The sequence below is a fragment of the Loxodonta africana genome, chromosome 8 (genome assembly GCF_030014295.1).
Source record: "Loxodonta africana isolate mLoxAfr1 chromosome 8, mLoxAfr1.hap2, whole genome shotgun sequence".
NCBI lineage: Eukaryota > Metazoa > Chordata > Mammalia > Proboscidea > Elephantidae > Loxodonta > Loxodonta africana.
The window spans coordinates 76,068,540-76,212,718 of record NC_087349.1 but is presented as its reverse complement, the minus strand read 5'-3'; the positions used below and the strand labels follow the sequence as shown (position 1 = coordinate 76,212,718).

The following is a 144,179-nucleotide window of genomic DNA, read 5'->3' as shown; positions in this document are numbered from 1 at the left end:
ATACACATTCTTCCCAGCTTTATGAAAAAGTTTCAAAGCTTTTATCATTTAAGCTAAGGCTCTCCTAGCCTTAAGCACTAATAATTTCAAGATATAATGAAATGATTGGGTATTCAGTCATATTATTCCCCAAAATAATTAAATCATACATTGTTTCAAAAATCAAGTGGTGATTTTAATTCAGAAAAATCTGTGATACTGTAAGAAGCCACTATTCCTCAAAACATGGTTTTCACTTTAACAGATTTAATGGCAAATACATATGTTATTAAAATAGCTTTCTGATATTTTGATGGCTTGTAGAGTTATACATAATCTTGTTTAATAATCCAGTCCAAATACTCTGTTGACCCACAGTCTGAGATAAAGACAAATAAATAAAAATATTAAATATCCTAATTCTAATCACACATTCTTTCAAGATGCTTGTAAGTGATATCTCTTGCAATTCTATGTTCTGAGAACCACAGACGTTGATAGTCAAAGTCAGTTACATCCCATACTTGGCAGTATACATTCTTGTAACAGGATGTTACAATAGGAATCTTTCTGTTTCAGTTTTGGCTGAGACCTCAAATTCCAAGAAGAAAACAATAGCAAGCAAGTGCTTCCACATTCCACACTGAAATGATCAACTGCCTATATAACTAACAACGGAAGTAACTAGGAAAACAAAAATGAAAACAGTTTTTTCAAACCCTAGTTGAACATTCACCAGAGTATGAAAATTTTGATATTGAATAAGCTAAGTGAATTTTTTGGGGAGGGAGGATAGTTATTGAACTGCTGTGGTGTTTTTTCCCCTTCCGTCTATTCAAAGAGGCAGAAAAGCAAGAGGGATGCTATATCCTTACCTGAAATGAAGAAAGAAGGAGTTTTTTCTAATCAGTTGAAGATCTTGATGTATATATCCCCTGGTGTTAGGGAGAGTATGTAGGACCCCCAAAGATCTGAAATACAGAGAGAAAGAGAGAGAGAAGGGAGCCATCACACATTTCGCTGCAATAATATGTGAGTGTTTTCTGGGCCAAGAGGAAGGAGTTGGCTAGGAATGGATTTAAATTATGGTTAAGAAAACTATCTGCAGGTTTGATATTACCCCCAACCACAGGGGTACACCTTTAGAAACCCAAGCAATTTTGAATTAGAGAGGTAAGGACACACAGAAGAAATGTATCACCAGAGTAACAGGAATGCCAGTAGAATACTCTAGAGAAAGAGAAAAAATCAAATTTAAACATTTGCCAAAATAAGATCACAGCAGTATTAGACTAGTAAAACAGCTCCTGTCTCTGCCATTCTTTTCTCCCTACTTCTTAAGCTTCATAGGATATAGAAAAATATTAAATTTGGGTTGGGGAAGTAGAGAAAAAGAAGCAAATTCTACAAAAAATCTTTTATAAAATTGAAGAAGGACCACTTCTCAGTTCTATAAGACCATTATCACTCTGATATCAAAACCAGATAAAAAAACATTGCAAGGAAAGAAAATTAGAGACAAATATTCCTCAAAAAGATAGATGCAATACATTCCTAACAAAATTTTAGCAAATCAAATACAACAATATACAAAAAGAGTACATCAAGATTGAGTGAGTTTATCCCAGCCTAAAAAAGGTAAAACCATGTGATCATGTCAACAGATGTAGAAAAAAGTGTTTGAGAAAATACTTGATCATTTCTTGATAAAAATTCTCAGCAAACTATGAATAGAAGGGAATTTTGTCAAACTGTGTGGAGATTGAGTTGACTTTCCAGGGATTGAAAAAGCTCTTTATCTCTGGGGATGACTACATGTCTGGACTTTTATTCCTGGATTAAAAAAGGGCAGTAGAAATCACAATGGACTATTTAAGGTTTGAAATTTCCTCTGCAACCCACAGGGTTAGATTCTTTACTGATATTTGTATCTGGCCTAACTACATTGAGCTTGGCTCTATTACTTAAACGGCCAACAAAAGCTTCTCAGGGAACTCTCTCAAATCTAAAATTTCTAGCACAGATCAGCTGGTTCAAGCCAGAGACATAGTGTTGCATATGTGTGATTAAAAAAAAAAAAAAAAAAAAAAAAAAGTGGCCCAGGGGAACTAATTCCCTTGTGAAATGATTCTCAGGTGTCTGATGCTTGCCTGTATTCTTTTTCTCCTTCACCTGTAAATGAAAGCCTCATATGTGTATTCTTTGTGGAGTCTGGTGAATACTTGTAAATACTCAAACTGGGGGGAAAAAAAAAACCTTTACAATCTGATAAAGGGTGTCTACAAAACTCTAACAGCTGATGTCATTCTTAATGGTGAAAGGTTGAATATCTTCCTGTTTTTTTTTCTTTTTAAGATCAGGAATAAACAAGGTGGTACATTTTCATTTCTATTCCATCTTATACTGGGAATTCTATCTTATGCAGTCAGGTATGAAAATCAACAAATTGATTGCTTCGTAGCACAGGACATAACCTATGTAGAAAATCCTACAAAATTGACAAAGAAGGCTATTGGAACCAGTGAGTTTAAAAATGTTGCAGGATACAAGATCAAATTACAAACTTGTGGTACACTTTTATATGACCTTTCTAGCCATGGTCTTGTACTCCCATCAAATGAATGGGTGGAGCTATGCAAATAAGGTGCTTGTGGTCCACAAAGACAATTGGACAGCTTGCCAATAATGCCAATAAGGTGCATAATACACTTGTGGGGTGGGACCATGCAAGTAAGATGTATGGAATCCTAACGAGGGGATTGATCAGTTTTGCCACCTTGCTAGGCGTAAAATGAGCCATCCCAGAGGCAGATGGGAGGACCTCACTATCACCGAGAGGAAGAGATGAGGGTAAAGGGTGTCCTTTGGATCTGGGGTCCCTATACTAAGAATCTCCTAGACCCAGGAGGCAAAGAAACAGTTGTAACACCAGAGATGGCACAAGATGGAGAGAAGCAGCAGCAGAGAAACGGCAGCAACAGAATCAGGATACTGGCGTGAGATGGTGTAGTAGGCTTCCCGGCCCATGGAGCAGGATGGTTACAGTGAGTGCGCTGACTCATGGGCCAAGAAATGTGAACACCTTTGAGTAGGATGCTTCGTTGTGGAGTGAGGTGCCTCTGGGCACTTTGTGGAGTTAGGTTTGCTGACCTATAAAGCGAGAGAATTGAGGGCCTTCAGGCAGGAGGCTTACTGGCAGAGTAGGGTTCTGCTGGGCACTTATTGGTGGAGCTAAAGAGTTTTGTAACACTTGCCCAAACAGGTGAGAGGCCAGGCAAGCCCAAGAGGTCCAAGAGGCTGAGGGGCAGAGAGACCAAGAAAGAAGCCTGCCTGAGAGCATGGCAAAGAATCTGTCTTGACTGAAGAGCTATATCCTGAGTCATTCCTGGTCCTGAATTTTAACCTGTCACTTCCCTAATATACCCCAGAATCGTGAGCATTGTCTATGAGTTCTGTGTGGTCATTGCAATGAATTATTGAACCCAATATAGAAGTAGAGTGTGCCATGCGAGGGATGGCTGGTGTCGGAATTGGTACAAAGATTGGAGGGAGGAGATATATCTGACCTCCACCTCAGGGGAATCAGCCTTGGGCTGATGCTGATGATTCTCCCCTCTCGTGAAGTTCACATGCCATTTTTACAAAAATTATTTATGTTTCTATTGCAGTTAGAAGTCCCTGGATGCTGCAAACAGTCAATAGGTTGATGGTTCAAACCGACCCAGAGGTGTCTCAGAAGACAGGACTAATGATCTGATTCAGAAAGATGACAGCCTTTAAAATCCTTTGGAGCAGTTCTACTCTGCATACAACATTATACTAGAATGAACAACAGGAAATTTAAATTATGAAAACAATAACATTTGCAATAGTATGAAAAATATAAACTACTTAGAGATAAATTTTACAAAGATGCACAAGACCTGTACACTGAAAACTGAAAACAATTCTTGGAACAAATTAAAGAGCTACATATATGGAGAAATATATTGCATTCATAGATTAGAATACTCAGTAATTTTAAGATATTAATTCCCTGCATATTCATCTTTAGATTCAATGCAATCCCAATCAAAATTCCAACAGCCTTTGTTGAAGAAATTGACAAGCTGTTTCTAAAATTTACATAAGAATACAAAAGACCTTGAATAGTAACACATCCTTGAAAAATACAACTTTGGAGGACTTTACGTTATTAGATTTCAAGACTTTACTACAAAGATTTAGTAAACTAGGGAGTGACATATTGCTGTAGACAGACAAATAGATCAATGGCATAGAATAGGGAGACCAGAAATTGATTCATACACTGTTGGTCAAATGATTTTTGCCAAAGATTTCCGGGCATTTCATTGGGGAATGATAAGCTTTTCAACAAATGGTGCTAGCACAACAGAATAGCTATGGAAAAAACAAAGCTAGATTGTCATTGCACACCATAGGCAAAAATTAACTCAAAATGGACCATAAGTTTAAATATAGGAGTTATATCTATAAACCTTAAGAAGAAAACACAGGGGAAATCTTAGCTGACCTTTGGATTTGACAAAGATTTTTAAACATGACACAAAAGGATGGAAAAAAAAAGAATCAGTTAAATAGATATCATCAAAATTAAATGTTTTGCTTTTCAAACGACAGTTATTAAAACATAAAAGCGAGGAAAGGACTGAGAGAAAATATTTCCAATACATGTATCTGAGAAAGGACTTGAATCTAGAATGTATAAAAACAACCTAATTCAACAGTAATTTAAAAATAGACAAAATATTTTAACACTCTTGTTTTCATTTTCAGCTATGTTTTTAAGACTGATCATAGCCTACACTATTTTAAGCTATCAGCACTGGTTACAGTTGATTACATGGCTTTAAACACTTTCAAGCCTATAGAGAATGAGTAAATAAAGTCTTCTGCCATAAAATGCATATATTTTCTATAGTCTTTATGGAAGTCACCAATGGAATACACTAATGTGGATGTTCAGACTACTGAACATATCAGTTCAGCAACACTGTTAACAGGCTTTCTGTTCAATTTTGGTGCCTTTTTAGTTTGTAGTCTAGACAGAGCCTGTGTTTCTTAGACATGTTTATAAGTGAGTTGGAAAGGTGGTCTAAATAAAGGCATTACTGAAATACAAAGCATCTTTTTGTTATACACTGTTGTTATTAAGAAAAGATTCCAAAGAAGAGCTTCTGGCAAAGAGTCATATATTCTGACAGATGTTTTCTACAGATGAGAGCTCAGCTCCACCTTTCCCAAAAATGTAGGTTTTAGAAGGAGAGGCCTTTCTTTCAGAGCCCTTGGGAAATAAATTGTAGTGTAGACTGTTTCTCAAAACCACTCCTATCATTGTTTGAAATCCAATGGCAAAGGTCTTTTCTGGTAAATAAATGATTTTAAAACTTAAAATGTTCCAACATTATCTTGCTCTTAGACTCAAAGATATACCCTTCCAAGAGAGCTTGAAAAAGAAAAAGGAAACACTAAGAAAGCTAATTTTACCTCACAAAAGTGAAATTGAGTGAAAAAATGATGGTTCTTTCTGTCTGAACATATGGAAGAAACTTTAAAAATTACCGTATCCAATTCCCTCCTTTCATAGATGAAGAAACTGAGGCCCAGAGCAGGTAGGGATTGCAGCCAGGACCAGAAACCACAAGCCGTGATTCTACTTCTAGCCCAGTATTCTTTTCATTACCTTCTGGATGACAAGAGGAAATAATCTCTGACAACATAATTAAGACCACTTAGTGAGGTCAAACAACTTGCCCAATGTCAGGTAGCTAGTAATTGGCAATTCTGGGAAAAGAACCTAGATACCTGGGACCCCAAATCCCATGATTTATACTATGTTGCTATATTCTTTAGGATTTGCTAGGTGGTAAAAGTGGTTAACACACTTGGCTGCTAATCCAAAGGTTGGTGATTCCTGTCTACTTAGAGGTGCATCAAAAAAAAAGGTTTGGTGATCTGCTTACAAAAAAAAAAAAAACAGTCATTTAAACCATATGGAGCACAGTTCTACTCTGACACACATATAGGGTCACCATGAGTGATGGCAACTTTTTTTAAAAACTATTATTCTTTACATGTTGTTATAAACCCACTTATAATATATTTGAGTTTCATGAAGGAAAATTTTCTGTTTTGCTCATCAATGTATTCTTCAACATAAGTACACAATAAATATTGGATAAATGAATTAAGGAATGAATATTTCATTCATCAATTCATACATGTTGATTGACTTTAATGTACATAATTTTAACTTAAATGCATACCAACTACACACTTAGAAAGCAATGGGCATGCATTCTGATGTCCAATTATAATTCTCTGGTAGCAAGAACTTATCTCCTTTGAAATTCCCTTACAAATGATTTTGTTATGACCTAAGATGCCCTAAAATAATGAAGCAAATTTCTAACTAATCTGCTTTCCTCATAGGGAAAAAACAATTTTAAAATTATAGATTTCTATTAATTTGTGCATGAGCATGCTCAACTCTATACACTGATTCCATTTTTTTAAAGGAATTAAGAGAGACTGGCTGACAGAAAGACTAGGAAATGAGTGAGGAAAAGTTTCCCTTGTATAAATAGATTTATCTCAAGTTCTTTATAATTTTGGATTTGCTCCCTGAGCTGCTTTCTATAAACCTTCAGCTATAATTTCTCCTTTTCTATTTCTCTTACAGTTCTTCCTACCTTCACCTTTGCTTTAAGATATTCCCTGAAATCTGATTATTTCCTATGAATCTAGTCTTAAACTTCCATTACAATTCTTATTATGTTGATAATCAATATGAAATTGGATAACAGTATTTTTTAGACAGATAACACAATACTTATTAATATAACTTATTGACTGAGTCTTAAATATGCAGCATATGAAGAACTATAAAAACTTGGGACTTATGGCAAACATAATGTATTTCTTTTATTCTTTGTAAATACTTCAATAATGTTTGCTAAGAACTTTTAAAATTGCAATGATTAAGAACAGACAGTACAAGGCTAACATATTTTACATGTCTTTAAAATCTGGCATGTGTGCATTGTAATTTTGTTTTGATTTTATGTGCGTTTAGATAAATTAAGTAGTCCTTGCTTAATGTACAATTCTGAAGAAATCAACCCATGGTTTGTTTAATATATTTTTAAACACCCTAAGTATAATCATTTAGAATATATGGTTTAAAATTTATTAAAGCAGGAGAATAAATTTAATTAAATCTTAATAAAACATACCATAGAAAAGTTGATAGTATAACATCAATAAAGTGTAGCCCTTGTACTTAATATTAACAAAAGTTGGGAGCTCATACAAAAGAAAAAGATATAAACCAGTAAAAAATGAATAATGGATATGAAGGTGCAAGTTAATGAAAGAAGGAATAATAAATGGCCAATAAATCCATTAAAAGGATGCTCGATCTTATTAATTTAATGAAATTAAAGTAATACAACACTATTTACCTACCTACTTAATTAATTTTTAAAAATAACAAGCAATTCTTACTGTCTCTTCCATAAATTAAAAGCAGAAGGAACACTTTCTAGCTCATTCTGTGAGGTTAACATTATCCTAATACCAAAATCATACAAAGACATTACTAGGAAAGAAAATTACAGATCAATATCTCTCATGAACATAGATGCAATAATCCTCAACATGTTGCTGGGTTGAAACCCCAGGTTCTGCTTGGCATGACTTGTTTCAGTCAATAAATGAGAGACCAAGGTGGGAGAGTAGAAAGGAGCCTTTATTTTGTTGGGCAAGGAAAGGAGAGAGTTGGGGCTGCTGCTGCAAAGACAGCTCGCCGAGGGTGAGGGGAAAGGTTACTTTTAAGGGTTTAGAAGTAGGAAGTTCATATAAGTTACATCAGCAACATTGTTAACCATATTCCCCAGGCACAATGGGGTTTACATATAATTTCATGCATTGCATGTTCAGAAAATGGTGATTAAACTCCTCCCAGAGGCAGAGAGGTTACTATGCATGAAGTATTTAATGAGCTAAAAGCTTATCCTGAATATCAACTTGGCACCTAAATCAGTTTCTGCCAATTTCCTCTAGTTTTGGGGCAGCAGTTAAGGAGAGGGAACCCAAGATTTTAATGTAAAGTTATTGGGCATGCCAAGCAAAGGAACAAGGATTCTAATGAAAAGCTAAAGGATATACCAAGTAAGCTGCTTGAGGTAGTATAATTTTCTGCAGCCTGGGGACCTCTGTCTTAAAATATGAGCAAATCAAATCCAACAATGTATAAAAAGAATTATACAACATGACTAAATGTGATTTATTCCCAGTGTGCAAGGCTGGTTCAACATTCAAAAATCAATTAATGTAATTCATCACATCAGTAGGCTAAAGAAGAAAATCATATGATCATGACATCAGATGTAGAAAAACTATTCAGCAAAACCCAATGCCCATTCATGATTAGAAACTCTCAGAGAACTGGGAATTGAGGGGAACTTCCTTAATTTGATAAAGTGTATCCATTAAAACAAAATTACAACTCACATCATACTTAGTGGTGAGAAACTAAATGTTTTCCTCCTAAGATCAGGAATGAGACAAGGGTGTCCCCAGTCCTCCTCAACACAGAAGTTCTAGCTAATGCAATAAACAAGAAAAGGAAATAAAAGGTATAAAGATTGGGAAGTAATAAATAAAACTGTCATTGTTCACAGAAGACATATATGATTATCCATACATAAAAGAATCATCCCCCCCCCACCCCCAAACAAAAGCAAAGGCAGTCTTACAGGTAAAGAATAGTCTTTTCAATAAATGGTGCTGGAACAACCAATCATTCACAAGCAAAGAAAAAAAAAAAAAAATCTAGACACTGGATTTATACATTTCACAAAAATTAACTAAAAATGGATTATAGATCTAAATGTAAAATACAAAACTATAAAACTTCTAGAAGATAATAAAGAAGCAAATCTAGGGTTTGGCAAACCTTGGGCTTGGCAGTGAGTTTTCAAATAAACAAAACCAAAATCCATGAAAGAAAAAAATAATAAGTAGGACTTTGTTAAACTTAAAAACTTCTATTTCATGATAGACACTGTCAAGGGAATGAGAAGAAAACTCACATACTAGGAATAAATCTTTGCAAAATACATATCTGATAAAGGACTTGTATTGAAAAAACACAAAGAAAACTTAAAACTCCACCATAAGAAAACAAAGAACCCAACTTAAAAATGACTTAAAAGATCTGAACAGACATCTCACCAAAGAAGATAAACAGATGGCAAATAAACATACGAAAAGATGTTCAATACTATATGTCATTAAGGAATTAGAAATTAAAACAACAATGAGATACCACTACACACCTATAAGAATGGCTAAAATCCAAAATACTGACAACACCAAATGAAAGCAATGATGTGCAGCAATAAGAATTCTTATTTGTTGGAATGCAAGTGGTACAGCTGCTTTGGAAGATAGGCATTGTGGACACATGACATTATCCGTTTGTCCAAACACATAGAACTGTACAACTCAAAGAGTGAACCCTAATGTAAATTATATTAGTTAATAATAGTGTATCAATATTTGTTCAAAAATTTTAGCAAATGTACCACACTAAGGCAAGATGTTCATAACAGGTGAAAATGAGTACAGGAGAAAGAGGTGGTATATGGAACTCTATATTTTCTGCACAATTTTACTGTTAACCTAAATATGCTCTAAAAAAGTAAAGTGTATTTTAAAAAATCTTAACATTTAGTGCTAACAGGTATGCAGTAAAAAAAAAAGTATACTCAGAAATATTTACAGGAATAGATAACGAGTTTAGGGACTAGCCTGGGGATATGTATATAATTTTAAAATATGTCTACCACTTGCTCCCATAATCCCACTTTTAAGAATATATTTCTTAATTGAACCATGATAATACACACACACACACATTCATGCACCCTCATGCAGGCTGATACTCATTGCAAACATTGTATTCAGTTTCAATGAGTAAACTGTAAAATGATCAAGCAAATTATAGTATATAGATTCAAACATTACTATAAACCCATTAAAAATAATGTGCCACTGACCTGGGAAGCAACACATATTTTATTACATGAAATAAAAAAAGTAAACCAATCTGTGTAGCATGATTTTAGTTATGGTAAACAAATTAACAATTGTACCAGAGTATATATATATATCGATGGCACTAGTTTTTTTTTTTTATATATATATAAGTATATATATATATATATATATAAATACAACAGAAAATTTAAAAATGTTTAGCAAATTTTTTTTTAGTAGTAGTTACTTCTGTGGGGATAGAATTACTTTCGCTGTGAAAATTTAAAAAAAATTCTGAGATTATTGGTGATTTCTCACTTTTCCTTATGTTTTAAGTTTGAAAACCAAGAAAATGAAAAGATGGTGGCATATTGGCTATTAACCCCTATATTTCAGATATATACTATATCTGGTCTGTTAAATCATATCAAGGCATTCTTTTTAGCCAGTGCAGCCAGGAGCTGCTTAGGCATTTATCAAGCAAGACCTGCTCCACCTGTCCATTATCAAACAAACCTTAAGTGATAGCACTGGGTGTGGCTCAATTAGCAGCTGCTCAAACCAAAAGGAACCTGCCCCCTCCTGTCCATTGTTCTCAAAGTGCTGGGTGTGGGTCAAGCCAGTCAAACCCAGTTTACTAGCCTACATGCCAAAGAAAAAATAGTATTTGTCTTGCTGCCCTTGAAGGCCATGATAACCTATGTAATCCATAATGTTTGTATGCACTTCCTTGTGAGAGAAGGTATAAAAGGTTCTGCCTCCCTTTGTTCTGGGAGCTTGATTTGTGGTATACACATCCTTGTTCCTTGCCTGCATGCTTGCAATAAAAGCTCTCTGCCTTCCTCCTCACCTCAGTGTGTCTTTATTGATGAGAAGCTGCACCAAACAGGAACCTCTTTGAGTAATATTCTGATTATCTAGGGGAACCAAAGAAAATAGGTGTTTGCGCTGTGGCTGATGTAGAATTAGCCATGGAAGAAATGGCTGGTCTCTGGAAACTAGATAGATATCTATGATTATGATTATGTTCCTTTGGGAGTCAACTTGGTCTAGAAACATCAAGTTGTTATTTTGCAGTGTAGGCAGAATGTGACACCATGAAAATCTGGCATCTGTCAGTAAGCAAAGATCAAATATGTATGAGATTGGCATCAAAGAGCTAATAGTACTAGTAAAACACTCAAACCACTTTGTTAAGATATGGGTCTTTATAGCCTTGGATTCGTGGGGAAAACAAATCAGTATATCAGAGCAAAGCCCTGGGATATTGAGCATTGAAATAGCACACTATCCAGCTATTGAAATGTGGACAGGGATGAGAATAGAGTCCCAAAGAACAAGACAAAGACCATAGTTAAGACTAGCTAAAATATTAATTTGAGATTGATATGCTGAAGAATACCCTTAGAGGCCCAACTAGAGCAGAACAGGAAGACAATTATCAGCTTGAATAAGAAAAAGTCTATCTCACATCTTTGCACACAATTTGATTATCCTTCTAGTGAAATATAAATCATTTTACTTGCCCCATCAAAAAATGCACATTTTTCAATTTTCCTATTGCTCCCAATGGCAATGTTATTATTTTTTTTTAGTCCAGCAGACTCAAAATTTAGAATTATCTTTTTTTTTTAATTTTTGTATCAAGTTCCACAAACCTCTACAATCATTACTCAATCTACGTGTCTTCTAATTAACTAAAATAGCCTTCAAACTTACTTCCAGTTTCTGATCAACCCTCGCCAAAAGTGTCAAGATAATCCTTCTCAAATTAAACTTTTTTTTACAAGGTCTCTTCCCTTCCCAAGAACACCAGCTGCTATAAAATGTGGTCTTTCAGACAGCCTCACTCCTGACTCGCCGCTGAAAGTCTTTTCAGGTGGTTTGCATTGCCACTAGCCCGGATAATTTTCCACTTCTTCACCTCCAGAGATTGAGGAAATTTTTCCTCCCAGTATAATAAAGCAGAGTGGTTAAGACCATGGACTCAAAAACCAGACTCAATTGTTTTTGCAATTTTCATCTACCACCTTGCAGCTGTATGATATTGAACACTTGATTTAATCACTCTAAGCATGGGTTTCCATATCTGTAAAATAAAAGTAATAATATTTCTAAATTCATAAAAATACTGTTAAAATCCAATGCTATTGTCCATATGTAGTTTGTTTTTATTGTTGATGGTGGTGGGGTTGTTTGGCACAGAACCTGGCACATAAATACTAGCAATCATCATTACCATCATTGTCAGAATGATTTCTTTTTACTTTTTCATGCATATAGCCTTCTAAAACTACACAGAATATTTTTTGTGCATCTGAAGAATATGGTGGTATAAATTATATTGTAAGAAATAACTTAATAATATGAAGGATCAGAGAATTTAACTTTCAAAGTGCGTTACTGGTCTTTCAAGGCCTCTTTGTTTTCCCTCCATTAAATACTCTGTGGTTCTTTTCACAGTCTGATTTTTTAGGTGAAAACCTTCCTTTGAAATTTATTAATGAGACTAAACGCTTTCTTTGAGTCTCTTTTTACAAAAAAAAAAAAAAAAAAATAGAATAATGTAGATATCTATGTTTTGGAAATCTTTATTATTCTTGGTTAAGGACAGTGTTATTTTAATGAGCCCAAACTTTACTAAATTGAAGCCCTGCTGGTGAAGTGGTTAAGTGCTTGACTGCTAACCAAAAGGTCAGCAGTTCGAATTCACCAGTTGCTCCTTGGAAACCCTATGGGGCATTTCTTTTTAATTTACTAAGGAAAAATGAATTTATTTGAATGAATACATGGGAATCTCCTCAACTGATTTGAAGGGAGTGTGGCCAGAACTCCCAGGATCTACAAAGACATCAGGCAGCTCTTTTCTCTGTTCTCTGTCACTCACATTGTTTCCAGTGTATAACTATTATGGCAAATACTCAATATACCCTTATTTGCAACCAGTTTTCTTTAATTATCGACTTCAAAAACCAAACCATTGCCATCGAGTTGATTCCCACTCATAGAGACCTTAGGAGCTTACACATAGCTGAAACTGGCTGCCAGCCTTTAGAATATACAACCTTAAGGTGTCAGTGTTTAAAACCTCTATCTCTGACACTGCTAGTATGAATTATTATTGGAAAAGAACAAAATTGTCAAGGACTATACAGTAAACTGAATAGCTTTAAATCAAATGCCTACTCTTGCCCAATCAGCAATGTCCTGAGGTGGTATATCTCACTGCAAAAATACTATAGGCCAGAGCAGCTTCTCTGCAAAAGCATAGACCAGGCAGGTGGATTGACTGGCACATCAACCCTAATCTCCTTTCTCTAAACCCCCTACCAACAACCTAATTAATATTTCAAGGGAACAGTCAGTACCTTCTGTAAATGACAATAATGATTAGGTAGTCATTATGGTATCAGAGTGCTCTTAACTCTTGTTATGCCAACTATAGCTAACGTTCATTTTAATTAGTCTCCGTTAGTGTGTTAATATTAACATTATCTGTTTAACAATTACCATAGATCTAGAAGCTCTTCAGATCACATAATGTAAGGAGGGATTGAGGGATTACGGGAAATGCAGATTTAGTAAGAAAATGTTAGGAATTAGAGAGAAATTATAGGAAATAATGACTTTGTTCTGTTTTCAACATTTCTCACCATATCCCCCAGCCCCCTAGGGTAAGGAAGGGCTTTTCAAAACCATATCTGAATAGATAGGCCTCCAGTACCGTCTTTCCAAAATGAGGTCAGGCATTAAGGGTAAGAAATCCAAGAGTATCTTCTCTTCATATTGGTCCTTATAGGATTTTTTAACCAGCCATATCTCTGAGCTAAAATGCAACCAAAGAACAGTTTTTTTCCAGCTGTATCATTAATTACACCTTGGAACTGTCAGAATATATTGATCATGTGGCATCCCCTGCTCCAGAGGCAGGGATGGATTACCCAATAAGCAAGATACACACGGGTTTACTAGTGCTTACTTACAATCTGTAGTGCACACTTTCATCTGTTTTTCACATCAGTGTAAGCCCATGCGTACCTTGCTTACTGGTTGATCTGCCCCTGTCCAGAAGTCTTGTGAAGAAATGATTACCAAATAGAATAAAAGGCCAGGCCATTCCAGGATTTCACCTGAAAAAGTCAAGAAAGGAGATGGCTGGGAGCTACACATTAGAATCAGCTGGGATATGTTAGAATACACTGTTGCCCTGGACCCACCCCCAACCAATTTAATCAGAATCTTTGGGGGTGGGTCTACACATAGGTATTTTTTTTTAAGTTACCTTGGCAATTTTAATGTGTAGTCAGGTTTGAGAAGCATAGGCTAGCCCTTGGGGAAATAAAAGTTATTAAGAACACATGGGAAGCAGATTTTAGCCAGCTGGCTCTACTTCTCCAAACTTAAAAAAAAAAAAAAAAAGATGGAAGTCAGGAAAATCCAATGTATTCAATCAAGAAACCCTAGAAAACGGGACTAAGTGGGCAGCCTGGTTGCTTCATAGGCAGTGTTACCACTCAACCATTATACCCTCAGTTGTATCCTCCACGTCAGGCCTGGGGCAGACAGCACTGAAAGCAAATAGTGCTGGTCCTCTAGATTACAAGCTTTGTTTAAATACAAAGACAAAAAGCACAGCATACTATTCTCAATATGAATTGTATATAGCTAAGATTGTTTTGTCACAAATTAATGCTATGGTTACTAAGATTTTTCAGGGACTGCTGTCAAGAAACAAGAAAGGGAAGGTGAGCTGAATGATAACTGAAATCTGATGAGTTATGACGCCATTTTTCCAAAAAGGGCATTAGACCAATCTCAATCAAACTTCCTCTCAATTTTTCTTGTTTTTAAAATTACAGTGTCGAGGACCAAGAGCAAAGAAGTTTCCGGGATAAAATGAATACTTCAAAGGTCAGCAGAGCAAGGGTGGGGGTTTGGGGACTATGGCTTAAGGGGACTTCTAAGTCAATTGGCAAAATAATTCTATTATGAAAACATTCTGCATCCCACTTTGAAATGTGGCGTCTGGGGTCTTAAATGCTAACAAGCGGCCATCTAAGATGCAGCAATTGGTCTCAACCCACCTGGATCAAAGGAGAATGAAGAACACCAAGGTCACACGATAACTAAGAGCCCAAGAGACAGAAAGGGCCACATGAACTAGAGACTTACATCACCTGAGACCAGAAGAACTAGATGGTGCGCGGCTACAACCGATGACTGCCCTGGCAGGGAGCACAACAGAGAGCCCCTGAGGGAGCAGGAGATCAGTGGGATGCAGACCCCAAATTCTCATAAAAAGACCATACTTAATGGTCTGACTGAGACTAGAGGAATCCCGGCGGTCATGGTCCCCAAACCTTCTGTTGGCCCAGGACAGGAACCATTCCCGAAGACAACTCATCAGACATGAAAGGGACTGGACAGTGGGTAGGAGAGAGATGCTGATGAAGAGTGAGCTAATGATATCAGGTGGACACTTAAGACTGTGTTGGCATCTCCTGTCTGGAGGGGGGATGGGAGGATAGAGAGAGTTGGAAGCTGGCAAAAATTGTCACGAAAGGAGAGACTGGAAAGGTTGACTCATTAGGGGGAGAGCAAGTGGGAAAACGGAGTAAGGTGTATATAAACTTATATGTGACAGTCTGACTTGATTTGTAAACGTTCACTTGACGCTCAACAAAAGTTAATAAAAAAAAATTACAGTCTCGAGCTGTTTATTCAATCGTTTGTTTATTCATTGAAACCTAGATTGATCAACTATCTCTTTCATCAGGTATAGTTTTCTGTGATGGGCTTACTAAATGGACCAAACACACGTTCTATCCTTAAAAATCTAATAAATCAACCAAAACCATTGCAGTCAAGTCGATTCCGACTCATAACCCTAAAGGACAGGGTAGATCTGCCCCATAGGATTTCTAAGGAGCAGCTAGCTGGTGTATTCAAACTGGCAACGTTTTGGTTAGCAGCAGAGCTTTTAACCCCTGTGCCACCAGGGTAGTGAATGTAAAGTAAGTGGTTAGAGTACAGTGTAAGGAGAAAATCTGAAGAGCCTGAATAGAGACTACCAAAAGGTCAGGAATGCTGTTTTAGTAGATATTACAAAAGGTGCAAAGATGTCTCAAACATACATAAGAACGTATGGCACGACTGGGGGACAGAGAAAGCAGGGCCTTTAAAAGACTGTTCATCAATTCTATGCGGCTGAATTTCAGGTTTGAGATAGAGAAGGAGGAAAATGAAGTCTCACCAGGAAAAGCTGCTGTTGACCGCCAAAGCACATTCATATGCAGTGATGGTAGGATAATGAGAGTAGGACTATCGATCTGCTAACTCTGCGGAAGATGAGTTTAAGAATAGTGAGGCTGAAGGTTGGAATATAAGTGAGGGAGTAATACAGGAGTCCAGAGGAGAAATTACGATTGCCTGAATTAAGAGCCCTTAGTTATAAAATTCTAATTCTATGTCAAAGAAAAAATAAAAATGAACTCATAACCTCTAAAATTTATGCCAATAAAGTTTTATTTAATGTGCTTTTCAGAGTAGTTCTATTCTCAAACATACATATATATGTATGAAACTTTGCAGCCAAATTTTCCTGACCCTCCTCCAACTATCGGTAATAAGATTATATTAATTTGAGAATGAATAAACCTATAGGGATGTTGTCTATTAGCACTGTGTTTGAGGATACCCACAGACTTCTGAACAGCACTCTAAGTCTTTGCTTATCTCATCTCTAATACAGCCCTGGGGATTCTCAGAAAAATAGCATGTAATGTCAACTCTATACTTAAACTGTAAGCATCAAACCCTTGGGAACTATCAAGTTATCAGTCTTTACTACTGAAAACATAACACAGTTTAAGGGGAGCTACTTTAAACGGTTCATATTACATTTAGGTAATATTTTGAGTGAGATGAAGACAGAGAGATTTTCACCCAAATGACTAGTTTAAATTGCCTACATTTGTGTCCCAGATTGTGTTTTTTGGTTTTTGTGAAGTCAACGAAAGTATAAAAGCTTCCTTTTCAAAAATGAAAAGGACATCACGTTGTGGAGGTCAGGAAAAATGCAAACTAAATATTTTTTCTTCCTTAAAAAAAAGGAGGGGGGCATCTCTGGTCCTTTAATCTACTTCATAAAGTTTTTAAAGAAGTAGCCAAATAAACAGATCTTTATCTTTTTTTTATCTTTATGATTCCATGAATATTTTTTCATTCATTTCATTTGTTATTCATAATGGAAGTTAAATATAAAAGACGAAATATCTTGTGGCAAACAGCCAATGTATACAATTTTTTTTTATTGTTTCTACTCATAAGCAAATTATCTTTTGAATCTTTAGAGTAGATCTGTACACCGGCACCAATTGAATTACCCATAGAAGCATTCGTGTTTCATCCTGAAAACTTGCCTTTCCTTCAGCTCCACAGTTTGTATTGGTTCTCAAGTTCACACAGCTTCTTCTGCTTTACCAATCGTGTAGAAAAGGCAGACATGTTGGGCCCCAGATGGATATTTATTTCAGAATACTCAAATAATTTCTCTGCTTTTGTTAGAGTAAAACAGGAAGAAGAGGAGGTAGAGGAGGAAGATGAGAAAGGTAGAGAGGAAATTTGTATGGAGCTAATTTTGTTTCAGGAAGAACAGCTTATACCACATACCTGTGAGAGAATTTAGTGTCATTTACTTAAAGCAGGGCTCAAAGACAAAATCTAGAACAGTGTGCTTTCCATTCCAAATCTATCCTAGGATAAAAGATAGAATTTTTCTGGACCCTGGAATACCATGAGAAGGCCAGTGATGCAGGAAGACATAAAATTATTCACTTCATGAGACATCATCATAGTTAGAAAGAAATGAACAAACCATGGACTCTATACCGTCCTGGAGAACATGTTGTTAGTGATTAAAATACATTGATTTTGCAAATATTTATTAGCTTAAGAAGCCGTATTTTTTGTGTAATAGATCTACAGATGGTGATTCATTGACTATGGCTAACTGGAAACCACCTATTAAAAGCTGGTAAAAGTATAAGTTAAAAATCAATGTTTTTATACACGAATATTAGACACAACTATGTATTACACGGTTTCAGAACTTGGTTTGGTTATTTACACTCAGGGCTTTGTTTCAGAACTCTTTTTCCATTGCAGTTTGGACTGTGACTGGTAGATGGTGCTGTGAGGATGTGATTCATCGTTACAGACAAAAACATTCCTCCACTCCTTTCTTAGAATTTCAGGAGTCAGTACCCTATTTTCAGTGACGGTTGCTCTTAGGGATTAAACAAACTCGAATTATTTTTTCAGATAATTCTCAGAAATGCCATTATATTTTGTTGGTGCAGAAGTAGTTTTGTTTGGTTGCTGCTCAGACAATTAATATGTCCAAATTTGACATGCCTAACAGAATTTCACTTCTCCAACACTTAGGCATAGCTTCTCAATTTTTTTTTTTCAGTTTTTATATTTTTGTTTTTGTATTTGCTCCATCCCCTCCTCTAATCTGGGCTCTGATGGTCCATAATTCAGGTCTGGGAAATAGAGGCTCTTTAGGAAAGAAGGATTTTCTTGTATGTAGCTGTAAGGTTTCTTATTTCATTGAAAGTTTTCCACTCCAGGACATCTAAACCTTTAAAATTATGTAGTGCTGTTATATACTATTTTATATTCTAAATTTGAGGCATTAAAATCTATATATCTCTACATATCTCCTTTGCTATTAGAAATTAAAACTTAATTACATTGGGCAGTTATACCTTGTTATTTTATGTTCTAAATTTGAGTCATTAAAATCTATAACAAAATAAAATAAAAAGTAGATAGTTTAACATTTTGAGATCTCTTTGATTTTCAAGTTCAGTACACTGATACAAAACAGTTAAGTACTGGGTTAATAACTAAAAGTTTGGCGGCTCAAACTCACCCAGGCATGCCTCCAAAGGAAGGCCTGGCAATCTGCTTCTGAAAGGTCACAGCCATTAAAAACCCAATAGAGCGCAATTCTACTCTGCAGTACACGGGGTCACATAAGTCAGAATCGATGTGACGGCAGTGGGGCAATAAGCATTTTACATATGCCCAGGTTCAGTCTGTTTAATGTAATTTCTCTTTTTAAAAGGGAATTTATTATTTGTAATGATAAATATGCCACTTATGAAAAAGAAAACTGGAATTGTGTCTTTGAATAAATGAAATTATATGGAAATAAAATTTACATATATATAGTCTGATGCAGCATTCTTTTTTCTCATCTTTTAGTCACGTAACTGTTGAAAACTATTTTGTTCATTTGCTTGAGAGGCTTATGACTAAATTTAAAATATAAGAGAAGGAATTCTGAAGATTGTAGGGAAAGGAAGTATCTCAGAGGCAAAAAAAAAAGAAAAAGAGGAATAAAACAAAACAAAAGTATATCTTTCAGGTTCAATTTCCTTAGTGGTGCAGTAAGCCATTTTTATGATTCAGTCAACACAAAAGCTCAAAACATCTGACCACTGGAAAAGTAGGGATTTTCCACATCTATATATCATGGGTCATTTTTTTAATAATAACAATAATAAAACACTTCTAAGAGTTTGGCTCTAGATCTCCTATGATATTAGAAATTAAAGCTTAATTCTCTTGGGTAGTTACATCCTGTTATTTTATGTTCTAAACTTGAGGTATTAAAATCTATAACACTGTAAAATAAAAAGTAGGTAGTTTAAAATTTTGACATCTCTGATTTTAAAGTTCAATACATTCATGTACTAAAGTTCAAAGTATCTTTTGTTCGCTAAGAAATATGGAAATAAAAGAGAGCATTGTAAACAAATATTTCTATCTTCTTAATTCAATACTGAATATCATTAGAATCTTTTCTTCACCTCTCTAGAGTACTTTTATTTCCAAGTAGAACTGAAACTTCTCAAAATGTATTATATCATTGTGGAATAGTGCCTCAATTAAATACGTCATCTTTAGCATCTGCTATGTTGAGAGAAAAGTTATACATTGTGAAATGGTGATTCATATTCACTGCTGAGAATTATATGGAAGTTAAAATTCCCTTAGGGAGGCAAGAATTTGTGAACCCAAATAAATATGATCCTGACATTGGGACGCAACTATTGGAAAGAATGAGACAGTAGTCACACAGTCTGCTCATTCTTCTTTGTGTATGGGGAGCCATAATCTTTTTGACTTGATTTTAAATCAGGCTGATAGCTTTCTGTTATACATTCTGCTTGTTTGCTTTTTTTCTACTGTAATAGTGTTTATTTTAGAAGAAAAATATTATCTATATACATATGTATGCATAAACTGAGTCTATCATCTATCTATCACCTACCTATCTATTCATATGTGTATTTATATATTCAGGATACTATTTAGAGTTCTAGAAAGTCAAAGGTCAAAACTATTTCAGGACTGAAGTTTTATTAATCTGGTATTGGCAGTCAGAAATCATTAACATTCACAATGTTTTCACTTACATCATTCCCAATACTGCAAACCTGGATGAGTTTATGTATTTTTTTTTCCCCTCCAATAATTAGCATTTTAGGAGTCCCTGGATGGTGCAAATAGTTAAGCACTGGGTTAGTAACCAAAAGGTTGGTGGTTCAAACTCATCCAGATATGCTTCCAAAGAAAGGCCTGGCAATCTGCTTCTGAAAGGTCACAGCAATTGAAAACCCAGTGGAGCACAATTCTACTCTGCAGTACATGGGGTCACATGAGTTGGAATCGATGTGACAGCAGTGGGCCAACAAACATTTTACATATGCCCAGGTTCAGTCTGTTTAATGTAATTTTTCTTTTTAAAAAGGGAAATTATTATTTAGAATGATAAATACACTACTTATGGAAAAGAAAACTGGAAATATGTCTCTGAATAAATGAAATTATATGGAAAATAGAATTTTTCAGAAATTAGCTCTGAAAATAATATTAACAATTTCAAGAAAAGTATTAGATGTTACTATATGAACACAGTTAAGTTTGGATTATTACTACTTTGCCACATTATTACTTTGCAAACCATAGGCTGGTAACATATTGCTAAATACATCTAACTTTGATAATAATTTTCTAGGTAGAAATTGTTAAAATAAAAAGTCTCTTTATGTTCTCCTAATTAGTTAAGGAAATGATTTTTATGGTTATAACTATTAAAGTGCTATGAGAAACATCAAAATGTCATTCTGCCATACTTATACGTATTAAATTACTGTATATTCAAATATTCTGAATTTAAAATAAAAAATGATTGATTAGAATTTTACAAGAAGTCAGAAATCCAGCTACACCCACTCCTCACTTATCGACATGGTTAGGTTATAAAGAACAGGTCATCATGTGAAAATTGGCATTATGCAAAAATGGATAATGATTAGATCATTACACAACTGTCAAATTACATCATTATATAATTGCCAAATTACACCAGTATACAACAGTCAACCACTGAGAATCATGGCCCAGCCAAGTCAACATACAACCTCAACCATCACAGCCAGCTTTACTCTTGCTTTGCACCTCAGTGTTTGTTACTGCCAGACATACGTGGTTAATGTGCAAAATAATTGGACAGTAGAATTTTTACTATTGTCACGAATGCAAAATATTGAATAATGAGATAGTCGACAAAAGAGGAGTATTATTGCTTCCAACTGCTCATTATTATTCTTGAACTATGTCTGTATCATTTTATCTCAATCCATTCCTTTCTTCTTAAATAACCTCAATTTTTATGAATATTGTAAATTAAAATACACATTGACAAAAATTAAATATTACAATATTTTGTCTCTGTGATCATATAGAGATATTTAAATTACATGAAGTAGTCAATATAGTTGCTAAAGTTTACTTTTTCGTGGAACAATTAACAGTAAAACATCTCATAATATTTCTCCATACCTGATACTGGGTTCTGAAATAACGTTTCTGGTGTAGTGTTTTTTTTCAAATGCAGGTCCGTTTTCCTCAAATTAGGAATGCATCTTATGAATTTTAAAATAAGCGTTACTGAATTTGCAGTAAGAAAATAGTTTTTCAGATCATCTCCCTTCTTATCTATTATATTCATGACAGATATATAGTGTTTTTCCAGTTTATATTCCACTTTGATATGAAGTTTGTGTATGTGTATGTGTGTATGTACACACAGAGTGAGAACCTTTTATTTGTCCTAAAATTTAACATAAGTTATCTGTGTCTCGATAACAAGAAAACCTTACCTCAGCACATCTACTTGGAGAAGACATATTAACTGAATAATGGTTATTAAAATCACTGAAATTCATTCTATACCATCTTCTGAATAGTTAGCCTCTATCTGAATTGAAAAAGGGGCAACTTCAGTATATACACATTTTGATCTCATATTCAGAAAACTCTCAATTTAGGAAACATATTCTCCTTTGCTTGCAAACTAGAATATACCCTTATAAAAAATAAATGTTTGCTGATCAAATAATTAAAATCACGATTGTCAGTGGTGGTTGTATTTCCAACCAGACTCAGTATTCTGTTTAACCTATAGATTATGCATAAAGAATAATTCTGTACTAGTATTATGTTATTTTAAATGTTATTTTTGAAAAAAAGCCAGTCAAAATTCCGTGTTTGGATGCTGTAATCACACACCACCTCAGACACTGGAATGGGAGGAATCTTCCTGGTTGTAGTAACTGGCATTTTCTGAGCTCGAGACTATTGTTGGTGGCTCCGGGACTGGAGCAAGGAACCCAGAGGGCCATGGAAGAAGGTGGGAAGGAAAGCTCTGTTAGGAGCACACTTCTCTCTCCAGGAATCTTCCTGTCACCATTTTTGTGTTCTTCTGAGTCCTGAATTGACTTTCTTGGGCTCTACCTATTCCCACCAGTCTCCTTCATTCTTAGTCTTTTTCAGTTAGTAGAATGAAGTCAACAGCTCTATTTCTGCTGTCCTGTCCATGAAGGAAGGACATAGAAGCCCACTGATGTTTTTAAGAATCTTCATAGCTATTAACAAATGGAAAGAAAAAACAGTGTAAAGAAGCCTCAATTTTTGTCTCTCAATTTTTTCTTTTTCTTTTTTGTCTTTCCCTTTGAAAATACAGAGCCATAAAAGCATACACAAGTACAGTGATAATTATGAGGTGACAAAACTCTCAACGAGTTTCCTGCAGAAGGTCATTTGTGTTTTTCAGAGGCAGAGGCACTCCCATTCACAGAGAAGCCCTGATCACGTTCTTACATCTTCTGTGGCATCACCTCCGAAGGAAAAATGAGGACTGAGACCCACATCCCCAGGGCAGCTGCGAGGGAGGTGAGAGGCAAACGGGTGCTCCCTTCACCTCACCTTCATCATGCCCTTTGTCACTATCAGCTCTGGCACCATAAATGCTGCCCTTGCCCAGAATTTAGATGAAGTAAAAATTATGACCAGCATAGAAATTAGATGAAGTGAAAAATGTGACAAGCCCAGAATTTCAATGAAGAAATGTGACTAGGGTTAAGAGGAACACAATATAGGTGATGTAGTTGCTGTTGTTGTTGTGTATGTATAAGTGTGTTGATATTCTAGGAAACATCAGATTTTGAGGTGAAAAGATAAGAAGCAAGAGAATTTAACAGGGGAAGTAGGTCTGGAAATCCCCTGGAATATCACTGTGGAAAGGGAAACAATTTTCAGAATCCCTAGGCTAGAAGGAACACCGTTCATTTTTAGTGAGGTTTAGATTTAAAGGATATATTTTAATTGGGCTGATGCAAGTTGATGCGCCTCTGCTTTTAATTGTTTGTTGACTTGCTTAAATAATTACTATTTCCTTTGTTCATAGACACATTAGATCCTGTCTAAGAATGTTCTCAGCAAGTTTCAAAAGTGAGCAAGCTTCCAACAATAACACAAAAAATATAACAGAACATGTCAGCATAAAACAATGAATCTGAAGGTTGGCAGAACTGTGATATAGTAAAAGCCAAATTGCTTGAAAAGTTTATACTTCCCATGTGACAAATTTTATTTCTAAAAAAATTTATTTCCATCTTTTCTTTTTCCTACTTTCAGCCCTAGCTGTCCTCAAATTCCAAAGTGACTTTAGTAAAAGCAATTTGTTAAATTAATGCTTCTGTTAATCCCAGAAATACAGAATCCCATGAATGCACTAAAAGGATAAGGTTATTTCCCTCAAAGAGGCTCTGGGATTCAGGTTAAGGAAACATATCTCAAAGTACCAACTTTCTGATTTGTGTCAATTTGTATCTAAGAAGTAACATCGGTCCACTCTGTTTTGCAATTATTGCTACACAGTTCATTGCGAGTGTTACAACTGTAATAGATACAAATCCTTTTTTATGAATCATCACTATATCACCATGATACAAGTAAAAAGAATATTAAACTAATATGACTTCAAATGGACAATTTTCAAAGACGAATGTGTAGTTTATTCTGAGCATAGTTTGTACAACACAAAGGATGATATATATATATAAAAAATGGCTTGTTCACCACTTCAAATTTTTCTTATAGTACAATGGCTCCCCTAAGAGGGTTACAACATCCCATTGACTGAATACAGATTCATTTGCTGTGAGTTGTTTTTTTCTTTTTCTTTTTTTTTTTTTTCTGTTGGAGGACAGCGTGCAGTTAACTTTTGGGTATTATTCAAGCAGACATTCTACGATTTTACCAGAGATTGTTTCTGTAGGAATAAATCTGTATATTATTTGTCTAGTTAAAAACAGAACTAGCTGGCATGGAATCAGTGGGGAATTAGAAAATGGATCAAGGGTTGAAAGGAAAGAAAAAAGGGAAGCCTGCGTATTCTAATAATATACCTAGGACAGATAAACAAATTCTGTTCCTGTATCCCTCCAAAAACAAGAAGTTACTGAAATAATGTGTGTATGGAGGTATACCCAGGGAAACCTTAATCAGTTTAACTTCTCTGCACACGTACTTAGCTCTCTACTTCCTATCTGATAATTCTGTTGTCAATGACTTCTGGTCCTCTCATTCCTCAAGTTATATTTCCCCATTTTTAACACCATCTTTTTGTGCTCAATTTAGAAAGCGATAAAAATATGCAATTCTCAAAGTCCTGGAAAAAAATTTTCTCTATTTACTTTCTCATTGTATACACAAAAAAAGACTGTGTATGCACCCATGCATACGACTTGACTGTTGAGAAGATTTCATGTATCGTAATAGCAAACAATGACTCTTAAAAAACTTCATGTCAAGCGTCTTTTTCTAAGGAAAGTGTTCATTTTTCAAATTTAAAGTGTTCATAGTTAACTTCTAAAGTAAACTACTAGACTGAAAATCTTTTTTAACTGGAAGGTTTGAAGTGAGTTTACAGTAATCGATACATAAATTATTAAAGTTAGAGGCTGAGAATATTAGAGGTCTATTTTCCTTCTTCTTCCTTTTCCTCATCATTTGATGAAAACCGTGGCTGGTATTCCAGTATAGGAACGCAGCTTTTTAAAAATTTAGGTTTAGGTGTGAATTTGTCTAACAATCTATTATTAATACATGAGTCAGAATCGACTCAACAGCAATGTTTTTTTTTTTTGTTTTGTTTTTAAGTTAATAGTTAAATCACTATTCAATGAAATTTAGTAAGATAGAATGTAAAATGAAGAGGGAATGTTTTCAGATTTCTATAAAAGTGTTTTGTTATATTCTGGTATCATGTCTTCTTTTCATAAACATCGTAGTTAATTGTAGTTCTTTCTTGTTTGGACTTCATAGCAACTCCTAAGATAAAATTATCAGTGCATTTCTAAAATAAATTTAATGCAATTTTCAAACATTTTTATCACAAAAAGACAAGTCAAATAAACATGGAAACCTTAGTACTATGTTTTCTTTTAAGGAATTAAGAATAAGTAAATTGCACTTAAAAAAAAAAAAAAGTATCCATAAAGTGCTTTCTTCTCCAGGTCTCAAAGTATTTTATAGACTTTATAACTATTGTATCCTTCAAGCCTTCTCAATACTTCACGGAAGTTTTATTACTTATCACTATAATAGTTATTGAAGTAGGTTGTTCTACCTCATTTTATAGATAAGAACACAAACAAGTGTCAAAAAAATGGTTACATGGTAGGACTGACTCTTAATTTTTAGACGTGTTGGGAGAAAGGATAAAAGAGATCTTGGAAAGCCACATACTATGTGACACTTTTATTCTAGCCTCCAATGTTGACTTCTTTTTCTACTATTTTTTTTTTCCAAAGCTGATTACCAAGGTAGACCAAATTTTGTTTCTTCATCCCTGTACCTTTTATCCTTAAAAAATCTCATCAATTATGAAAAAGCCCAAAAGTAGATAGGAAAATAGGTATAGAAAATCAAAGAATTTGGATTTCTAAAACCTAGCAATAGAAATTTGGCTGAAAATTAAAAATTAGCACAAATTTTTAAAAGTTAAATTTTTTTTGTCCCTTCAGAACTGTCTGGCACTTAGATGAGACTAATCTAGTCTCTAAATGTAGATGAAATCTCTTTAATTTTTCATAATGGTTCTGAATTTAAACAAGCATGATTGGGAGGTAGGGCCAAGATGGCAGAATAGCCAAATGCTTCAGACGATCCCTCTTACAACAGAGAAGTGAAAAAATTATATTTATGACAAGCTAGGAGCCCGGAATATCAAAGGCAAAGTTAGAAAATGGACTTAGCAGTAGGGGGAAGGAGAGACGGTTAAGAAGTGGAGAGGCGTTACCGGAACTGAATCGCCGGGGTCCCTCAGGTGCCATTCCCAGGAGCAGCAGCAGGGGACTGGTGGTAGGGTTAGGCTGCAGTTTCCTCAGGGAGAAACAGCCAGCTGCACAGCCTACTCACACCTCCATAACCAGAGAAGAACAGTGATCTCAGCAAAAGCTAAGAACTTCAGCATATTTTACTGTGCCCCCAGCCCCCAAAACTCCTTCAGTGGCTGTTGATTTCCCTGGGCCTGAGATAGGCTCTGCTGCACATTCTGAGCCATTCTCTTGGCCTTGGAGAAGGAATAAATTCACTACTGGGAGAAAAGATAACTTGCCAGCTCCACTAACTGGGGGAGCTCAGGACAGAAGTGGCTCTTGTTCAGGCATAAACGGTCCATGGACTTAGAACACCTTTCCCCCCTGCACGGAGCTGTGTGGGTCTATTGCAAGAAAGTAGGCCCTTGTTGGCAGACTGCAACTGTTTCAGCTGTGTGGTGGAGAGGTGCGTGTTTGAAGTTTGACACCACTTTGCCTATTAAACAGGGTCTTCACCTACCCACATCAGTGGTTTAAGGACTGGTGGCTCCACTCAGGTTACTCAGCCACCCACAAAAGGGGTCTAGGTACCTCCCAGTCCTTACAACCAAAAGCATTGGGTGCCCACAGTCTGTCTGCAGAACCCAGCTACCTGTAGGATCTAGGAAACAGGGACGTGCTTTCCTCACAGACACTCAGTGGACAGTAGTCAGCCCCTTACCTTGTTCACAGCATGACCCCCATACTGCAACCAGATACCTGTACCTACACCAATCACCCCTACCCCTCTAAGACTGTAAGAAAGAGCTTGTACCACACACTTGATGACCAGCTACCTGGACACCTGAGCTGAATCCATACAAGAAAAGTGAATGTACTTCTAGGCTGATATACCTGATAACAGCTCTAGCCATCTGGAGACATGACGTCAGAGCTCCACAGGCAAAAATAATCAAGCTATCTCACTGAAGCAACCCATTTGGGAATATCAAAACAAAACAAAGCAAGAAGCTACCATACACTAAGCAAAAATAAAATAAACTAATACTATAACTTATAGATGGCTCGGCAACAACAGTCAATATCAAATCACATAAAGAAGCAGACCACGAACACTTCAACAAGCTCCAAAACAAATAATCAAGGGATCTTCTGGGTGAAGGTGCCTTCCTGGAATTAACAGATGCAGATTACAAAACATTAATATACAGAATTCTTCAAGACATTAAGAACAAGATTAAGGAGATCAGGCAATACACAGAACAAGCCAAGGAACACACAGATAAAGCAGTCGAAGAAATTAAAAAGGTTATTCAAGAACATAATGAAAAATTTAACAAGCCGCAAGAATCCATGGAAACAGCAATCAGAAACCCAGAAGACTAACAATAAAATTACCAAATTAGACAACTCAATAGAAACTCAGAGGAGCAGAATTGAGGCAGTGGAAGGCAGAATTGGTGAGATTGAAGATAAAGCACTTTGCACCAATATATTTGAGAAAAATTAGATAAAAGAATTTTAAAAAATGAAGAAAAGTTAAGAATCATGTGGGACTCTATCAAGAGAAATAACCTATGCTTGATTGGAGTACCAGAACAGGGAGGGATAACAGGAAATAGAGAATTGTAGAAGATTTGTTGGCAGAAAACTTCCCTGATATCATGAAAGATAAAAAGATATCTTATCCAAGATGCTCATTGAACTCCACATAAGGTAGATGTTATAAGAAAGTCACCAAAACATATTATAATCAAACTGGCCAAAACAAAAGATAAAGAGAGAATTTTAAGAGCAGCTAGGGATGAACAAAAAGTCACCTACAAAGGAGAGTCAATAAGAATAAGCTTGGACTACTCAGCAGAAACCAGGAAGGCAAGAAGGCAATGGGATGACTTATAAAGCATTGAAGGAAAAAAATTATCAGCCAAGAATCATACATCCAGCAAAACTCTCTCTCAAATATGAAGGTGAAATTAGGACATTTCCAGGTAAATAGAAATTTAGGGAATTCATAAAAACCAAATCAAAACTACAAGAAGTACTAAAGGGAGTTCTCTGGTTAGAAAATCAATGATATCAGATATCAACCCAAAACTAGAACACTGGACAGAGCAATCAATGTCAACCCAGATAGGGAAATCACAAAAATAAATCAAGATTTAAAAAATGCTCAGAATAGAAACAGCGATGTTATTATGTAAAAGAAGACAACATTAAAACAACAAAGAGAGACTAAGAAATGTAGTCATAGACCTTTCATATGGAGAAGAAAAATAGGGCTGAATATTAAGGTAACCGCAAAGGAGACTAACAATCCTATTCATCAATATAAAAAAACAAGAAAAAAATAGAGACTCAGCAGAAACAAAATCAACAACAACAAATAAGAGGAAAAGAAAATATATAAAGTACTCAGCACAAAAATTTAAGTAGAAAAAGGAAACTGACTACAACACATGAAAAAAGACACCAAGGTGATAGCACTAAACTCATAACTCATATCTACCCATAATTCTGATGAATGTACATGGACTAAGTACACCTATAAAGAGACAGAGAGTGGCAGAATGGATTAAAAAAAAAAAATCCATCTATATTTTGCCTACAAGAGACACACCTTAGTCTTAGAGACACAAAATAAAACTCAAAGAATGGAAAAAAAATATATCGAGCAAACAACAATTAAAAAAGAGCAGGTGTGACCATATCAATTTCTGACAAAATAGTGTTTAAAGTAAAATCCATTGCAGAGGACATTATATAATGATTAAAGGGACAATATGCCAGAAAGCTATAACCATATTAAATACTTATGCACCCAATGACAGGGCTGCAAGCTACGTAAAACAAACTCTATCAGCATTGAAAAGTGAGATAGACACCTCCACAATAATAGTAGGAGACTTCAACACACCACTTTCGGAGAAGGACAGGATATCCAGAAAGAAGCTCAGTAAAGACACGGAAAATCTAAATGCCACAATCAACCACCTTGACTTTGTAAAAATATACAGAACACTCCACCCAAGAGCTGCAAAGTATACTTTCTTTTCTAGTGCACAGGGAACATTCACTAGAACAGACCATGTATTAGCTCATAAAGCAAACCTTAGCAGAATTGAAAACATCGAAATATTACAAAGCATCTTCTGTGACCATGAGGCCATAAAAGTACAAACCAATAACAGAAAAAGCAGGGAAAAGATCAAACACTTGAAAACTGAACAATACCGGGCTCAGAAAAAACTGGGTTATAGAAGACAAAGAAATTCTTGGAATCCAATGAGAATGAAAACACTTCCTATCAGAACCTTTGGGACACAGCGAAAGCAGCCCTCAGAGGTCAATTTATATCAATAAATGCACACATCCAAAAAGAAGAAAGAGCCAAAATCAAATAATTATCACTACGACTTGAACAAATAGAGAGCAACAAAAGAAACCCCCAGGCACCAGAAGAAAGCAAATAAAAATTGGAGCAGAATTAAATGAAATAGAAAACAGAAAAACAATTGGAAGAGTTAACAAGACCAAAAGCTGGTTCTTCAAAAAAATTAACAAAATTGATAAACTACTGGCCAAACTGAGAAAAGAAAAACAGAAGAGGAAGCAAATAACCCAAATCAGAAATGAGATGGGCAATATTACAACAGACTCAACTGAAATTAAAAGAATCATATCAGATTCCTACGAAAAATTGTACTTTAACAAGTTTGAAAACCTAGAAGAAACGGATAAATTCCTAGAAACACACTACCTACCTAAACTAACACAAACAGAGGTAGAACAACTAAAGAGACCCATAACAAAAGAATAGATTGAAAAGGTAACCAAAAAACTCCCAACAAATAAAAGCCCTGGCCCAGACGGCTTCACTGCAGAGTTCCACCAAATTTTCAGAGAAGAGTTAACACCACTATTAGTAAAGCTATTTCAGAGCATAGAAAAGGACGGAATACTCCCAAACTCATTCTATGAAGCCACCATATCCCTGATACAAAACCAGGTAAAGATACCACAAAAAAAGAAAATTACAGACATATATACCTCATTAACTTGGATGTAAAAATCCTCAACAAAATTCTAGCCAATAGAATTCAACAACTCATCAAAAAAAATAATTCACCATGACCAAGCTGGATTCATACCAGGTATGCAGGAATGGTTTAACATTAAAAGGCAATTAATGTAACCGATCGCATAAATAAAACAAAAGACAAGAACCACATGATCTTATCAATTGATGCAGAAAAGGCATTTCACAAAGTTCAACACCCATTCATGATAAAAACTCTCAGCACAACAGGAATAGAAGGAAAATTCCTCAACATAATAAAGGGCATTTATACAAAGCCAATAGCCAATATCAACCTAAATGGAGAGAGCCTGAAAGCATTCCACTTGAGATCAGGAACCAGACAAGGATGCCCTTTATTACCACTCTTGTTCAACATTGTGCTGGAGGTCCTAGCCAGAGCAGTTAGGCTAGACAAAGAAATAAAGGGCATCCAGATTGACAAGGAAGAAGTAAAAGTATCTCTATTTGCAGATGACATGATCTTATACAAGAAAACCCTAAAGAATCCTCCAGAAAACTACTGAAACTAATAGAAGAGTTCAGCAGAGTATCAGGATACAAGATAAACATACAAAAATCAGTTGGATTCCTCTACACCAACAAAAAGAACATCAAAGAGGAAATCACCAAATCAATACCATTTACGGTAGCCCTCAAGAAGATAAAATACATAGGAATAAATCTCACCAAAGATGTAAAAGATTTATACAAAGAAAACTATAAAACACTTCTGCAAGAAGCCAAAAGAGACCTACGTAAGCGGAAAACATACCTTGTGCATGGATAGGAAGACTCAACATAGCAAAAATATGTATTCTACCAAAGCGATCTATAGATAGAATGCAATTCCAATCCAAATTCTAATGACATTTTTTAATGAGATGGAGAAACAAATCACCAACTTCATATGGAAGGCAAAGAGGTCCCAGATAAGTAAAGCATTACTGAAAAAGAAGAACAAGGTGGGAGGCCTAACTCTACCTGATTTTAGAACCTATTATACCACCACCATAGACAAAACAGACTGGTACTTGTACAACAACAGATACATAGACCAAAGGAACAGAATTGAGAATCCAGACATAAATCCATCCACATATGAGCAATTGATATTTGACAAAGGCCGCAAATCAGTTAAATGGGGAAAAGAAAGTCTTTTAACAAATGGTGTTGGCATAACTGGATATCCATCTGCAAAAAAATGAAACAAGACCCATACCTCACACCATGCACAAAACTAACTTAAAATGGATCAAAGACCTAAATATAAAATCTAAAGATCATGGAAGAAAAAATAGGGACAATGCCAGGAGCCCTAATACATGGCATGAACAGTATACAAAACATTACTAACAATACAGAAGAGAAACTAGATAACTGGGAGCTCCTAAAACTCAAACATCTATGCTCATCCAAAGACTTCACCAAAAGAGCAAAAAGATTACCTACGTACTGGGAAAAAGTTTTTAGCTATGACATTTCTAATCAGCATCTGATCTCTAATATCCCCATGACACTGCAAAAATCCAACTACAAAAAGACAGCTGAATCAAAAAATGGGCAAAGGATATGAACAGGCACTTTACTAAAGCAGACATTCAGGTAGCTAACAGATACATGAAGAAATGCTCACAATCCTTAGCCATTAGAGGAATGCAAATTAAAACTACAGTCAGATTCCATCTCACTCCAACAAGGGTGGAATTAATCCAAAAAACACAAAACAGTAGGTGTTGGAGAGGCTGTGGAGAGACTGGAACACTTCTACACTGCTGGTGGGAATGTAAAATGGTACAACCACTTTGGAAATTGATTTGGCGCTTCCTTAAAAAACTAGAAATAGAAGTACCATAGGATCCAGCAATCCCACTCCTTGAAATATATCCTAGAGAAATAAGAGCCTTTATATGAACAGATATATGTACACCCATGTTCAATGCAGCACTTTACAATAGCAAAAAGATGGAAGCAACCAAAGTGCCCATCAGTGGATGAATGGATAAATAAATTATGGTATATTCACACAGTGGAATATTACTCATTGATAAAGAACAGTGATGAATCTGTGAAACATTTCATAACATGGAGGAATCTGGAAGGCATTATGCTGAGTGAAATTAGTCAGTTGCAAAAGGACAAATATTGTATGAGACCGCTTTAATAAGAACTCAAGAAATAGTTTAAACAGAGAAGAAATATTCTTTGATGGTTACAAGAGAGGGAAGAAGGGAGGGGGGTTTTCACTAATTAAATAGTAGATAAGAGCTATTTTAGGTGAAGGGAAAGACAACACACAATATAGGAGAGGTCAGTACAACTGGACTAAACCAAAAGCAAAGAAGTTTCTTGAATAAACTGAAAGCTTCGAAAGCCAGCATAGCAGGGGCGGGGTTTTGGGGACCATGGTTTCAGGGGACATCTAAGTCAATTGACATAATAAAATCTATTAAGAAAACATTCTGCAACCCGCTTTGGAGAGTGGCATCTGGGGTCTTAAATGCTACCAAGCTGCCATCTACGATGCATCTATTGATTTCCAGGCACCTGGAGCAAAGAAGAATGAAGAACTCCAAAGACACAAGGTAATTATGAGCCCAAGAGACAGAAAGGGCCACATAAACCAAAGACTACATTAGCCTGAGACCAGAAGATCTAGATGGTGTCTGGCTACAACGGATGACTACCCTGACAGGGAATACAACAGAGCCCCTGAGGGAGCAGGAGAGCAGTGGGATGCAGACCCCAAATTCTCGTAAAAAGACCAGACTTAATGGTCTGACTGAGACTAGAAGGACCCCTGAGGTCATGGTCCCCCGGCCTATTAGCTGAAGACAGGAACCATTCCCTAAGCCAACTCTTCAGACAGGGATTTTATTGGACTATGGGATATGATACTGGCGAAGAGTGAGCTTCTTGTATTAAGTGGACACATGAGACTATGTTGGCATCTCCTGTCCGGAGGGGAGATGAGAGGGCAGAGAAGTCAGAAGCTGGCCGAATGAACACAAAAAGAGAGAGTGGAGGGAAGGAGTGTGCTGTCTCATTAGGGGGAGAGCAATTAGGAATATACAGCAAGGTGTATATAAATTTTTGTGTGAGAGACTGACTTGATTTGTAAACTTTCACTTAAAGCACAATAAAATTTTTTTTAAAAAGAAGGATTTGATTTATTTTGATTACTTTTTATTGTTGTTGTATGATATATCCAGCCTTTGAAGCAGCCAATTTTGTTTCCTGTATGTAAAGTGTAACCAATTATGTCCAATCATGAACTTTCCAAATAGAATACAAAATCCAGAAGACTAACATAAATGCAATGTGGGCACATGACCAGGCAAACTTCTTTCCAGTATCAGAAACATTACAGCAAGTGTTCAATATATTTCAGTCATATTAATGATGGTATTATGAATGGAAATCTCCAAAGGGTTCCCGTAAATAGACCTGAGAATTGTCATTTAATTCCTGAAGTTTCTTTAATCTGTAAGGGTAAAAAAAAAGCACTTTTTTTTTCTTGTTGCTAATAGTTAATTTTACGTTGACAAAATTTATATTAGTAATACTCGAAATGCAACATTCTAGGAATCATTCTATTTATAATTCTTTAAAAACCCTTCTCGTGCTACATGAAATGGAAACAGTTATAACTGCAATTTTCTTGCAGCACTGCCGTCTAAATGGTCTTTTTCTAAGTGGCATTTCCATCACATTGATTGAATTTTAAAATACTTTTTTTTCAATGACCAATCAGAAATTATAAAATAGTTATGCTACTGATTTGGTATGTGTTCAATGTTAAGCCACTTTTTTTTCTATTGACAGCTTGAGAAGATCGTAAAACCATTAAAAAGTTTAAACTTTTGCCTCATAGGGAATTTCTGCAGTTACAGGCTGCTTTTAATTTTCTCATTCTGTTTAACAAACACCTGCATTTTCTTGAATATTGAACCAGTGTATAACTCAACAGAACTGTTTTCAGTGTTTTATTTTGTAGTTCAGATAAAAATAGCAAATCTTTGAAATATTAAATATTTGGATAAAGAAAAAATATTATTTATAGTGAGACTTTACATATTCACAAATATATACTTGTAAGATACAATTTAATACTTAAACATGCTGAGTGTAATCACTTAAGAGGATAGAACATTATTTAAGGGTAAGAATGACTTCCTCTCTTAGATAGTGAGATTAGACTACTTGGCCTTCATCACTATTCCTAAAGTGAAATTTTCAATGTATTTCTGAAATAAATTTAAGGCAGAATTTTGAAAGAATAATTTAAAATGTAGTTTCCTGATGCTTCCATGGGTGTTGATTGTGGATCCAAGTAAAATGAAATCCTTGACAACTTCAATCTTTTCTTCATTTATTATGATGTTTCTTATTGGTACATACAGTCTTGGGGATTTTTGTTTTATGTTGAGGTGTAATCCACAATGAAGGCTGTGGTCTTTGATCTTTATTAGTAAGTGCTTCAAGTCCTCTTCACTTTCAGCAAGCAAGATTGTGTCATTTGCATAATGCAGGTTGTTTATGAGTCTTTCTGCAATCCTGACGCCATGTTCTTCTTCATATGGTCCATCTTCTTGTATTATTTGCTCAGCATACAGATTAAGTAGGTATGGTGAAAGGATACAACCCTGACACGCACCTTTCCTGACTTTAAACCGCTCAGTGTCCCCTTGTTGTATCCAAAAAACTGCCTCTTGATCTATATACAGGTTCCTCATGAGCACAATTAAATGTTCTGGGATTCCTATTATTCGCAATGTTATCCATAATTTGTTGTGCTCTGCGCAGTCAAATGCCTTAGCATAGTCAATAAAACACAGGCATCCTTCTGGTATTCTGTGCTTTCAGCCAGGATCCATCTGACATCAGCAATGATATCCCTGGTTCCACGTCCTTTTCTGAATCCAGCCTGAATTTCTGGTAGTTCCCTGTCAATATACCGCTGCAGCTGCTTTTAAATGATCTTCAGAAAATTTTGCTTGTGTGTGATGTTAATGATATTGTTCAATAATTTCCACTTTCTGTTGGACCACCTTTCTTGGGAACAGGCATAAATACGGATCTCTTCCAGTCAGTTGGCCAGGAAGCTGTCTTCCATATTTCTTGGCATAGATGAGTGAGCACTTCCAGCGCTGCATCTGTTTGTTGAAACATCTCAATTGACATTCCGTCAATTCCTGGAGCCTTGTTTTTTGCCAATGCCTTCAGTGCAGCTTGGGCTATTTCCTTCAGTACCATCTGTTATTGATCATATGCTACCTCTTGAAATGGTTGAACCTCAACTAATTGTTTTTGGTATAATGACTCTGTGTAGTCTTTCCATCTTCTTTTGATACTTCCTGCGTCATTTAATATTTCCCCCATAGAATCCTTCATTATTGCAACTCAAGGCTTGAATTTTTTCTTCAGTTCTTTTGGCTTGAGAAACACTGAGTGTGTTCTTCCCTTTTGGTTTTCTATCTTTAGCTCTTTGCATATGTCACTATAATACTTTTTGTCTTCTCGAGCCACCCTTTGAAATCTTCTGTTCAGTTCTTTTACTTCATCATTTCTTCCTTTTGTTTTAGGTACTCAACGTTCAAGAGCAAGTTTCAGAGTCTCTTTTGACATGCAACTTGGTCTTTTCTTTCTTTCCTGTCTTTTCAATGACCTCTTGCTTTCTTCACGTATGATGTCCTTGACGTCATTCCACAACTCGTCTGGTCTTCGGTCATTAGTGTTCAGTGTGTCAAATCTACTCTTGAGATGGTCTCTAAATTCAGGTAGGATATACTTAAGGTCGTATTTTGGCTCTTGTGGACTTGCTCTGATTTTCTTCAGTTTCAGCTTGAACTTACACATGAGCAGTTGATGGTCTATTCCACAGTTGGCCCTGGCCTTCTTCTGACTGATGATATTAACCTTTTCCATAGTCTTTTTCCACAAATGCAGTTGATTTGATTCTTGTGTGTTCCATCTGGTGAGGTCCATGTGTATAGTCACTATTTATGTTGGTGAAAGAAGGTATTTGCAATGATGGTCATTGGTCTTGCAAAATTCTATCATTTGATCGCTGTCATTGTTTCTATCACCAAGGGCATGTTTTCCAACTACCAATCCTTCTTCTTTGTTTCCAAATTTCACCTTCCAATTACCAGTAATTGTCAATGCATCCTGTTGCCTGTTGATATGGAGGCATAAAGAGCCCAAAGTGGGCAGCTGGCATTCTTAACTCCAATTCAATGGAATGAGTGTTGTGTTCCCAGGTGGAAACATTTGTTCTTATGGAACTAAGACCTCAAGACCCACTGAGCATAGGGTTGCAGAAACAGGAAGCAAAACTTTTCGAGTGGGTCTCTAGGGGTAATAGTGAGTGTTGCCATTCTCACCTCGGCCCCTTGATTCCTGGAACCACGAATCTTGGTTTTAGGAGAAACAGCATCATACATTGGATGCTGGCTTAGGGCATATACAGCCTTCTGGAGTACATTGACCCAACGCTACAGAGTGCTACCTTCTAGCTGGTGCTGTAATTGTGTCTTTGGAAGTCCATTCCATCATTGTGTCAAGCCAGCTACTTCAGAATGATGGAGAACATGGCACAACCAGTGAATTCCATGAGCAAGGGCTCTTTGCTATACTTCATTTTCTGTGAAGTGACTCCCTTGATCTGAGGTGATGATGTGTGGAATACAATGATGATTGATAAGGTATTCTGTGAGTCCCCAGATAGTAGTATTATTAAAGGCATTGGTGCAGGGAAGGCAAATTCCTATACAGAGGAAGCGTTTATCTTCAAAACACTGCCTTTTCTACTATAGAAGTTGTCCAGTGTAATCAACCTGCCAGCAGGTAGCTGGCTGATTGCCTTGAGAAATGGTGCCATATCGTGGCCTCAGTGTGGGTCTGTGCTGCTGGCAGATTGGCCATTCAGCAGTGGCTGTAGTCATGTCAGTCTTGGTGAATGGAAGTCCGTGTTGCTGAGCTCATGCGTAATCTCCGTTCCTGCCAACATGGTCACTTTATTCATGAGCCCGTTGGGCAATGACAGGAGTGACTAGGGAAAGAAAATGACTAGTTTCCCCAGAACACATCATACTATCCACTTGATTGTTAAAATTCTCCTCTGACAAGGTCACATTTTGGTGAGCATTCACTGAGACATAAATATTTTCACTGCTTTGGCCCACTCATAGAGGTCTATCCACATATCTTTTTCCCATGCTTCCTTGTTTCCAATTTTCCAATCATGTTTCATCCAAGTCTCTGACCATCCAGCCAAACCATTGGCCATAGCCCATAAATCAGTACACAGTCACACATCTGGCCATTTCTTCTTCCAGGCAAAGTGAGCAACCAAGTACATTGCTCAAAGTTCTGCCCATTTGGAGGATTTTCCTTCACCACTGTTGTTCAGGGAGGACCCAGAAAGGGTCTGTAGTGCTGCCCCTTTCCACTTTCGAGTGGTGCCTACATATCATGAAGAACTGTCTGTAAACCAGGCATGAGTTTTCTATTCCTCAGTCAATTAATCCCCTTGAGGCTATAGGTACAGATGCAGAGAGGGCAGTTAATGTGACAGAAGTGGAGACTATGGTTATTTGGGTCACTTCCTCGTGCAACTTACTTGTGTGTTCAGGTCCTGCTTGAGCTCGATCTTGTATATATCACTTCCATTTAATGATGGAGTGCTACTGTGCATGTCTGATTTTATGACTCTGTGGATCAGACAAAACCTAGTTCACAAGGGACAGCTCAGGTCACGTGGTGACTTGGTGTCTCACGGTTAAACTTTCAGTCTCTGCTAAGGCCCAGTAACAAGCCAAAATTTGTTTCTCAAAAGGTGAATAGTTATCTGCAGAAGATAGCAGAGCTTCACAGCAAAATCCTAAAGATCTTTGCAGTGATTCACCAATAGGGGGCTGCCAAAGACTTCAAACAGCATCTCTATCTGACAATGACACTTCAAGCACCATTGGATCAGCTGAATCACAAGGCCCAAGAGGCAAAGAGGCTTGATCAGCATCCTGAACCTGTTACAAAGCCTTCTGTTGTTCTGGACCCCACTCAAAACTAGCAGCTTTTAGAGTCACTTGATAAATATGCTGGAACAGCATCCCCAGATAAAAGATATGTTGCCTCCAAAATCCAAAAATGCCCACCAGGCATTATGCCTCCTTTTTAGCTGTATGAGGGGCCTGATGTAACAAATTCTCCTTCCCTTTCGAAGGGATCTCTCAACATGTCACATACCACTGGATTCCTAGAAATTTCACTGAGGTAGAAGGTGCTTGCAGTTTTGTGGGATTAATTTCTAATTAATTTCACCCTCTAGCACACAAATATTTTACCAATAAGTCCAGGGTCATTGACATTTCTTTCTTATCAGACCCAAGCAGAATAATGTCATCAACATAATGAGCCAGTGTGACGTCTTGTGGAAGGGAAAGGCAATCAAGGTCCCTGTAGACTAAATTATGACATAGGGCTGGAGCGTTGATATACCCCCAAGGTAGGACAGTAAAGACATATTACTGGCCTTGCCAGCTAAAGGCAAACTGGTTCTGATGGCCCTTTGAAACAGGTATGGAGAAAAATGCACTAGCCAGATCAACAGCTGCATACTAGGTACTAGGAGATATATTAATTTGCCCAAACAATGAAACCAAATCTAAAACAGCAGCTGCAGTTGGAGTCACCACTTGGTTAACTTTTCAATAATTCACTGTCATTCTCCAAGATCCATCTGTTTTTTGCACAGATCAAATAAGCAAGTTGAATGAGTATGTGATGGGAATCACTACCAATGCATCCTTCAAGTTCTCCATGGTGGCAGTAAGCTCTGCAATCCCTTCCGGAATGCAGTATTGGTTTTGGTTTACCATTTTCCTGGGTAGGGGCAGTTCTAATGGCTTCCACTTGGCTTTTCTTACCATAACAGCCCTTACTCTACTTGTCAAGGATCCGATATGGTAGTTCCTCCAATTGTTAAGTATATTTATTCCAATTATGCATTCTGGAATTGGGGAAATTACTACAGGATAGGTTCAGGGACCCACTGGACCTACTGTAAGACAGACATGAGCTAAGGCTTCATTAATAACCTGACCTCCATATCCCCCACTCTAATTGTGGGCCACAGAGAATGTTTTGGGTCTCCTGGAATTAGTGTCAGTTCAGAGCCACTACCCAGTAATCCCTCAAAAGTCTGATTATATCCTTTCTCCCAGTGAACAGTCACTCTAGTAAAAGGCAGTAGATTCCCTTGAGGAAGACTGGGAGAAAGATCAACAGTAGAAGTTTCTGGCTGTGAGTGAAGTCCTTCCTCATGGGGACTTGGTCCCCCCTTCAATCAAGGGGTTGTGGGTCTGTAAACTCCCTCAAGTCTAGGGATTGACTGAGGGGCTGTGGCTGTCTATTCTGATGATTTGAGTTATATTGTAGTTCACTCGACCTAGAATTCTTCCACTTGTACAGGTCAAGTAAATATTTAGTAGACTTCCTATCTACTTCACTCTTAAGGACACCATGACTAAGTAGCCAACATCATAAATCCATATGAGTCAGACTATCCTGATTACTGCTTTGACTCCACTGTCCATTATGCTAACCACACTCACCGTGTCTTTGTCAATTGAACGCTGCCACTTGGACCCTACTACCACAGGGTCCAATCAGCCCCATTGTAGTTAAGTGTCTTAATTCAGTTAGGGCAGTTCCCACTATAAAATCTGACTTACACAAAATAGCAATCATAGCAATCTTCAAAGATGCTAGGGCTCCTTTCACAAGTTTGTTCCTCACCATTGTGGTAAAAGGTGTGCCTTTTGGGCACTCTTTGTGTGGTTCTTTGTGCCTAACCTGATAAATCCACTCCAATGTGCCAATTTTCCTATGCCTTTGGATACATTCTTCTACAGTATACCAAGTCAGGTCTGGTATTTCAACTTGATTCAGTGTTAGGCACCATGTAATCCATGCTTCAGCAACCCAACCAAATAAACTATTAGATCCTTTCCTAACTTCTCAAGCTGAAACACTGAATGAAGAATCTGTGCTTACTGGGCACATATCAATAAACTCAGACTGATCCATCTTTATGTTCTTTGCACCATTATCTCACACCCTTAATAGCCACTGCCACATGTATTTCCCAAGTTTCTGTTTGTACTAATAGAAAAGTCAAGCAGTTCTTTCAGAGTGTAGTGTACCTCCTCCTGGGTCACACATTGTACTTCACCTTTTGGGACTCTCTGGGACTTAACTTTAGTTATAGGTCTAGAAGCAAAAATGGGTGATAGGGTGAATCTTGGAAACATTCAGCAATGTCTTCTAAGGCACCTACCTCAGGCAATGCCCTAGGCAACACCTCAGGTGTCACCACAGGTAAGATCCCAGACAAAGACTCTTCAGGCACAGCTGCTTTTGTCTCATCAGATGGTGGTGGAAAGGATAATGATTTTACGGGGGGAGGGGGGTGGCTTATCAGATAAAGATGGAGTGATCCCTTCAGTGGAGAATAAGAGGGCTGGTTCTGTTGGCAAGAGTGATTCAATGGAATTTAGGGGCTCAGTTTCTACTGCTTCCTGATTATCTGTCCATATGTCCCCAACCCAAGTTTCAGGATTCCATTTCTTCCCAATCAATGCCCTCACTTTAACTTCAAGACATCCATTTGAGTTTGGGAATTCAATTGGCCTTGTAATTCAGCCACTCTTTTAAGATTTTGGGTTTGATTTTCCACAATATCAGTTCTGTTACTAAAAGAAATAAAGTTTTCTTTCAAAGCACAAGTGAAAACTTTGCATACTATATAAAATAATATATGATTTAGAAATATTGATTTTTTGCACTCTTTGCTTTGATGGAATACTGTTATTTGCACTCTTCACGTGCACCTTTAGCATCAGTGCAGTTGTCCATTTTGAGTTATCCAAGGCAGTTTTGAAAAGTACATCATCCTTATGCTCCTGAAGCAAGGTAGGGAGTCTTTGGGTCAGAGAGCTTCAAAAGGACAGATGCAGCTGGGGACTTTATCTTATCTGGGCCTTCCAGGTATTAGGTGTAGTTTTGTGGGATATGTAAAGCAAGTGGGCTCCAAGTAGCTAAAAATCTGCTTATTGGGTGATTTTTAAACCAAGTGAATGTGCACAAATTTGAATTTGGCCTGTCAGGCTTTTCTGAGCTGACAGGCCTTAGCATGCTATGAAGAAGTAAACAACTTTGGGCCAATTTACTGAGACAATTTTTAGCTCACGTATACAAGAGTATATAACAAGTCCTTATGTGTGTTAGATAGACTGTGCACCACTGGGTTTTCAATTGCTGATTTTTCAGAAGTAGATCTCCAGGCCTTTCTTCTGAGATGACTCTGGGTAGATTCAAACCTCCAACCATTAGGTTAGCAGCTGAGCACCTAACCACTTGTGCTACACAGGGACTCCATGTAATGGGTACCCAGCCCCAAGTAGGGAAATTGGGAATTACTTTCTGGAGAAGGCGATGTTCAAGGGAGATCCTTAAAAATGACTAGGGATTCACCAAGGAAAAGAATGTGGGCAATGGTAGTCTGCAGAACCAACAGGAAAGCAAAGGTCCAGAAATGCGAGAGAGTATGAACTGGCCAGGAAATTATGAGTAGTTCAATATGGCTACAGCACAGAATACAAGATTCTAATGGGGAGGAATTAGGAAAGGTGAGGCTGGGAAAGTAAAAAAAAAGTACATCATCCACAAAATCTTTCGAAGACTCCTTTAGGGCATCCAGTATTAATTGAACATCTAGTACTTTTAATTTTGAGACCATTTTCTAGGAGAAATTTTTAAAATCAGTGTTAAGTTTATTTTCATTCTTTTTTTAAGCTCAATTTATAAAGTAAGTTCTATAAGCATTAAAAACAGTTATTGATTGTAGTTGCTCAGATTGACTTGTCTTTCCAAATACTGGCTTGTGGTTCAAAATAAAATGATTGAGAATGACCATATGAGATTATGCAAGGATGCCAAGATTCAAAATATGACTTCCTGTCACATAAAACCTGAAGTTCACATAAAACCTGAAATGTTTTCATAAAGAGTGAACAATTGTTTGTAAATAACATACATTTCTAAAATAAAATGATGAGGTTCAGTGGGAAGAGTTGAAACAGAAGAAAATACGTGTAACAAAAAATTTTAAAACCCTACCCAGTTGTCACTTATTTCAAACAAAAGTCAGTACAAATAAATGTTGTCAGACATAACAATCTATGTATCTTTTAGTGTCTACTGATCCTTGTTTTAAGATATATACAGATAATTTATTTCAAGTTATTAAAATATGCATTTTCACTATAGAAATCAAAGTGTTAAAACTGATTTGATGATTTTAACCAACACTAAACAGAAAAATTTTTTACTAAACAGTAGTAGAAATATATGGTTTATATGTGTTATATCTCTAAGATAAACCAGTAAAATTTAAGAAATATAGAAAGTGTTTCTCATTTTATTTTAGTTAAAAATTACTGCTCAATATTGATGTACTTTGACTAAAAGCATCATTTGTTTTTAATGGCACATGGTTAGTATTATTTGAAGGTTACATAATTTTCAAAATCTATGATGTTAAAAATAACAATCATGGCATTTTTGATAAATACATGCCCCTAAAACTCTATGTCATTTCAACCTAATCTGCGTTTTACAGCTCATTGTATGACTGTTCATACATTTCATGCCTAAACCATGGAAAAATTGTCTTTAATGAGGAGTACTTCAAATATTTTATGTGTACATACATACATACATGCATCCACTCAGGCGCTTTCAATGGTGGGGTCTTAAAAATGACATTTTAAACTAGGTACTTGAGCTAACTACACCTGTGAAAATACTTAATTAATGCCTGTAAGTATGTATATGATACATTAGGAAAGAATCACCATTTTAACTGCTGTTATTTGGATGAATGGATGTAACTTATAAAGGTAATAAATAAATAAAGGAGACATAAAATTTAATTATTTATTAATAAGGCCCTTTATATTTTTAATCCTTACTACAATTGTGCTGTCTATTTGTAGGAAAGAAAATGAGGCAGAGAGTGGCTAAGTTGCCTTCCAAGGTCACTGGATAGTAAACTAAAAAAAAAAAAAAAACTCTGCCATTGATTTGATTTCAACTCATAGTGACCTTACAGGACAGAGTAAAGCTGCCCCATAGAGTTTCCAAGGAGTGCCTGATAGATTTGAACTGCCAGCCTTTTTGTTAACAGACATACCTCTTAGCCACTAGGTCACCAGGGTTTCCAGATAGTAAATAGTAGAGTAGAAATTCAGTCCTTAGTTTGATTCTACAATCCAGGTGCAGTTTGTACTTAAATGTCACACTTGTTCAAGTTTTCCACTAAGAATTATTGTCAAACAACAACATACTAAAGTTAATTTTAAAAATTAAGCAAGTACTGCATATCTGTATTCTTACATCCCCTTTGGAAAAGCTGGGCTGATGGCAAATTTTATAGTGTGAATTTATTGCACTCAACCTTGGACCTAAGCCATATCTGACCTATTAAAAGTGAGATATATAGCCTATTTTAGAGCCAGATATTCCCATCACTATGTCAAGGTATATTTTAAACGGACTTCTGTTACTGCAGCTGCAGTGTGTCACATATAATAAAAGTTCTAAATGGGAATAAAAGAAGTCAAGATAAAAAGAGAGATACACTACCTACATTTATCAGATAAAAAACATAAAATGATGTGGTTTTCTCCATCCAACATACATTTTTACACCTGTGGAATCTTCAACCTCTTGTCCTCCTATAACTATAAAATTTTTTATCACAAATATTTCAGTTTCATCGTTATAATAAAAAATACATGTATATACCCAATAGACATCATGGATCAAAGTCTATATTACTGTAAAGGATAATTACTTTATGAGAAACCGTTGATTTATATATGCTTTCTTTTGACATGAATTAAAAAAAATTTCCAGTGATGCTCGAGTAGGCGATGGGACTTGGAGATAATGCAATAATTCATATTCCATGGAAAATACTTGCTATTTTCTTTCTTTAAGTATAAATCATAACAGTGTCTCAGCAATGCATATTACCAAGGATACTTTCATGTACAGTTACTTTCAGTTAACCTTGGTTACATGTAATAAAAAGAACAGCTTTTTTCAAAAGGTAATAGGACAATAAAAATATTAACATTTCATACACACATGTTGATGTGAATTAGGGTGGTCACTTTTCTTGATACTCAGATCACTTCTTTCAAGACGTTAAGTGCATATTAACTGGGGCCACTTAGAAATTCAAGGTCAAATTATTAAAAGCCAAATTAACTTTGTAATCGAGCCAAATATAAAACACAAAAATTTTCCTGTAATTTTTTTTCTCCAAGTGGAAAACACAAGAAGTTAGCATTTTGTTCAGAAAATGTGCATGCAATAAGTAGTAGCAATGGAGTAGAACACACTGAATTTGAGATATTTGTGTCAACAGTAACTAATTGATATATTACAAGTGTTTCAATAACTACTCTTTTCTTATTCCCAGATATAATCCCTTAATTTAGGCCCATAATGTAGTTAACTCTCTTGTGGTTGTATACACGAGCCCTTATACATGAGCTTGGCTGTTGTGGAAATATTAACTGGTACTATTAAGTTCTTTTGGGGCCACAGTGACATTAGAGATCTCAGCAAGGCAAGTATGCAATGAGGAGTGATGTTGTTTTGACTGCTAATTATAGGATGGATGAGACTCTGGTTGGGATTTGGTGGTGAGAATCTTGATGACTAATGCACCATCAGGTTACTAAACTGTTTGTTTTTCTTCCAGTGCACTTGGACTACAGGGCAGTATTTGTTTTTCCTTCAGTACATTTGGGTTACAGAGTAGAATCTTAGAACAGTTTTTCTCATCAAAATAGAGCCGTGTCTTCTTTTCTTTATATATCTTCTACTTCAATAAAGAGTTTTTAGAAATATAGACTTGTGCTACAATTTTAAAGGGATATACATCTAGATATATATGAAAAAAAATACCATTTATATTTGTGGTTCCTGTCTCCTCAGCTAAAATATCAAAAAATGTAATGGAGCCCTTCGGAGTCTTATGAGTTTAAAATGATCATAATGAAATAATACCTAAAATCAATGCTGCTTTGAAAGGTAGTACCAGGTTTGTTAGGGAGATGAATTTTAATTTTTGCGTAGTCCAATAACAGATAACTACACTAGGACTAGGACTTTGTAGACCTTTCACAAGTAGTCATTTGCCTCTGAGTCTTTTGTAAATTAAGAGGTTTGAAGCAGATAAGTTCTAGACCCCCTTCTAACTCTCAGATTTGCTTTTAATTTTACATTTCAATGAACCACAGTTTCAGCCCTGAAGATGCGAATGTATCTGAGTTCTGTGATATATGGAGAGGGAGGAGGAGGGAGAGGTTCTCTACTGCAAATGCGTGGTAAACTATGGCTTTTTCCTTCAATATATTCAGGATCAGGTAAGGAATGAAGACTGCTTTGGTTATGTGTTAGAAATTGGTAAGGATTTATTTTGGCATTGTGAGTTATTTCCTAAAATAATATCAACTGGGAGAAAAGGTAACAGAAGGCCAGTTCTCTATAGTGTGTGAAATTCCCAAGACATTGAAACTCTGTAAACGTCTCCTTGCTTTCACACTGTAGCAGCTCATGCCTCTTAGACAATAGGTGTTACGTGATACTCTGAACTTTACCTTGTCATACCCTAATATGAGAACACCTTCTACTCCTGAGAACCCCGCTAAAGATTAAACCTTGTCATTGGGAAAAAAAAAGTTCCTCACCCACTCTCTACTTTCCCACATGGGAGAAGACTCAGTTTCATATTTAACATAACTCAAACCATTAAGGACCATATTTGTCCAACACAACACCTTAGTTTATACTCCTTACATTACCAAGTAGCTAGTGTGAACTCTCAGCCTTAGGCATAATGGACTCCATATGCTTCGCCTTACTGCATAAGCAAGACAATTGCATCTTTCACATGTGAGTTGGTTTAGAGAAGGTCCAAATTGGAGATAGAACAATAATACAGTTTTACAGTAATGGATGTTACTGGATTGTAAATCTCATTAGAAAGAGGAACAATAGTTTCTAAGGCAAAAATATAGGAAAAAGAATCAATGCATTTAACATGAATATGTCTACATTTGAGCTATATGAAAAGTTCACTCAAACCATGAAGGTTTTTTATACCATAAGATGTATTTTAATTGTTTAGAAATAGCAGTGATTGCCATTTTCCTGCTTATAAAAGTGATATATATTCATTATACAAAATTATAAAACCATTTTGAGACATTTAGAAAATAATACAAATATATACTAATCCCACCAGAGATAACATTCAAACTTGCCTTTTTGAGTATATCATATCTTTTGACATATCAAAAGGTTATATACATATATATACACACACATATACACACATACATACCTATATATAAATAAACAAATACATATATAGACAGAGAGAGAGAGAGGTGTCCACTATACGTAAAAGATGTAATGATATGGGTGTATTTGGATCATCTTCGTTTGGTAACCTGCTTTTTTCTTAGCATCATATTATTATTAATTTCCCACATTCATATATATTATTTTATAATAGGATTTTAAAAGCTGCACTCTAATTTGTTATAATGATAACAAAATTTAATCAATTAACCTAGTGTTTTACATATTTTCAATACAGTAAATAACAGCACAGTGACATTATTATACAATAATAAGATACCAGAAAGACTCATACAACATGTACTTTAGTGGTACAGCAACTTATGAGTAAACAAACTAGAAGCAAATTTGAAATTTTCAAAGCTTGGCATGACATATACATTTACTGCTCACCAAACTGAATATTTTCCTGCCCTCTTGCATGTATATAGAGCTTTGTATGGCCCACAAGCTGTGAGGATAAATGACATGCATCACCTCTGACTCAACATATATAAGACCAGGTACATGATCCTCTCTCTGTCTTTTCTCCTGCTGTAGAATCTCAGAGGCACATGTTGAGATGATTGATTCACAGGATCAGTTGCTACTGTGGAAAGCCAACCATCTTGCATCACAATTTGCCGGGATAAGGACTAAGCTTCCACTAAGGTAATAAGATGCAAAGGTTAACTCATTGTGACAGCATTATCTAGCTCTTCCTTAATAATACACCTGGCCTGTCTTTTTTTTTAACACTTTATGCTGTTTTAGGTGAAAGTTTACATAGCCAATTAGTTTCCCATTCAACAATTCATCCACAAATTGTTCCATGACGTGGGTTGCTATCCCTGCAACGTGTCAGCACTCTCCCCATTTCCACCCTGCCTTCCTTGCTTCCGTCCCTCCAGTTTCCCTTTCCCTCCTTGCCTTCTCATTTTTGCTTTTGGGCAAATGTTGCCAGTTTGGTCTGCTATAGTTGTTATTGTTTATTTTATAGGCCAACCTATTATTGATTGAAAGGTGACCTCTGGGAGTGGCTTCAGTTCTAGGTTAAAAGGTGTGCCTTTCTTTTTTGGTAAGTGCCTTTACCAAAAGAACTCTTTCAAGCATGTCAATGGTTAACTAATGATGCTGCTTCTGACTCACAGAGCAATAACCGAATGTCTTCAAGTATGATGCTTTGCTGGTCCAGGAATTTCCTGTGTTTCCTTGAAATCTTGTTCTTGAAGTTTCCAGGTGTGGTACCACATTGTGAAGCTCCTAATCATGGAGTCGAAAGGATCAGCTTACAGAGAGATTTCAGGTCCTACATCATTTTGACAGATATATATGTAATTTGATACCTATTTTGAGGGAGGAATAAAAGAGAAAAGGAGTTAAATGACATCCTCTAGATCAGCACTGTACAAGAGAAATTTAATGTGAGCCACATATGCAATTGTAAATTTTCTAGTAGCTACATTAAAAAAAGGTAAAAGAAAATAGTGAAATTAATTACATACTTTATTTAATCCAGTGTATCCAAACATGACAATTTTAACATGTAACCAATATAAGGTTTATTAATTTCACATGAAGTATTTGCAACCTGGTGTGCATTTTATGCTTAAAGCACATTTTAATTTAGACGAGCCACATTTCAAGTGCTCAATAACCACATCAGGTTGTATTCTACAATACCACTCTAGAAGTAACTTAAATTTATTCAACACTTACTGAACATATGTGAGACACTGCATTCTTACAACATTATCCAATTTATTCTTTATAATATTCCTTTGAGTTAGCAAATTAATGTAATTAGAGAGTTAGAACATGACAAAGGTAAGATTCAAACCAGTCTTCCCTCATGCCTCTTTCTCTAGTGAACTTTATCCTACCCTGCGCTGCCTATTTCAGCATTATACTAGACCACTTTTACTGAAGGTCAGGCCCAATCCATTTCTTCCCAAAACCAAGGAAGATCACCAAATCTCTCTGAAGTTATGTTGTTTTTATCCTTTTCCAAAAAAAGAAAATCATTTACGGTCCACCTCATCGCTCACTGAATAGATGCATTCATAGAAGAATTTTATTATTTAGCAAATGTATTTGTGCCTTTTTTAAATGTATCACGTCCTTATCAAAATATATATAGCACACGAGGAAACCAGACAATGAGAAGCAATGTTATGAGTACTATGATAAAGATTATACGTGTGTGTGTGTGTGAGTGTGTGTGTTTATAGGCCATGATGTTTGGTAAAGTAGAGGGTCAGCAAAAATGAAACTCTCAGTGAGATGGATTGACACAATAGCTGCAACAATGGACTCAAACATACCAATGGTTGTGAAGATGGCACAGGACCAGGCAACGTTTCTTTCTGTCATACATAAGGTCACCATAATTTGGAGCTGACTCAACGGCAACTAACAATGTGTTTTTATATATATTGTCTATATAATATGAATATAACATTATATAAAATATATGTATAGTGTAACACCCATTGCCATCGAGTTGATTCCAACTCATAGTGACCCTACAGGACAGAGTAGAACTGCCCCATAGGGTTTGCAAGGAGCAGCTGGTGGATTCAAATTGCTGACATTTTGGTTAGTAGCTGTAGCTCTTAACCACAAATAGAAGTGTGCATGTGTGCGTATGCTGGGGCAGTAAATAGGAATGGCAAGTAGCTCATACTCGGTGATAGTAGTTTGAGAGGGTGAGTTATAACTGACGTTAAAATTGTTTAGTAAGTTACAGCCAAGCGAAGATGGTTGGAAACGCTGTTGAAACAGCACACAAAAAGCTATACTAGTAAAAACAGAATATTGCAAGTTAGAAGAACTGCAAACAAGTTATTATTTGTTAATAAAATAAATGTCAGTAAACAGAATTTGAAGAAGGACAGCAAGAGATGAGTGTGGTTGGATAAGTAAGTTTCAACTTCAACCAGTGGTTGTGGAGGCCCACTGAAAACCTAGTAATTGGTACACAATGTGATTAAATTTGTGTCTGACAAGTAATCTGCAGATGGGGCAATGATTTAGGCAAGTGAATTATGACAGGGCTCCTCTGTAACTGAAGCAAGAAGTGTAAGCACACCTCGCACCCCTTCAAAAAAATAATAGCATTGGTGATAGGGAGGACAGAGTAAATGAATATTGAAGAGGTATAATTGGGGACACTCTATTTGATGATTGCATATGGGAGTTGAGGAAATAGGGACTTGTCAAAGGTGGGTTCTTACTTTGAGCTTAATCAACTGAGTTGACAATGATGTTTAGAGGGAGAATGATAATGACTTGGTAAACCAAATTTGTAGTAATTTTGTAGTACATTGTAGTAAACTAAAATGTAGTAATTTTTTATCATCGGCATTGTTATTATGGTACAAGGAACCTAACACACTTTTTGTTTGTTTCTTTCTTTTAGCCATGATTGTGTTATATTTGGCCAGATATGCCAAATGGTAGTGATTTAACAACTGCTAACTAAGAAAAATGATATATACATAACAAAACCACACATAATTTGGCAAGTCTTTGTTATTATGATAAAAATAGATACACCAATAGCTAATTTAACAATCTCAGCTTTACAGTGCATAATGTTTATTAGCTTCAATGTCTTTCTTTGTATCTTTTCTAAAGATACTCCTTCACCTTTGTCACCACATATACAACAGTGGAGATTTTTGTAGTTTTATAATTATATGTTTGTCTTTAGACCTGGAAAAGTGATTCCAAGTGATGGGTCCTAGGCCTATGCCATCTGCCTAGGCAGGATCCATCAGATGGTAGCATGTCACTTAATTTGGAAGATTTGGATCTTAAAAGTTCAAAGGGACTCAGCTTTTCAATCTGATAAAATCACATCATTAATCATGCAATGAGAGATTTCAAGAAGTGATCAAGAACAAAACTGAAGGAATTCAAGCATCTCATAAGCTACTGGCTACTAACATATGCTACTAACCACAGACAGATGATAACCCGTTAAAAAAATCCATTGTCAACCAGTTGATTCCAACTCATAGTGACCCTATAGGATGAGTAGAACTGCCCCAGAGGGTCTCCAAGGAGTGGCTGGTGGATTTGAACTGCTGACCTTGTGGTTAGCAGCTGAGCTCTTAACCACTATGCCACCAGGGCTCCAGAAGATAACAGTTAAAGCAAAAAAAAAAAAAAGAAACTAGAAAGTCCTGGGAAGCCATGATTATGCTTTTTTATTTCTCTAATTTAAGAAATATTTCTTAAAATTGTTGCAATATTGTGGGTGTTATTGTATTTTATGATGTGTCGAATTTATTTACTTTGACCTTGATTACGTTTTCATAGAAGCATTAACCTGTCCTTTGATGGTGCAAATGGTTAACGGGCTGAGCTGCTAAGTGAAAGGTTGGAGGTTGGAGTTTACCCGGAGGCACCTTGGAAGAAAGACCTGGAGATCTACTTGCAGAAAAATCAGCCACTGAAATCAATCACAGTTCTCTGACACACGTGGGGCTTCCATGAGTAAGAATTAAATGCACAGCAAGTAGTTACTGGTAATCAGAAGACTTAATCAGCTTTAAATGCTGCTGCAGAACAGTACAGATGTCCCAGTTGAATGGAAAGAACTGTCAGGTTTCCCATTACTAATGGAGCCCACCTTCACATCAGTAGTGTTTTGCTGTATTTTCCTCATAAATAATTTCAAGATTTTTTGACATTTTTAGCCACTGATCTGTTCACCTGTTTTTCCTCATAAATAATTTCAAGATTTTTTGACATTTTTAGCCACTGATCTGTTCACCTGTTCATTAGTTATTTATACCAGCAAGAACTGATCATTTTTAGATATGTGGAATTGGATCAAAATGTGTCCCTGTCCCTCTCAGGCTATAATGAACGTGCAAAGTTGGAGAAAACAATCTTCTCCAGCTACTTTAAGTGTTGATGAGGCTTCATCTAATATTTATACACTCTTATGTAGCGTGGACACCCTGGCAGCACAGTGGTTAAGAACCATGGCTGCTAACCAAAAGGTCAGCAGTTCGAATCCACCAGGCGCTCCTTGGAAACCATATGGGGCAGTTCTGCTCTGTCCTATAGGGTCACTGTGAGTCAGAATTGACTTGGCCGTAACAGGTTTGGTTTTGGTTTGGTTTTATGTAGCATAGGGGTCCTGGGTGTTGCAAATGGTTAAGCACTCAACTACTAGCCCGAAAGTTGGCAGTTCAAACCCACCACAAGTGCCTCGGAAGACAGGCCTGGTGATCAGCTTCTGAAAGGTCACAGCCTTGAAAATCCTATGGAGCAGCTGTACTCCGCACACGTGGGGTCATCATGAGTTGGAATCAACTCAGCAGCTACTAACAACAATGACAACACATAGTATAAAGAAAGCTTTACTTTGATCACAGGTCCCTTCCTGGTGAAAGTGGCCATTAGCTGGTGGTATGAGAAATCGCCTTATCCTAAACCCTTGGATTCTGACCTGATATTCCTTCTGATTTTTGGTGTTTGTTTCTATAGAAAGCCCCTTCCTTGTACTTTGAAATGCTCTAGGGTTTGGTTGGCACAACAGATTTGTTTTCTTCTTTTTACTTTTTTTCTGTCACTAACAGCTGTTGAAAATCTGCTTATTCCCTTCCCATATAATATTACCCCAACTTTGCCGAATCCATCCTCTAAAAATAAATAAAATTTAGGAAAAGCAATTGACTACAATGAGTTTCAGGTTACACATTTTTCAAACAAGAAGGCAATGATTATTCAGAACTTCAGACATTCAGTAGCTTGCACATATCCAGGCATTTACCACATCTGCACCCAAGTTTCACATTATGCCTGTGTGTGATTATTTGAAATTATTACTCAGAAAAGTATTTTGTTATTCTCACTTCTATCAAACATGTATATGTCATATGTTTAAATATAAATCTTTCTGATTATTTATTTTTTAAAATTCCTATTAAACTAAATATGCACCTGGGATCTTTTTACTTTTTTCACATGTGGCTTATAAATTACATATTTACTTTATCAAACATAGAGTTATTTTCCATATCTTTAAGCTTATCTAACTTCTCTGCCTTTTCACCTGCTAAATACCCCCTTCTGTTTTTCTTTTAGCCAATTCTGACCTCCTATTGTCTTTCTAGTTTCTAAGGTCAATTGAGACAGGAGCAGGTATTCTTGTTTTGATCCATTCCCATACGGCCACTGCATTATACAAACATGCTCAATATCACTTCTCAAATTTTTTGAAAAATTTGAACTGAATCAAGGTACTGATTTAAACTCTTCAAAATTTTTTGTCATAATAGATCATGTATTTGGCCATGACTTTCCTTTTTTAATTTATTTTTTGCACAGAAATGTACACCATTATTTCTTTATTCCTATCAGCAAAAATGTTGACATCAAAGGCCACTGTTGTGTCTTCGCTAAGTCTGAATCATATAAAATTAGAGTATGCAATTAGATATTTTGGGGGGTTAACTAACCCAGAGATTTTTAGTGATTCGAACCATAAACCTACACTCATAATACAAGTCATTTTAAGAATAAACTATGCTACAATTTGATGAAGTACAAAATATAAAAACACAAAAGACTAACCTACCATATTGCCGACATTCTATTAGCCATGTGAAACTCTTCAAGTTGGAAAACTTAAAACAGAAGACTAAGGTTTTACCTATAATTCTCGTCTTTAGTTTCAATTGAGTTTTTGTTCTCCAAGATTTATGAACTTATTCTAAATTCAATCCATTTAAAATATAGCATTACTTTTTATGACATGAGAGAAATAAATGGTTTACTTTTCTTAAATTCTGAATAGAAATTTAATGCTTATGAGTTTTACGGTATAGAATATATACCGTAATATACAGGATTTCATTTTAGAACTATCTCACATTAGTGTGTTTGTACATCTTACAGTTAGATATGAAAAGGAGCCATTTCTCAGCTATATAAATCTGAAAGGCTGGTGTTTATCAATAAAATAATATACAAAGTGAATGCAAGAGAAAATGCAGGAATTAAATGTTAATTATTCCTCATTTGTGTCATTACAGGATAACTTTGTCATTTCAGGGTCATCCAGTCAGAAGTTTTTAAATTTGAGAGGTAGTCAATGTCTTCTCAATTTTAGCACTCCTCACACACACACAAAAAGGACAAAATGAAAAAGCCAAACAAAAAAAAATTAATCAGAATTTCATAAAATGTAGGTGGAACACAATTGGAATTATAGAATATTGCATACATTTTGAATTTTTATTAAACCTTTTCCATTTAATTTATAAGTCATAATTTATGTTAAAAGCTGGTTTTCTGAAAGTTATCTGTTAAGTAGTTTTAATTTTGATGCATTTTGTTTTGTCACTTATTGATTGAGGTAAAAGAGTTATATGTAGTGTTTAGTAGATCATTTATTATAAGATACTTGATACTTGTGAATTGAATTGAAGAAACCATCAATGTCTGAAGGAAACTGTAAAGTAAATGTAGAAACTAGAAAAACAAAGTACGTTAGATATTAGTTCACACTTTTCAGAGGTTAACATTTAAATATTCATTTCTTCAACTGTATGTAAAAATGAAACACATTTTACTGGGAAATCACCAATTAGCACCATGTTAAGATAAACATTTATTTAAAATTAATCAGTAGAGGTATACAGAATCACTAAACAACAGGACTTAACCAAAAGCAAATTATTTCTTTAAATTTTATAATATAGGCTCCTGGAGGAAGCTAATTCCTCAGTTTTGTAAAATATAGTATATCATAAATCACAGAAATCATCACAGCATATTTAGGATATTTGTACATATTTTCAATTTTTTTTTCCAGAAAGACCAACTGAAAGGCATTAATGTTATTGCTTAGGGAAATATTAGAGATACAATGTTTCCATCTTCAACAAAACTTTCAGAGACAAATTTCCGTTTCAATATAATTACTCACACGCAAATTCATCTGGTTATATGTTACCAAGGCAAACATTTGTCTATCAGGTGAAATGCAAAGTAGAGTTTTGTATCTGTTGATAAACATCATATTTTATTTTAAATGTTTTTATTTTTATCACACCTCACATCACAAGCATACAGGAGAACGGCAACTCTTATAAGAATCATAATAAATCTCAAGATAAAGTTTAAATACAAAACTTGCAGATTGCTTAATATGAGTTCTATTTTCCTTAAAATAGTGCTAATCAAAACTATCTTTCCCTTTATTATTTAATATGATTTCATTTAAGCAGAGGGAACAATAGATACATACACTTACAAACTTTAAAGAGTCTAACACATGTTTAAAATTATTTTGACAATGTTTCCTACAAGAGCTGAGCAGGTTACTTTTTTCATACATTGAGCCCCTTTATAATGTGCCACTTGGTATTAAACTTTGTATGAAATATTGTCATTAACACAGCATGCTTTTCAGGAAAAGTTGAAGGATATTGTAAATATAGACTACTGCAAGTTCCATATATAGTTTAAAATAATTGTTATAGAAATCTTACGATAAATATTTAATTATTATCATTCTTCATGATATAGCTAGCCATTAGAAGTTAAAAGGCATCTTTCAACATTGGATTTTATAAATGTGGACACTGAAGTAGTCATTACAGGAAATGCTAGGGATTTTTTCCTGTTGTTACTATACGTTTAAAAAAAAATTCTCTATGGCCTAGAGAATAAAACCCAATATTCTATCTTAGATATTCCAAATATCTAAGAAATTAGAATATTAAAACCAATGTATGAAATAACACATACATATTTGAAAACTGAAATTTAAAAAAAGCATATATAATTCCAAAATGCACCCATATATTCTAAAAACCCCCTTTTTTGACTCCTTTCTTTGCATTATACTTCTTTTCACTTTCAAATAACATTTTCCTTATATAACGCTTTCAACTGAAAATTGGGACTTACAATTGTTACTGGTATTAAATGTTCTGTGTCTTCCATTAAGAAGACCTTTCTTGCTAACTTTGTGTTAATTGCATGCCTTTGGAAGACACTCCCTCTCTCTTTGTAACCTTTACTAAATTTTTCTTCCCAGACTCTTGGCCCCACAGTTCCAGAGGCTGACTGACTAAGGCAGATTGTAGAGAAACTTCTGGATATGTTGTTAACATCTGACACAGCGAAGTGAGAAAAAATCCAGTCCAGTCACCAGGCAGGTTCAAGGAGAAATGGCAGCTCCTGGAGATGAAAAGTTTGCGTGGCTAGTTGCTAGTTACCTGCAACACACTGATTAAATTCAAATCCATTCTTTTTTCAATGGCTTAGCTCCTTCTCTATCACTGTAATAGAAACCAAAAGGACCATTATGGATATCTTTTTATTGGGGTCTACAAATCAAGTGTGTCTTTAGTCAATCTTGTCTGATATTTTCTACAGTTTAGTAGACAATATTAAACCCACTGCCAATATTACATTATGTAAATATTTCTGGCTACTGTTTATTGAGGTAAAAAGTTGCCTAAATTTCTATTTGGATAAACCCTTTAATAATTTTACCCAGAACCCGAGTTTGGGACCTTTAGTATTGCTCTTTGTACTTCAACTTTTAATATCAGAGCACATATTGAAACGATAAACAAAATGAAAATTCAAAAAATATTCCTTCGATATTGAAAGAATATACCCTTCCTTTTTTTACTCTTAAAAAACCAAAGGCGTGGGGAGTGGCAGGAAGAAATATTCTTAAGATCTAAGCTCTGGCTCCCGTCCTATGAATACTTAAAACCCCTAAAAACGTGCAACCTGAAGAACACTCTCTTTCGAAGTCTAAAACAATGTTAGATTCCCAAAATATCGGCAAAGAAAGTCTTACCGTCAAACGCTTGCAGCAGGTTCCAGCTCAGACCAAGACTGAAAAAGCGGAGCAGCTGGTGAACAAAAGTTTTAGGTTTTTTTTTTTTTTTTTTTAAACGAAGTCTGCAAAACTAATTTTCCTCAAAATAGGGCTCAATTTCCGTTAAAGAAAGCAGCGCTTACAAATCTCAGAATTCCTGATTACCCCCACCCCATCCTCTCAGTAATGGAAAATAATTCGATCTTTCACACGGATGTAAAGGTTTATTGCGAAGCCACCACACTGTAATAGAACTTAAAAGCAACAGCTAGAGAGAATCAGGCTGAGGCTGGAGAGACTGGGCAAGAGGAAAGTTCTGCCTTGGGGACACCGCTCAAAGGTTAATCAATACTTTTTCCTAATTCAAACCAGATGGCTGGCCCAGTTTGCTGTCTCCATTAATTCCATTAACAACTTCAAAGACCTGATCACCGTCCTCTGGACACCTGAGACAATGAAAATAATGGCGCGACGCTGCTGGTGGCGCATTCGGGGGCCACGGGAGGGATAGGTGACCGCAGATATTCTCCTGATGCGACACGTCGCAGGCAAGACCCGGCCGTTCCTGCAGCTCATTACGCGCGGTTCGTTTGTCGTGTGTAAATGACTTTGCCCCTAGCAGACAGGGTCGCCCCCAAGCAAGTGGCAGTATCAAAGGCAGCGCCTGCCCCTTCTTGGAAAGAAAATCGAGTACAGCCCTTTCTCGCTGGTAGTTACCGGTGGCAAGTTTTCTAATTTTTTTTGAGGGGGGAGGATGCAAAATTGTTACTAGGGAGGCCCAAAGCCCCCAAATTTAGTAAACTTGGGGTGAGTGTGGGGAGTGTAAATGGACCCATGGGGGGATGCGAGCAACTGATTTATGTTTGAACGGAAGAGAGTGGATTGCTGGAGGGAAATGAAGGGACTAGGGCTCCTGAGGGGAAATGTGCGTGCCATCTACACATTTCATGTGATCGAGAAGAGAGCACTTTGTAATATTCCTGACCCAGGAAAAGTTCTCCTTGGTGGGTAAAAAAAAGTGACCAGGAAATTGAGCGGGACCAGGAACGGGTACGGGTAGCGTTTGCGGAAGGCGGGGGGGGGGGGGAGGGAAACCCCACCTGGCATCGCAGGTGAGGATGCCAAGACCTGGGTATCTGCAACTCTACCCGCCTCACGCATTCCTCTCACCCACCCCACCAGGTCCTTCTCCTTTGAGCACAGAGAGCTGCCGTTTCCCGTTCGCGTGAACATCCCTGCAACCTCGGATTTGGAGCCTATTAACAACCCGCCCACAGACACCAGCGGCACAAGGCTGGGAGCGCTGCTGCGCCCAGGGCGCAGGAACTTTCGAAGTTTGAAAAACTGACGCCTCGGAGCGCGCGCCAAACTACCGCTGATCTTTTTTCTCTATGTTATTGGCCCTTCCGTGCGTTTCCTGCAGGTGACAGTTCCCAAGTGGCTTTGACAAAACATGTTTCCTGAGAGAAGTGAGCTAGTTGAAAACTGGGTGCTGGGTTGGGGCTGCGATGCGCCGCCGCGCGTCTTTGCCGATTGAGCCGCAGGGAAGAGCACTGCCGGCCCAGGCTGCGACGTAGGCGCCAGGAGCACCGCTTGCAACTTTGGCGTCTAGCAAGGTTGTGACGGGTTTAGAAGCACTGCGTCCGCCCAGCGCGGAATAGGAAGTGAAACTCCGAGCGCGCAGCGCAGACTGAACGAGGGTTTTGGAGGGAGTTTGCATGTGGTCAGCGCTGGGCTCCTAAGCCAGCCCCCAGCTCACATTACACTCTATTTATAACCTCTCAGAGCAGTTTTCCCCTGAAAGCAGTTCTCTGGGACCACCTTCTTTTGGCTTCAACCTCTCCTCCTCTTGACATCTGAGTAGCTCAGTGGAAAGCTCCTCCAGGTCCGAGTGTTTATATGTAAAGGAGACTGGCCGCTAAGGCTCAGGACCGGGATTATCCCAGCTCTGCAGAAACGCGCGGCTATTGCTGTGGGAGGGGGGTGGGGAAGTCACAGTTTCCAGTGAAAACTGACAGAGCTTGGTGGCTTTTGGAACCTTCGTGAAATCTTCTGTCTGGAACCTGAGACTTGCATGCTATGGAACACCCGCTCTTTGGCTGCCTGCGCAGCCCCCACGCCACTGCGCAAGGCTTGCACCCGTTTTCCCAGTCCTCTCTCGCCCTCCATGGAAGATCTGACCACATGTCCTATCCCGAGCTCTCCACTTCTTCCTCGTCTTGCATAATCGCGGGATACCCCAACGAGGAGGGCATGTTTGCCAGCCAGCATCACAGGGGTCACCACCACCACCACCATCACCACCACCATCACCACCAGCAGCAGCAGCACCAGGCTCTGCAAACCAACTGGCACCTCCCGCAGATGTCCTCTCCCCCGACTGCGGCTCGGCACAGCCTCTGCCTCCAGCCGGACTCTGGAGGCCCGCCGGAGCTGGGGAGCAGCCCGCCGGTCCTGTGTTCCAATTCTTCTAGCTTGGGCTCTAGCACCCCGACAGGAGCTACGTGCGCGCCGGGAGACTACGGACGCCAAGCGCTGTCGCCCGCGGAGGCGGAGAAGAGAAGTGCCGGCAAGAGGAAAAGCGACAGCTCAGGTAAGGGCGCGCGGGACACCCTCGGCGAGAGTGTGCATGGGGCTGGAAAGGAGGCGGAGAGATGCCAGGGAAGATTCTGGCAATACAATGAGGCAACAGGAAAAATGGGACCTGTTTGCCCTTTCTGGTTCTCCGTAGACTAATTCAACGGGGCCGTTTTGGTTCTGTTATGGGGTGCACGAGTTTTTCTGTGGGCAAAACAAGTGCAGCCAGCAGCTTTAAGCGCTCCAAGGTCCCATACTAGTTCATCAGAGGGTTGAGAAAAAAGGACAAGTGACATTACTGAAATAGATTGCGAAGCTTGTCCTTCCGCCCGAGGGGTGGGGAGGGAGGTGCGCCAGGGGATGCTGTCTCCGCCGCCGTGTGCGTGCGGGTGCCACTCCTTGACTTCTCCTTTGTAAGTTCCCGACTCGGAGTTGCTCGATTTTTCCCATCGTTAACTCGATTTCCAAATTATTGCACAATATTTGGAACTTGCAGTGGAATTTGGCAGAGCGCATGAGAAAAAAAAAAGTTCTAGTTTTTTTTTCTAAATTCTTATTTCAGAGTTCTTTAAATAGCACCTTTTTCCAAATGGTAAAAAAAAAAAAAAAAAAAAAAATTATCTTCCTTGAGGAGAAAGACAGTATCTAGGAATTCCGAGGATTTTAAGCAATGTGTCAGAGAATTGTAAAGAAATAAGTAGATGTTCAAACTCTTCAAGAAAGAGAATTCTTAATAGTAGTTCGCCTTCGCTGGGTACTCATCTAAAGAGAAAACGTGAGTTGCAAAAGTGGAACATAAAATACTCCTCTAATTGGGTATTATCTGGGGACAATTACTGTGAGGCAAAAAAGCAACTCCGGTAGTTTTGGTTTGCTGCGTGCCTGAAGCTCATATGTGAGGGTGAGCGCAGGAACCACTGAATTTTATGGAGATAACTTGAGTAGCCACGCAAAAGAGGAGCCTTCCTCAACTCCGGTGCTTACGGCACAGCTTGCCAAGTAAATTTTAGTAATTCTGAGAAACAGACTTTTCCAGAGAGCTCTTAAAAGCCCTTACCTATCTGTATCTTACGAATTTGCTGAATGATACTTAATAGTTGCACTTTTGAGTTTTCTTCTGCAGCTGCGGCGCGACCTGGGTTCCATCTTTTTGGAAAGTGTCACTTGTTTAATGTATTTGCATATTTATCTTCCTTTGCGAAATTGGTTTAATAGTTTCAGAAGGTAATCCTAGGTAATGGTTTCAAGATTTGAAAATGTTTATTCTTTATAAAGCTTTAGATAAGATCCTACATAAATGACAATGACTGAGCCGCGGATTTCATTTCCTTAGCAGCAATAGTATCAATCTTCAGGGCTGGTATGACTACAGCCTTCTGTCACAATCTCAAAACCTAACTTTTACTTTTCAAGGTCAGGAGTGAATTTCTGATTTTTCATACCAAAGTAGTTTATATCTAAGAGTTACCAGCTAAGTCACTCATTTTTAATGGATTTTACTTAGTGTAAGTGAAACTCTCAAGACAGTGAGTTAAAAGGCTAATCTTGCAGGAAGGTTTACATCTTCATTAGGAAAAGGAAAAAAAAAAGGTCCTTTTGGAATACAGTAACGTTTTTATAGACTGAGCATTTGACAGTGTAACTTTGGGAAAGCAGATCCCAGTTCAGATTGGTCAGTCTACTTTTACAACTACCAGAAGCTCTTACCGTTCATTTTACTCTCTGCAATGAAAAATCTATGTGAGGGATTATTCCTTACACTGACTGAACTGAACCAATGCACCTAAGTTCCTTAGGACAAACTGCCTTTTCACACAGATACATGTTATTTTGGTTGGCGGAAATAGAGAAAGTGGGATCTAAAAGCTGGTTGTGTTAAATTATTTTAATAAAAACTTTTTGAAGCTCCTTGGCCAATAGTGCTACTCCAGCTCCCCCCCTCTTGTCGGAAGCTAATCACATAACGAAGTCTATTCTTACAGATTGACGCTAATTACTAGAGTTATGGAAAAACAAAGAAAAGTTTGTCAGCTGCACAAACTATTAATAGAACATAACTTGATTGGGAAATACTTTTAGTCATCACCAAGGGTAGGTTCACTGGAGACTTAGAGTGAGTTTTTCTTTGATGGGATATTTTGAAAGGATTTTTGACTAAAAGGAATATCGCAATAGTTTCTGATTAAACATATGTATATTCATTAAAAATAAAATTTAAATTGCCAATTTCATTGTTTGGGTTAATTAATATTTGTTAGATCTTTAGCTAGATTTAAATTCAAGGTATGTTTCTTCTGTGATGACTTTTGGTCTTCTGTGATTTATGTTCGAAACTGTTTCACAGTAATATAAGGGCCTCTTGATCATGCAGCAATTAAAAGGAGTAGAGAAAATGATTATAATTCTGGTATATCATTAACACATATATCTCTCGTATCTTGTAACACAGTTTTCATATTTCAATATTCCTTAAAAATAAAATTAAATTGATTTCTAAACTCTTGAAACTTCAAACTGTAGTTGATGATAGTCAAATCATTCCTAGTAGAGATCATTCATACTTTGTTGGACAATTTATACTCACCACGTACTTATATTTGAAAGTAAAAGGAGTACATAAATTTATGGCCAAATGGGAACTAAAATTGTGTACCCTGTATCTAGTATGGGAGCCTGGGTGGTGCAGTGGTTAAGCGCTTGGATGCTGACCGAAGGGTCGGTGGTTGGAACCCACCAACTGCTCTGCAGGAGAAAGATGTGGCAGTCTGCCGCTTTAAAGATTTACAGCCTTGGAAACCCTATGGGGCAGTTCTACCCTGTCCTATAAGGTCGCTATAAACCAGAGTAAACTCGATGGCGATGTCTGTGTGTGTGTGTGTCTGGTATCCTGACTGTACGTATATATATACATACATATATGTATATATATGTATGTATGTATAGCTGTGTTGAATTTTACTACAAATTTAACACAAGAAAATATTGATGAACAATCCAAATGTTTAGAAACCGTACATTTTTATTCATAGTAATGATGCTCAAACTACAATATGTAACTTTTTCCACTCTGTGTTTACATGTGTTTTCCTTCCCCAAACACACACGAATACACACGTATACAAACTCAAGAAATTTAAGAGTTTAAAACAAATATTTATAAACCGTAGACTTCCATCTGAGTTTATCGACAATTGAAAACAACCAAGTTTAACAGAAAAGCAAACCATTATTTTTTACATGCGTTAATCATGTTTACAACTTTGAATCACTGTGAGTTCCAACATTAGCAAAACCAACATCTGCTATGTCTTCAGAGTAACTCTTAAAAATCAAAACTTTCCAACTGTACTTAAAATAATCAATACAAAGCTGGTGATTCTGAAAAAAATGTCTATAAATAGTGTGAATTCCTTGGCTTCAATTGCAGTTGATTGTTCTCTAAGTACTGTGGTAGGTAATAGGTTTATACTGCCCACTTTCCGCTAAAATAACTCAAATTAATTCATCAATCTAATTTTATCTTTTATGAAGCAATATGCAATATAAATATGCCAAATTTTCTATTATAATAAATAGAAATGCATATAATAAATAATAAATGCATATCAGAACATATTTCATAAAGATAATCAAAATTATATTAAAAAGGAAAGGAGTGATGGGAGAGATAGATTTTACTAGGTTTTGAATCCTATTAGATTCTTGTAAAATTGCAAGTATTTACAACTGCTAAATTATAAAACATTTATTGTCAAATTACATCTATCTATATTATTATTATTTTTTAATATTATTTGGTCAGGTATAATGGCAGGCAAGCATTACATTTAATAAGCTGGAAGTTAAACCAAGAATAATGTCTTACCTACCCCAATCCTGGTATTATATTGTAAATTTTTTAAGATGTTTCAATCATCATGTTTTCCAAAAGAAAAAAAAAAAAGGAATTTGTGTTTTCTTTTTTTAATTAAAAAAAGTCTATTGGATTATGAAGATTATGAGAGAATATTGAACAAATTAATGTCTTAAAGCTATGGAATAAAAAATGTCTTTATTCTTTTTCTTGAAGTGGTAGATTAATTTTAGTTATAAACATTTTTAAAAGAAGACCTGACATATATATACATACATACACACATACACACGCACACGTATGTATATATAAATTCTAAGTACCACTAACCTACATGAGTAATCACATTCAAAATGCAGGAGCAGCGCTTCCTTTTGAATTAAGGTGCTTTATTGTGAAAGTCAGCAATGAATGGAAGGAACAATGCAAATAAAAATAGGAATAGTTTGCAGTTCTTCATGAATTTCTTTATAGTTCATTTAAAAAGGAGAATTATTTAGTATCAGACACGGCACTACTCAAGCTTTCATTCAGAATAAGAACCCATCACTAAGTATTTAAATATTTAGTCTCTGTCTATAGTAATTGCCAGTGAAAACCATGATTTTGTCACCCTACAAGCTGATTTCCACTCATAAACGGAAAAAAGATATTTTAATGATTATCCCATTTTTTCTCTGAGTTTGAAACATAGATTCTTCATCGCAGCACTGGAATTTAAAATATCTAATGATATTTATTATGAGACCTAAATATTCTAAGAAACTAAATTTAAACAAAAATGAAATATCAAAAAGGATCAATCCATTCCCTTAGACTCATAAAATTCAGGAGATTAATTCCATATTTAATGGAAGAATTAAATGTTTTATTTTTTTTCCACTTGAGAAATTTCAACCTATGGATGAATTAATAGCTGAATTATGTCAGAAGTACCCACAAAATAGAAATCTATTATATGAACCTGCCCTGGTAATGCTGTCTTGCCTGGGCATTTTATTCATTTACTATATTAAATGGTATCTTGAAATGCAAAACAATGATGCAATGGTTTTTTGCATCTTCATTTCAAATGAGAAAAACAAATATAATGCAACAATGTATTTTAGTTAGACCGTATTTAATTATTTATTGTGAAAATTTCAGAGTATATTTCTTTTCTAAACATTCCTATGAGAGTTGCAAACATCTATGATAAATGCTAAGGATGAAGAAAGATTAGAAAATAAAACACATAGGAATTCCTTAATTAATATTTGAGTTAATGCTTGTAGATGATTTATTGCTGTTTCCTAAATTTTCTGTATTTTGCCATATGTTTTTTTTTTTTTTGTAATAATAAAATCTTTCATGGGCAAAAACATATTGGCACATGAAGTGAGACTATCAGCAGTCACATTTTTTCACCTTCATTGTAATCATAAAATAAGGATTAATTCTTGAATGGCAACTTAAATGACGTTTCCTAGCTTACGGTATTGGTGATTAATTCCAACAGTTAAAATCAAAATTAAGAAAAAAAGAAACACAAACCAAGGCTGCCATCTGAAAATTAGAAATAGAAACATGCTATATTTCCTATGTAATATATTTAAACAATAAGACACACTTTATTGTTACAACATATTTCTACTTACGTGTTTTAGTCATTAATATGGTTTACTTATCAACAATAAACTTTTTGCTAAGGTTGTAAAGATAATGAAACACTGACATTTTGTCTCTGTTTTCATGTTCTTATGACTATTCCATTCAATAGCTATGTTGAACTAAAACCCCCAAGTAGAGAAGGAGCAACATCATAAAGCAAAGTTAACTTCAAAATTCTCTATACTACCCCTAAGTCATAGCCATCAGTGAGATTTAAAATCCAATTGGAGAAAACCTTGCAGAATCTCTTATGTTCTCATGTAGAAAAACTTACAACAGTAAAGGTCATTTAGAGCTTAGCATTCAGTATGCGTTACCTATACCCAAAAACCCAGTGCCTTTGCTGAGGCAAAATTAATCTAAATTTGTTGCTCTTTCCTCCAACGGTTTTCCTATTTTACTTACATTATAAAAGTTCAAGATATATATTTTCCTTTTAAAAAAAGTGGTGTTAGATAATATTTTATGATATGAAGTAATATGTCTGCTGGTTCATTTGTATAAATTTCAGATACTGTTCTTATGTTTCAGAATACATATCTACATTTATTACTATGTTAAAAGAAAGATACTTCATAAAAGTGTACATTCATACGTATTCAAATGGGCCAAATTATTAATTTTCCACCGTATATGAAATTTTAAGTATATAATTCAGAAGTATCCCATTAGTCACAAAACCTTCATTTACAACATTAAATTTTCCACAAAAATATAATATTTTTGGATTTATACATGTTACTGTCTATAATTGGGTACTGTTTATGGGAATACTGCTCTTCATAGGGTTATGAAAATATTATATGATTTTTCATCTCTCACATGTGAATATGAATGAGAGAGCGATCAGGTAAAATCTGTATTACATATACATTTTTTGGAAAGGATTTGAATGAAAGAAAAAAAAACCTTTCAAATACATATATAATTTTTGCTTTATACTATATAAAAAAATTAGAAATGAAAAAATAAATTAGATGTTAACTTATACAATCTTATTGCTTTGCTATTTTTAAAATTCAACATATACTAAATTTTAATGATTGTAGATTTTTGTGTATATTGGTGACTTAATTCTTGCGTCTTTGGAAGTTTCACTTTTATTGCAAATATAATAAAATTTAGTAGGCAATAACTCATAGTGGTAAAAACTTTAGGGTATTGATTAAAGCTTTAAATTCTAAACTTGTTCTTCAAAATGTATATAAATTTTCTGTTGTTCGTTTTTATAAACTTTCTCTTTAAGATGTTATAGGTAAATTTCTTGGGGCTTGAGTAGGCTATATTGATTAAAATGATGAAGGAACAGAGTTTATTTTTCATAGTTTTTAATTTTGCCATGTTTTAATAGATTAATGTCAAATAAAAAGCAAGCAGAGTGGAAATGGTATTTAATGCACACTATAAAATAATCCGTTTTTAGAGTCTTAATATATTCATTTATATGTATTAATAGATTGATAAAACTCCAAATCGAATTTCTTGATAGCAGTAAATCTGAACTAGAGCATCCGCATTAAAGACCACAGTATGTTGACTGTTCCAGTTACAAAATAAAATATTAAGCTTGAAGCAAATACAGCTGTGTGGAGAATCCAGCAGGCTGAAGCTGGTAATCACGGAGAGTCATAAAAGTCAAATCCGCCAACTCCCCTGCGGTTTTTGTTTTCTTTTGTTTTCCTTTTCCTCTAGCTCATTATTCTCCACACACTTCAAGAGACTTCCATAATGCTACAAGAAAAAAAAAAAAAATGTTGCCCAGCTATCTTACATGACTGTGGGCAAGAAAATGATTAATATGAAGTCATTCCTCTCTCAGCCTCTGCGGAAACCTAGAGGAGGGTCCAGCTTAGTCTGGCGGATGCCAGTAGAATTTTAAAGGCCTGGAATTGTACTCTTTGAAAATACAGGCTTAAAGCATTGCCAGAAATGACACCCAAATAAAAATTTATTTTTGCAAAGTGATATTTATTTGCAAATGCAGTGGTGAAATGTATGCAATGTCTGCAGAAGCAGCTTTTACTGTGTCTAGGCTGCCAAACAAACTTTTGGTTGATTATTCGTAAAACCAAAAACTCATTGCCATCGAGTTGATTCCAACTCATAATGACCATATAAACAAACAAACAAAAAAAACCAAACCCAGAGCCGTCAAGTCGATTCCGACTCGTAGCGACCCTATAGAACGACTGTATAGGACTGAGTAAAACAGCCCCATTGGGTTTCCAAGGCTGTAAATTTTTGCAGAAGCTGACTGCGACATCTTTCTCCCATGGAGTGGCTGGTGGGTTCGAACCGTTGAACTTGTTAGCAGCCGACTGCTTAACCACTGTGCTACCAGGATTACTCTGATTATTCTTAGCTGCTGGAAAACTTAGAAAACTAAATTGACATGTATTCTTCTTATTTTTTTTAATTAAAGTGGGTAGACACATCAAATGAACAAGGACTTTGAAATTCCACAAATAATTTTATTTTCATAACTTACACATAAGGTTCAAGAATATAGAATTATACTCTAAAACCTTATTTCTTAATGGAAACTAAATAGATATTATTTAGCTTGGATTTGGAGAGCCAATAATTCAGCAAATGGCTCTCACATTTCCAGAACTATCTAAAAAGTCCTTCACTACTAACTGGGTAAAGTTAAGTGTTATCTCTCAACATTTAATATTTTTCAAAACTAAGATGAGATCTCAGTATAAACATTACCTTTAGCAATTCAAAGGAGCCCTGGTGGCACAGTGGTTAAGCTCTCGGGTGCTAACTGAAAGGCCTACGGTTCAAACCCATCAGCCACTCCGAGGGAGATAGATGTGGCAGTCTGCTTCTGTAAAGATTACAGCCATGGAAACCCTATGGGGCAATTCTACTCTGTCCTCTAAGGTCGCTATTAGTTGGAATTGATGCCAACAGGTTTAGTTTGGTTTGTAACAATCCAAACCTTCCCAAATGCAGGGTAAGTTTAAACTGAATTTTTTTCCCCCTGTTTTAAATATAAGTGGATCTGGATACATTAAACTAAACAGCTTCTAGATGTAAAGCATTGAGACAGATTGACATGACAGGAAAGACAGTTTAAGCATCCAAATCCACGAGACTGTTGCTGTCCACATTTCCACATTGAAGGTCCACCCTCAAAGTTCAGGGAACTTAGAGATACCTTTCCTTCCAGGATTATTCTTTCTTCCCACCAGTTAGGAGCTTTGTTAAATTTATTCTTGAATACTCAATGTTCAGGAAAATAAAAAGAGGTGGCCACACAATTTTTTTCTCTCGCATATTTACCAAACCAAACCAAATCTGTTGCTGTCAAGTCGATTCCTGCTCATAGAGACCTTATAGGACCGAGTAGAGATGCCCCATAGGATTTCCAAGGAGTGGCTGGTGGATTCAAACTGCTGCCTTTTGGTTAGCATCCAAACTCAATGACTGTGCTACCAGGGCTGCGCATATTTACCCAGTAGTTGATAAATCACAAGGGATATGTCTTTTTCCTTAGTCAGCATATCAGAAGGCAACAGGTGAATAATTGAAGAAAGTTTGATGATGACAATTTGATGGTGGGTAATGTGTAGAGAAGCAACAGGAATGGTGAGTCACTCAGAGTCTGGCCACAAGTGGAAAACTCTCCTCCCCCTAGGCTTGAAGGGTCAAGTAGAGGGAGTTTGTACAAGAATCCAGTGTAAGCAATAGGACAGGAGCTTTCTTGCTAAGTTGTGATCTTAGGTCACAGCTTAGGCAACAACTAATGTAAAATATCATCCAGTAACCTGTCTTCATGCCTTTCAGTCTCCTTCTGTTGCCTCCCATTGGCTAAATGTAATCAGAAGTGAGAGTACAGTGGATGAAACCCATAGAAGTCAACCTACAGGCGTGGAGGGCAGAGAGGAGACTTTTGGAAGGTAAATTTGGGAGAACACAATGTCTGGGTTTAAAGCTGGGCTCTGTCTCATAGCTGTGTCCCCTTGGCCAGTAATGTAACTTCTCTGTACCTTAGTTTTCTAAAAATAAAAGTGAGGTAGTATCCATAAAGCACTTAGAACAATGTCTGGCCCAGTGAATATCAGTTATTACTTTTATTATATTTCAAGGCAGACACAGTTATCTGGTGAGTGAGGATCCTCTGAAAACAATCTTTGCCTTATTTTACCTGTTTGTATTTTACTACACATATTACTATAGGAAATGTTTCTTGGATAAAAGATTGCTAAAGATTTAAAATAGTCTGCACTGTAAGCCATATGACATTTTCCAGAAATGTAGACCGAGAAGCCCGAGTTGCTTTCATTACCTTTGAGATACTCATTCTATAGCCTCTGTCACTTGGGGATCTCCTAGTTTCCTGTTTTTGGGTGTCTTCTGCCACTTCTCTGTCAAAAATCTGTTCTCAAGAGAAGTGGACAGAAGGCTGTTTAATCAAGAAGGTACAAAACTTAAACCAAAGGGATTCAAATATGACAATGTAATTTCAGGCCTCAATTTCAGCTATTAACTAGCAAGCTGGGGTCATGACATTTCTCTGCTAGGATATAAAGTTGACTGTAGAGAGAATTTATGTGTTATAGCTCTTTGCTATTTTTAGTGGTTCCATTTGGAAACCGTTATGAATGACAAATGTGCAAATACCACTAAAAACATATAAATCCAAAAAACCAAATCTGTTGCCGTCATGCCGACCCGTAGAGACTCTATAGGACAGAGTAGAACTGCCCCATAGGGTTTCCAGGGAGTGGCTGGTTGATGTGAACTGCTGATCTTTTGATTAGCAGCCAAGCTCTTAACCATATAACACTTCATATAAAAAGCATAAAAAGACAGTTAATTTTATTTTGGTTATTATTTTTATTTTTTACAAAGGAAAGAGTTTAATTGTTCATTTGCTTATGTATTCATTTGTTTATATTTAATAAATTCTTAGGAGTTGCTGTTTAGATTAAGGCAATAGAGAAAAATAAAACTCCCTGGGTTGCAAGTCCTGGGTGATTGGCTAGGTTCACTGTATTTAGCTTAGTGACATCCCTTACACCCACTGTGCAGTGAGTGGAATTCGGAAATATGCTTCAGAAAAATTTTAAATTATTATCTGTCATGGCACTTGGCATTGCTCTTGAGAAAATAGTAGAAAGAAATACTGTAATAAAATCTCAAATGCCAAAAATTAAGTCTTTTCAGACCTCTCAGATTCACAGTAGTTTAATCCCTAAAATGAAAGAAGTTTAAAGAAATAGTGATTCTTTCTCTATTAGGTAATGGGAGGACTGGGTGGGAATAGGGAGAGGTACAGGGAGAAGAACAAGACATTAATGGTCAACAATACACAACAGTGACCACAAGGGACAACTGCATAGAACTAGTTGTTACTCTAGGATTTCAGTGTAGGCTTGATGTGTCAACATTTTCTTAATGAGTTGTAATGTATAATTTTTAAACAGATCGTTAGAATCATAATGATCAAGACACTGGAAGTTACACAAGGCATCATCCAGTTCAATGAATGTACTCCCTAGATGAGGGAGTGAGCCCAGAGAAGTTAAGTAATGTCTGTCCATTCAGCCAAGTAGTGGCAGCTGGACTTCCATATCCTGACTTCAGCGTAGTGCCCTTAAAAGGAAATATATCCCTCATAAAATATTTTGAAACCGTAAGCTTTTAGTGTTTCCCAATAAAAAAATTCAGTATCATTTACAATGTTGGCTTCTGCTTTTGAGTGTACAAAATGGAATTTCACAAAATACTTTACTTGGGTGTAAACTACCTATTTCTGAATCTGATTTTTGTTTAATTTTTTCATTTTTCATCATAGTTTTATGAACGTAAACGCTGATGTACTTTCTTAGCTTCAATTTTCTAACACTCTCATGATGTCATTCTTGAACCAATTACCAATGTGCCTGAATTTTTTTAACATCTTATACAACATCCCATGGCATTTAAAAATTTAGTATCTTGTAATGTGAAGATGGAGCTCTGGTGGCATAGTGGATAAGAGCTTGGCTGCTAATCAAAAGGTTGGCAGTTCAAATCCACCGTGAGTTGGAATTGACTCAGTGGCAGCAGGTTTGGGGTGTGTGTGTGTGTGTGTGTGTGTGTGTGTGCCTTGTTAATATGAAGATGGACTTTGCTATAAATAATATATATCTATGTAACAGAATCATGTTTTGGGCACTCATTTTGTGAATTAAGAGTCTGTTTCATGTTTTAAAATTTTTAATTTAACACAAATAAATTTTCTTAAATTGAGCATTACCTATATTGCATGTGCCTTTTTGTGTTAAGATAAATTAAGAAAATACCTACGAGTGGATGTCAAGCAGCCCTTTCTTATCTCAAGTCATTAACTTTATCTCCATTCTTAAATTACTATTGATTTTTTAAAAATTGAATAGCTTTCTTGCACGGAAGTTTCTCAGAAGTATTAGTGATTGGTCATTTTGCCTATGCTAACCAGCCTTGGAAACCCTGGTGGCATAGTGGTTTCAGTGCTAGGGCTGCCAACCAAGAGGTCGGAAACTCTATCGGGTGGTTCGACTCTGTCCTGTAGGGTCGCTATGAGTCGGAATCGACTTGACAGCAGTGGTTTTGGTTTTGGTTTAGCCAGACATGCTTTCCTTATTTTCCCTCCTCTCACCCATCTTCCCCACAATCTCTAAACACCAGCCCCATCTGTTCCTTCCCCTTATTATGAACCGAATAATTCTGGGACTCTCTAAATTTGACCACTCATGCTTATTTCAAATCCTTAACTCTTACTAGATGCTCAAAACACAAAATTAAACATCAAAAAACAGTTGATTGTTTCCAGTAAATTGAACTTTTCCTTTTATTATCTAAACACAGTTCCATTATCAAACATAATAAAACAAATTCCTTTTAATTTAATTTATATTCAAAATGTCTTTACATTAATGGTCTCAAGGGATGATTTCTCATTTTCCACTAGACTTATATTCAGGCCTTGGTTATGCTGCTTCTTCCTACACAGCACTGCCAGATCCATTCATTTCTCCATCCGTCTGTATTTTCTTTTCCCTTTCCTACTTTTTCATCTCTTCCTCTTAAGTTTTTTCTCTCTAAGACTCCTCAAGTAACTGTCTTTTGATCATCTTTATCTTTTCTTCGTTCTTCTTTAATGGAATTCTATATACACCATCTAGTAGTATTTTGGAAACCCTGGTGGCGTAGTGGTTAAGTGCTATGGCTGCTAACCAAAGGGTCAGCAGTTCAAATCTGCCAGGCGCTCCTTGGAAACTCTATGGGGCAGTTCTACTCCGTCCTATAGGGTTGCTATGAGTCAGAATTGAATCGATGGCACTGGAAAAAAGTAATATTTTGACCCATCATTCGTCTTTTTAGAATTCTGCATTAACCTGCAGTTATTCCATACTTAAAGCAATGAAAACGTTTCATTACAGGCTTTTATTGTGTGTGACCTAAAGAGGCTAACGTGCATCGGTGATATATGACTACATTTTATTTGTACTGGCTCTGGCGTGGAACCGAAATTTTGATTAATATCTATTTTATGTAATATATATTGTTGTTAAATGCCTTTGAATTGTCCCTAACTCATCGTAACCCTGTGCACAATGGGATTTGGACCATTGCAATTTACAAGGCTTTCATTGGTTGATATTTTTGGAAGCAGATCACCAGAACTTTTTTCCCAGTACGTCTTAGTCTGGAAGCTCCACGGAACCTTTTTAGCATCATAGCAACGCCAAGCGTCCATGGACAGACAAGGGGTGTAGTGGTGGCTGCATTTCAGGTGCACTGGCTGGGAACTGAACGTGGTTCTCCCACCTGGATTAGCTAGAGTTCTACCACCGAACCACCACTGTGCATATATAATATGTAATATGAAGAAACACTTCTCTAAATACACGCACGTTAATTAGAGAAGTGCTTTTCTGGGAAAGTGATCTTTTCATTTAGTCTTTTGAACATATGCTAAATGTTAAGAGTTTAAAGCACTGTTCTAAATATATATAGTCATAGCTACATCCAAGAAGTTTTCTACATCTCTCTTTTAGTCAAGAACCTTCAATGATGTGCTATATCTTGTTTAACATCTAATTTCATTCGATCGAATTTACTGTTATATATTAATGGGCTTCGCTCTACAATGTCCCAAGCTAATCACTAAAGGTCTTTTGTGACCAGCTGGGCAAGTTGTTGTTGATAGTGATTTTGCTTGTTTTAACCAATCTTTACTTAATAGAATTGCTTTTGCCTACCCCCTTTTTTTAAAAAACTTTTTATTTCGTGATAATTGCAGATTCACATGTAGTTGTAAGAAGTAATGCAGAGGGATCCATTGTACCTTCATGCGGTGTCCCCTAATGGTAATATCTTGCATAACGATAGTGCAAAATCACAACTAGAAAATTGACATTGATACAATCCACCCATCTTATTCAGATTTCAGTAGTTTTAAATGCATTTGCATGTATGTGTGTGTGTTTAGTTTTGTACTGCCTATCCTACTTATTTATTTTTCCATTTCAACCATTTCTAAGTGTACAATTCTTTGGCATTAATTACATTCACAGTGTCATGCAGCCATTATCCCTATATTCAAAACTTTTCCATCACCTCAAACAGAAACTCTTCAGCTCTTAAACATTATCTCCCCACCTCCTTCTCCTCACTCATGGTAACTTTTTTTTTAAAATAAAATTTGAGTTCTGCTCCGTTTTTTCTTTTCCTTCTCCTTCTATCCAGGACCATCGATTGTGACCCTGGTCAGAACAGTCAGTGGTGGTAGCCATGCACCATCCAGAGACCAGTTCTGGTCTCAGCATAGATGAGGTTCTGGCTCATGCACATTTGTTTCTTCCCCGAGGTTTTGGTTACCTTCCTAGTGTTTTGCTCCTGGCGAGTAGAGACCCATAGTTTTGTCTTAGATGACCGCTTGCAACCTTTTAAGACCCCAGACATTACTCACTTCACCAGGATGCAGATCATGATTTTTGTGAGCTGTGTTATGCCAGTTGACTGAGTGTCCCATGAGGCTATGGTCCTAAACTTTCAAACCCAGAAAACCAATCTTGGAAGGTATTTGGTTATGTCTTTGGTTGTGTCTTCAATAAATATATGTGCCTGTATCCACATATTTGTATTTACATGTACCTATGGATACTTCTGGGACCCTGGTGGTATAGTGGTTAGGAACTCGTCTGCTACCCAAAGGTCAGCAGTTTGAATCCACCAGCTGCTCCTTGGAAACCCTAGGAGGAAATTCTACTCTGTCCTGTAAGGTTGCTATGAGTTAGAATCAACTCGATGGCAGTGGATTTGGTTTTGATATAGATACTTCTATCTCTTCTCTCCTGTGTACAGACCTGTACTTACTTGTATAGCAATATGCCTGTACCCATCCGTACATGTGCAACGCATGTTTTTACTTTGGTTGTGCTGTGCTTACTACATCTTCATTCAGTGCCACTTTTTCCATCACCAAAAATAACAAGTCTCTACTATCTGAAGTGTACTTCCTCTCCCCACGTCCTCTCCTTGGTAACCACCAATGAACATTGTTCCCTATATTTGTATTCTCTTGTCGTCTTATAAAAGAGGGATCATACACAATTTGTCTTTATATGCTTGACTTTATTTCACTTAGAATTATGCCCTCCAGGTCCATCCGTGTTACATGTTTCATGGACTCATCATTGTTCTTTATGCTTGCATAGTATTCCATTGTATGTATGTACCACAGTGTGCTTATTCCTTTGTCTGTTGATGGGCACTTCAGTTGTTTCCATTTATTTACTATTGTGAATAAAGCAGCAACGAACATAGGTGTGCGTGTGTCTGTTCGTGTCATTATCTTTAGGTATCCATTGTATATACCTGGATCATAGGTTAGTTCTATTTCTAGTTTTTTGACAAAGCACCATGCTTTTTTCCATTGCAGTTGTACCATTTTAAAGTCCCACTAGCAATGGATAAGGGTTCTAATCTCCTTGCATCCTCATCAACATTTATTGTTATATATATATATATATATTTTTTTTTTTTAATCAGTGTCATTTTAGCCAGGGTAAGATGTAATCTCATTGTGGCTTTTTTAATGGCTAATGATCTTGAACATGCTTTCATATATTTGTTGGTTACTTGTATGTCCCTCTTTGGTGAAAGTTCTGTTCATGTCTTTTGACCATATTGTGATGAGTTGTCTTTTTTTTTTTGTCAAGTTGTTGCAATTTTCTATAGATTTTAGAGATTAAGCCCTTATCAGATAAGTCATTTCCAAAGACTTTTTCCCAGTCTGTAGGATGTCTATTTATTCTTTAATAATGTCTCTTGATGAGCATATATTCTTAATTTTTATAAGGTTCCATTTATCTGTTTTGTCATCTTCTATTCATGTATTTGTTGTAATGTTTGTTATCCTATTTTTGCAAAAGATAAGGCCCCATAGTTTTCTCCCTATGTTTTCTTCCAGGAATTTCATGGTTTTAGGTTTAACATTTAGGTCTTTGGTCCATTTCGAGTTAGTTTTTGTGTATGGTGTGAGGTATGGGTCCTGTTTAATTTTTCTTCAGGTGGATATCCAGTTTTGCTAACACCGTTTATTAAAGAGACTGTTTCTACCCCACTGAGTGGACTCTGACCCCTTGTCAAAAATCAGTTGTCCATAGATGGCTTGGATTAATTCTGAGTTCTCAATTGTATTCCATTGGTCTATGTGTCTATTGTTGAACCAATGCCAGGCTGTTTTGATTACAGTGGCTGTATAGTATGTTTTGATATTGGGACTGTGAGGCCTCCTGTTTTGTTCTTTCTTCAATATTACTTTGGTTATTTAGGGTTGAATTTTATCAGATGCCTTTTCTGTACCAATTGACGTGATCATATAGTTTTTTTCCTTTGTTTTATTTATGTGGTGGTTTACATTGATTGATTTTCTAATACTAAACCACCCTTGTTATCCTGACATGAATCCCACTTGATCAAGGTGTATGAATTTTTTGCTGTTTCTGAAGTCTGTTGACTAGAATTTTGTTGCGTCTATATTCATAAGGGATATTGGTCTGTAATTTTCTTTTTTGTGTGATGTCTTTGCCTGGTTTAGGTATCAGGGTAATGCTGGCTTTATAGAAAGAGTTCAATAGAGTTTATTCCTCTTTTTTGTTTTTGAAGAGATTGAGTGGGATTGGTGTCAACACTTCTCCGAATGTTTGGTAGAATTCTCTAGTGTAGCCATCTGGTCCTGAGCTTTTTTTCGTTGTTGGTGGTGGTTTTTTGAGACATCTTCAGTGCCTTCTTTTGTAATGGGTTTGTTTAAATTTTCTACCTCTATTTGTTTTACTTTGGGTAGGTCGTGTGCTTCTAGGAATTTATGCATTTTATCTAGGTTTTCAAATTGGTTGGAGTACAATTTTTCATCGTAATCAGCTATGATGTTTTTTATCTCTGTTAGATCATTTCTTAATTTGGTTGTTTGTCTCTTTTTTTTTTTGTCATTCTAGCTAATGGTTTGTCTATTTTATTTATTCTTTCAAAGAACCAACTTCTGGTTTTATTGATTCTTTCTATTGCTTTTCTATTTGCATTTATTTCTGCCCTAACCTTTATTATTTCCTTTTTTTTTCTGGTAGCTTTTGGCTTATTTTACTCTTCTTTTTCTATTTGTTAAAGTTGGCAGTTTAAATTAATGATTTTGGATCTTTCTTATTTTTAATGTAGGCATTTATTGCTATGAATTTTACTCTGAGTGCTGCTTTTGCTATGTCCCAAAGGTTTTGATATATATGGTTTCATTTTAGTTTGAGTCTAGGGATTTTTTAATTTCACTTTTGTTTTTTTTCTATGACCCACGTATTTGTTTTTGTTTCCTTATTTTTCCTGTTGTTCATTTTTAGCTTCATATCATTGTGGTCAGAGGAGATGCTTTGTATGATTTCAATCTTTTTAGATTTGTTGAGACTTGTTTTGTGTCCTAGCATATGGCCTATTTTGGAAAATGATCCATGAGCGCAGGAGAAGAATGTATATTGTTCTGATGCTGAGTGGAGTGTGGCTTATGGTTTTATTTAAGTTCTCAGTGTCCTTAGTGATCTTCTTTTTAGATGTTCTGTATTTAAATTTAATTGAAGGTATTGTGTTGAGATGCCCTACTATTATTGTGGAGTTGTCTGTTTCTCCTTTCATATTAGTCAGTATTTTTTTCATGTATTTTGGTACATTGCTGTTAGGTGCATATATATTTATAATTATTATGTCTTCTCTCTGGATTGACCCTTTTATTATTATATAGTGTCATTGTTTATCTATTTTATAGATTTTGATATAAATTCTATTTTATCTGGTATCAGTATAGCCACTCCTGCTTTTTTTTTGTTTCTGTGTGCATGGAATATTTTTATTTTATTTTCAGTCTGTTTGTGTCCTTATATCTAAGGTGTGCCTCTTGTATTCTTGCAGACAGCAAAAGGATGGATCATGTTTTTTATCCATTTGGCCACTCTCTGCCTTTTGCATGGGGCATTCAGACCGTTTACATTTAAGGTTATTACTGAAAACTAATTGTCTACCTCTTTTGAGTGTTTCATATCTTCTTTGTTTTTTTATTCTGATTTTTCTGGTTTTTGCTTGTATTTAGCCGTTTTCTTGTGATGACCTTTTCACTGTCTTCCTTCTTCTGATTTTTTTTTTTTCTTGGTGATTTCTTAGCGGTTACCACATATATTACATTACACAACTTACAATTGCAACAACATTTAATGTATGAACAATAGCTAACATATAACCTTAACTTAATATATCTATTCCTGATATGGTTTTCCCTCCCCCATTTCTGTTAATGTGCCTCCGTTGACATCAATATACAACCTATGTTTGCCAAGTTTACTTTGTGCTTATTTCTTCCAAACTTCAGGTTGTATTGTTTGCGGGATGTAACTATTGAGTTTATTCCCTGCAAATATCAAATACTTGGTCCCTATGATTGCACATGTTGTTGGCGCTTTTTGCAGATCTTTCTCTTTTTTTATTATTTTTTTTCCCATGTATAGATATGAGTATTTATTTAATGCTCATGCCTTTCCATTTTGAGTGCTCTCTTGGGTAATTCTTGCAGAACTGGTCTAGTAGCAAATTCCCAGAGCTTCGGTTTATTTGGGAATGTCTTGATTTTCCCCTCATTTTTGAACGACAGCTTTGCTGGGTAAAGAATTCTTGGTTTGCAATTGTTTTTGTTCAGTATTCTATATATGTCACTGTATTGTCTTCTGGTCACTAGAGTTTCTGGGAAGAAGTCTGCACTGATTCTTCTGAAAGCCTCTTAGTATGTTATATTGCATTTTTCTTTTACTGCTTTCTGAATTGTCTCCTTGTCTTTGGTTTTCAAGAATTTTATTAGGATATGGCACAGAGTTAATCTTTTCGTGCCTCTTCTCATTTGGGTTCATGTAGCTTCCTGAATTTGCAGCCTTGTTTCTCTGTTCAAGCCTGGAAAATTCTCTCTGATTATCTCTTTGAAAATCATTTCTACACCTTTATTACTGGCATGGTGCTCTGGGATTACAGTAGTTCTTATGTCAGATTTCTTAATTGAATCCAATATGCATGCACAGGAAGGGGGTGAGGTTTAGCTGTTTGCAGACTCTGATGTAAGCGGTGGGGCTCGACTTCCCTGTAGCAAGGGTGGGGGACTCTCTCTTTTTCTCGCAGGCACCCGTTCACAGGCTCTCCCATAGTGTTCCACTGTGGACAGGAAGCTAGAAATTTCCCTCTGTGATACTGTTGATCCGAAGAATTCCCCTTGCCCTGCTGCACTTGCAGTTTTTTCTGGACCTAGTGCCTATCTGTCTCGGGCTTCAGCAAGATTCAACAGCATTCACTTACAATGTCAGTCTCCCTTTGCCCTCTCCCAGCTGTGCAGCCTCTGAACTCCCATGGCCAGCCTGCATCCTGCCTTAAAAAATCCGGCTACAAGTTCCTCAGATTAGTTCCCTTTCTGTGTTCCCTGTTTGGGAGTTGCCCAGCCTCATCCCAAAATGGCTGCGATGAGTAAATACTCGCAGTGTTAGTGGGTAGGTTCTCCCAGCTCCTGTTCCATCCCCACTCCTCCTTCTCCCCGCTTCTGGACTCATCTCAACTCTCCAAAACCTTAGCTGCCATTTGGAGTTCTGAGATTTCAGTCTGTGCTTGTTTGTGTTTGTTGTTCAGTGGGTTAATTGCTGAAGGAGTAAATGGAAGATTCCACTCACTTTACCATCTCACTCTACCCCCTTATATTTTTAATTTGGTTCTATGGTCCGTATTGCCTTTTTCCAATATATATGCATTATTGTCATTGAAATCTAGCTGATGACACTTTCTCAGATCATTCTCACCCTACACTAATCATTGCCTTTTCTTTGCCACATTGATAACTATAAGCTGCATAGTAATACACTTATATTTTTCTTCATGGTGCTCTTTGCTGTCTCTAGTCCACGTGTCTCTAGTTTCTGATTTGAATTATATACAACTACAAAAGAAAGGGCAGTGTCTTATTTTTCATTTTTTACGTGGTGTCTAGCATAAAATTAGGTGCACCGAAGTGCTTAGTAATTCGTGGCATAGAAAATACTTCATTAATGATGAATAAATCTGCTTCATTAGGGCTCATCCGAGTATTTTGGTTTCAAGCTTACAGTAGTAGAACGAATTCAGAAGAGGCCTAAGCTATGCATAACCAAAAAACCAAGCCCATTGTCATCAAGTCGATTCTGACTTATAGTGACCCTATAGACAGAGTAGAAATACCCCATAGGGTTTCCAAGGATCAGCTGGGGGATTCAAACTGCAGACCTTTTGGTTAACAGTTGAGCTCTTATCACCACGCCACCAGGGCTCCAAGCTATATATAGGAGGGTTGAACATCCAACTTACATGTAATTATCTATGTTTGTGTCTTATTGACATTTATGGATGCTTTCTAAAGTGAAATACATTTAATTAATGGGATATGTTCATCTATTTGGGTTTAATTAAGATGAAGATATACATTCATAAAATTACCATAAATCAGCAAAAAATACATATTTATAAGTAAGGTATCTAGATTTTTCAAAAATTTGATAATTGTTAAACTCAAAATCATGTTAATTAACATGTGGGAATACCCCCTTTCATTTATTTTTTAGATGAAATGTGAAATTTTACATTCTATGAAGATTTGTGCTATAACCTGTTGAGCTTTTGCACATGACATATAGACAAATAAACATAGCATTTAAATGCCAAAGTCTAAAACTGAAAAATCAAATAAAACTTGAAATTAATGGACACTTGGGAAAAGTAAAGAATATTAAGCAATCTGCTTGTGATATTGGATACTGGCACAATTAATTGGTGATTTGAAAAAGAGAAACAGATCATTTTCAAATTAAAAAAAAAGAAATGAAAAATCCCTTTTATGAAAACCTCGATACAATCAACGACGCTAATTTACTCCATGCCCGTGTCTGTATCATTTTGCTCTGAGTATGCCGGGTTAACCAGATTCAAACCATGCTGCATGATTAGAAAATGAGATTCTGAGACACCAGTCAGTGACTACACATGAGTGGCCTGGCTAAGAGTAAGGAATTAGCAATGAGAGTGAGGGTGGGCAAGCTAACAAAAATCATTTCACTTAGCTTAGTCATATAAACTGATGAAAGGAGGGTTTGCAGTAAACCTACTTGTGGAAGTGACTTAGCATTTCTTTCTGTGAATGAGCAAAGATCAATGCATTTTGACGGGTTTTCTTTTGATTTTGTTATACAGAACTTTGGTACTGATTCTATTTCATCAGTTCCTTCAATTCATAAGGAAAGATAATGGCCAGATTCTCCATGTCTGGCCTTTTTCATTAGCATGATATTATGAGGTTACTTTAAGGAGCCCTCAGACCACAAATTGTCAATGCTGGCTTCACATAGGAATGATCTGGGCGCTTAAAAAAAAATACTGATGCCTCCGTAGATTATGATTAAGTTCACTCAGAGTGGAGCTGGGCATTTTTTAAAAGTTTTAAAATGGAAAATCATAGCATTAAAAAAGAATAGAGAGAAGGGGGGGTATGAACCCATCTACCCATTTATGTCCAATATTTGTCAACACAGTGCAAGTCTTATTTATAGCCACTCCACTCCTCCTTCACCTTGTCCCAGTTATTTTGAAGCAAAGCTCAGGCAGCTTATCATTTTATCTGAAGATTGCTATTTTTAAAAATCTCCCAGGTGATTTTAATGTGTAGCCCAGACTGAGAACTACCAGGTTTGAGTATCCTTGTGTCTAGTTAGAAATGTTCTCAGAAAAAGGGACTCTGTATCCTAAACCTGATTCTTTACTGCACAGTGGAGGGTAATGTCCACATAGTTGCTGAATAAACCATTACAAACCTATTAGAAGAGGTCATTTGTATATCTGAGTTATTTACAGTAATCATAATACTTTCTTATGCTATGTACTCTGGTAGTCACTAGCCACATATGGCTATATAAATGTAAATTAATTAAAAGTAAATCAAATTAAAAATATAATTTCTCAGCATCACTAGGCACATTCCAAGTGCTCAATATCTGTAATAGCCAGTGACTAATGCATTGGACAGTGTAGATAATAGAACATTTCCGTCCTCTAGAAAGCCCTGTTGGACCATGTGGCCAGATGGAAAGGCAAACTGCTTTACTCTTCAGCTACTGAAAGAGACATCAAGGATGGGAACCTACTCAAGGAGAGAAGGAGATTATGAAAATTCCAATATCACACAAAGCCAAACACAAAATTTGAAGCCTAGCTGAAAGTTAAATGTAAAGATCATTATTTTACTAAAGGACTTTTTGGATAAAATCTTGCTTTACTCAACCGTGTATCAAAATAAAATAGATTCATGGCTTTGAAGAGGCCAAAGTGCATTCTAAAAAAAAGATCTAATTAAACATGTTGGATAAGCCTGGGATTTGTGCAGTTATCAACATAAAAGCAAAATTAGAGATGTTATATCAAGGCAATGTAGATATGCTCCTAAGATGAACTAAATACAACATCATGATGGGCGTGAAGTTAGAAAAAAAATACAAACAGGATTTTGGAAGCGTGAAAGCAAACAATAAAGGCATATTCAAAAATGTAAGGTCAACTAGGGAGATTCTTCCAGGCCTCTTGAGGAATAGGGAGGAGAACATTTTTCTGGGAAAGGGTGGGGAACATGCCAGGAACAAAGCTAGATTTTCCAGGGGGAAAGTATGAAACTTAATAGGATCAGACAGTGGCAATTAATGACATACAATTATTAACATTTAAACCCTCTCTTAAGATTTGGTCATTTAGAATCCTTGGTCTGAATTCTGGAATTGTAAGCCAGGTAGCTGATAACCAGAAGAGCCTATTAGAAGAGATTTTTAACTTTTTAAGAGGACAGTGGGAATAAAGTTGTCATCTTGGCATTAGAAAAGAGCAAATGAAAGGATGAGTGAAGTATAGGGAGTCTCACGACTCTATTGTAAACCATCTGGGCCTGCTTGGCTGAGGCCATGAGCTACACGAGCTGCCACAATGACAGAGCTTTGAGTATGTCGGGAGCAGGAGGACTATTCGCCAGTGGATTCAAGTTTTAATAGAGGTGGATTGAGAATCAGTTGAAGATTTCACTCCTATTTGTTTTTTTTTTTTTTAAGGCAATATTAATCCTACGTATTAACCAAAGATGTCTCTGAACACATTTATGTTAGAATTTATAGGTGGAGAATGTACACTCAAGTACAAAAATATAGAAAAAAGTTAACGATCACGTTTAGATTATCTTAGAAACACAGAAAACAAATATGCATATTGTTATTGTTAGTTGCTGTTGAGTCACTTCCAACACGTGGTGACTCCATGTGTGCAGACTAGAGCTGCTCCATGGGATTTTTAAGGATGTGACTGTTTGGAAGCAGAACACCAGGCATTACTTCTGAGACATCTCTGGGTGGGTTTGAACCACCAACCTTTCAGATAGTAGTCCGGCACTAACCATTTGCATCACCTGGGGATATACATATGATAGTACCAGGCAGAGCATGCATAAGTGTCTAGGCAACTGTCATGGATTGAATTGTGTCCTCCAAAAATATGTGTCAGCTTGGTTAGGCTGTGATTCCCATGGAAAGGGAATCATGCAGAGAGTTGGGGACCTCATACCACCAAGAAAGCAGCACCAGGAGCAGAGTGTATCCTTTTGACCTGGGGTTCCTGCACGGTGAAGTTCCTAGTCCAGGGGAAGATTGATGACCACAACCTTGCCCCAGAGCCAACAGAGAGAGAAAGCCTTCCCCTGGAGCTGACACCCTGAATTTGGACTTTTAGCCTACTTTACTGTGAAGAAATAAATTTCTCTTTGTTAAAGCCATCCATTTGTGGTATTTCTGTTACAGCAGCACGAGATAACTAAGACAGCAATCCTCATTGCTTATAAGGAGTTTTGGAATAGAATCAGGCCAGACCAAATATAATTTAGAATAAAGTTCTAGTGGCAGTGTCAAAGAATCATGGAGAAAATATTTTAGTCATTTTCAGTGAGTAAAATTTATGAGTTCACTCTGCATCGAAACTCTGCTCATATAATATTGGTGTGTAAATGTGTGGATATAATCATCTGTGTTATTAATGAGAATTGCTTTTACTTTGGATTAATAAGTCTGAATTTTTCCCAATTAAAAAAAGAAAAAAGTGTTATTGTTTTTTTTCCACAAGCACAGTAGGTAGAAGTTGCTTTTGTATCTGAACCACTTAGAAGAAATAGACTGCATGTGTAAGATATCGGTATTAAAGCCACGAATTAAAGTGCAATGCATATTAGTACACAGTGGAAATAGGTGATCTCCAAACTGAATGATTTCACTTTGAAAACTCAGGATGTGAGAAAGCCAAATCAAACCAATAGAAATTTAGGTATGTTACCAAACCGATAGAAATTTAGGTATGTTACCAAACCGATAGAAATTTAGGTTTGTTATTCAAAGCGAGTGGAGTCAAGTGGATCCATAATTTAACTGTGTCCTGAAAAGGTGGTGAAGTAGAGAGGAAATATTTAACGAAAGAGTTACAAGCAGAAACATTTTGAAAGGGTTTTCCTCCTGAGGCAGTTGTGTCATGCTCAGTCCAGGTTTAATTATTTTCTGTACACTTCTAATATTAAAACAAACCAAATAAAAATCTTTCTCCTTTTACATTTTCTAATGGGATTGCACTTCACTTTGAATCACCTAACTTTTAACCTTAGGGAGCAGCATTAATATTTTGCATCAAGCTGAATTACTAGAAAACAAGCAGCTCAAAAAAAAAGACAATAAAAAACTACTTAGTCAAATGGTAGTGTCCAATTGTAGTTTATCACCCTCCACCAACACACACACACCCCACCCCCCAAGGTAGAAGGTGTTTAAGTAGTTTTATAACTCAAACACAACCCATTAAATGCCTACTGTGTGCTAGGAGCATGATTCTACACTGCACGAACAGAGATGAATAGAACACTTGAAGTTCCTGGGATGGTCCAGAGTAAAGCAGGGAAGGCAGGATGGAAACAAATGGTGTCAACAGTGTGATAGAGGACATAATAATGCACTGAAGGCAATTAAAAAAAAAAACTAGAGAAATCCAGGAAGGTTTCAGAAAATGGGTCACGCCTCCCTCAATTTCTCTCACCTGTTTCTCACTTTATATTTCTGAAGTGATGAATGCATGAAATTCTATTAATTTGTGTCCTCGATCAGATCATTCTTGGAGAAAAATATAAGGAACTATGTTAAATAACAAGGACATTGAATGCAGAGTAGGTTTTGGATTCCTGAAATCATGCACAATACCCATTCCTACGATATTCTTGTTCATATTGTGTTTTTACCCTTTAATCATTACTTTCTATCATGCAACAAAGTCTCCAAAGTAGTAATTCATCCTAGATAACTAAGCTTTGTAAATTGAAAATGTCATTTCCAGGACATGATTTGATAAAATCTCAAGAGATTTTATGGGCTGGTTAAATATACAGTAAAACCTGTGAAAGCTGGAATCTGTGTAAGGTAGCAGCAGGTCACAGAAGGAAAACTCAAATATTTGCCACTAAAATGAGTGATAGAAAAGTGGAGAGACTGTGTCCTGTCAAAGGTGGAAAGCTTGTGAGACCCAGAAAAACAAGGGTGTCCAGTGGAGTTCCGGCTCTCACTGTGTATACTGTGTTATTTTTGGCATAAAATGGATGTCATTTTGATCAGACAAGGAAGGATTAGGCCCATGGAAGGCACAGTAGTTACGTGTATAGGCGTGATAGTGATATTATTAGGTCTCTTATGGTTCATGGTCTGACTATAGATAAAGTTGTGAAATATCTTTGGGGCCTTCTTAAGTTTTCTTTGAGGAGACTGCAGTGATTAAGAGGTGGGCTGCTAACCCAAAGGTTGGTGATCTGAACCCACCAGCTGCTTCCATAAAAAAGGTTACTAAAAACTCACTGCCGTCGAGTATGAGGCAGTTCTACTCTGTCCTGTAAGTTTGGTGTGAGTTGGAATCCACTCAAAGGCACACAACAACAGGTTTCCTTTCTTCGGTGTTGGCATTTACTCCTTTCTCTCAGACTTTACCTTAAAGAGTTAAGACTCTCCCTTGGGCTATATTTGAATATTAGAATTAGAAAGGATTCTAGAGTTTATCAAAACCACTCCCCTCAATCACAAAGATGAAAATTCAGATTCCCAGAGTGGCAACCCTAAGATGGTGTATGCGGAGTTGAGACTACTAACTTTCAATTCTGTATCTTTCTATTATTTCTGTAACCTGCTTTTCAAAAATTTCACCCCATTTACTTTTAAGGTATCAGAGTGAAATGTTTCTTTTGATGATTGCTCAGCTAATTACTTTCAGCAATAAGGATAATGCTAGCATAAAAATCTATTTTCCTAGTCTAGCAAATTGCCATTGAGTTACTGCTAGCTGTTTGACTTGAATGAATACTGAACATTAGTTCACCAGTCTTTTTTTAATTGAATCTGGAAAGGATAAGCCTTTCATTGATGAGAACTCATTGTCTGCCCTACATGATTTTTACTTCCTCGTAAAATTGATCATTCATTCAAGAGGAATAATTTAGAACATTCTAGGGTTTTTTTTGGGTTAGAGTTGCTACCTCTTCTTCACACGTACTCTAAAAATTTAAGTTAACATGAGGGGAAAAAAAAATCAGGGATTAATATGGCAATTAATCCTATAGTGCTGTTGAAATTACTTCAAATTTCTGAAGTTTGAGGGTTTTCCTGTGTTGCAAGTGCTCTTTTAAATACCAGATATCTTGCTGGAATCCTTGTGGTTCATCACTTTTTGTTTTTAATATTCCTTCAATTACTTTCTAAAAGGTATTCAGCGTTCCAGTTTCTGGTGAGTTGTCAATGCTTCCGGATGGCTTTTACTCTTAATTTAGGGTGACATTTGTTTTCTCAGCTCATTTTTTCCTCTAGGTTATTCTGGAAATGTGTGTAGAGGAAACCATATAAATTTAAAAAAAACTGACTCTATTGAGTCACATGGGTTCGATTTGCCAAAATGTATAACCTTATCTTGGGAATCTAGAGTGTGGTTAGAAGGAAGCCTGAACTGTAAGAAAAGTTTTTTTTTTTTTTTGAGATGTCCACTTAACTAATAAATCTGTCATCACTAAGTGGTCTCCGTTTCCTATGAAATAAACAAATCACCATTAAGTCTTTTGAAGCAGGAGACTGCCAGGAAACACAAAAGTCACTTTTGCTTCATCCTCCTAGATAAAGTGTTTAATAAGTGAAAATGAGATGCAACAGAGGGAGCCTTGGGGTCTTCACACCTGCAGCAAAGTCCAGCAGATCTCCACAGAGCAGGAATTCAAACAGACCTCAAACCTTGACATTCAGCAACAGTGAGGAGACTAAGCCAAGAACGAATGTTTTAGGGCCCTTGGAAACTCCTTAAGCCGAAAACCTGATTTGAGCGAACATAGGAAATTTGACGAGGAAGGCCAGGAGTTAAATCTGGAGGTCTGTGGCTCCCAACTGGATTAGTCCTATAGTTGTTTCATCATTAAATTGTTTCAACTTCTGCTTTAGATTGGACGACAACTTACCATTGTATAAGAACTTTTATTTGAAAGGTGGGGTCTTAGTTAAGGGATAAACTTCAAGCATTGGTTGCTAAAGGCTTTTTTTGTTTGCTTACTTTCAGAGAATTTTAGAATTATGCTTTTTTTCATTTATCTCAAGTGAAAATAAGTGAGCTCCTTTTAAGTAAATGCATTTGTATTCTAACTTCTTTAGAGAGCATCCTGGTTGCTCTTTAGCAGCCATTCACTAGGGAAATTCAAGGTCAGTTCAGAGGCAGGATAAAAAGAGCAGCCAAATGCCAAAGCACCTAGGAAAACCAAAAAGCAAATAAGACACAAAGAAATTGAGCAAACTGAAAGTGTATCCAAAAATAAGTTAAAAATATGGTATATTTCTATTTGCCCTACATATTGTGTTCATTCTTTATTTTGGATTAAGGAAGATATTTATCTCAAATAACAAAGCAAATCTCTCCTAACGTGTCTTCTTTATACGTACTTGTTAGTTTTTTGATCACAAACAACTGTGGTTTGTGTTTGTCTTAATCATAATGCTAAAAATAACAACAATGACCACGGGGGGGGGGAAAAAAAAAAACCTGTTGCTCTGACCTGAAATGCTTATTTGAACAAGAAATTTTCTCCATTTCAAAGTTTGATAAACTACGTAACTACGTTAAATATTTTTTTCAAGCAGATGATGTTGAAAGGAGTGTAACTCGGAGATCAAGACAGCAAGTTATTTTTCCTTGTGAGTAGCTTAGTGACTGGAATGACACCATTACTGTAACCCGTGGTCTTCTCTGTGTCTCTCTGCCTGCCTTATGCTAGTGTGTCTTTATCTTAAGGATGCTAGACACTGTGTAGTTATTTATAACTGCCTTCAAAAAAGCTTGCGTATTTATTTTTTAATTTTAAAAATAAATGTAGCACTATGCTATTCATGTTTTAAAGATTATTGTAGAAATTTCTCTTGCTTGACATTAACAGATTTGGCCCCAAGAGGAAAGTTCTTACTTCACTCCTTATTTTTGAAAATTGAAACTTCTACTCATCACTTACATCAATGAATTTGTAATTACATTGGTTTTCAGGAATTCCTGATATTTTAAAACAAAACATAGTTTGTAGCTGTAAAAGAGCGTTATATTTGGATGCTCTGTGTGGCTCAGTCACTGGAACCTACAACAAGACAGTTGATTTTCTATCCACAGGTATACCAACGAAACCAAACCCATTGCCATCAAGTGGATTCCAACTCATAGTGAGCCTATAGGACAGCGTAGAACTGCCCCATAGGGTTTCCAAGGCTGTAATGTTTACGGATGCAGACTGCCACATCTTTCTCCTGTGGAACAGCTGGGGAGTTCAAACTGTTAACTTGGTGATTAACAGCTGAGCACTTAACCACTGCACTACCAAAGGTTTGGTTATTTATCTATGTGAGACTGTCCACTATGCTAATATATGTAAAGCTTGAGCTATTTAAAATCTCTGATAAAAAGTTATAGAGGTCTTTTAGTTCTGGGGCTTCTCGTATTATTGATACTATCTTAGACTGGCTCATAGAACTTGAAAAATCCATTGTCTGTTAGGTTATTGCTTTCTAATTATGGGAAACATTGATTACTTTAATGGAACCTCGCTTTTAAATGCACGTTTATACCACATCCAATCACGAATCTTAGGAAATGGTTTTATTCTTTATAAATCTCAGAATGAAATACAAATAAACTGCCAAGAATACTCTCAGTCACTGCACTGTGTGGATAGTAAAGAAGATGTGGAAAATTTTGAAGGAATAAGGGCTCGCTCCATTGTTATAAGCCAAAAGCATTGAAACCTGGCTTATAACACTATGGAAAGTCAAAGTTGGCTTATTCCTATAGGGAATTAATGTATTACTCAACCCTGAAAAATTATATTGCCTGGCAACTAGAAAATATGTTTAATTTTCCCAGTATTTCTGTCTTTATTCCTTTACTTTGAATCCAATATCATTCGGAAGTTCCTGTTCTGGCAGTCTCAGAATCTCATTAGAATATTGTACAGCTGATGTTCTTCTATTGCGGTAGGAACATTCTGGTAGAGACTTTTCTTTATTGGCTATAAGCAAAGTTGATTCAAGATTTCTTCCAGATCTACTTAAAATTGCTTTTAGTTTAAGAAAATGGAGAACAGAAAATCACTAAAACTCATACACTACTTTGAAGAAAAAAGGATTGCGTATTGTAGTTTTTGCACTCCACTACTAACCTAAGGTTGGTGGTTCGAACCCACTCAGTGCTTCTGCAGAATAGCCTGGAGATCTGTAAAGATTACAGCTAAAGAAACAAAACAAAACTATGGAGCAGTTTTACTCTGTAACAAATGGAGGTTGCCATGAGTCAGAATTGACTTCACAGCAACGGTTGCTTTTTGTTTTGGTGGTTGTTTATTACATTAATATGGCACCCTTCTTTGAAGATCTCAAAGTTGTTAAATATAGAATTATCCAAATAAGTGTCTTTGGCTGGTTTTATCTTTTCAAAAACAAATAAGAAAACAAATAGCAGAAGTAGTATTGATATTTTTATCTAGATTTCCTCTTTTGGCACCAGAAGAGAGAATAAACTGTTGTGTGAGAGTGTAGTGATATTGTTATTGTTAGGTGCCATCAAGTCACTTCTAACTCATATCGACTCTATGTACAACAGAATGAAACATTCCATCCTCCTAATTGTTGTTATGCTTGAGTCCATTGTTGCAACCACTGTGTCAGTCTATCTTGTTGAGGGTCTTCCTCTCTTTTGCTGACCTTCTACTTTACAAAGCATGATGCCCTTCTCCAGGGACTGGTCCCTCCTGATAACATGTCCAAAGTATGTGAGACGAAGTTTTGCCACGTTGCCTCTAAGGAGCATTCTGGCTGTACTTCTTCCAAGAAAGATTTGTTTGTTCTTTTGGCAGTCCATGGTATATTCAGTATTCTTGACCAACACCATAATTCAAAGGCATCAATTCATCTTCATTCTTCATCATCCAGCTTTCACATGCATATGAGGTGATTGAAAACACCATGACTTGGGTCAAATGTGCCTTAGTCCTTAAAGTGACATCTTTGCTTTTTAACCCTTTAAAGATACTTTTTGCAGCAGATTTTCCCAATGTAAGTGATATTACCTTTTGTAATCCCTGGAGAAAAGGATAGTCTTTACTAAATAGAAGATGAAATAGTTGAATTTGCAAAGTTCTGTCTACCTATAAAATTACTTAATTTTATTTTACCCTATTTAATTTGACTCTCTCATTGGATAATGTTATTTCATATTTGTGAATAAATATAACCCTTGTGGGAGTGGCACCTACATTCTACTCCCCCAGCCAGTCATTATCTGCTACTGAAAAGTTTGGCAATCAGCTCAAGTGGGTAGAGTGATACTAATAATGCCAAAACCACAGGCTTAGTTTTTGTGACGTTAGCTTTTTGCTGAGAACTGCTTTCTTTCATGGCTGTAGAGTGCTGCCCTAACCGTATAATAAATGCATTCTGTGTTATATAGGGAACCGTGTGTGTTTACTTAGCCATAAACAGAAAACCCACTCAAGAATGTCACTTTCATCACGGATCAGTAACTTTACGTACGTTATTTATCAAGTAAGTACAAAATACATAGAACTCCAGGTATTCATGAGAAATACTTTACAACTGGATAAATAGCGTGGTTGATCATATTTTTAGGATGATTGATTCAACTCCCTACTCCTTCAGTCATTTGTTCATTTACAAAATGTGTATTGAGCACTTCCCTTTGGCAAAGTGATGTATTTCTAAAAAATATGTGGTTGATTTACAAAGGAAAAAGCATTCTGAAAGCTCAGGCCCCATATTTTATAGAGGCTCCTATTTGCATGAGTCGGTTTAGTCCATGTGTTAATATACTAGTCAATTAATAGGAAAACTGAAGTACTTTGAATATCTCACTCTCCACCCATGCTAATTAGCTTATCTCTCAGAAAAATTAGAGACCAAGTGAGAAAAGCCTTTAGTTTGTAATGCAAGGTATCCCAGCAACAGATCATGGTAGGTCTGATAAGGAAAGTAGGTTGCCACTTACCAATAGAAAAGCTTCTTAAGTATTTAGTTTTCAAAGCCTATTTTATATCCTGAAAAACTATTTATATTTCCCTTCTTCTACCCTGATTTTTTAGTTTAGAAACCCATTTTTTCACCTTTGTCATTACAACAGCACCTCTCTAATTTACCCTAAAGTCCCTTCCACATTCATTTTTTTTAACGTGAATGTGACTACTGATTTAACTATCCTTCACTGAGCACCGATTATGTGCTAAGCACAGTGCTAGAACCTTAAGGGGGTATCAGTGGCTCTCAGATGGAAGTGAGTTTGTCTCCCAGAAGATATTGGTAATATTTAGGGACAAATAATTCTCATAACTTGGGGGTGGAGGAAGTGCTATTGGCATCTAGAGGTTAGGGGCCAAAGATGCACAGGACATTCCCTCCACAGCCAAGAATTATCTGGTCCAAAATGTCAGCAGTGCCAAGGATGAGAAACTCTGGGTGATGGGGTTGGGAAAGGGATGGTGAATATCTAAAGAATAATGTTAGTTTCATATTCTTCAGCACACACATTTACTTCTGCCCTGGTTAAAATCCTCCCATTAATGTACTGCTGTGATTTATAGCCCATGCTCTCTTGCCAATTTCTCCCATTCTCCAGCACTTTCCATTTGCTGGGCTTCAATTTCAAGAGTATTGCTTTCTGAAGGGCATTCTGTGCTCTTTCATATTTCTAAGATTTTGTTCTTGCTATTCACTCTGTCTGGAATACACTTCTTTCTGCGTCTACAGAAATGATACTCACTTTTTGAGACACATACCAAATATCGCTTCACCTCGAAGCCATCCTTAATTCACCTGAGAAGAGGCCTTCCTGTTTTTTTCTTAAGGTTCTTGTACTTTATTGCACATGCTATTATTTTTGAACAAGTCATAATGAATTAAAATGATTTATTGACCTGTAAGATTTCAGAGATTAAACCTTAGCTGTAAGTGCTGAGGACAATGACTGGCACAGATTTTCTTCTCAAATATTTGATAAAAGTATAAAATAAGTACTTGAGTAATTGTGGAAAGAGAATGAAGGATCCATATGTCAAGGAATTAAAAAAAAAAAAAAAAGGCTAGATCCTTTATTCTTAAAAAAAAAAGGTATTTGAAATTCTGGGTTTAGACTCTGCAGAAGACATTAAGCATCCTTTGACATATAACAGACATGGATATGAAATCTGCATTTCATATATATATACACACCAGACTGCAAGATCATTTCCTTTTCTCCAACTACTAACCCGTACACTTAAAAATAAATACATGGAAATTGCTAGCAAAAAAAAGATGCAGCATTATGGCTTCCCCACCACACATTTTAAAATGAACACATTTTATACATTGTAGAATTTATAAATAAGTTTATATACAGTGAAACCTGTGACAGCCAGAAGTTCTTAAGACTGTCTTGTTTTTCTAGTTCTCACAAGTTTTCCGCCTTTGACAACTTGCAGTCTTATCACTTTTTTATGGCTCTTTTTAGTGGAAAATATTCGCGCTTTCCTTCTCTGACAGGTTTCTGCCTTACACAGGTTCTGACTTTCGCAGGTTTTACTGTATTAAAACACATATTTGAACTTCTGCTTCCAGGCAATATGGTGTCAAACAAGGGTGAGTAGGGAACTGGGATTTTGTGCTTGCCAGACATTAATGACACCCCGCCTCCACACACACAGTCTTGACTTCCCCCTCACTTCGCAGTAATAAGCTTCCCCTCCGCTGCCCCTCTGCTGCCCCAGTGCAGTGGTTGGAGAAGGCCTAATGGAGAAAAAAAAAAAAACTTTCCAACCTGCAGCAGTTAGGACCATGTTCCACACTGTGATGTCAGTGAAAGCGACATGGGGGCAGTAACAAGGTACTCCTACCTCTTCATGCAAGGTGGTATCATTTGAGAACAGTGGGGAACCAGAACTCCTTCTCCGATCTGGCTGTAACCAGGAGCCCCTCTCCATCTTGGATATCAACTGAGGCTGAGTGAAGAACCTGCACCTCTGCCCCCAACTGGCAGTAACAGGGCAACTACCCCACCTCCTGCCAGAGTGGTGTCCAATGAAGCCAACTAAAATGGAAGTCTGAAATAAGATCCAGAATATGATAACATGCCGAAAGTGTCCACGTTTCAATTGAATACCATTTGTCAGGTAAATTGCCAGTTAAATCTAGACGTGAATGAAAAATTACAATCATTACACACTAAAACCAAGATGCCAGAGATGGTAGAACTACCTGACAAAGGTTTAAAACAGCCATCATAAAAAGTCTTACAGTGAACAATTATGAACATGTGTGAAAGAAAGGAGTGGGAAAAAAAAAAATCTCAACAAAGAAGCAGAAAGCCTCAACAAAGAAATACAAGATATAGAGAACTAAATGAAAAATTTAGATCTAAAAAATTACAATAACCAAACAAAAATCTCAATGGGTAGGGTCAACCAGTATAATGGATAGCACAGAGGCAAGAACTGGTGAATTTGAAGAACAGTTGAAATTATCCAACCTGAATTCTAAGCAATACAGAGGAAAACCAAACCCATTGCTGTCGAGTCAATTCCATCTCATAGCAGCCCTATAGGGCAGAATAGAACTGCCGCATAGGATTTCCAAAGAGCACTTGGTGGATTCAAAACTACTGACCTTTTGGTTAACAGCTGTAGCTCTTTAACCACTCTACCACCAGGGTTTCCAAACAATACAAGGGAAATAGGCTAAAAAAAAAAGTGCCTCAGGGAGTTGTGGGATTATAACAAAAGATCTAAGATTCCTATCATCAGGTTCCCAGAAAGAGAGGAGAAAGAGAAAGTGGGTGAAAACTTACTGAAAGAACAGATTAGTGGTTAAAACCCCTTGCCCTGGCATTGACTCCAACTCATAGCAACCCCATAGAACAGAATAGAACTGCCCAGAGGGTTTCCAAGACTGTAATCTTTACGGAAGCAGACTGCACATCTTTCTTCTGTGGAGTGGCTGATGGGTTTGAACTGCATGGTTATAAAAAGAAAGTATGAGGTATCCTTCTGGTGATGGAAATGTACTGTATCTTCACTATTTCATTGTCGATATCTTGGTTGCAACATTGTACTAGTTTTGCAAGAAGTTTTCATTAGGAAACTGGGTAAAGTGTATATGGAACCTCTCTGAATTACTTCTTAAGATTGCATGTAAATAAAAAATTATCTCAACATAAAAATATTAATTTTAAAAAGTAAATTTTGTAAATCTAAAAAGTTTAATATTATGGCTTTGTAGTTCTTTAGAATATCTTTATATATAACTTATGTTTATTTAATTATTTATATGGGCTATGATGCATAGTAAGGAGTCCTGGTGGCACAATGGTTATGTGCTCAGGCTGCTAACCCAAAGGTTTGAACCTACCAGTGGCTCTGTGAGAGAAAAGGCCTGGTAATCTGTTCCCATAAAGATTATCACCTTGGAGATGCTCTTTATAACCACTCCTATTTAACATTGTGTTGGAAGTCTTAGGTGAAGCAATAAGGCAAGAAACAGAAATAAAGGCTGTCCAAATTGGTAATGAAAAAGCTAAACTCTCCCTATTTGCAGATGATATGATACTGTACATGGAAAACCCAAAAGACTCCATGAGAAAACTATTGCAACTAATAGAAAGATTCAGCACTTTAGCAGGACAAAACATAAACATACAAAAATTAGTTGGATTCCTATACACCAATAAAGAGAGTGATGAAAAGGAAATCAGGAAAACAATACCATTTATTATAGCACCGCAAAAAATAAAATACTTGGGAATAAACCTAACCAGGGATGTAAAAGGCCTATACAAAGAAATCTGCAAAACACTACTGCAAGAAACAAAAAGAGATCTACATAAATGGAAAAATATACTATAATCATGGGTAGGTAGACTCAACATTGTGCAAATGACAATTCTACCCAAAGCAATTTACAAATATAATGTGATACCAATCCAAATACCAACAGCATTCTTTAAAGAGATGGAAAAACTTAACGTCCCAGATAAGTAAAGCACTATTGAAGAAGAAGAACAAAGTAGGGGGACTCGCACTACATGACCTCAGAACATACTATACAGCTACTGTAGTCAAAACAGCCTGGTACTGGTACAATGACAGATACATTGACCAATGGAACAGAATTGAGAACCGAGATGTAAATCCATCCTCCTACGGTCACCTGGTCTTTGACAAGGGCCCAAAGTTGACAAAATGGAGAAAAGACAGTCTTTTTGACAAATGGTGCTGGCAAAACTGGATGTTCATGTGCAAAAAAATGAAACAGGACCCATACCTCACACCATATACAAAAACTAACTCAAAATGGATCAAAGACCTAAATATAAAGCCAAAAACTATGAAGTTCATAGAAAAAAAAAAAAATAGAATCAGCGCTAGAGGCCCTAATGCATGGCATCAACAGGATACAAACCACACAAGCTCCAGAGGATAAGCTAGATAACTGGGATCTTCTAAAAACTAAACACTTATGCTCATCAAAAGACTTCACCAAAAGAGTAAAAAGAGAACCTACAGACCGGGAAAAAAATTTTGGCTGTTACAAATCAGACAAAGGTCTAATTTCTAAAATCTACAAGAAAATCCAACACCACTACAACAAAAAGACAATCCAGTTAAAAAACGGACAAAGGAAATGAAAAGGTACTTCACCAAAGAAGACATTCAAGTGGCCAACAGACACATGAGAAAATGCTCACAATCTCTAGCCATCAGAGAAATGCAAAGCAAAACCACAATGAGATACCATCGCACCCTGGCATTACTGGCACAAATCAGTAGAACAGGAAATAATAAATGTTAGAGAGGCTGTGGGGAAATTGAAACTCTTATGCCCTTCAGGTGGGAATGAAAAATGATAAGCCATTTTGGAAAATGATATGGTGCCTCCTTAGAAAGCTACAAATCGAAATACCATATGATCCAGCAGCCCCACTCCTAGGAATATATCCTAGAGAAATAAGAGCTGTCACGTGAATAGATACATGTACACCCATGTTCACTGCAGCATTGTTCACAAAAGCAAAAAGATGGAAACAACCTAGATGCCCATCAACAGATGAATGGATAAACAAACTGTGGTACATATACACAATGGAGTATTATGCAACAACAAAGAACAACGATGACTCTGTGAAGCATCTCATAACAAGGAGGAATCTGGAGGGCATTATGCTGAGTGAAATAAGTCAATCACAATACTGGGTCCCAGACAGAGCTGGAGAAAAACATAGAACAAAATTCTACTCAAAAAAGAAAGACCAGACTTGCTGGCCTGACAGAGACTTGAGAACCGCTGAGAGTATGGCCCGCAGACACTCTTTCATCTCAGTAATGAGGTCACTCCTGAGGTTCACCCTTCAGCCAAAGATTGAACAGCCCCATGGAAGAAAATAAGACTAAAGGGGCACCCCAGCCCTGGCACAGGGGCTGGAAGCAGGAGGGAACAGGAAAGCTGATAATAGGGAACCCAAGGTTGAGAAGGGAGAGTGTTAACTTGTTGTGGTGTTGTTAACCAATGTCAAACAACAATGTGTGTACTAAATGTTTGATGAGAAACTAGTTTGTCCTATAAACCTTCATCTAAAGTCAATAAAAAAAAAGAAAGATTACAGCTTGGAAACCTTATGGGGCAAGTTATACACTGTCCTATAGGGTTGCTATGAGTTAAAATCGACTTGACAGCAAACAACAACATGAAGCATAGTAGGTATTTTCTCTTCCAATATGAAGATGTCAGTGATGTTTTTGAAATGAGAAGTTTTTTTTGTTTTGTTTTATTTTTGACTGAGAACAGATCTGTTGACATGACTGGTGTTTACAAAAGATGTTGCAACATATGTTCCATGAGTTTATGCCACATACATTTTGTTGAAAATATTATAAATTCTTCAGTAGGATTATTATACTTTAGGACAAGATTCTAAAGCATTATCCCAGAAAATATAACTCAGTCACTTTTGGTTGGTAGTACAGTGCTTAACCATTTGCTCTACCCAGGATTCCTTGTTTCATGTGAGAGGAATGAAATTAAGGAGTAATCTTGTCAGTTTATTAATGATGTAGTCTTCGATGTAAGGGCTGGCAGTTTGAACTCACTCAGCCGTACTACAAAAGATAGGTGTGGTCATCTGCTTCCGTTAAGATTTTAGCCAAGAAAACCCTGTGGAGAAGTTCTAATCTGTAACACGTGGGGTTGCCATGAGTCGGATTCAACTACCACCACCACCACCAACATGTACTTAAAAACCCTGAGAAATTTGAAATCATGCGTGTTTTTGTATTTTTTAGGTTGAGAAGGTACAAGTCATTAAATATTGCTCATGATGGTTTTTTCTCCTTATTTTGTGTTTCTTGCACTAGGATCTCTTTTGATATGGGTCAAAAATGGAGTAGTTAGGTAAGGCTGTAATGTATAATGGTGAAGAGCACAGGATCTGGAGCAAAACCCCTCAGGATTAGATGCCAGCCCTGGCTGTGAGAACTTGCATGTGTTACTGAACTTCTCTATGTCCTAGTTTCCTCATTCCTGAAATAAAGGTTTAGAATTAATTGTAGTACAAAATATATAAGTCTATTTCTCCCTTTATCCCCTAGAGATATGGCCTAATGTATGTGAACGGTTTTTGCCTTGCTTGTCCCCAATATTCCAAACTCTCTGCTGCATTAGAGCCCTGCCCTGAGCTCCAGATGGGTGGCCAGCAGCTTAATGTCCTGACCTGCCTCGATTGGCCTCATGATCCTATAGGATGGGCACCAACACTTTTGCTGTAACCAGAGCTTCAAACTGGTTCTGTCTTGTTCGACCCTCTGCTGAGAAATTGTATTTCCACCTCACATATACTGAATGAGAATCTACATTTTAACAAAATCCCCAGGTGATTCTTATGTGTACATGTATTCCAACCAGAACAACCGGCCATAACCTTTCCTCACTGCTGTAACAGAATACTTTCTCTGCTTAAACACATGCAACTACTGCCCTCAGCCCATCATTTAAGATACCACATGGCCTCAACTTGTGTGTCCAAAATGACCTCTACCATTGTTCTCACCTGTACTCCATATTCCAGGTATTCACCGTTTCCTGAACTCAGCTAGTCAGTCCCTAACTTGGTTTTGCTCTTATTTTTACTGTCACCTGGAAAGTATTCTGCTATCTTTCCATTACCGTAAAGAAAGCTCTGCCTTTTCTTTGTTGTTGGTTACCATAGAGTCAAATCCAATTCCTGGCAATCCCATGTGTTACATATTAGAACTACTCTGTAGGATGTTCTTGGCTGTAATCTTAAGGAAATTAGATCTCCAGGACTTTTCTTTCCTGATATTGCTGGGTGGATTTGAACCACCAACTTCAGGTAAACAGTCAAGCACAAACTGTTTCCTCCACCTAGGGACCTTTTCTTTAAGGATCATCATAAATGTAACCTACTCATGAGACTTTTGATGATTACTCAATTTTATGTGACTTTTTTCTTCTTTGATTATCCATTGGTCTTTGCATCTATTTTCTTGCGCTAAGCCTATTCTTTGATGTTTTCATCTGTTTATTCCTGTTCCCAAAATCTCACCTGTTCCCCTACAGCACACACACATACACACTACTTTTATAAGCTCCTTAATGAAATTGTGTATAATATGTTGTTTACCAGTTGGCTTCCTAGCGATTACCATAATACTTTGCATTGTAAGTATTCAATAAATACTAATTGAGTGGAATGATAATTAACACCTTGAGAATAGTGAACTTTTTGAGCTATGGAAATTGTTTATAGAAAAGGGCAACCTAAGCATGCCCTTGGAGACACCCTTACTTTGAGAGGGAAGACTAAAGGGAACAGAGATGAGGTCTCCCAGAGATGGTAACTTGCTGGGCACAGCTTCCCCAGAACCCAGGTCACCTGTGTCTTAGCTTGTGAACAACTAAATTTTATGTAAATCAGCTATTATCAATCATTTACAGCGTGAGATATTTCTGCTCCTATTTTATAGCTTTGCTGGCAGGTGGGTGCCAGAGGAAGAGGGAATTCCCTGGGCAAATAAACCCCAACCTCAAACCTCTTTACTTCCTCTGGGTGATTAATTATGTTGCAACGCTCTTAACAAAGGATCCTTGATTCAGATCCCCAAGTGGCAGGTATTAATGCCACAACTTTCCCTGCTGCATCCTAGTTGGGTTACATTTTTCTCAAAGCTGGTTCCTATTTCTGGCAGAAACTCTTCAGTTCTGCAACTTTAGTTCCAGCCAAAATAAACTATTGTCTCAGGTCTGTATTTTTGCTGAAGTGCCATGGCATTTTTACGGAATGTGGACAGAGTTTTATGTAAGACTTTAATGGTAACAATAAAGGACCCAGCTCCCCTTCTCTGGCCTGCTATCCTTTCCTCTATATGCCATCAGTGATTATTCAGCTTCCAAAAAGAGGGCCATCTTAAATCTTCCAAATGCAATTCATGATTTATGTACTGTGCGATGTAATCCTCACTTCCCTGTTTTTTGCCTCATCCACAACAGCATAAAATACCTTTATATAGAGAGTTGGTTACATTTTTAGACTATATCATTCAAAATTTTCTTAATTGTTACTCAATTAAAATGTTGCTAATAAAGTCTTACTTTTTCTTAAGTAGCAGTGTTTTGGAAAATCTGGTGGCATAGTGGTTAAGTGCTATGGCTGCTACCAAAGGGTCGGCAGTTCGAATCCACCTGGCGCTCCATGGAAACTCTATGGGGCAGTTCTACTCTGTCCAAAGGGTCGCTATGAGTCAAAATTGACTTGATGGCACTGGGTTTGGTTTTTGGTTTAGCAGTGTTTTCTTTCTGTAAATATTTATTATTCATGCTGCTAATAATAATTCAGAGAAGGAAATATTACATTAAATCTTAAAGACTTTGTACACAAAAAGAGACAAAGGTTGCCTATTTTTTATTTTTTTCACTGTGTATTAATTAATTCATTAAAAAAAAAATCTCTGTTATAGAATGAATTTGAATGCTACGGGAATATCCCGAGCCTGATAGGGTCAACATGTTAACAGTCAGCATTTTGCAAGCCAGATTTTCCCATCTCAATTCGTTGGTCAAAGAAAATTCTTCTGCTATTGTTATATTTCCTTTTTTTTTTTTTTTTTTTTACTGTCTTATGAGCTCCCTAAAGCATGGTTTGTAAATTGAAAAGTTTCAAAATAAAATAGCATTCTGAAGCCATTTCTTTATAACCAGAAGAGCTAATGCATACATGATAGTAGTAGAAAAAGTGATTTTTTTCCCCAGGGCTTCAAACCTATTCATTCTGGTTAAATCCTCTGCTGAGAATTTGCACTTCTGACAAGTTCCTAGGTGACACTAATGCTGCTGGTTAGGGACCAATTCTGAGAATCACTAGTAGAGTAGCAGTTCTCAAAATGTATTATACAGAAGAATTACCTGGGGATCTTAGTAAAAATGTAGATTCTGATTCAGTGTATCTGGGGTAGAAATGCAATTCTCAGCAGGGGTTTGTACTGGAATGAATCAGTTGGAAGTCTTGTTTTTCTCACAGTTAATTAAAATTAAAAAATTCCAGTGTTTTATTAAATAATTATTTTTAAAATGAGAATTTTTTTTTATGTTCTAGCTATTTCAGGCAAATTGCAGTAATAAAACTTGTCATGACTTGTCATTGTCGTTGGTTATTATAAACACTTATAAAGTTTCAATCTTACAGCATTGCCACCAATGACTGCATGTAACGATTATTCACAGCAGCTTGAGTTTCATGTTCTGTGAAATTGAGCTTCCTGTCTTTACAGTTTAGAATCTAGATCATAATCCTTAAGAATTTGGTATTTAATGCATACAGTTGCTAAGGAAAGGAAATAGTGTAATATGAGAAGACAAATAAATTGAACCATCAAAGTGAACTCTTGCATAATAAGCAGAAGGTTAATGGTCATTTTCGAGCTTAGCTATAGAATTCACGAAAACAAATTTTTGAGCCATATGTCTGAAAGTGTCTTACTGTTTTAATGTGGCAAGTATGGGGATGTCACTGAGATCCCATGTTATGGTGGACTCATGAAGCAAATCCAGATTACAGGTAAAAGCAAAGGAAATGTTCTTTCAACAGCTTTTTTATATATGTTTGAGTATCACAGTCGTGTGAAAATAACATGATTTGATCTTTCAACAGAAACCTCGATATTTTTAAAGAGAGATAACTATCAGAAAGAACCTCACTTGAGCTAATAATTTTTTTTGCTCTAGAACTATTGAAATACCTAAAATAAGGAAGTTTGATAATAGTAAATTCTTATTTATGAACATCAGATAAAATATAAGCTTTAGTTATGATTTAAAATAATAAATATATATTTTTATATTTTTTTCTCAGTGTATATGTCCATCTATGTAAATATAAAGAACGTGTGACTAATGCTGTCTATGAAATGCAGGTCAACACCTTCAGTATCCTAGAGGATAACAAGATGTCAGGGAAGAGAAAATACCAGAACTTTGAACCGATTCATTCCCTACTGAGAATTTGCATTTCCACCCAGATATACTGAATCAGAATCTACATTTTAACAAGATCCACAGATGAGGGGATTCTGATTCAGTATATGTGGGTAGACATAAGAATCACCCCAGGTATGTATATTCAGATATATCTTGGGTAGGCATAAGAATATGGGATCTGGACCAGAATGAACTGGTTCGAAGCCCTGGGAAATACTTACTAAAATCAGTTATTACCTTTGAGAGAGAAGGGCTGTACTTACCAATTAGAGAGTTTTCTCTATCTATTATGAAAGCCTTCTCATGTTCCATGGAGTACTTTCTTTAGTAATACATTATTTTATAGCTAAGCACATGATAGAGCTCTGTTTTTAAAATAATGATTTAAAATATAATAAATTAAATACAATTTTTCTAATAGCCCAGATCTTTAATATCATGGATTTTATTGAGCCTTGCCTGCTTTATCAAACTCAAGCCCAATACTTTTCTGTGCTTCAGAGAGGCTCCCTTTTTCAGTTGAGAAATAGTATATCCCAGAGTGGAAAGAATTAGGTGTGTAGGTATGTGAGTGAGATAATAATAGAAAGCCAGTGTCGCTTCATCTGTGGTCTGGGAAGAAAAAAAAATACAGATGTTTTGTGTAAATATATTTTCAAAATGCTATAGAAACTTTGTTTCAGATAAAACTTTATGTATGGGGTATTTTATAAAGCACTTTGATATATGTTATCTAATTTGTGCATTTAAGAAATCTGTGAGGCTGGTAGTAAACTAAGAGTGAAGAGGTTACAATTATTATATAAATTAATGGAGACAAGAACTGAAGTTTTTGTGCAAGTCTGTTGCCATTTTTATTATTTCCATACCTGTTGCCACAAAACTAGGGCTTTTTTTTTTTTTTTTTTAGTTCAGATTAATTGGCATTGATTGTGTGGCTACTAATACGAAGTTTAATCATAAAAACATTCACTTTAATTTTCAGTAAATACCCGTTTGTGGAAGATTCTTTTTGATATTGTAATTAAACATAGGCTTTAAAATAGGAAAGCTTCCCGCTTAGTACTTGGTACTAACACTCGCCCTTAGTACCTGGACACCAGCATACGCTTAAATGCATATAACCCACATATGCAGAACTCCTCACACACATTCCTTGGAATACAGGTTTATATGAGTTTTTTGTAGTAATTTTCCATCTGTTGTCTGTTTACTATTTTAAGCCAGCTCCTTCTAGAGGTCAGGGACTTTGTGTTTTACTTCCATTGTTCAGTACTTAAAATAGCATGATATTCAAGAAACCACCTGAGAAATGCTTCTTACTTGGTTGACAATCCCCAGACAATTCAGGTAGTCTTTTACCTCTAAAGGTGGTTTTTCTGACCAATTCTTTAAATTCTTCTTTGTTTTAAGTTGTAAGTTCCTCAAAAAATTTCAGTGTAGAAATATTTTCAAGGGGAAATAATTCCAATATCTATCTTAAAAGAAAAACATTATTGCAGTTGTGGAAAATTCGGTGTTTCTTTTCACTTATATGAAACCGTGCCTCTACTTTGAGGTTTCAACATTTGAATATCCAAGGGCAGTCCTAGTGTTTTTGACATATTTGTTTCTTTCTATGCTTTAGGTTTGGCCTGGCTATTACTTCATTTAAAAAACAAAACACTCAAATATGGTGATTATTGCTGGATGCCCCAATAATCGGAGGTTAGCAACTTTTTACTACCTGTTTTTACTGCACGTTTTGTATGATTAAAAAAAAAAAAAAAACTTTTCTCACTAATCTATAGAAGTTTCTAGCATTTTCATTGTTCACAATGGCACCAGCATAGCCTCCGATTTTACGTTTTATCCATTTTGGTGAATTCACTGTCAGATCAAGGAAGCAAGAAGAGCTATTAATGAACCACATCCATTGCCATCGAGTCAATTTCGACTCATAGTGACCCTGTAGGACAGAGTAGAACTGGCCCACGGGGTTTTCTAGGAGCAGCTGGTGGATTCAAACTGCCGACCTTTTGACTAGCAGCCATAGCTCACTGTAGCTCCTCACCACGGTACCACCAGGGCTCCAATGAATCACAGATAAATGTTTTAAATTATATGAACGTTAGAATAGCATTTAAATACTGTTGTCTAATCATTAAGATCACTTAATCCTACCGTCTTAGCCTAACCTAACTCTTTTCTAGCAGGTGTCACTACATCGATTACTATCCATCATTTTACAATAGTTTCTGAATACCAAGATTTATTCGGTGCAACAGCAAGTTGTTACAGTGGTGTGCTGAAGCTGGCTGGCAGGATTTCTAGGGAGCTGATTGTTAAATGTTTAGGAAGTTTGAGAGCAGATTGACGTCATCTTAGCTGAAACCCAAACCCACTGCCATCGAGTCTTCGACTCATAGCAACCCCATAGGACAGAGTAGAAGTGCCCCATAGGGTTTCCAAGGCTGTAATCTTTCGGGAAGCAAACTACCACATCTTTCTCTGTGGAACAGCTGGTGGATGGAACCGCTGATCTTTCAGTTAGCAGCCGAGCACTTAACCACTGTATCACCAGGGCTTGAAATTTGGAAGTGGCAAATTCTACAAACCAGGGCATTTTTCCCCTCCCAGAGTGCTGTTAAACATTTACCAGCACACCGCCGGGTGTAAGTGATTGCAAATAAAAAAAAATATTATGTTCTTTATGTATATACTAGAAATTTGTGTGAATTTGCTTAAGTGCACATATGACCAAGAATGATTAAATAAAATAGAATATTTTAAGTGTCTAAGGTATAAATATTCATGCACACACAGATATGAAAACACACATACACTTGTTATTTTGACTTACTTTGAAAATAAAAGACTATGCCATTTGATTATACTCAGAAAAACAATTTAACCTTTAATTTTAACTCACCTTTTTAGTAGCAAAGCTTTAAAAGAAAACATAAAGTAAATAAAAGCGTGGAGACTTGTAAAACCCATTTATTTTGGCAAATGAACCATATGTAAACCTTGCTGATTAGCCAAAGAAATTATGAACGTAGCCAGATCTTTCAAAATATATGTTGGTAGAAAGAGCTAGAAAATAGTATCTCCTCTTTACTAAACTTAGTTTAATTTTCAAGAAACAAAGATGCATTTTACTCACTTCTAGGTATGAAATGACCCAACCAAACCAAACAAACCCGTTGGCCGTTTAGCCAATTCCAAATCATAGCGACCCTATAGAACAGAGTAGAACTGTCCCAAAAGGTTTCCAAGGCTGTAAATCTTACAGAAGCAGATTGCCACATCTTTCTTCTGCATAGTGGCTGATGGGTTCAAACCTCAGACCTTTGGGTTCTCAGCAGAGCTCTTCACCAGTGCGCCACCAGGAATCCATGAAATGACATGTGATTCAAATAAAATTGTAATATTAGTGTAATTTGGTAAAAAAAAAAAAAATTAACTAAATCTTATTCCTGGTACTTTTGATAATATTATTAATAATAGGTATATTTTATTCTCTAATATGTTTAGAGCTCTGGTGGTGCAGTGGTCAGAGTGCTTGGCTGCTAATCAGAATGTTGGAGGTTCCATCTCACCAGCTACTCTGAGGAAGAAAGATGTGGCAGTCTACTTCTGTAAAGATTTACAGCCTTGGCAACCCAACGGGCCAGTTCTACTTTGTCCTATAGGGTCGCTATGAGTCGGAATTGACTTGACGGCGATGGATTTGGTTTTTGGCTTACTATATCTCAGTTTTGTGTGCTTTAAGTTCCCTAATTTTTCTCTTTACAACAATTGTATATGGATTCTGCAGATGAGGAATGTGAATTTCAAAAGCTTTAAGGGACTAGAAGTCCACACGGTAAGTGGAAATGTTAGGTTTTCAATTCAGGTCTGCTGGCTTCAAAGTTTATGATGTTTTCCCCAAACCATTCTTCCCTTCCAAATATGTAAAAGTTTAAGCAAAAATATAAGATTTAGACAGCTGTATTTGTAACCACAGTTCTCTTTAGTAAATGCAATACTTTTAAAAATGTGTATTATTATTGACGTATCTTTTCTACCAATTGAAAAGTATTGCAAAATAAACAGATGATGTGTTTTACTTTGTGCTTGAGTATGTTGAAAAATTATATTTTAGAAGTAGATGCTGTACTCCTTGCATGGGTGACAGGACAGCCGTTAAGTACAATAAACATGTTTGTACTTGAAGACTCTCTCTCCATAGTGTGATAGAATACTGAATGCAATCTAGCCTCTAACTTTCATAAGCTTTTAGAACATTTCGAAAGTTATTTTTTTTTTTATAGGCTGTGCTGTATGACATGCGAACAAATTATTAAATGAAAGCTTTAATGGAATGTCTCAGTTTGATGTAAAATTACAACCCATGAATTTTCCACAATATCTAGATGAATGGTTCACATTTGCATAAGCTTAACTCCACACCATTCATAGGGCATCTTGGTAGAAATTGGAAATAGGTGTATAAGATTTTTCATATCTAATAAAAGATAAAACTATGTACACTTTTAATTGTTTTGTACTTCAGTCAAAATTATTTTCCTGTTATAATTCATTTAACATAACATTGAAATTGTCCCTAAAGTATCATGGATACATAGATAATAATTGTATTTTAAGTTTCTAAGTTTGTATATCAAGTATATGATTGTAATTAAGACCTTCAAAGGAGTATTTAAGAAGTTTCCTATTTAGTTAGCAATTCTTAGGTTTTACAGAATCTTTCATACTCTCAATGTGGGATTAAAAGAAGACTTCATGGGAGACAGTTAAAAACCAGGTGCCGTGGAGTCAATTCCAGGTCACGACAAACCCGTACGTGTCAGAATAGGAATGTGCTTTGTAGGGTTTTCAATAACTGCTTTTTTTGAATCAGATCGATAGGGCTTTCTTCCAAGGCACACCTGGGTAGACTCAAATCACCAACCTTTCGGTTAGTAGCCAAGCATGTTAACCATTTGCACCATCCAGGAGCTCCTGAAGAATGGTTAGAGTCTGTTATATATGTAAATATATATAAGCGTCTTTCTATAACTGTCCGCCAATAAATGGAGTGATAGTGATATTGTTATAGATATTTCCATGAAGTGCTTTAAGAAAGATATGTTAATCATCCCAAAATATCAAAATGTACCACACAACTGCTGTGTTATTACATTCAAGCTGCTATTTACAATTATTTGTGTGCTTAGAAGCAGACTCTATGCTCAACTTGATTGTAAGCTACTTTAGGACAAGTACTATGTCCTGTTAATCTGTGTATATTTCGTAGCACATTACACAATAAACTCTTCATTTGTATATGTAACACATCACATTTTTACCATATTTTGTTGTTCTTAGTTGCTGATGAGTAGATTTCAACTCATGGCGACCCAATGGGTGCAGAGTAGAACTGCTCCATAGGGTTTTCAAGGCTGTGATCTTTTGGAAGCAGATGACCAGGCCTGTCTTCTGAGGTGTCACCAAACTTTTGGCTAGTGGTCGAGCGTTTAATCGCTTTTGCCACCCGGGGACTCTTCCACAGGGCATAGGTTATGTTTATATGGTTTCAAAATGGATGATAGCATCAATATAACGTTGACATTTGTAGTAAATGACATTTTATTATAGGCTAACAGTTCAACAAGACTGTCAGTTTAAAATACTCCTGTCTCTATAAATAGGCAAATTCTGGACTTCACCTTTATTCATATCAGCCTTTCTGACACCAGCCTTCTTCCTTCATCTCCTAGAATAGTATTTACTTCGTAAACTCAAGTCTCATCTTGTCGTGTCCTCTTTATAAACTTGCAGATTGTTGCATCCATTCTGATTCCGCTGCTTTCTGTCACTAACCACCTATGCTTGTAAATTCTTTTTTGTATAGCTGGCAACCCTTACCATTTTACCATCAAAAATCCTTTCTACTTATTATTTCATCCCTGAACCTAGGCACTATGCTTCAATTTTTTTTTCCAAAGTAAATTACACTGAAGTTTTTCCCAACTGAAAACTTACATATGTGGTTAGTAACAGTGATGATGATCATAATAACAATAATAAAATATTACTTGTATATTTTGGGAACAGGAAATGCTTCTTTGCTGTTTTCGTATTATTACGCTCAAATATATTTACATTAGAATTGTTTTCTGTTATTTTGGGAAATTGAATTGGAAAATAAATTGGTTTATTTTCGAACCCCTGATTTCATTTTTTAGAAACTAAATATTACTTAGTCAATTTGGACAGAATCCTATTTGTAAAGGGTATTTAGGGAGTGTTGTATAAATGTAAATTCTAATTTTTTAGGCTTCTCATAATTGGGAAACTCCTTTTTGTAAAAAAGTCACAGATTGTATTGCAGATGATTCACCCTGGAGGCAGTTTTTTCTCTTGCCAGGGCAGCTGCGACTGAGCAACAGGTCACAAAGTGTTTAACTCCACCGGCAGCATCACAAGGGATCTGCGCTTGGTGTTTGGCCACAACTCAGATTGCTGGGATTTTAAAATTAGTTTCATTGATTACTTTTGAGTACTGTTTATTATTTTTAATAATTTGTTATTCTTACTGTGAAATTAAAGTAAAATAAATTCATACATCACAAGCCATTAATCTTCCCATATGATTATTTCTGAATTAAAAAAAAAAATCTAAGCGATTTACTTCTTAAACCCTCCATAGGAAGAAAGTTGTATCTAGACAATATTTCCAAGAAACAAATAAGAAGCACTTAAGAAAGTGAGTTTATAATTGTTGCGTAATAAATACCTCTTGATGTAACTTTTTTCCTGCTTTATCCGTTTAAGAATGGTAGTTAAATGTTTTGTATGCTCTGACTTCTAGCCAGGATGTAACTCCTATTTATCTAAATCCGTGTACATGGCCACAGGTACTCTTTAAATGACACACACACACACACACACACACACACACTCAAGCACACTCTCTGACTCCAGTCTTTTAGGTATGCCAGGTTTGGTTAAGTTTCATCAAATTTCCCAACAAGACTTTCAGAGGAAACAGAAATTCATACATCAATCCCACTGGGCCTTGTAAAGTGTCACCTCCACAGTTGCATTGGAAAATCATAATGAAACCTTCAGCTTCATTCCTGGATTAGCCAAAAATAACACAAAGATGCTTTTAGAGGTACATCCATTTTTTAACGTAAAGTAAAACTTTTCTAGTCACTGTGTAAATTCTAAACTTCCTAGACGTCAGATTGAGTTCTGTTGCAGAAGAAAATTTTCCTACATTTTTTTTAGCTAACTCCTGATTTTACCCCATCTGTAAGTTTCAATTACTAATATCCATAGAGCATAAGTTTCAATTACTAATATCCATAGAGCACTGTCCTCCGCTAAGAATGACTAGAGCTTACAATTAATTATTGAGCGCTCACAATCGTCAGGCCCTGTGATAAATGATTTTCTTAGTTTCATCCTTTTCACTTACGGATACAGTGCAATATATCAGAAAAGGAAGGTTATAATGGTTGAATAATGGTTTAAACTTACTGAGCAGTCAAGTGGTGATACCCATGCTCTTAACCTCTACATTTGGCACCTTGAATAATCAGATTCTGTTTGTTTTTTTATCTTCTTTAGCTATATTTAATACAACATTTAAATGGTGATGTTTCTCAAATTCTCGTTTTTGTGAAAAGGCCAAGCAATGGGTTAAGGATATGCAGCAAGTTCAAAAAACATCTTCATGTCCATTTCTATATTAAATGGCAGTTGGGGCCCAGAAACATTGTGTGCCAGTGTGTAACCTCTCATCGTTCAGCCAGCCTGAGCCTCATTTTTCTCACCTGTAAATAGGGGGAGAGGTCAGTGGTGGTTCAGTGGTAGAGTTCTAGCCTCACATAAGGGAGCCCAGAGTTTGATTCCTGGTCAGTGCGCCTCAACCGCAGCCACCATCCGTCTGTCAGTGGAGGCTTGTGTGTTGCTATGACAGTGATTTCAGCAGCGCCTTCAGACTAAGTCATACTAGGAAAAAAGGCCTGGTGAACTACTTCTGAAAATCAGCCAATCAAAACTCTATGAGTCACAGTAGGCAGATTCCGTAGTGCACGGGGTTGCCATGAGTCAGGGCCAGCATGAAGGCAGCCACTCACAGCGACGTAAATAGGGCAGGTGAAAATAGATGATTAGTAAGAATCTGTTCAGGTTGTAAAATCTAGGAGGATAAACTGTTGGCATTTACTAATCCTGTAAATAGGTATTAATTTAATATAATACTTAATCTATTAATTATTAGTATTTGTGTGCATTGATGTGTTGTAGAAACATAATGTTCCCTTCTGAAATCTATCAAGACTCTCTAAAGTGATGACTTAGAGAAATGGCAAAAATATTCCTATAGTGATGGTATGTGCACAATTTTTCCATTCTCTGAAGTTACTGAAGGCACTTATTCTGAAGTTATACATTTGGATATACCGACAAAATCTCTCACCCGCACAATTCTTACTGAAGACAATCTAGTCCTTGGCTTGGAAATGGGAAGTCTTGGCTGCGGTATAGGAGGTGGTGTATTTACATGTAAGTTCTTCACAATAACTTCTGAATCAAGTTAGTCATTCCTGGAGACAGTCATTGTAACTTGGAGTTATTGATCACTTGTCTCAAATATTATCTGTATTCAGTGGTTCTGAACTGGGGGCTATTTTACTCCCTAGGGGTTATTGGCAAAGCCTGGTAACATTTTTGAATGCCACAACTGGGATAGCCTGCCAGATTTAGCAAATAAAGATACAGGCTACCCAGTTAAATTTGAATTTCAGATAAATGATGAATATTTTTTAGTATAACCTTGTCCCATGCAATATTTGAAACGTACTTAAAAAAAAAAACTTGTTTCTGTTGAGTCGATTCCAACTCATAGCAACCCTGAAGGACCCAGTAGAACTGCCCCATGCGGTTTCTAAGAAGCAGTTTGTGGACTTGAACTGCCAACCTTTCAGTTAGCAGCCTGAGATCCTAACCACTGTGCTACCAGGGCTCCATACAGGGGACACACTTATACTCAAATATTATTCAATGCTTATATGAAATTTGAGTTTATCTGGGTGTCTGGTATTTTATCTAGCAACACTGAAGTGGGGTAGGAGTTGCCACTGGCATCTAGTGAAGGCCAGAGCTAGTGCTAACATTTTACAGTGCATGGGACACCCCCTCCCACCTTATCATTTTTTTTTTTCAGTATTTTATTGAGTTTTTGGTGAAAGTTTACATAGCAAATTAGGTTAACATTAAACAATTTATACACATTTTTTATCAGTGACATTGGTTACATTTTCCACATTGCATTAACATTCTCATTATTTCCATTCTGATTGTTTTGTTTCCATTATTCTATCTTCCTTGGCCCCTGCCACCATCCCCGACCTTCTCATCTTTGCTTTAGGGTAAATGCTGACCTTTTGGTCTCAAATAGATGACTTTTGTTTGTTTGTTTTTTTGTCTTACGTATATATGCGTGTGTGCGTATACACACATACACACGCACACACACACACACGCACACGCACACACACACACCTACACGGAGCCCTGGTGGCACAGGTTAAGAACTCAGCTGCTGACCAAAAGGTCGCAGTTCAAATCCACCAGCAACTCCTTGGAAATCCCACAGGGCAGTTCTACTCTATCCTATAGGGTCGATATGAGTCAGAATTGACTGGATGGCAACAGGTTTGGTTTTTTGGTTTTATGTATATATATATATATATATATATATATATATATACAGGGCAGGATTAAAGCATGTGAGGGCTCTAGATGCTGATAACTGTTATTCCCTCTGCTCTGCTTACTCATGCATTAGAACAGGGTATGTGAGTTATACATATACACGCATGTGTGTGTGTCTCAGCCATCCATGATGTAACTTCTTTTTTTTTTTTAATAACATTTATTAAGCTTCAAGTGAACGTTTACAAATCCAATCAGTCTGTCACATATAAGTTTACATACATCTCACTCCCTACTCCCACTTGCTCTCTCCCTCTTGAGTCAGCCCTTTCAGTCTCTCCTTTCTTGACAATTTTGCCTGCTTCCCTCTCTCTCTATCCTCCCATCCCCCCTCCAGACAAGAGTTGCCAACACAATCTCAAGTGTCCACCTGATATAATTAGCTCACTCTTCATCAGCGTCTCTCTCCCACCCGCTGACCAGTCCCTTTCATTTCTGATGAGTTGTCTTCGGGGATGGTTCCTGTCCTGTGTCAACAGAAGGTCTGGGGAGCATGGCCGCCAGGATTCCTCCAGTCTCAGTCAAACCATTAAGTTTGGTCTTTTTATGAGAATTTGGGGTCTGCATCCCACTGATCTCCTGCTCCCTCAGGGGTCCTCTGCTGTGCTCCCTGTCAGGGCAGTCATCGATTGTGGCCGGGCACCAACTAGTTCTTCTGGTCTCAGGATGATGTAGGTCGCTGGTTCATGTGGCCCTTTCTGTCTCTTGGGCTCTTAGTTGTCGTGTGGCCTTGGTGTTCTTCATTTTCCTTTGCTCCAGGTGGGTTGAGACCAATTGATGCATCTTAGATGGCCGCTTGTTAGCATTTAAGACCCCAGACGCCACATTTCAAAGTGGGATGCAGAATGATTTCATAATAGAATTATTTTGCCAATTGACTTAGAAGTCCCCGCAAACCATGTTCCCCAGACCTCCGCACTTGCTCCGCTGAGCTTTGAAGCATTCATTTTATCCCGGAAACTTCTTTGCTTTTGGTCCAGTCCAATTGAACTGACCTTCCATGTATTGAGTGTTGTCTTTCCCTTCACCTAAAGCAGTTCTTATCTACTGATTAATCAATAAAAAACCCTCTCGCACCCTCCCTCCCTCCCCCCCTCGTAACCACAAAAGTATGTGTTCTTCTCAGGTTTACTATTTCTCAAGATCTTATAATAGTGGTCTTATACAATATTTGTCCTTTTGCCTCTGACTCATTTCGCTCAGCATAATGCCTTCCAGGTTCCTCCATGTTATGAAATGTTTCAGAGATTCGTCACTGTTCTTTATCGATGCATAGTATTCCATTGTGTGAATATACCACAATTTATTTACCCATTCATCTGTTGATGGACACCTTGGTTGCTTCCAACTTTTTGCTGTTGTAAACAGAGCTGCAATAAACATGGGTGTGCATATATCTGTTTGTATGAAGGCTCTTGTATCTCTAGGGTATATTCCTAGGAGTGGGATTTCTGGGTTGTGTGGTAGTTCTATTTCTAACTGTTTAAGATAATGCCAGATAGATTTCCAAAGTGGTTGTACCATTTTACATTCCCACCAGCAGTGTATGAGAGTTCCAATCTCTCCGCAGCCTCTCCAACATTTATTATTTTGTGTTTTTTGGATTAATGCCAGCCTTGCTGGTGTGAGATGGAATCTCATCGTAGTTTTAATTTGCATTTCTCTAATGGCTAATGATCGAGAGCATTTTCTCATGTATCTGTTGGCTGCCTGAATATCTTCTTTAGTGAAATATGTGTTCATATCCTTTGCCCACTTCTTGATTGGGTTGTTTGTCTTTTTGTGGTTGAGTTTTGACAGAATCATGTAGATTTTAGAGATCAGGCGCTGGTCGGAGATGTCATAGCTGAAAATTCTTTCCCAATCTGTAGGTGGTCTTTTTACTCTTTTGGAGAAGTCTCTAGATGAGCATAGGTGTTTGATTTTTAGGAGCTCCCAGTTATCGGGTTTCTCTTCATCATTTTTGGTAATGTTTTGTATTCTGTTTATGCCTTGTATTAGGGCTCCTAGGGTTGTCCCAATTTTTTCTTCCATGATCTTTATCGTTTTAGTCTTTATGTTTAGGTCTTTGATCCACTTGGAGTTAGTTTTTGTGCATGGTGTGAGGTGTGGGTCCTGTTTCATTTTTTTGCAAATGGATATCCAGTTATGCCAGCACCATTTGTTAAAAAGGCTATCTTTTCCCCAGTTAATTGACACTGGTCCTTTGTCAAATATCAGCTGCTCATACGTGGATGGATCTATGTCTGGGTTCTCAATTCTGTTCCATTGGTCTATGTGTCTGTTGTTGTACCAATACCAGGCTGTTTTGACTACTGTGGCTGTATAATAGGTTCTGAAGTCAGGTAAGGCGAGGCCTCCCACTTTCTTCTTCTTTTTCAGTAGTGCTTTGCTTATCTGGGGCTTCTTTCCCTTCCATATGAAATTGGTGATTTGTTTCTCTATCCCCTTAAAATATGACATCGGAATTTGGATCGGAAGTGTGTTAAATGTATAGATGGCTTTTGGTAGAATAGACATTTTTACTATGTTAAGTCTTCCTATCCATGAGCAGGGTATGTTTTTCCACTTAAGCATGTCCTTTTGAATTTCTTGTAGTAGAGCTTTGTAGTTTTCTTTGTATAGGTCTTTTACATCCTTGGTAAGATTTATTCCTAAGTATCTTATCTTCTTGGGGGCTACTGTGAATGGTATTGATTTGGTTATTTCCTCTTTGGTGTTCTTTTTGTTGATGTAGAGGAATCCAAGTGATTTTTGTATGTTTATTTTATAACCTGAGACTCTGCCAAACTCTTCTATTAGTTTCAGTAGTTTTCTGGAGGATTCCTTAGGGTTTTCTGTGTATATAATCATGTCATCTGCAAATAGTGATAACTTTACTTCTTCGTTGCCAATCCGGATACCTTTTATTTCTTTGTCTAGCCTAATTGCCCTGGCTAAGACTTCCAACACGATGTTGAATAAGAGCGGTGATAAAGGGCATCCTTGTCTGGTTCCCGTTCTCAAGGGAAATGCTTTCAGGTTCTCTCCATTTAGAGTGATTTTGGCTGTTGGCTTTGCATGTTGAGGAATTTTCCTTCAATTCCTATTTTGGTAAGAGTTTTTATCATGAATGGGTGTTGGACTTTGTCAAATGCCTTTTCTGCATCAATTGATAAGATCATGTGGTTTTTGTCTTTTGTTTTATTTATGTGATGGATTACATTAATGGTTTTTCTGATATTAAACCAGCCTTGCATACCTGGTATAAATCCCACTTGATCAGGGTGAATTATTTTTTTGATGTGTTGTTGGATTCTATTGGCTAGAATTTTGTTGAGGATTTTTGCATCAATGTTCATGAGGGATATAGGTCTATAATTTTCTTTTTTTGTAATGTCTTTACCTGGTTTTGGTATCAGGGAGATGGTGGCTTCATAGAATGAGTTGGGGAGTATCCCGTCATTTTCTATGCTTTGGAATACCTTTAGTAGTAGTGGTGTTAACTCTTCTCTGAAAGTTTGGTAGAACTCTGCAGTGAAGCCGTCCGGGCCAGGACTTTTTTTTGTTGGGAGTTTTTTGATTACCGTTTCAATCTCTTTTTTTGTTATGGGTCGATTTAGTTGTTCTACTTCTGAATGTGTTAGTTTAGGTAGGTAGTGTTTTTCTAGGAATTCATCCATTTCTTCTAGGTTTTCAAATTTGTTAGAGTACAATTTTTCATAATAATCTGAAATGATTCTTTTAATTTCATTTGGTTCTGTTGTGATGTAGTCCTTCTCATTTCTTATTCGGGTTATTTGTTTCCTTTCCTGTATTTCTTTAGTCAGTCTAGCCAATGGTTTATCAATTTTGTTAATTTTTTCAAAGAACCAGCTTTTGGCTTTGTTAATTCTTTCAATTGTTTTTCTGTTCTCTAATTCATTTAGTTCAGCTCTAATTTTTATTATTTGTTTTCTTCTGGTGCCTGATGGGTTCTTTTGTTGCTCACTTTCTATTTGTTCAAGTTGTCGGGACAGTTCTCTGATTTTGGCTCTTTCTTCTTTTTGTATGTGTGCATTTATCGATATAAATTGGCCTCTGAGCACTGCTTTTGCTGTGTCCCAGAGGTTTTGATAGGAAGTATTTTCATTCTCGTTGCTTTCTATGAATTTCCTTATTCCCTCCTTGATGTCTTCTATAACCCAGTCTTTTTTCAGGAGGGTATTGTTCATTTTCCAAGTATTTGATTTCTTTTCCCTAGTTTTTCTGTTATTGATCTCTAGTTTTATTGCCTTGTGGTCTGAGAAGATGCTTTGTAACATTTCGATGTTTTGGACTCTGCAAAGGTTTGTTTTATGACCTAATATGTGGTCTATTCTAGAGAATGTTCCATGTTCGCTAGAAAAAAATGTATACTTTACAGCAGTTGGGTGGAGAGTTCTGTATAAGTCAATGAGGTCAAGTTGGTTGATTGTTGTAATTAGATCTTCCGTGTCTCTATTGAGCTTCTTACTGGATGTCCTGTCCTTCTCCGAAAGTGGTGTGTTGAAGTCTCCTACTATAATTGTGGAGGTATCTATCTCGCTTTTCAATTCTGTTAAAATTTGATTTATGTATCTTGCAGCCCTGTCATTGGGTGCATAAATATTTAATATGGTTATGTCTTCCTGATCAATTGTCCCTTTTATCATTATATAGTGTCCTTCTTTATCCTTTGTGGTGGATTTAAGTCTAAAGTCTATTTTGTCAGAAATTAATATTGCTACTCCTCTTCTTTTTTGCTTATTGTTTGCTTGATATACTTTTTTCCATCCTTTGAGTTTTAGTTTGTTTGTGTCTCTAAGTCTAAGGTGTGTCTCTTGTAGGCAGCATATAGATGGATCGTGTTTCTTTATCCAGTCTGTGACTCTCTGTCTCTTTATTGGTGCATTTAGTCCATTTACATTCAGGGTAATTATAGATAAATAAGTTTTTAGAGCTGTCATTTTGATGCCTTTTTATGTGTGTTGTTGACAATTTCATTTTTCCACATACTTTTTTGTGCTGAGGCGTTTTTCTTAGTAAATTGTGAGATCCTCATTTTCATAGTGGTTGACCTTGTTAGTTGAGTCGTTACGTTTTTCTTGGTTTTTATCTTGAGTTATAGAGTTGTTATACCTTTTTGTGGTTACCTTATTATTTACCCCTATTTTTCTAAGTAAAAACCTACCTTGTATTGTTCTATATCGCCTTGTATCACTCTCCATATGGCAGTTCAATGCCTCCTGTATTTAGTCCCTCTTTTTGATTATTGTGATCTTTTACCTATTGACTTCCATGATTCCGTGTTATGTGTATTTTTTTTTTAATTAATCTTAATTTGTTTGTTTTTGTGATTTCCCTATTTGAGTTGATATCAGGACGTTCTGTTTTGTGTCCTTGTGTTGTGCTGATATCTGATATTATTGGTTCTCTGACCAAACAATATCCTTTAGTATTTCTTGTAGCTTTGGTTTGGTTTTTGCAAATTCTCTAAACTTGTGTTTATCTGTAAATATCTTAATTACGCCTTCATATTTCAGAGAGAGTTTTGCTGGATATATGATCCTTGGCTGGCAGTTTTTCTCCTTCAGTGTTCTGTATATGTCGTCCCATTCCCTTCTTGCCTGCATGGTTTCTGCTGAGTAGCCAGAACATATTCTTATTGATTCTCCCTTGAAGGAAAGCTTTCTTTTCTCCCTGGCTGCTTTTAAAATTTTCTGTTTATCTTTGATTTTGGCATGTTTGATGGTAATATGTCTTGGTGTTTTTCTTTTTGGATCAATCTTAAATGGGGTTCAATGAGCATCTTGGATAGATATCTTTGCGTCTTTCATGATGTCAGGGAAGTTTTGTGTCAGGAGTTCTTCAACTATTTTCTCTGTGTTTTCTGTCCCCCTTCTCTGTTCTGGGACTCCAATCACCCGCAGGTTATCCTTCTTGATAGAGTCCCACATAATTCTTAGGGTTTTTTCATTTTTTTTAATTCTTTTATCTGATTTTTTTTCAGCTATGTTGGTGTTGATTCCCTGGTCCTCCAGATGTCCCAGTCTGCATTCTAATTGCTCGAGTCTGCTCCTCTGACTTCCTAGTGCGTTGTCTAATTCTGTTATTTTATTGTTAATCTTCTGGATTTCTACATGTTGTCTCTCTATGGATTCTTGCAACTTATTAATTTTTCCAGTATGTTCTTGAATAATCTTTTTGAGTTCTTCAACAGTTTTATCAGTGTGTTCCTTGGCTTTTTCTGCAGTTATCCTAATTTCGTTTGTGATATCATTAAGCATTCTGTAAATTAGTTTTTTATATTCTGTATCTGATAATTCCAAGATTGTATCTTCATTTGGGAAAGATTTTGATTCTTTTGTTTGGGGGGTTGTAGAAGCTGTCATGGTCTGCTTCTTTAAGTGGTTTGATATGGATTGTTGTCTCCGAGCCATCACTGGGAAACTAGTTTTTCCAGAAAATCCGCTAAAAAAAAATGCAGTCAGATCCCTATCAGAGTTCTCCCTCTGGCTCAGGCTATTCAGATGTTAATGAAGCCGCCTGGGGAGGGTGGGGGAGGGAACAGAGAGATAGGAGAGTAGCACCTCAGAATATAGCCAGAGTTGCTTGTCTTGCTTGGAATGACTATTATATCTGAGATTCCCACAGGCGCGTCGCCTATGTGTGCTGGCTGTGTGGAGATTGCCCCCGGGAGGTCTGGCCCGCTGGAGTCACTGTCAGATCCTCCGCTTCCAGCCCCACGCCCAGCGTCAAGGCTCCCCTACTGGGACGGTGCACTCTCGACTCCAAAATCAGTCGCTGCCTCCCAGGGACTTCTCGTCCCTCCAGCTGCGTGGCCGTGCCGCCTCCGAGAACCAGTTGGGCCTCCTCCCGGGGTTAGTTCAGATGAGTGGAGCAGCTCTCCGTGCTTGTGCCGTGACCGAGTGTCCCAGCTGGGACGCTGTTCTCCCCGCTCCAATACCAGTCGCTGCCTCCCGGGGACTTCTCCTACCAGCTGAGTCTCACGCCGCCCGCGCGACCCGGCTGGTCCCCTTCCCGGGGTTAGTTCAGGGGGGTGGAGCAACTGTCCGTGTTTATGCCGTACCTGCGTCCAGTCCAAATCCCTGCGGGAGGGTTCCCCGGCTCGGACGCTGCTCTTTCTGCTCCAAGACCAGTCACTGCCTCCCGGGGACTTCTCCTACCGGCTGCGTCCCACGCTGCCCGCGGAACTGGCTGGTCCCCCTCCCGGGGTTAGTTCAGGGGGGTGGGGCAGCTCTCTGTGCTTGTGCCGTACCTGACTGGTACGCTGGCTCCAGGCTCTGGAAACAATCGCTGCTTCCCCGTATTAGTTCGTTCTCCGTCTCTAAATCTGTGTTTGTTGTTCAGGGTTCGTAGATTGTTATGTATGTGATCGATTCACTTGTTTTTCCGTGTCTTTGTTGTAAGAGGGATCCGAGGCAGCGTCTGCCTAGTCCGCCATCTTGGCTCCGCCCCCCGTAACTTCTTTTTAAATGTGACTATGATATTAGCAATTGAACGCAAAAGTGGTGTATGCCATTTTAGTGGAATGAGATGAATTGGATTATAAAATTTTTAGTGGTTGCGGAGTACTATGACTTTTACTATATACCACATTTTCTACAAAAAGAATATGCCACATATTCCACAACAAAGAAAAATGAGTCAGTGACCTTAGTTGTTTCAATAGTCAGTGTAAAATTCTGTTGCTCTCTCACAATGAAAAACTGACTTTGGCCAATTTTGTTTTAAACAGCTCATACTTCAGTCTGGGTGCTTATTTCATAATATATGCTATGATTACAAATGAACAAATGAAAAGATGTCATAAAAGAAAACTTAATGATCGAGAAACAAATATTATAACAATTACTGCATTTTATTTTTAGGTAGATCTTTCATCTCTAACATGTTGTAATTAAAAACATTTATTTCTATTCTTTGCTCTTACAAAATTTTCAATGATTTCATCACAATTAAGCTGCCGAACAATAGCTGCTTCCATATATAACGAGGATAATGAATTGAGTGTTTCTTGAATCATTGTTGTCAGCTGAGGATCTCTGAGTCTCTTTAGGGACGAAAATGAGCATTTCGTCGTGCAGTTTGTGATCATTGAAGTTAGGAATATGTGTAAAACAATTTCAACATTGGGAAATACACTTTTTTTTTTAATCTTCTGTTATGGAATCATATATGTCTACATGAATAAATTTATCTTTCCTGAATCTGTAAACCTAGTTCTCAGGTAAGAATGAAATTGTCTCACTTCTCTGTAAAGGTTTGTATTTTAAGTCGTCAGGGTAAGCCTGCAGTAATTTCTTGAATGCTTTAATACATTCTTCATCAGGTATATCCACGCCCTTTGTTGCTTTCTTGGAAGTTGAATTTAGAAACACCCTCCTTGTTGCAAAACAAAAACACACTTCACACAATATTAAATTTTGCATCCTCTTAATGTGCCTAATACCTCTTTTACTAGCGTATGTAGAGTAATATCAAGCACTGTGTCCCACACAACAGGCAGAAAAAAATTAAACTCATTTGATACACAAATTAAAACTTTTGGTGTTAGGTAAATATTAATATTTCCAGTATATATTTTTTTACATTTTCTATGTTAGTATCAAATTATTACCAATGTTAGTATTATATTAAATGTATGCTAGATTTTGTCCCCATGTATGCCAAACATATATATTTTAAAAAATTTTTGTTGTGCTTTAAGTGAAAGTTTAAAAATCAGGTCAGTCTCTCATACAAAAATTTATATACACCTTTCTATATACTCCTAATTGCTGTCCCCCTAATGAGACAGCACACTCCTTCTCTCCACTCTCTGTTTTCGCGTCCATTCGGCCAGCTTCTGACCCCTCTGCTCTCTCCTCTCCCCTCCAGACAGGAGCTGCCCACACAGTCTTATGTGTCAACTTGATCCAAGAAGCTTATTCTTCACCAGTATCATTTTCTATCCCATAGTCCAGTCCAATCCCTGTCTGAAGAGATGGCTTTGGGAACGGCTCTTGTCTTGGGCTAACCAAGAAGGTCTGGGGACCATGACCTCTGGGATCCTTCTAGTCTCAGTCAAACCATTAAGTCTGGTCTCTTTATGAGAATTTGGGATCTGCATCCCACTGCTCTCCTGCTCTCTCAGGAGCTCTCCGTTGTGTTCCCTGTCAGGGCAGTCATCGCCTGTAGCTGGGCACCACCTAGCTCTTCTGGTCTCAGGCTGATGCAGTCTCTGGTTTAGGGGGTCCTTTCTGTCTCTTGGGCTCAAAATTACCTTGTGTCTTTGGTGTTCTTCATTCTCCTTTGCTCCAGGTGGGTTGAGACCCATTCATGCATCTCCAAACATATTTTAAAGATATGAATATTATTGTTTACAAAACTTAGGACACGACTCTGTATGTAAACACTATACAGTTAAAAAGTAACATGATGATTGAATTCATTACTATAGTTGACTTATTCGAGTTCCCTTGCTTTTATGCATCACCTGGGACTGGCGTTCCCACTGGTTGTTCACTAGGGCATGCATAAGAGCATGCTGTTGTGTTTGTATCATGGCAAAGAGCATTACTGGCTCACCTGGCTGGAGTTGCTGGATCAACGGATGTGGATGTACAAGACAGTTCTCTCAGAATGAATCAGAGACTGATTATCTATTAATATAATCTGTCCTTGCCCAGTAACCACTCATGTTGGATCCAGTTGCATATTGTGTGAATGTAACAAGAGTTAAACTTGATAGCACAGCCCTACCTCTTGTTTGTTAGAAGGAAATTGTATACTCCCAAGAGACCTACCAAGATTAGGAGTTTCAGTCACACGGGAGGGGAACATAGGAGACAGATGTCAGTGAGGGTGTTGAAATGGTAGGGGCCTCATAGCTTAAACAACCTTGCACCTGTTCTTGTGATCCTGCGTGAACTTTATTTCCAGATGACACTCTCACACTCTGGAGCTGCTATCAATTTCATTTAGTGCCCTGCCAGTTCCCTTCCATTGCAGCACTCACTTTTTCTTGTATCTTGTGTGCTTGGCATCTATGCATCTTTGCTTTGGACTACTGTTGCCCCTGTTTTGTTGATGCCCTAAGCATGTGTTTACCTTGCTTGTTGGGCAATTCATCTGTATGTGTGTGTGCGTGCACATGTGTGTGTATATATATATATATTTATATATTTATATATATATAGGCACAGTACTCACGGTGATAGTTTATTTTATGAGCCAATCTGTTATTTAGTTGAAAAGTGACCTCCAGGATTAATTTCAGTTCAAAGTTTAAAGGGTATCTCAGGGATTTCTCAGGTCTCTGCCAGACCAGCAAGTCTGGCCTTTTTTTTTTTTTTTTTGAGATTTAGAGTTTTGTTCTACGATTTTCTCCCGTTCTATCTGGGACCATCTGTTGTGGCCCTGATCAGAATGGTTGGTAGTGGTAGGTGGGAACCATCTAGTTCTTTTGTCTCTGGATAGGTAAGGCCTTGGTTCGTGTAGGCAATTGGTCCTGTGACTGGTTTCATCTCCAAGTTTTTGGTTCCCTTCTTTCTCTTTTGCTCCAGATGAGTAAAGACCAATAGTTATATCTTAGATGGCCAATTGCAAGCTTTTAAGGCCCTGGATGCTACTTATCAAACTAAAAGGCAGAACATAAACTTTATGGACTATGTTGTGCCAGTTGACTATGATGTCCCATGAGACTATGGTCCTAGCATTCAAACACAGAAAACCAATTCAGCAAGGTTTTTGGATAAGTCTGGGAAGTATTCAAGACTGTGCCTGCTATGTACTTTATTGTCTGTACGAGTATATGTGCAGCACTCATAAACATGTATATACATATGCCTACCAATACACCTATATATGATCACGTACATACACATATATACCTTCTTATATCCATTTTTTTTTAATATCCATGTATGCATAGATATCTATCTATGTAATCACCCATGTGTTTTTTGGTTGTTACAGCTGTTGTTGCCAAATTGTATATATTATAGCTTTTACCAATAATGTTCCATATTCGTGTGTATTTCTTAGTGTCATCCTTTACCTTGGTTAAATTCTGCTCACTTCGCCAGCATTTGGCGTTGCCTTTCCCATCACCAGAATTAACAACGTCTATTTTTTTTTTTTTTTACTGTCTAGAGAGTGATTCCCTCTCCTTCCATCTTTTTTCCCTGCTAACCACCAAAGAACATTGATTTCTATGTGTATGCCTATTTTTGTCTTCTTATAAAAGTGAGATCAGACAATATTTGTCCTTTTGCGCTTGATTTATTTCACTCAGCATAATGTGCTCCATATTATTCATATATATGTATATATTTATGAATAGTAATAAAAAAAAAAAAAACATTGCTGTCAAGTCCATTCTGACTCATAGCAACCCTACAGGACAGAGTAGAACTGCCCCATAAGGTTTCCAGGGAGGGCCTGGTGGATTTGAGCTGCTGACTTTTTGGTTAGCAGCTGAACTTTTAACCACTGCACCACCAGGGTTTCCCCTAAAGGTATAGTAACACTATATAACTCCAAGCCATTTGCTGATGATAAAAGAACTGGATGGGAGGCGATTGAGGGACTTGTGTGGAGGTTTATATCCTCTTCATGACCTTGCCTATTGCTTCTGCATGTATTACAACGTAAGTGCGAATGCCAGCATTATCTTCATGCACCTACAGCGTCTCTGAGTAAACTAGGCACAATAGTTGGCAGCAAATATTTATACTGTTGGCAGCAAACATTTATACTCTAGCAGAGAAAAAATTCACCTATAGAGTGGCAGAATGTGTTAAGCATTGTAAGAAAAGAAAAAAAGAGCTTGATGAGAACTCTTTGATGAGAGGAGTTCTATGTTCCTTAAAATAATCGGATTGAGGAATACTTAACGTAATGCTGTATATTAAGAACATCTTCATTAAAAAAAAAAAAAATTTTTTTTTTTTCTTCATTAGGAGTTCCTAATTCCACTGAAGGTAGAATTGATGCTTATTGTGAACTCATTGGTTTTAGTGCTGTCATGACATGCTATCCAGATGTGTGCATGTGCCTTGCTTTGTGGCATAATCTTTCTGTAGTTTGTTTTCTCTCTGGAATGTAGCAAGAGGCATAAAGCCAATTTTGGGCATGCATAACCAGTTTCTAAGCCTAGAAATATGTAGAAAGATCTAAGAAGCTTACATATACACAGAAGACGTGCTTGTTTTGTTTTTGTGTTAGATGTTTTAAACTTGATAATGAAAATAATTAAATGTTTGCCTTATTTGACCAAAGGTAGTTGCACTGTATTCCAGTTTTGTGTGTTTTTGGTCTCTCTCTCTCCCTTTTTTTTCTTTCCCCCAAATGTAACTGATTTTATTTAACATTTGGAATTGTACACCATTAATTACATATTAATGTCATCCATACATTTCAGTTCTTTGTGGATTTCACTTTGTATTTTGTCAGGAAGGAAGAGCCATTGGGTTGCATCCCTTTCGTACCAGGAAGAACTACATAGAAAATAGTAAAAAATGTAAGATAATAAAATTAAACAAACTCAACTGATAAAGTCCCATTGTTTAAAAACAGAGATAACACTAAGAAGAGGCTATAAGGTAAAACTGGATTCAAATGTTGATGAACACAAAAAAGTAGAGAATTGAAATGAATTATGGACTAGGTACCTGCTTAAATTGGCTAAAATTCCTGTAACTGCCAGTATCTTAAAATTATAGGTGGGGTAAGAGGATGCAAAGAGAAACATTTTATGGTATTTACCAGTTTATCCCAGGAATGCAATGTAAGGGTCAGGGCAACATCTTGACCCTTGCATTACCTATTTTAACAAGTATCTATATCTATTGGCTGGATGAGTTTAGAGATATGAACATTATATTTTATGTAAGTTATGATATATATGTTTTCAAAGTATTCATATTTAGGCTAAGTTATAAAATTAGCATCCGTTTAAGAACAATCCTGTGGTAACTTCAGCTCTCTCTTTTTTACACACATGCACACTGTCTCTCAAACCATATATATTTGAACTTGGCTTATTTACTCTTTCATTTTTGGTAAATTTTCACAGCCTAGGCACTGTGTTTATGATGAGATATTTTCAAAAATCAGCTTTTTCCAAATTCTCTTTCATTCTAAAAGGCAGTTTAAATAAAGCATCTCATAAAGCATCTTGGGGCTCAACACTATCTCCCTTTACATCATTACGTAGTATTACATGATGTGAGAAAGCAGTTAGGAATTGTAAACTTTGCTTATGTAAGTAGCTATTGTTAAATACTTACATGGTCATGTATATTTAAGTTTTTATTAATCTGACTTTAAGTTTTAGTTGAATAAAAACAAGTCTGAACATACTGGAAAAAAAGATCTGTAAACTAAAATTGAAGAACTTTTACATAAAATTCTTAGCTACACACAGTTAATCTTTGAATATAGCCCTCCACGTGAGAACCAAATTCCTTTAAGAAAAATGAATAGGATATACTCTGTAAATTATTTATTCGAAACAAAAAATTGCCTGTACAAATATAATAAGAAGTAATCTATCTGTATTTCACAAAATCGGGATTTATCTGACTTAATTCATCCCTGAGAGGATATTAGACTATCCCATGAATAATCAAGGAGGTGATAGTAGAGCAGGATGGCCAGATGGTGAAAGTGAGTAAATTCATCGACTGACAATCACTAGTTCACCAAATAAGATAATTTTTGCATGTTAAAGGCAACTGTTATCATGATAATTTAAGTCTATGGAAATTTTTTGTTGTTGTTGTTCTGTGAAATGTGGGTTTGTGTTATAAGAGAAACTATTACCCTAACTATCCTTTTTTTCAAATTGAAGGTACAAGAAATAATGTTTTCAAGGTGAATTTCTGTTCTAGATCTAGCATAAAAGCATAGTGGTTTTCAATTCTATTTTTAACTGGTTACACAACTCATCTATAATAGAGGCTCACTATGGCTGTGGTTCTCAAATTTGCAGAGTATTGGCAAGAGAATTTAGAATCCCAGAGGAAGGCTGTTTACTTTGGAAAACAACAAACCAAACCAAGACATACAAACGTAACATAAAACAACCATGGAGAGGCTGAAACGTCTATCAAAAAAGCTGGACTAGCAGATTGGATAAATTCCTCATAAAGAAGGCAACTTCCTGTTTAAATGTGAAAATTATCAGTATCAAATGGATTATTCTATAAGTATTTCTTATTCCACCCACAATCCCCATGCCTATATAATGATGGTTATTGGCTAGTTTTCTATGCCTACTGCTTGTACAGATTTGCTAATAAAATAACAGAATATCTATCATTCCGAATAGCTTATAAAACATGGATACAAAAAGTTACAAAGGACTAAAATATGTTGAGGTTTAGCACTCATTCTTTCTTCAGAATATGGAACAAGAATTAATTTAAATTCAAGCTGTATAGATGTTCCTTTACATTTTGATAGTGTACAGACACAGGTAAATTATGTTCTTCATTTAAACAAGTTAATAAGTTTACTCAGGGTAGCCAAAAATACATTCAGTTGTACTTTAATATTTCTCTTTTGCTAAAGAGCATGCTGTGCCACTAGTGAACAGACCAAGCCCCCACATTACTTGCCTTCAATAAAACATGATTATCTTTTGGCATCCTCTTGCACTAGGGGAAATAAAAAGTCACATGTGGAGAAGTTCTAAATGCTAGACAGAAATGATCCTTGGAGGGCAATTTTTATCCTCCGCGGAAGTATTGCAGACTTCTTCCATTAGCGTAGTCCCAGGGAGCAAAAGGTTAGGGAACTGGGACTGCCAACTATACCTGAACACATAAGTCAATATTTCCTCAAAGAGGTGAGGGAGCATGAGGGTGCACTCGCCTGTGCATTAAAGTATCTGAGACAAAAAGCAACAATTTTAATATTTTACATTGAAATATAGTATACAGATGGTGACATTTTGTTTGTGGTTGTATTGAAGAAAGGAAGGCGGTTTCCAGATTCCCCTCCAACACCTACCATTTGGCATAGGCTATGGGAGGTTGAAGAAAACGGAGGGAGGTTTGCTTCAGTTGAAACAGCTGGGAAACAGATGGAAGCTAATGAGAAATTTGCCAAAAGCCTCATCCAAGCCTCCCACACATTTTCCACCTAAGCAAAGCCAGTCAGGTGATAGTGGCAGAGGCTTCGGGGTCAGAAAATGATAGGCTATGGGAATTGTGGGGAAAAAAAAAGTCAAAAGGATTTAAACACCCAAGTTCAGAAATGTAATTCCCAGGAACATGGCTTTAATAGGAGTAAAAAAGTTGGAGCATTGTTGTGAAACCCACAACACAATCACAGATACAAAGATACAAGTGTGCATAGGGTTCATTGGTGCTGGTACGACCTCCACTATATTGACATTCTCTCTCTTAGGTGATCATGTCAAGAGGCACACCCACTCTTCATCACATTAATTACAGTTTAATTGTCCTGTCCATCTGTGATTATTGTAAATGTAAGTATGCACAGCTCCATTTTAGTCACTGGGTTTTACTTGGTGAGCAATTGTGGTTTGGAACTTAGGCCTTCAGTAAGTTGCTTTTGGATTTAAATGTTGAATGGTAGCCAGACTTTTGTTTAAATCCAGTCACGGGATACATAATCCTCCTGTTATATATTTCTAGTTATAGTGGGAGCATTTATAGACCCATTACATGCGACTGTCCTTCTGAGTGTTGGCTCATGTTTTCTGTTTTTGTGTGTGTGTTTGTATGTGGGGGAGTGGTATTTGTGAAGTATTTTAGAATATTGCAAAAGCTTAAAGAGATAGGTTTCAAAGAAACAAAAATAAATACAAGTTAATAGCTTTCTTCAATGTGGATTTGTTCATTCATACTTACATAAGGGAATGTGCTAAACATGAATCATTCAAATTGAATTGCTCATGAGAAAAAACGCTCTGGCTTTGCTGTCAGTTTCCACAGTTGCTTTCCTGAAGGGAAAAGAGTATTGTCCCCACATAAAGAATAATCGGCCACAGATTTCAGACTGAGCGTGGCTCCAGTTGGCAAAAATTCTTTTGATTCACGTGAGAACATAGATCCTTGTGAGAGGGACCTCTTATCTGAATGTTCTGTGCTGTGACTGAGTTTGTGGTTGGCCAGAACAGCCAATGGAAAATTAAAAAAAAAAAAATCAGTCATCTGAAAGTTTTGCTCACAGAATGCCAGAATAGCTAAACGCTTCCAATGACATGGATCTTGGCAAATTTGTAGCTTAAAAAAAAAAGGGGGGGGGGGATGATGGACTGCAGTTTCCACTTAGAGCCAGGTAAGTTGGCAGCGTTTAAATATGGTCTACCTGAGAATTCACACATCATCTATTACATAACTCACCTGATCCCAGTGACTTCTTGTAAAATGCAATCAGCCCGTGTGTGACATCTCACAAAACCACTTTTTACTCTGAATAAGGTCCCATATGCCCTGCCAAGGTGTGGAGCAAGTCAACGTGGGGATAAGTGACAAGAGCAGAAGTGTGGTCAGTGAGTTATGAAGAATTTCAGACATTGCTAGTGCACCAGTCAGTGAGACATACTCTGTGATCCGTCACAGGAAAAGTAATGGCCAGTGTGCCAAAATCTTGATGCAAACTTATTGCTGCTGCTGCTGCTACTAGACCTAGAAAACTTCACATCTGGCCAGCTTAGATTCTGGTGAGAATCAAACAAAATTGTTTACATGAGTATGCCTTGTCTAGTGGATTTCCATTTATACAAAGCCCTCCTTACTCCATTTAGACTTCCCCCGACAGACAGAAAGAATAAAGAAACCTAAAAAAGAAAAATCGTCTGTTTTGTATATTGACATGCTTGTGTATCATTGAATGAAAAAACAAATGATGCATCTAAAAAGATTCTTTACAAGCCATACCATATTACATTTGTCAATCTAAAACACAAAGTCTTTGCCTTTGTAACCGTTGGTTAAGCATCGTGCTTTCTATATCCCTTCTCTCATTTGGACTCATTGAAGATTTATTTGTACTCCCATTGGATGGAGATATCACTAGTTGTGTGTACATGCTCAAAAATACTTAAAAAAACTGAAATACTTTTCACGAGGGTACAAACATGCCACTTTATCATGATTATGTTATTTTACCAAGGATAAATTGGACATGAATTATTAGAGCTGGGTACAATTGCCTTTGAGTGGTGTATGTGAAATGTTTTTTTCATTGTAGAAACATACTGTTCTTCAGTATAATTAAGACTTCTAATCTACATGTCAGAGATAGTGTGAGGACATATGAAATACTCCTGTTAATTATCTCTTGAACCCTTGAGAGAAAAAATGGAATGATATGCTCTAAATTATTGTTATTTCTATGTGGCCTTGTAAGACTTGGTGTTGTGGACAGTTGATGTTACCTATTGTGTGTCTTCTATTTATCTCATACGTAATAAAAAGAAACCATTTTAAAACTCTGTTCATTTATTAAATTGTATAAACACCATTTTATTTATAAGGATTCCATGTTATTTTAAGTATTATACAAAATAAAAGAGCATTGTTATTGCCCTCAAGAGAGATTTTGCCTAAATAAATATAAAAAGATCAATAAGTGCACACATATATTTATGTATGCTTAATCTGAACTTGAACAGGCTTTTATGGTCCTGTTGCATTCAACTGGCCCTAAATATTTGGATTGCTCAAATATTCATATGTTGAATCGCCACTAGTTTTTTAGGCTTATTCCTTTCACTCATACTTAGAGCTCAAGTATAAAAAAAATTTTTTTTTTTTTAAGTATATGAGCCATTTATTGGGAAAAATCTTATCTACGATTGTTTTGTAGAGAGGACTTAGTTTGTAATTATTATACTAGCATATTAAGAGCAATTACAATTTCTGTTCATATTTTGTAAGAAGAAAATTAGACAATTCCCTAATTAGGCTGTTAGATGAGGCCAGATAAAAAATAAATAGATCTCACCCTGCTGAGGTGAGACAGATCTTACCATCTTTGATCTCTTTGTCTCTTGGAGCATAATACCTGGGAAAGAAGTTACATAATAAACATTTCTGGTAAGAATAATTGAGTGTGTTAGAATGAATGAATGAAGGCTAATTCTCTCTTTCTTTTTTTCAGACTCCCAGGAAGGAAATTATAAGTCAGAAGTCAACAGCAAACCCAGGAAGGAAAGGACAGCCTTTACTAAAGAACAAATCAGAGAACTTGAAGCAGAATTTGCCCATCATAATTATTTGACCAGACTGAGGCGATATGAGATAGCAGTGAATCTGGATCTCACTGAAAGACAGGTAAAGCTAGACATGGCCAATATGTGATGTTTTCTTTATTGCTTTGGGTCAACAATTTTCTTTTGCCATTTTCAAAATATCCAGATCTATGGTTCCCAAAAACCAGTTGGAGGATAGGTGCACTATTTCACAACAAAGTTTTGACCCAGCAAAGTGACAAAAATAAGAAAAATATAGTGATGCTTAAAAGAAAGCTGTATTTACCCCAGTTAAGGAACTGTCCTTTATTCTGATAGTATGCCCTTCCTATATTTTTTGGTTTTAAAATATTATTTCTTTTTTATAATGATAGCACATGATAAGAACTTTTCTTGTATTTTAAAATCTCCTTATTGGCACAATAAAAAGCTGGCAACCCCATGTTCATTTCCTGTATTTCTCGGCATAGGATATGGTATATTGCAGTAACAAATTAATGCCAAATAATCAATGGCATAACATAAAAGAAAAGTTTATTATTTACCCCCTTGACATACTAACTGTACAAGTTCAGCACTCCAAATAATCACTCACAGACCCTTTCTGACTCTGACATCTTCGCATGTAATCTGGATGGTAACCATGGGAGGTAAGAAGGAGTTGGAGGCTCATGCATTGACCTTTAAATGTTTTCACCTGGAAAAGATCCATGCCAATTACATTTATGCTGCAATGTATAAAAAAAAGGGTCAAATGGTCTAGATTAGGTTCAAGAAGGTGAAAAATAATGGAGTAAAGGTCAAATAGATCATTCGTAAGTATTTCTGCCCGATTAACTAAAATATTTTTGAAACTCTATTGGTCTCAGAAATTCAAAATTCTGGTACTCACTTGTTTAAAGAACAATTTGAAATTATTAATGATCTGTGGACCTCACAGACCTAAATAATATAGGTCCGTTTCTTGGATTTTGTTTGAATGCCAAATAATTTGCTCCAATAGTGGACAACTTGCATTTTGTATAGATTCTGATTTGCCCTAGGAAAGTCGAGCCTACTGATGGTTAAAAGTTGCAAATCTTTAGAAAAACATTCTTGAAAGAGAAATGCAAACATCTTTTATGGACAGTGCAGTTATGATTGGCTCTGTTAGGGCGAGAGTCTCATTTCCTCTCTCACTGTATGTACCTTCTCTAGGGATCCCACTGGAGCTGAAGAAACAACAGGGTGTGGACAAATAAATACATATCTTAGAAGAGCAAGTTATTCTATCCAATTCTTAAATCATCTGCTTTCCTTCTGTTGATTTCTATATTTTAGCTTTTAGTGGGATGTTTCTGGGTAGTGGAAATATACAGAGGAACACTTTAAAGTGGTTTTATTCATTGGCAGTTTATATTCTGTTCAGTATTATGACTAGTACCTAAGTTATGGAGCACAACATTTTCCTTGCCTTGAAGTTTACATACAAAGTTTCCTCCAGAAGTGTACAGCACTTGGTATGCTCAAAAGCAGGATCCAAAATCTACATCATCAGACATCTGTTTTTTTTTTTAATTTTTTTTTAAACTGGGATGCAGAAGAAAGGGAGGGGGTATTGCACATTGACGATCTTCTGTAGAGACAGTGAACTCCGGGAAATGTGTCCACGTTTTACATAAAACATTAAGGAAATAGCAAACTAGGGTTTGTTTCTAATCTGTAAAAATGGTAGAAGACCAGTACTCTGCTCTCAGCCAAGAGAAAAGTTAAGACTCTGTGTTGCTAATCTGGGATGGTCTATAGCTACCTATCATTATCTGGTTATAGGGCAGAGGTTTCACTTTTATGTTTAAGAATGATTGCTGTTTAGAAGCAGTTCAGTAAATCTGGTTTGGGGACTATGAAAGCATTTTGGATATTTCTTCTTTCTTCCTAACTGATATGCTATGCTTGGAAAAGAATTTTACACAGTTATATCCAAAAATTACATATACATGTATTATGGATTGAGTTGTGTCCCCCAAAAATATGGGTTATAAATCCTAACCCCAATAACTATGGCTATAATCCTATTTAGGAATGGGCTGTCTTTCTTATGTTAATGACCAGGATTAGTGTAGGGTGTATCTTGAATTAATCTCTTGAGATAGAAAAGAGAGTAAATAAGCAAGCAGAGCAGGGATGGGAAAGACCGATGCCAAGCCACATGGAGATCTTGAAGGAACCAGGAAGAAACATAGATAGAACTTCCTCCAGAGCCAACAGAGGGAGAAAGCCTTCCTCTAGAGCCTGTGCTCTGAATTCGGACTTCAAGCCTCCTAAACTGTGAGAAAATAAGTTTCTGTTTGTTCAAGCCACCCACCTGTATTTCTGTTATAGCAACAATATTAACTAAGACAACATACATACGTACAAACATGCACACACGCAATTTTAATCTTTGTTTTTTTAAAAAAGTCTCTTTTTAATTTTGTATCAGTTGGCCCTCGCTATATAACAAATCGCCCAACAACCTCCAGTTTATTTGCTCACAATTTTGTGAGTCAGGGACTGGAATTGGCTCAGTTAGAGTTCTTCTGCAAGTTTTACCTAGATCATTCACGCAGCTGCAGTCAGCTGGTGGGTTAACTAAGAGTTTATTGGTCTAGGCAGCCTCAGCTGGGAAACTCGTCTGTTTCATGTACTTTCATTTTCTAATAAGCTAGCCTGGCTTTTTCATATGGCAGTAGAAACATTTCAACAGAATGAGAGGACGAACAAGCTCCACTGTGCAAGGGCTTTTCAAGCTTCTGCTTACATCATATTTACTATCATCCCACTGGCCGAAGCAAGTTATATGACCAAGCTCAATGTCAGTGTAGGAGGGGACCACTTAAGGGAGTGAATATAGGGAGTCTAGATTCATTGGAGGCCATTCTGGAAAAAATCTAACCACAGCTTCATAGGACAAAACAAAGTCAAAAACTTGAGAGATAATTAGCTTTTCAAAGAATTGATGTTGTACAGAAAAAAAAAATAATAATAAATTTCTATTTGTGGTTTTAAATTTAATATGAAAAGGAGATGTGTGCATGTGAAATCTAAATTCCAAATCAAAACTAAGTCTTTAGAGGGCCACTATGGTTAGTCTGGTTAGTCTGAAAGACTTGAATTTTTATAAGAAAAATTTGAGTAGAAGTCCTAGACTTGACACTTGGAATTGTGTACTCTTAGGTAAGTAACAATCTCCCCAAGGTACAAAATTCCCATTAAAACTTTCTGCTCTTTTTCTAAGTAGGTTTATATGTCCTAAAGGATATGAAAGATTTTTGTTTTTAATGTAAACTATAAAACACAGCTATCACCCATGGTGGGAATCTTGCTATGTATGTTGCATTAATTCTTTTATAACACAAATATTTGTTAAGTTAGGTGCTGAAAATGCAATCTGGTTAAACACAAGCTAGACAAGTCTCTGCCAGAATTCATAGAAGAATCAAATATTGAACAAATACCAACAATTGTGATGAGTGTTTTATGTCACAAGAGAAGAATGACAGGATTGCATGGGAGAATGTTTCTGGTTATGCCCAATAGCCATTAAATTCCTACACTTCTGTGTGCATGCATTATCTTAAAATCAGATTCTGGAAGCTTTACTTATATATTCTGAGCTGAATTTATCAAGAAAAAAAATTATTCTGTTCTGTCAATCATCAGTTGTACTGTCCTTGAAGGTAGGAGGACATACTCCTCCAAGGTGCCAGGGTTCTAGTCCCAGTCATGTATTTCCAGTTTATTTTCTAAAGGTTGGGCTTTTAAAGTTACAGGCACGTAATTAAAAACAAAACCCTTTTTATTCATCTTCTTTAAATTTGGAGCCAGCTACTCCATTACTTAGATTTTACATTAAGGCCCTACATGCTTTATCTATGTAATCCGTGTCTTGACCATATATTTTCTTAAGTAATACATTTTATAGGATTTCCACAGTGAAACTATTCTGATTAAAGATACGTGCTTTTAAAATTTCCATTCTGCAAGACTTTTTTCCAGACTTTAAATTCACACGAGATTTAGTCAGGTAACTTAAATGAACACACCAAAGAATATTATATAGAACCCTATATTGTTCAGTGTTTTCCTTAGCTTTAATAGAATTCTCTATATCTCCTAAAATATTTTTGACTTTGTAAAAGCCTCTCAAAATATTACAATGCAGAGATAAGAGTCATATGCATATAATGTAAAGGGAAAAGGAACAAATATTAAAACATTTTGATTTATAGCAGAATTGTTTTACAGAAATAATTTTCTCCTTAAGGAAAACTTACTATATAATCAGAAGTGGTTTTTACACATACTTTCATCCAGAAATTTTATGTGATTGCCTATAAAATATGTATGTGTATAACAGTTATGTTATATGTAGATACTTTGCTTATATCACCAATCAAAACTCCTGATTTATGTTTTATGATGGACCACGTGTATGTCATTAGAAAGATTTGCAATAATAATGACTATGTTCCCTCTAGTGAAAAAAAAAAATGATATGTTAAATACTTAAGCCTCATTCAGCCTTCAAATATTCCAGATTTCTTCATGAAGAGTCATCATAAAATGTCACAATGGTGCCACACTCTTATATTTGTGTCTTCCATAATGCAAAATCTTTACATATCAAGGGAAGTCTATAATTCCCTGGAACTCCACCTGGCCTAAGAAAAAGAAGAAGATAATGAAGAGGCTCAGCCTTCAAAATGATTTCATGTTAGCATATAGGTATTAAAGAAAATTATTTTAGGTTAAATAAACATGGAGGCCTTAGAACAAAGTTGAGTTTCAAATATTATTAAATATATAATGCTATTTTGTGGCATTGTTACCACTCTAGTAATATTCCAGCATTCATGTCCCCTACAACACATTTTGTATGTTCTTCTCAGTCACAGCTAATAATCCTCAATTGGCCGTTTAGAATATTTCAAAGAATGAGTCAGTCTAAAGACCCTCCTGTTCCAAGGCATTTATAAGTTTGACAAGCTTATTCTGGCTTTTTTGTCCATCCAGATAAACTTGGAGACTGTTCCAGCCAAATTTTTGATATCTCACAGTGAGAAGAAGAGAAAAAGCAGCTGCATTATAAAAGGAGTGGCAGAATGGACATTTTTATGGAGTTAGTGTTGCCAAATATAGGAAAAGTAGATCCTTCCACTTCACAAAATTTTTTTCATAGATCTAACCAAAGGTGCAGTGTTGAAGATTTGTAAACTAGCTAAGATTACTGGAATAAACAGGCCAAATTCATGATACGGCTGCCAAGATAAATGGAAAATCCCACCTAGTCAGATTATATTCTGTTAGTGGGAATAAAAGGGATTATATTTTGTTTGTTACTCATAAATCATTAAATGGCCCAATACCAAGTATTTTCAAAATAGCCATCCAAAAAAGGAGAATTTTTTGTGTGTGCCAAATAAACAGTGGTTTTTGTCTTTTGCCCAGATTTTTTTTTAGTTTTTCCACACAATCCTTTTCCTTCGAGGTCTATTTCTATAAATTTATATAAATACTTTTACTTTTTAGCTAATAGATTATGTCTCCATATTGTCCAGACATACTGACCAGACATACGGGCTTTTCAAGCTAATCCAAGGTTACCTGTGTAGCCAGAGATTTTAGACGATTTCTTCATTTCTTCAGAGTAGTATTCACCAGTCACCCAGTATAACACTAAGATGTTTCCTTTGTTTAATTTATAGAGTGCCTGTTATTTGGGAAGATTAAACATGACTTTGCTCCAAACTGGAATAATGGGGCAGTGATGTCACTAGGGCTAGTGTCACCCAGTACGGTAACTTATGGCATCACCCCCCATGCTAATTACCACAATATTGTAGCGAAAACACCAGAAAATTTGACAAAGTCAGCTACTATAAAAACACCAGCAGCAACAAAAACAACAGCATGTGCTTATAGCGCGCACATACAATTATTGAAAACGTCATTGTAACTGGGTAATAATGACAGCTCTGACCGGGGTGCGTTGGAAGGTTCAAAAAGTAAATTGGCGTAAAGTTTTAGCCTTGTAGATATATTGATACTTGTAAGCTAGGCTTATGAAAAAAAATTTTGTTGTTGTAATTAATGATGGTTACTTTTATTAAAAAGTAATAAATTTCTGCTGAAACACTGCACAGAAATTTTATGGAGAGCGATTTTGGTGTCACCTCTTCTGACAGTGTACCTCTGTGGTCCACACCCCCTGCACCCCGTTAGTGATGGAAAAAAAACGAAAACCAAATCTGTTGCCTTTAAGTCGATTTTGACTCTTAGCGGCCATGTGGAACAGAGTGGAACTGCCCCATAGAGTTTCCAGGGCTGTAAATCTTTACAGAAGCAGACTGTCATATCTTTCTCCCTCAGAGCAGTTGGTGGGTTTGAACCACAAACCTTTCTGTTAGCAGCTGAGTTCTTAACCACAGCACCACTAAGGCTCCACTGGTGCTGCTGCTCGATTCTAATTCTTGAGTTTAACGGCTGACTTTGTACCTGAATTACTTGAATAAGTCTTTCTAGGACCTATTTATATTGAGTTTACTAGATTAGCTACTGCGAACAAATTTAATCACTGGGATGTGATAAATCTATAAATTGTATTTATGTGATTACTCTTTGCATGTTTTGTGAACAAGTATTTGTTAGATACTGTCTGTACCATTTCAAATGCCCAGATAAAAATGGAAACAATTGAAATGTTAAATCTACAAATTCCAAATGCTTTGAGACCTGAAATTTTCAGTTTTCATTTACACACTTGGTTTTATGATTGTTTCTTTCTTGAAAAGACAGATATTCTCATAGTATTATAAAAATGGATTATAGAATTATGTAGATTTGTATTTCTATCAACCCGTTTACCTCTTTGGCCATCTTAGGAAATTGTGTGACAAGATAGCTACATATTTTATTTGTTTTCTCCTCTGGTACATTGTGAGCCCTAAGAGGACAGGTATCTTTTGGACTTATACGTGGAAGGTTATAATTTGAATAACTAAATAAGGTAAATAAAGATATAAAATAAATATCTAGTAAATGGCAATAATGATTCTCACAATATTTTTATTAAAAACAAAAATGTAATTTGATTCTAAAACTACATAATTCAAACAAATTAATCACAGCAAAATTCTCTTAGCAGCTTTCTATAGTGAAAAGAGTCAGATGGGAATCAGTGTTCTTCATTTTCTTTAAGGAGTGGTTTGATCATCCTGGCAATGTAAATACTATATAATTTGTTGACTAAGAGAGAAAAATGTATACTTCTTCATAAGAAAATGTTATGAAAAGTGAAATCTATGACCGAGCACTTTAAATATTCACTATTAGTGCAATGGACCATTATAAACTTTTGTTTTATTCATTTTTCTAATTGTGATGATTTTGTTGAAAAATATTTTCTTCATGCAGAAATATTAAGAACATATAAGGCTTGGTTCATATTGGTTTGATTTTATGAATAATAGTATTTTTACACTACTCAGACTCTTGGGATACATTTTTTTTTTTTTTAATCTGACTTGTAAATTGTACTATATAACAAAACAGTCTTTGTATGGACTCTTACTTTGGATCCAACCTTAAGAAAAAAATCTCACTTATCCAACACTTTCAAGCACAGTTGCAGACCAGAAGATGAAACTGACTTTAAGCCCAAATAAAATAATAAAAGGTGACAAAATTTATATATCATGCGCAAAGGTAGAGGTATTTGTCTTAATGTTTGGTGATCCAGTTTATACTCTAGATGACCAGGATAAAAAATTCAGAAGGCAAACAGCATTCCAACCACAGCAGCAACATGAAATTAGTAGAGGAAATAAATCATTAACTCTAATAATTGTGTGGCAGCATAGCAATGTGGGACATTAAGAGTAGGGTAAAAAGTTCTATGCCACCTCATGGATGCTTGGTGGGATCTCTTAATAAATGAATACAAATGACCTCAACTAGAACAGCAAACAGTTTAAGGATATTCTATAAAATATGAAGTTAAATCTTACACACCTCAGTATATGCCAAAGGCTTCATATACAGCCAATAAAATCTCTATTAGTTACATGTCTCCTTTTCTTGATTGTGACTAACTTGAGGGTAGAGCCTATGTCTTATTCATTTGTATATTCCTCTCTTCAACCCTCCCATCTTTGATCTGACACTGTACTTGTCACTAGACATTGGGTAATATTTTTTAAAGTAAGAATGAATGAAAAAATGCATATGCCAAGTCACCAAGGAAATATAAGATTGTTTTCACACTACTTAGTTTACAAATGCTGATTATTGTATGAAACATCGTTGTACATTTTGGTCAAAATAACAAGAATAATTATTTTTTAAAATAAGATGTCAGGCACTGGAACGATTATGCCCTGCTATCTTAAAAATAGGAGCCCTGGTGGTACAGCGTCTTAAAAACAGAAACAAAAAATGAAGCTGAGTTGGTGAAGTGATACTAAATTAAACTATAAAGTTTTATTCATAATTCTGTTGTGCTACTATTATTCTAATGACAATATTAGTTTATAATCTGAAGTTATTTTTTAGATTTTTTTTTTGCTAATACCGTCGTGCTAATGGAAACGTGTGTGCTTTCCCCAACAATCTTCTTATCCTTATTTTTAATACACCTCAATATTTTATAGCATAGTTGAAAATAAATCCAGAAACACTGATTTTTGAAGGTTTGCATTCTTCCTTCCCATTTTTAAAAGACGTATTTATCACATGTCTATAACTGTTTTTGTTCTATTACCAACTTCTTGGATTTCAGTTTTCAAATAATTTTCTAATGCCTAAAGAAAATAGTATATAAAGATACTGGGATTGCTATATCATTATTAAGTGCTTATTTTTATAAGCAGCTACAAAGTATTTTGCAAGTCTGTTTAAAAAATTAAAAGTGGTGAAATTTCACATGGCAGATGTAGGAAATATTGCAAAATAGCCTACGGTATCGCCAAAATCTATACCATAATCTCACATTGTTCTCATTTAGAATTGCACATAACAGGTTTTATACTATTATGGATTTACAGTCCCCTTCCTCCCAGAAGAGGAAATAAGTATAGATTATAAGAAATCTGTTTCTTCCATTTTTCTGCCAAGATTATTTTGACTGAATGTTTCAGCTCTTGGTGACAGTGATGATGATGATGACGATTTATGTGCTTGTTCCATCTGGGATTATCTGTGGAGAAAATGTCCCTACGGAGAATTTTGAGAGGCTCATTATACCAATAACACAAATATGAAAATTGAGGCAGAAAGAAGTATAATTTTCTCAAATACACACAAAAACTTAGAAGTGAAGCCAAGAGTAGAACCCAACTCATGTGGAAAAGATCTAATGCAACATCCAATGTCAGGCTTACAAAGGTAATTAAATTGAGTAGTGTAATTACCTAAATTACAGTACAGGAAAATAGTGTCATATTTGCAAACTTAATTATATCGAGTAGGAGAATTACCTGAATGATAGTAATCACGTAGATGGAGCACACATATTTTATATGCTTTACTTTTTTATCCTGAATGCTGAAAAATAGGACCTTGAACTGTAATAGAATATAAAGCAGCACCTGGTGCCAAACAAGCCCAGGTTTAAATCTCAGCACCATGTTTTCCCATCTGTGTAACCTGAAGCAAGTCATTTAACCTTTGAGTCTGAGCTTCTTCATCCATAAAATAGGAATAATGTTTACAGTATCTGGAAAAATTGTATTAGAAATAATGCATATGTAACACCTAGTATAGTTGCCTAGCCCTTAGTAGTATGCAATAAAAATGCAAGTAATCGTTATTTTTGTTACTAAGTAATAATACCACACAAACACATATCTAAGTTTCAAACCTGTCTTTTTTATTATATTTTCTTATTGCCATATACATGTGTAATGTATGATTGAAGACTTCAATTATGGCCTGATAGTCATTGTTGGGTGACATCTAGTTGATTCCAACTCAACAGCTACCCATGTAACACAGTAGAAGTACCCCATGGGCTGTAATCTTTACAGAAGCGTTTCACCAAGTCTTTCTCCCACAGAAACACTGGGTGGGTTTGAACCACCAATCTTTTGGTTAGCAGCCAAGAGCTCCATAGTTGAGAAAGGTCTCGGTTTAAATGTTATATGGTGCAAGCTTCTGATGAAACTATACTAATTTTGATGGACTATTGATTCAAAGACGACTGAATATATATACACCTTTGAATATTTAATACATTTCACTTTTTTTAGCACTGTATATTTGCAGAAATCACAATTGTGTCTAAAATGAAAATGGAGGCTATTGATGATATTCCTGAAGAAGAAGAAGAAAACAGGGCAACTACTCCTACCAAACAAAAATGACTTACTATAAATTTATAATGCTTAAGACAGTGTGGTTTTGCTACAGGGATAGAAAAATTGACCAAAGGAATGAAACACAGAGCACATGCATGCATGGAAACTTGATTTATGACTGAACTGATGCAGTGATCACTGGGCAAAGGGTAGACTGTTTAATAAATGGTCCTGGGATAACTTGTTATCCCTATGGAAAAAAGTCAATTTAAATATTTTCTTTATACTATAGTATACTAACTAAAATCAATACTTCATGGATTAGGCATTTCAATTTGAAAGCAAGCCTTTAAAATTCATAGAAGCCATAGAAAAATATCTTTGTATCTTCAGCAAGGAACTAATTTTTTAAAGAAGACATAAAAATACTAATCATAAAAGAAACAATTGATAAATTTGAATACATTAAGAGTGTCTGATCATCAAAAGATACTCTAAGGAGAGGAAAAAGGCCATAAATTGAGAGAAGATAATAGCAGCCATATAACCACAAAAAATGAAATAAGCTCCCAGAACATAATTTATAAACTCCATAAAGAATAGGAGCCCTGGTGCAGTGGTTAAGAGCTACAGCTGCTAATCAAAAAGTCGACAGTTTGAATCCCTATGGGGCAGTTCTACCCTGTCCTATAGGGTTGCTATGAGTTGGAATCGACTCAATGGCAACAGGTTTAGTTTTTTTTTTTTTAATGACGACTAAGGTTAAATTTAAAAAGAATGCAGCCCAAACAAGGGATGCAGAGGCATTCTCAAAAGAAGAAACAAAATTGATCCATGAAAGTTTAAAATGATGCTTTATTTTGTTAGTAACCAGGAAATGCAAGATTAGAACACAATGTGATAACAGTGTACTGTATTTTTATGCAAATAACATTGCCTTCCACGTTCATTTGCTAATCGATCCCTCTCTCTACAAGGTATTTTTCTAAGTGCTGCTATTCCAATTTTTTTTTTAACATGTTGCTGTAAAAAAAAAATTATAGAATGCTTACTAAAATACCTCATGGTGGGTGGGGCAGAGGGGGGGAAGCGTTTGGCAAAAAAATGTAGAAAAAAAGGCACCCGTTATTTGTGTAAAAATACGGTATTGGCAAATAATTAAGACCGATAACCTCCAATATTGACAAAGATGTGAATCAATTGGAACTCTTACATATTGCAGTGTGCGTGGAGGAGTTAAATTAAAATGTCGGAAAACATTTTTTCTGTATTGTTAAATTGAACATTCATGTGCCCTAAGACCCATCAGTGTTACTTCTGGGTGGAGCACCCAGAGGAGTTTTATCACGTGTTCATGAAAACACAAATGCATTTTAAAAATGCATAAAAAAAAAAAAAGTAACTCAAGCGTTCATGCACAGGAGAATGGACAACCTGCGGTATAGTCACACGGTGAAATAGCGTGCAGCGATGAAAATGAATGTGGATGAGCCTGTTTCAGCATGAACAGGGCACGGAGTCTATAGTCAAAAACACTCCAATTTGGTAACCCCGAGAAACAAGCAAAAATGGTGTATTCTTGAGTGCCACATGTTCTGATAAGAGCTGTTTCTTTTTTTCATTTGTTCTAAAGAAAGGCAAGGGCATGTCAAACACAAAATTCATGCTTGTAGCACTGGGTGGGGTAGATAGAGAAATAAAATCTAAAAGGAAAACTTAGCTTAAGGAAAGTATACAAGGAAAGAAATATAATATGAAAGCAACACTTAGCAGGAAGACGCAATGATGGCAGTGTTATTCTGGTTCTGACCATGGATGGTCATTTAGTGCATACTTACTTTATTTCTTGCTTTAAAACTTAGATGAGCACTAAGTGTGTTAGGCAATTTCAGTTCATCTTTCGAAAGGGAATCTTATCTCTAGAAAGTTGATGTGAATTATTATACAATTTTAGTTTTAGAGTTTAATAGAGTCGAGAAATTTTATGTTTGACCATACTGTTAGAAAATGATTAGAATCACCTGTTTTTTGGAGAAAAATTAAAGTACTAAAGGCAAAAGAATAAAAAAAAAATGAATAGTTCAGAAGAAGAAGGGCTCACGGTGGGAAGAATGGTCAAGTAAAAGTTTGTGATGGAAGCAGAGGACTGTTAACGGTACAGAATGACCTTTCAGGTACACCTTCATCACTATCTCCTTGGGTATGCTTTAAATTAGCTCATGAACTGACAGAATTTTTTCCCTGCGAAATTCTTCTTTGTCTAGGCATTTAGTTAGATGTCTAGTCAAAGAAGAATTTTGCGGGAAAAAAAAGTTGGAAGAACACAAATATTACAATGTTAGCTCGAATTTGTGGTTAACTCTTTAAGGAGCCAAACACCTTTGAGGAACCTTACAAGGTAGAATTCTTTCCCATCTGTTTCGGGTTTTTTTTTTTTTTTTATTGTATGTCATAGCATACAAAATATGTTGCAATTGTAATGGCCTTCTGAAAGTTCAAAAATTACTTACAAAATCATTAGCAGGATTATGAAACCTAATTAAATTCAGTTTGGGTCCATTTTCATATTTGCTCTTTCACAGTGTCATGGTATCCTTCAAGGAATTATTTTTAATTGATGACAGTAGAGGGGAAAACATGTCCATTTAATTTCCTTGTTTGTTTGCTCTCTTTCTTTGTAAAAGGTGAAAGTCTGGTTCCAGAACAGGAGAATGAAATGGAAGAGGGTAAAAGGAGGGCAGCAAGGAGCTGCAGCTCGAGAAAAGGAACTGGTGAATGTGAAAAAAGGAACACTTCTCCCTTCAGAGCTGTCGGGAATTGGAGCAGCCACCCTCCAGCACACAGGGGACTCTCTAGCAAACGAAGATAGTCACGACAGCGACCACAGCTCAGAGCACGCACATTTATGATACATGCCGAGAAGACCAGCTCCATTCTCAGGAAAGCAATGTTGTGATGGCAAGGCTTACACTAACATCGTTTACACAGAAAGATGACGAGGACAGTGATTTTTATTATTATTAAATTCAGGCATCTCAAGTCTGGTTTTCATGATTTGTGGAGGGTTTACACAAAGTGCCACTTATTAAAGATGCCTCCGAAGTGAAGATGGAGAAGCTAAACTTGCTTTCAGTATTTCAGATGTGTTTGGTCATGTGTATGACAGTGGGCAGGTGTGTTTCCTTTTGCTTTCACTGAAAATTTAATCGCTCTCAAGAGCAAACCATGAGACATTTGCATTCAAGATGCCTCCAAAGTGAAGATGCAGAAGACGAACTTACTTTGAACATTCCGGATGTATGGGGTCATGTGTATGACAGTGGGCAGGTATTTGCTTTTGCTTGCACTGAAAATTAAATTGCTACCAAGAATAAACCATGAAATATTTTATCCTGAACAGCCACAGTGCCTGAAATCACTTTTAAGTGGATATAAAATGTATTTTAACTCTGTATATACTATACTATACTTAACTCATTTTTCTGTCCTCACTAATTTTAGCAATACATTCATATAAGCTGATGAAAATAGGCACTCACAATGAAAACCGGCTTCTCTTTATACCTTTTGTCATCCCAAAGACAATCAGTACATGCTTCCTTGTGTTCAAGTAGAGAAAAATACAGTAGAGTCTGATAGGACATATTCTTGTACCACAGACAAAACAAATCTTATGTTGCATTTACTATCAACTGCTGCTAATACATATTTTAAAACTTACCTAGCTCCTCAATTCTTCCTATCTTATAGCTTAAAAAAAAATTTTAGGATCATAGGCAAATCAGTTACCTTGCAAAAAGAGCTTTGTATGACAGATATTGTCTGATTTTATTTCTATGTTAGCTGTTATAAATATGATTTAATGAACAAGAAAAGGGATTTCCCCCCAGTTGGT

The 144,179-nt window shown here is 36.4% G+C and overlaps 1 protein-coding gene across 1 annotated transcript; it reads left to right on the top strand.

The window, feature by feature from the left end:
• The first annotated feature begins 58,928 nt into the window (after positions 1-58,928).
• On the top strand, positions 58,929-143,944 carry MEOX2 (mesenchyme homeobox 2). The gene is made up of 3 exons (XM_003407097.4): positions 58,929-59,807; positions 129,881-130,053; positions 142,969-143,944. Exons 1-3 carry the CDS (start codon positions 59,294-59,296, stop codon positions 143,191-143,193), a joined length of 912 nt encoding a protein of 303 aa, XP_003407145.1. The 5' UTR covers positions 58,929-59,293; the 3' UTR covers positions 143,194-143,944.
• Positions 143,945-144,179: the final 235 nt, after the last annotated feature.

Excerpts from the sequence above, each read along its gene's own strand:
- MEOX2 (XM_003407097.4), top strand. The coding sequence starts at position 59,294 with ATGGAACACCCGCTCTTTGGCTGCCTGCGCAGCCCCCACGCCACTGCG. Across the intron at positions 59,808-129,880 it reads GAGGAAAAGCGACAGCTCAG|ACTCCCAGGAAGGAAATTAT; the intron begins GTAAGGGCGCGC and ends TCTTTTTTTCAG. Across the intron at positions 130,054-142,968 it reads TGGATCTCACTGAAAGACAG|GTGAAAGTCTGGTTCCAGAA; the intron begins GTAAAGCTAGAC and ends TCTTTGTAAAAG.